Source organism: Lathyrus oleraceus, chromosome 7, assembly GCF_024323335.1.
Source record: "Lathyrus oleraceus cultivar Zhongwan6 chromosome 7, CAAS_Psat_ZW6_1.0, whole genome shotgun sequence".
Classification (NCBI taxonomy): domain Eukaryota; kingdom Viridiplantae; phylum Streptophyta; class Magnoliopsida; order Fabales; family Fabaceae; genus Lathyrus; species Lathyrus oleraceus.
This window is the reverse complement of record NC_066585.1, coordinates 294,906,943-295,051,121: the sequence shown is the minus strand read 5'-3', so window position 1 is coordinate 295,051,121 and position 144,179 is coordinate 294,906,943. Positions and strand designations below refer to the sequence as shown.

Here is a 144,179-nt window from a genome sequence, read left to right as displayed (position 1 = left end):
CAAATGGCTGCTATTACTGACTTCTCATGACAGAAAATCATGGACAATTCTGCTGCCTTTGTGGTACAAGGCATGGCTCATGGATATGTGGGATATGGTGGTTGCAAATTGTACTTTTCTTCCCATTTTCAAGCAACTAGGCATGGCTATGTGATGGGTGCAAGTACTTGCACGAATTTGACTTTGTACATGCTGCAAATAACATTCCAAGCAAGTTCCAATTGGCCCCAAGTGTTAAAAATGCATAATTCAAAAAGTCAACCATTGGTCAAACTTGAATTTCACATATGCTAGGTTCAAAAATGCCATTTTGATTGGAAAGGTTTTGGTTCATGAAATTTATATTTTTGGAAAGAGGAGATGAAATGTGACTTGTAGGAAAAAACCCCACCCAAATTGGCCAAATGGTTTGAGAGATATGGCCTTTTGAAGTTCAAGAATTTCTGAAGTCGATTCGATCATAACTTGCCAACCACACATGGGAATTAAGAGTTCTTGGACTTTTTGGAAATGGGAGAACAAGATCTTCAACTTTCATGTTGGGCAAAAATTCATTTGAAGCTTGTATCATGATGTAAGTTTGAGGATCAAGACTTTCCATTTTTGGTAAGTTTCAGTTACAGGTCCAGTTTCCATTTTGGGAAATTTCTGATTTGGCTTCAAATTCTTCCATGATGGTGTTTGACATGATATATGAGGACTATTTGGCCATGAATGAACTCTCACAAACCAATTTCCATCATTAAATCACTGATTAAATGGACAGTTGACTTTTAGGGTTTCTGCCTGACTGAACCTCTTCTGATGAATTCCAAACCCTAATTCCTTGAGATCTTGACTCCAAATGATGTCCCAAGACATATGAACTCTTGATTAATGATCATGGTGCCCAAATTCCACAAGAATGGCCACCATCCACTGCTTTGACTGACTGTTGATTGTCTAGGGTTTTTGACTGTCTGTGCATGAACTGATGACCTCTGAGCCTTCAACCCTTGAATTGAACACTTCAAATGGACTTCCAAGTCATGTGAACTTGTTGGACAAACCCTAGGGCCTTGGCTCCTTGAGAAATGCACTTGCTTGCTTGGTTGACTGATCTCCTGATCAGTTTGACCTAATTCCTTGATTGGCTTGCACTTGAGGCAAATGAGGCAATGCAATGCTATGCAATGGACCATGATATGCTATGACCTAATATGAAAATGTATGTACAATGATAGGTGCAAATTTGAGGTGCTACAGCTGCCCCTATTCAATCAGCTGGGAACCCGAATGGATGATAGCAACGGCTGTCAGACTTTCAGGGTAAACAGGGATTGAATACCAAGAACCGTAGAATTTGCACAATACAGGGATCCGCCAATGGAAACGTCCACTGGGATTTGATATTTATTGCTGGGTATATATTTTTTGGGTTTTGTTTTTAAAGGGTACAGCCACATCCAGACATCGCAACGACGATGAATGGGAAAAGAAATCACAACTAGATGTCAACGGACAACTAGGAAAAACTCGACGTTTACCAAGACCAACGGAGAGGTAACCAGACATTAATGAATGACCGGAAGGGATACAACCATACGTCAACGGACGAAATGGGAAAAACTCGACGTTTATCGAAACCAACGGAGAGGTAAACAACTGGGGACGACCAGGAAAAATTCGACGTTTACAGACATTGAAAGATGATGTTTACAGACACCAAAAGGATCGACCAGACATTTACAGATGAATGGGAATACTCGACCAGACATCGACGGATGAATGGGATAAAACTCGACGTTCACAGACATCGAAAGATGATGTTTACAGACACCAAAAAGATCGACCAGACATTTACTGATGAATGGGAAAACTCGACGTTTACAGACATCGAAAGATGATGTTTACAGACACCAAAAAGATCGACAAGACATTTACAGATGAATGGGAATACTCGACCAGACATCGACGGATGAATGGGATAAAACTCGACGTTTACAGACATCGAAAGATGATGTTTACAGACACCAAAAAGATCGACCAGACATTTACAGATGAATGGGAATACTCGACCAGACATCGACGGATGAATGGGATAAAACTCGACGTTTACAGACATCGAAAGATGATGTTTACAGACACCAAAAAGATCGACCAGACATTTACTGATGAATGGGAAAACTCGACGTTTACAGACATCGAAAGATGATGTTTACAGACACCAAAAAAAGATCGACCAGACATTTACAGATGAATGGGAATAAGAGAAACACAACCAGACGTCAACGGACGAATGGGAAAAACTCGTCGTTTATCGAAACCAACGGAGAGGTAAGTCCACATGGGGAGGGTACAACTAGACATCACCGGATGACTAGGAAAAAACTCGACGTTTATCGACACCAACGGAGAGGAGTAACCTTCACTAGGGAAGGGATAACGATGTTACGAACATCAAAAGGTGATGCTTACAGACATCAAAAGAAAACCAGACACTTACGCACGACTGGGAATCACCGAAAGATGGTGTTTACCGACACCAAGGAAACAACACACACGGGTGCTGACAGGGTATACTAACATTCTCAAGATGACCGGGCAAGGCTGAACACTTGCAGGGGGTCTCACTGGGGAGAAACAGGATTTCCTTTCACCGACGGATGAGGAAATAAACCTCTATGGGGATTACCAACACCAATTGTTGTTTGGAGCAACTGTAACAAATGCGTTGCACAGGTTGAACAAAAATCCGTCTCTGCAGGGAATACGGTCTAATGGGGTTTCGAACATATGAATGCATATGTTTGATTTTTTCTATGGCGTAATGCTCCATTTATGAATGGAAATGCTACGCGATTTTTGAGGATGCAATGATTACTACATGCAAAATGCAAATGAACCCTGGCTAGTGAGCCGAAATGATCAGATACTCTGACTCTGTGGGGAGACTCCTCTTGGGGAAATACTCTGCGGGGAACTCTGCTTGGGGAATGGTAAAACGACTTCACACTCATGTTGGAAAATAGCACTGCTGCTGGGGAAAGGTAAACTCCACTGGGAATATCCTTCAGTCCACAGATAGGATAAATGCTGGAGATAAAATTCAATGAACCTGCCTCACTCGGGGAGGAAATCGGCAAATACAGGTCTGTTGGGGATAGGCAATCCTTAGATCTGTTGGGGAATAGAAGGCACTATCCACAGACGTCTTCGCGGGGGAACATAGCTCTGGTAGCTTCCAAACTTGCTTGGGGAAAATATTTGCTGAGGAAACATCCTCACAGATGCCAATCTGAAAAACATCGCAAATAAATGCCCCCAGGGGATACATGGACAAGATACGCTCAAGTGTCCTCAACATTCAAAATGATTTTCAAATGTTTTATCTTTCTGCACGTTATTGTGTAGCCTCCATGTTCTTATATACAATGCTTATCAAAAATTCGGACATTTTTGCAAACAAAACAGTAAAAATAAAAACAGAAAAGCTATTTATCTGAATAACGACTTTTATTGATTGAAAATGTGCCTGAAGAGGCAAAGTACATTGGGAAGCAATTCCTAGAGAGAGGTAATTGCGCACAAAAGGAAAAATCTATCCTGATGGCAATGTGAACACGGCATCCACTATTTCCCAATTCTGTTATAACTCACAGATCATCATTTTTCCTCCCAACTCCTTGCTTTCTGAGAAGAATGAATGGACGGATCACATCTTTCGAGATGGCAGACGACAAAGCTTGATGAAGTACAGACAACTCAGACTGTAGTCTTCGCTTTAATCCCTAACTTTTGCCTGGATCGCCCTTTCGGGTTTTCAATCCACCGGGATACCCATTTTTGCCTAAGTCGCCCTTGCGGGTTTTCGACTTACCGGGTGTACAAATTCTTTTCATTTTATCCCTAACTTTTGCCCGAACCTTTTCTTTCTGTTTTTTTTGGTTCGCCGGGATGCCCATTTTTTTGCCTGGACTCTTTTTTCTTTTTGTCCAGCGGGTCAATTTATGCGAAGTATTTTTTGACTACATCTGAGTTAACAGGAGACGGAAAATCTTCACCATCCATAGTTGTAAGCATCAAGGCTCCACCGGAGAAGACCTTCTTCACAACATACGGACCTTCATAATTAGGAGTCCACTTGCCCCTGTTATCTGTACCGGGAGGGAGGATCCTCTTCAAAACTAGATCACCGATCTGATAGCTTCGAGGACGCACTTTCTGATCAAAGGCTCGCTTCATCCTTCGCTGATACAACTGTCCATGGCATACAGCTGCTAGCCGTCTCTCCTCTATAAGGCTCAACTCGTTAAACCTTGTTCGAATCCACTCGGCTTCGTCCAGCTTGACATCCAATAAAACTCTCAGAGAAGGAATCTCCACTTCAACAGGTAGGACAGCTTCCATACCATACACAAGGGAGTAAGGGGTTGCCCCGGTCGACGTACGTACTGAGGTACGGTACCCGTGCAAAGCGAAAGGCAGCATCTCATGCCAATCCTTGTACGTAACGACCATCTTCTGCACAATCTTCTTGATATTCTTGTTTGCCGCTTCTACGGCACCATTCATCTTCGGTCTGTAAGGAGAAGAATTGTGATGTTCAATCTTGAAATCTTTACAAAGCTCTTTCATCATCTTGTTGTTGAGATTCGAACCATTGTCAGTGATGATTCTCTCAGGAACTCCATAACGACAGATGATTTCTTTCTTGATGAACCGGGTAACCACTTGTTTGGTAACGTTAGCATAGGAGGCTGCTTCTACCCACTTGGTGAAATAGTCAATCGCAACCAAGATGAAGCGATGTCCATTCGAAGCAGTAGGCTCGATCTTCCCAATCATATCAATGCCCCACATGGCAAACGGCCAAGGCGAATTCATGACATTCAGAGGGCTTGGTGGTACATGCACCTTATCAGCATAGATTTGACACTTATGGCACTTCCGAGCATACTTGAAACAATCGGATTCCATAGTCATCCAGTAATAACCCGCTCTCAACAGTTTCTTAGCCATTGCATGTCCGCCGGCATGAGTACCGAAGGAACCTTCATGAACTTCCTGCATTAACATGTCTGCCTCGGGTCTGTCCACGCATCTGAGCAAGACCATGTCAAAGTTTCTCTTATACAATACATCATCCTGATTCAAGTAGAAGCTTCCAGCTAGCCTCCTCAGGGTTTTCTTGTCATTCTTCGACGCACCTTCAGGATACTCCTGAGTCTTGAGGAAATTCTTGATGTCATAATACCACGGCTTCTCATCAATCACAACAGACTCGGCTGCAAACACATACGCAGGCCTCTCAAGTCGATTCACCGCAACATGTGGCACATGATTCCACCAATGAACTTTGATCATAGACGACAAAGTAGCCAAGGCATCAGCCATTTGATTCTCATCCCGGGGAACATGATACAACTTCACCTTCTTGAAGAACGTCAGTATTCTTCTGGTGTAATCTCTATATGGAATCAGATGCGGCTGATTCGTATTCCAATCTCCATTGACTTGATTGATCACAAGAGCTGAATCTCCAAATATGTCAAGGGTTTTGATCCTCAGATCAATGGCTTCTTCTATTCCCATGATACAAGCCTCATACTCAGCTTCGTTGTTGGTGACGTCAAACGTCAATCTGGCAGAAAAAGGTATATGAGCACCTTTAGGATTGATCAATACTGCCCCAACACCATTACCGTTCATATTCACAGCCCCATCAAACATCAGTGTCCATTTGTCATCCGGGTCCGGTCCTTCCTCGACAAGAGGCTCTTCGCAATCTTTCATCTTAAGATACATGATGTCTTCATCAGGGAATTCAAACATCATAGGCTGATAATCTTCAATCGGTTGTTCGGCAAGGTAGTCTGACAGAATACTACCCCTGATGGCCTTCTGAGACGTGTACTGAATGTCATATTCGGTTAGAATCATCTGCCAACGGGCAACACGTCCGGTGAGAGCTGGTTTCTCAAAGATGTACTTTACTGGATCCATCTTAGAAATCAATAAGGTAGTATGGTTCAACATATACTGCCTTAGTCGGCGAGCAGCCCAGGCCAAAGCACAGCAAGTTTTCTCGAGCAGTGAATATCTTGTTTCACAGTCGGTAAACTTTTTGCTAAGGTAGTATATGGCATGCTCTTTTCGACCAGACTCGTCATGCTGTTCCAATACACACCCCATCGAGTTCTCAGTCACTGACAGGTACATTATCAGAGGTCTCCCTGGAACTGGAGGTATCAGGATTGGAGGTTTCTGTAAATACTCCTTTATCTTATCAAAAGCTTTCTGACAATCATCATTCCACTTGATCGCTTGATTCTTTCTAAGCAGTTTGAAGATTGGTTCACATGTAGCAGTTAGATGAGATATGAACCTTGCAATGTAGTTCAACCTCCCTAAAAACCCACGGACTTGCTTCTCCGTTTTCGGTTCAGGCATCTCTTGAATAGCTTTGACTTTAGCTGGATCAACCTCAATCCCTTTCTCACTGACAATGAAGCCTAAGAGCTTCCCGGATCTCACCCCAAACGTACACTTGTTCGGATTCAACCTCAGCTTGAACTTTCTCAACCGGTCAAACAGCTTCTGCAAATTAACCAGGTGCTCCTCTTCTGTCTGCGACTTTGCAATCATATCATCTACGTACACTTCAATCTCTTTGTGCATCATGTCATGAAAGAGAGTCGTCATTGCCCTCTGATAGGTAGCACCAGCATTCTTTAGCCCAAATGGCATCACTTTATAGCAGAACGTGCCCCAAGGTGTAATGAATGTCGTCTTTTCCATGTCTTCTGGCGCCATCTTGATCTGATTATATCCGGAGAAACCATCCATGAAAGAGAATACCGAGGATTGAGCCGTATTATCAACCAATACATCAATGTGAGGTAATGGGAAATCATCTTTCGGACTCGCTCTATTCAAATCCCGGTAATCGACACACATTCTGACTTTTCCATCCTTCTTCGGCACAGGAACGATGTTGGCCACCCACGGTGGATAACTTGTAACAGCCAGAAAACCCGCATCCCACTGCTTCTGAACCTCTTCCTTGATCTTAGTTGCCATGTCAGGACTCGTTCTACGAAGCTTCTGCTTGACCGAAGGACATCCTTCTCTAAGAGGTAATCGGTGCATCACAATATCTGTATCTAAACCAGGCATATCTTGGTATGACCAGGCGAATACCTCCACATATTCTCTCAGCATCTCAATCAGCCTCCTCTTGACAGAGTCCTCTAAAGCAGCCCCAATCTTGATTTCTCTTTTGGCGTCCTCAGTACCCAAATTAATAGTTTCCAACTCCTCCTGATGAGGTTGGATGACCCTTTCCTCCTGCTTCAGCAATCTGGCCAATTCTGCAGGGAGTTCACAGTCTTCCTCACTCTCCTCTTCAGCTTGGTAGATGGGATTGTCGAAATCATACTGAGCCATAACAGAACTGTTCATAGTGAATGCCATAAGATCGCTTCTGCATGTTTAATGCTTTGTTTTTAGAAAAAGAGTTCAAGAAGTCACAAAAACAAAAAACATTGCCATTTTTATTGTTTTTGAAAAAGAAAAATGAAAACAAAAATAGAAAGACAGGGATCACAAAGTTTGATTTCAAAAAAATGTCCTTCATTAATGATAATCATTAAAACATGATGAGGCCCTACAAAATGAATCACTACGCCTTGGGCAGAACGTAGGATTTTCATGCAAAATGACAAAACAACAGAAAATTACTCTGTCAGAAGAGTAACTTGAACCACTTCTTCAGCCGTCCAGTTGTTGATAGACCCCCCTGGTGCACACGGGCGAACCCAGTTGTCCAAATCACAATCGCTGTCACAGTCTTCAATACCGGTTGCGGAGACGTCACCATGATTCATCAGCCCAGCGCTGGTAAAGGTACTCGGACCCGCTTGACCATTCTGCTCTGCTCGGAGAGGCTCATAACCAACGCCAAATTTGTCTTCTTTAACCGGCAAATCCACCATCTTGCCCCAGCCTTCAGTTTTGCCAGAATCAACAACCTCTTTGGCCTGCTTGTAAGAAGTAATTGAAGCACCTGGCTTCCTCTGCTCAGCGTACGCCACTTTCTCAAGAGCCACAGTCTCAAACGCCTGGCATAAGGTTTCGTGGATCTCGCCATCCACCTCAACATATTTGAACGAGGATAGATGACTCACCAGAATCTCTTCTTCACCGCACACAGTCACAATCTGACCGTTCCAGACATACTTGAGCTTTTGATGGAGAGTCGACGAGACTGCCCCTGCTGCATGAATCCATGGACGCCCCAATAAACAACTATAGGCGGGCTGGATGTCCATAACATAGAAGATGATATCGAATACCTCAGGACCTATCTTCACAGGCAAGGTAACTTCTCCACACACAGAACGTTTGGATCCGTCGAAAGCACGAACGATCAGGTCACTGGGATTAAGCACAGACCCTTCCGCATCAATCTTCTTCAGAATCTGCTTAGGCAGTACATTCAACGACGACCCGGTGTCTACCAATACGTGAGACAATACTGCCCCCTTGCACTCCATGGTGATGTGCAAGGCTTTGTTATGGTTTCGCCCTTCAGGCGGTAAGTCCAGGTTGGTGAAACCTACACCATGTCTGGTGCTCACATTGGCCATCACACCCTCCAGTTGATTGACAGAAATCTCTTGAGGTACGTAAGCCAGATTCAACATCTTCAGCAAGGCATTACGGTGTGCCTCAGAGCACAACAAAAGTGAAAGTATAGAAATCTTGGACGGAGTTTGATTCAACTGATCTACAATCTTGTAGTCACTCTTCTTGATTATCTTCATAAACTCCTCCACGTCCTTCTCAAATGACCCCTCAGGCGCTTCCTTCTGGACAGGCTCTTCCTCAACCACAGCTTGCTTACCCTTTGCTCTGGCGAGAGCCTCAGCATTATTGTCCCTCAAAGGCTGCGGTGCGAACAGACGACCGCTTCTGGTAAAACCTCCTGGACCCCCTACATTATCCACAGCCGACCAACAGTTGCAGGAACTCTATTCGGTAAACCAATTGTCACTGGAGTTTGATTCACTGGTCTTGTCTGACTCTCAGCCCTTCTGTAACTGCGGTGAGCATTATCATACTTCCACGGCACGGCTCTACTATTCTCAACAGCCCTTCTTCCAGACGCAACGATAGTAGTTGGAACACTGATGGTTACAGGCACGGGGATGGTAACTGGGGTACCATTTGCTGCAGGTGCACTAACAACCCTTTGTCCGCGTTCTTCAGACGGTTTAAAGTAAATGGTGATAGTTGACACTGTTCCACGATCTTTTACAGCCCTACTGAATTGCAAACAACCTTCATCCATCATACCCTGGATACCGGCCCTTAACTGGTCGCAACCATTCTCAGATTCTGCACAGCCCAAACAATCCTCATCACAGCCCGAGTAGATACCCCCATTCAGCAGACGGCCCTTCACAACTAGCAGAGAAGTCTGAACATCATCAACATTAACAACCAGATCTTCAGCTTCTTTCCCCTCAATATTGTTCACTCTATGCCCACCATGCTGAGGCATAGGGTTGTTTACGACGTTAGGCACTGGAGCGAAGTTGATCGCCTTGGCATCGATCAAATCTTGTACCTTGTGCTGGAGAGCCCGACACTTCTCAGTATGATGCCCTGGTGCCCCAGAGTGAAAGTCACATCTAACATTAGCATCATAGCCAGGAGGCAGCACTGTTGGAGTGGCCATCGTACGCAACTCTACAAACCCTAACCGGAGTAGTTCGGGTAGTAGCTCTGCGTAAGACATAGGCAGAGGATCAAATCTTCTATCAGCCTGTAACTTCTGCCTAGGCTGGAAAGGACGTTGCTGTTGTTGTTGTTGTTGCGGTTGTTGGACTCTTTGTTGTTGTTGTTGACGAGGCTGAGGTGCCGGAATGGTTACTGCAGCAGCTTGACGGTATTCACTTCTATTCTGATCTCTGCGGTGTTGAACAGCATTAGTTTCACCCTCTCTTCGACGAGGTGCCCCAACAAACGGCTTCCTAGAAGAAGAGGAACCAGCATCTTGGATCTTCCCAGTTTTAATCAAACTCTCAGTCCTCTCTCCACAAATGACAACATCAGAAAAACTACCGAATGGGCAGCTCCCCATCCGGTCCATAAACACACCTTGAAGAGTACCGATAAACATATCTGTCAACTCCCTCTCCAGCATAGGGGGTTGAACTCTAGCATCCAATTCACGCCACCTCTGAGCGTACTCCTTGAAGCTCTCATTGGATTTCTGACAAAGACTCTGCAGCTGAGTCCGGCTCGGTGCCATGTCCATGTTGTGTTTGTATTGCCTCAAGAAGGCCTCACCCAGATCTCTCCAGCATCGGATCGAATCTCTCTTCAATTCCATGTACCAGTCCAAAGAAGCCCCAGATAGACTATCTTGGAAAAAATACATCCACATCTTTTCATCATCGATATAAGCAGAGATTTTTCGGTAATAAGCCTGCACATGGGTGCGAGGGCAAGAAGTGCCGTTGTATTTGTCAAAGGACGGTGCTTTGAACTTGTGAGGGATTCTCAGACCTTAAACCAATCCCATATTGGTAACATCAAAACCAAGGGAATTCTGACATTCTATAGCTCTAATTTTCTCAGCAAGAGCCTCAACTTTGCGGTCTCTCTCATTAGCCCTTCCCAGAACGTCTTCGTCTTCACTGAGCAGAGAGAACATATCCTCTTGTCTGTCAACAATCGGAACAGGATTACGGGCCGGAGCACGGACTACTCTGGCATTAGCGGCATCTGGAACAATAGGTTGACCGTTGATTCGAATTCCCCCCAACTCATCACCTACAGCATAGTTGTTGACGGGTACAGCAGCAGCAACATTGTTATCATTGACCGGGCCTCCCTCTGGCGGAGCATGGTTGATCGGTGGATTTGCAGCCTCTTGTCTCTGAACCATGGCTCGGAGTTCTTCTTGACCTTGTGCAACCCCTTGCATCATATTCATAAACTGGGCCATGCTAGCCTTCATCTCAGCCAACTCAGCTTGAAATTGATCCATACTTCTCTGTTGATTCAGTCTTGTTGAGTAGCGGTGCGGACGTTGATCAGCTATCCTGCCTAAAACAGGAACCAGAGTGAGAAGCCACGACCAAGAACACCTGTTATGCAAAATGATATGAGTATGATGCTAATGATGCGTATGATGCACATGATATGCTCATTTCTCAGGCATTCAAAGAGCCTGACCCATCCTGAAAAGATGGCAACCTGCAGCAACAAGAGAACAAACAGATACAAGGAAAATGAGAACAACAGGGAAATACTGACAACCTTACCCATACATAAGGGAAAAAGGTCAATACCACCGAATCAACAGAAAATTCGCATGAACAGAGTACAAAGAAATGAATCCCATCCAACAAGCCTGGAGGTGATTCTCAATAATGAAGATCCAAAGACGGAGTACAAACAAATGAATCCCATCCAACAAGCCTGGAGGTGATTCTCAACAAAACACAAACAAGGATACAAACTAAGACAAACGGTCTTCTGGAATGAGGGTCTTCAGGTAATGGCACTGGTCTATCAACAGTGTGCATTCTGAACATTCTGGTAGAGGGGTGATCTTCTCCTTCAACTGTCTTCTGAGCTCCAAGACTTCTCCTCCAAGATAGTCCTCTGATTTCTGTCTCAACTCCATCTCCTTCTTCAACTGAGCGTCTTTGTCTCTGAGTTGCTTCTCTAGGTCTCTGATCTTCTTTTGATAGTTGGCTTCTGCTCTCTGCAGTCTCAAGCGCTCCCTATGTTCCTCATCCAACATAGACTCTATCTCCTCATATGATCTCTTCTTGCTCCTTGCTCTGCTAGCATCTTCTCCTTGCACTTCCCTGAGTTGATGGGCCATGTGCAACCTATCAGCTTTAGCTTTGTACAACTCCATATGGGTGTCTTGCTCCTTCTCCCTCAACCGACGACTCTCCATCAGAGCTTGCTTATAGTGCTCAACAGGCACACTATCAGCAAGAATCAAGGGTGGTTGCTCTTGCAACGGTTCCATCCTATCGTAGGGTAGCAACAAAGTTTCCACTCTCTTCTTTACCCAATCAGTGTAATCAGGCATGGCTATGGCAAACTTCTTCCCTAAGACGGATCCATCTCTGACACCAATGGACTTCCAAGCTCTTCCAATCTGCTCCAACCTAACAGGGTCATCCTTCTTCTCAAAGTACACACTCTCAGCTATCTCAGCTTCAAGTGGTCTTCTACTCATAACAAAACCTAACTGGCGAAGAGAAAGAACTGGATTATAATTTATACAACCCTTGGTCCCCACGAGTGGCACATTCCGGAATTCTCCACAGCTCATAATAACATTCTTCACATTCATCCGGTAAGATTGCCATCTGATGTCATAAGAGGTGAGCGACATGACCCTCTGAGTCCACTTGAGAGTGCTCTGAGTGTCCACAAAGGGTCCACTACCAGGCAGGAGTGACATGAACCATCTAAACAGGAGAGGTAGACAGCACCTGATGGCTCCACCCTTACCATGCCTACTGTGGATGGCATAGTAAGTATCAGCTAACATGGTGGGGACTGGATTTCCTCTGATGAAAATGCTGATGGCAGCATGGTCAACAAAATTTGGCATACTGGGAAATAGGATGATTCCATGTATCAAGGCGGCAAGCTGTGCGTGAAAAGCTTCCCAATTTCCCTTCTCTGCTTCATCTCTGGCTATTCTCAGAAGAAACTTCAACGGCAGACCCACAACTCCCCCACTGGGCTTCCAATTATCACAAACTTCCTTAACACTCAACCGGAGAGGTCTGGCAACAACCTTAAAGTCAACCTCCTTTGGTACGTCCAAGAAAGGAACCTGATGCTGAATCGGGATGCTCAACAGTATAGAATACTCCTCGAGAGTAGGTGCTAACTGGTAATCTTGGAATGTGAAACATCTAAGCTCCGGGTCATAGAACTGAAGAAGTGTCTGCAACGGCACCGGGTCAACTACTGTCTTCAATACTGTCAGGATATCCCCATACTGATTTACGAACTCCCCCAGACGATCACTGGTCACAAGACTGCCCAACTCAATCAGAGGCATCAAAGGCTCCCGGTGAAAAACGTAGATACAAGTCTTCCGCTTCAACTCTGGGACTGTTGCCATCTCTATTAGTGAACAAGCTCTGGAATGTACCTGAGAAATGATGTGCATGCAGGGATTAGTTTTTTTTCTTTCTCTTTTTTTTTCTTTTTTTTTCTTTTTTTTTTTTTGCGTATCTTTTTGAAAATAAATATGCTATGATGCACATGATGCAGACACAACTGGCTGGCGGTGCATCTCTGATCACAAAGTCGAAGCTTCGGTCTAAACTCAGAACCCAAATCCAACTTGAAAACCCAAGGTCAACTGAATACTGTTGTCTGAACCCAAAGTCACCAACAGAACCATAAGTCACCAACAGTACCTGTAATGATGAACCCTTCCCCACTCACGGGTGTAGTCTAGGCCAGGGTAAGGTCAAGAGAAACGCAGGATAAACAACCCTTTCAAGAATATCATCCTGTGCACACCCGATGTATGCACCGATAATACCCCATCAGAGTCTGAACTGCTCGTGATATCAATGTTCCGCTAAGTGGCGTACACCACCCGCTTCCCATGAATCACTCTATTCCTAGGTTTCCTAGATTTCACTCATGGTCTGGGTATTGGACCTTTTACCTCAACTGACTCCCACCCCACAAAGAAAAACAGACAACCAGCCAGGAAGAATGAATAATGAATATGAATGCAAACATTAATGCACACAATAAATGCAAACAATAAATGAAATGAACAAATAATGAATGCAATAAATAAACACAGCACAAAGCAACCAAAACTCTAACCTAGAGAGCGCTAGGAGAGACTCGCTCAGGGAAGATGGACCAGCACAGGTCAACTTCTCTATAATCCCCAGCAGAGTCGCCAGCTGTCGCATCGCGCGAAAAACCGGCGGGAAAAGAAAGAAACAACAGAGCCGCCACCGTGCGTTATTTATCCCAAAAGAGGGAGAGGAAACGCTCAGAGTAAACCTGGGAAAGAACATGGTCTCGCGACCAAAGAGAATGGGTTCGGGAGTCGGTTATGCGAAGGGAAGGTATTAGCACCCCTACGCATCCGTAGTACTCTACGGGATCCACGCACAATAGAAAGGAAAATTGGTTGCTAAACACTGCTTAAATACTCACACACACTAGCTGAAAGAGACAAAAGAAACTGACTGAAACTGACTCGGCAGGACATCGTATCCTGGGCCTACTTAGTCTATCAGGCATAGACATCAGAGTCGAAGTAGTTCGGACTGGGGAAACGACACATGCTCGCTAGGATGTCGCATCCTATGCATACGTATCTTCTCGGACGAGAGAAGAATCAGAGCATTCGTAGCTCGGCTGACACGCACACAAACAAAACACAGGCAAAGGCAAACGTGGAGCCTGAACGCCAATCACTGGACTTATGTCAGCATCCGAACCAAAACACACACAAAGAGGCAAACGTGGAGCCTGAATGCCAATAGCTGGGCTTACATCAGCATCCGAACCAAAACACACGCACACTGGAACCCAAATGCCACTCGATGGACTTACATCAGCTTCCAAGCACACAACAAGACAACAAGTTAATAGGGAGTCGGGGACTCAGCCTATAACTGTAAAACACACACAAAAAAGAAAAAGGCGCCCGGAGAGATCAGCTCAATCTCCTGCCTACATACTTCATCTGGTATGAAGATCAGGGCGATGTAGTTCCCCTACGGAGGGATAAAGGACTAGCCTAACCAGATAACAGAGGGAGACACAACTAGGGAGACTACGACTCGAGCCTAGATGTTATCATGCAAAATCATCCCTAAGTTAAGGTTTCTAGCTAACTGGCACAGAGAGCCAGCCTATCCTAGACATGACTTGCACAGGAAGCAAGTCAAACAATCCTAACTTGCACAGGAAGCAAGTCAAACAATCCTAACTTGCACAGGAAGCAAGTCAAACAATCCTAACTTGCACAGGAAGCAAGTCAAACAATCCTAACTTGCACAGGAAGCAAGTCAAACAATCCTACAAGCACAGATAACACACACTATATACAAGCAAGTGGCTCAAACAAGGCTAGGTTTTAGTCGAGGGGTCATATCAACCTCAACAAACAAACCTCTGGAACTGGGTAAATGTTGCTCTTAACCTTGCCATTGAGAGACTAAGGTGAAGCAAATGAAAGGTGAGTGAAGATAAGACTTCACAGCTCCTATCCCTGGCCTGGGAGAGCTCAAGACAAGAATGTGTGGGTTCAGAAAGTGGGAACCCTTCTACACATTTAAAACTGACTCAACTGTACAATTGTACAAGATCTTGAGTTTGTATCTGCAATGCATCAACACAGTGGTGTGAGCAAAGCAGATGACACACTGAATAGTGGGGGATAGATTGCATATCCCTACCTTCCACCAATTGCCTCTTCACTTAGGAGGTCTTTGACTCTATGCAAGGACAAAATTAAACATCCACAAACATTGCCTCTTAAGGAGGACTTCAGACAGTTGCCTGGCCAAGTAACAGGCCAGGTCTTCCAGACTACATGAAGAAAAGGAGACATACCTCAATGCAAATTGCTTATGCAAGCAAAGCAAAGCAAAAAGTTCACAAGGAACTAAGCAACTAAAAGCACCTGAAACAGTCAAGCAGATGTTAGTATGCAACTTCAAACAAAGTAAAAAAGAAACAGACATCAACCAGTCAACACAAGCAAGTGAATGTGCAAGGCACAAAGCTTAAGGCATGTGAGCCAAGCTACCTACAAAACAAACAAGTTAGTCATGGTATTTAGGCAAGCCCAATCAAAAAGAATTAATCTCATTGGTCATTTGTTGGTCAACCTGAAAACACAAGCTCAAAAGTGAGTAACAGGACCACTAGGACAAGCCTAGGGTCAAAAGAGAATGAAAAAGTCAAAACAGCAAAGGATGAGTGTCCAAAATCATGTTCAAACCATTAAGAGACACAACCAATTGGGTTCACATTCATATCAATCATCATCATCATTTTATGAACAAAAGAAATCAAAACATGGCATTTAGAAGCTCATAGAAGTCAACAGCAAGACTTGAATCAAAAGCAATCCTAAACATTTCCAAAAATCATCAAATAAATCATGATCAATCACAATCCACAGCATGGTAAGCATGTCAAATTTCATCTCATTTGGACAAGTGGAAGGCAGTCAATGAAAATCAGAAAGTCAAAGCAATTTTGAACATGCTCAAAGGAGTCAACCAAACATGCATCAACTTAGAAAAATCATAAGTCAGAGATGGTGTATGAGAAATGAATGGGATCAAAACCATGGTAAAGATGAGGATGTCTAGTTATCTCATGTAAAATTTCATGTCCATCTAACAAAGTATGAGAATTTCACAAATGAAATGGGAACATGTGTCACAAGAAGTCAACATATGACCAAGCAGGGGAGAAAATCTCAAACAATTAGGAAAATGCTTCAAATAATTCCAAGAAAAAATCACACGTAAACTAGACATACAAGAGTAGGTTCATGCAAAAAAATCAGATCAATTGGAGGTCAAGAAGCATGGTAATGAAAATCATCAAGTTGGACATCAATGGTGTGACACAAATTGTTACACCCTAATTCAAAAAATCATAACTCACAAACCACAAATGATAAATTCACAAACTCTACACCAAAATCACCATGAGTGTGTCTAGTTTAAGCACAAAAAATTTGGGAGCCATTGGATACATTCTCATCATTTCACAATTGATTTGGCAAAGTGTACAAAAATTGGTCACATGTCACAAACCCTAGCAACATTTAAAAACCAACCATCCAAAAATTCTGGAAAAAATATGATAAAATACTAGAGATCATGATGAACACAACACAAAAAATCCCATTGAAATTGGATTAAAATTGAAGCACTTATGATTTTTGGAAGTTTGAGTATCATAGTGAAATGAAATGAAGAAATAAAATGAATTGACAATGCAAGAATGGCATTTTGGTAATTCTTGAATCCACTTATTGAAGTGCTGCCGTTTTGGGCCAAGGAACGAAATGTTCCTATTGGCTGAGGCAATGAACCATGCCATGTACGTGAGAAAGAGGAAAAAATTCTGGGAAATGCATTGGAGAACTAGGGTTTCAAACAGTACAACATCATCTCATCCCTTTCCCAAATCGAATTTTACAAACTTTCCCAAAAATCAAAATTGATTATACCCAAATGACCAGCAAGCAATGACAAACATGACTCCACCATTGGTTTCCATTAAAACACCACACAGCTCAAGAATCGAGCAAAATAAATAAGCATCATCAAACTTCAAGATGACATAACTTCATGAATAAGCATCCATTTCAAAAAGTAAAAGCATCATGACAATCAGCATGGAGAGACCTTTTGAAAGCATGTAATAATTAAACAAAAGGGGGAGGTCGAATCCATACCAAAAATTGAAGCAGAATGAGAAACAATGTGGTTTTGGCCCTTTAATGGTGAGACAGATGAAGCAAGGCCTTCCAAGTGTTGATTGGTTGAAGAGCTTTGGCTTGTGGAGGCTTGGAATGAGCTCAAACAATTTCTGCCATGGATGATGCAAGGTTGAAGACAGTGGTGGAAAGGCTTCTACAGGTGGAAAATGATGATTGCCACAGGTCCATAATGCTGTTTTGATGATGTTTCAACAAAAGCCAGGCTTGGTTATGTGGAGTTTTTGGACTGTGTTTTGGAAATGCACAAAGGTCATTTTTTGAGAATGAGAGCACAATGGTCTTTTTGCTGGTTTGTGGCTGCCATCTCATGGTTTCAAAATGGTGCTTGGACAGTGCAAATAATCATGGCCAAGCTCAGCCTCTTTGAGTTCTTGACTGGTTTTGAAAGTGCTAAGAATGAGTTTTCAGAAGAGGGATGAAATTGGTCTGTTCTATGTGTTATGTTGGCTGTTGTTGGTTGGTTGCTAGCAGGTTTTGTTAGGCTTTCACTTTTGGGAGTCTTGACAGGTTTTAGGAACAAGTGCCAAGCAAAGTCAATTTTTTTAGGATGAGCATGAATCAATGCAGTTCTGTTGGTTTGATGATGGCTGCTATTGATTTAAGATGCTGCTTGAATAGTGAGAATAACAATGCCAGGTTTTTGTTCATTGGAAGTTTGGACAGGAAATTCTAAAATGCCAAAGCAAAAGTCAATGCAGTTTTAGGATCAGTGATCTTTTTCTGTGTTGCAATGTTTGATGGCTGCAGCTGGTTTCATGTGACAGGAAATGATGGAAGATATGGTATTTGGTATTGTGCAATCCCTTGTCTCTTGACAGTTTTGACAGGTTTTCTAAAGAATGGCCAAAGTGGTTTTTAGCATGAATGAAATTCTATATGTTTGTCATGTCTTGCCAAGAGTTTGTAGTATGACAGAAAATGAACAAGACTGCTATGTGCAGTACCAAGCATGGCCAGTTTTTTTGTTCTTTTGAAATTCTTTTGACAGCTCTTTGAAATGTAACAGCAAGGTGAGTTTTTTGAGAGAGTGGACCATGCTTCTTCTGCTGTCAAATGGCTGCTATTACTGACTTCTCATGACAGAAAATCATGGATAATTCTGCTGCCTTTGTGGTACAAGGCATGGCTCATGGATATGTGGGATATGGTGGTTGCAAATTGTACTTTTCTTCCCATTTTCAAGCAACTAGGCATGGCTATGTGATGGGTGCAAGTACTTGCACGAATTTGACTTTGTACATGCTGCAAATAACATTCCAAGCAAGTTCCAATTGGCCCCAAGTGTTAAAAATGCATAATTCAAAAAGTCAACCATTGGTCAAACTTGAATTTCACATATGCTAGGTTCAAAAATGCCATTTTGATTGGCAAGGTTTTGGTTCATGAAATTTATATTTTTGGAAAGAGGAGATGAAATGTGACTTGTAGGAAAAAACCCCACCCAAATTGGCCAAATGGTTTGAGAGATATGGCCTTTTGAAGTTCAAGAATTTCTGAAGTCGATTTGATCATAACTTGCCAACCACACATGGGAATTAAGAGTTCTTGGACTTTTTGGAAATGGGAGAACAAGATCTTCAACTTTCATGTTGGGCAAAAATTCATTTGAAGCTTGTATCATGATGTAAGTTTGAGGATCAAGACTTTCCATTTTTGGTAAGTTTCAGTTACAGGTCCAGTTTCCATTTTGGGAAATTTCTGATTTGGCTTCAAATTCTTCCATGATGGTGTTTGACATGATATATGAGGACTATTTGGCCATGAATGAACTCTCACAAACCAATTTCCATCATTAAATCACTGATTAAATGGACAGTTGACCAACAGTTGACTTTTAGGGTTTCTGCCTGACTGAACCTCTTCTGATGAATTCCAAACCCTAATTCCTTGAGATCTTGACTCCAAATGATGTCCCAAGACATATGAACTCTTGATTAATGATCATGGTGCCCAAATTCCACAAGAATGGCCACCATCCATTGCTTTGACTGACTGTTGATTGTCTAGGGTTTTTGACTGTCTGTGCATGAACTGATGACCTCTGAGCCTTCAACCCTTGACTTGAACACTTCAAATGGACTTCCAAGTCATGTGAACTTGTTGGACAAACCCTAGGGCCTTGGCTCCTTGAGAAATGCACTTGCTTGCTTGGTTGACTAATCTCCTGATCAGTTTGACCTAATTCCTTGATTGGCTTGCACTTGAGGCAAATGAGGCAATGCAATGCTATGCAATGGACCATGATATGCTATGACCTAATATGAAAATGTATGTACAATGATAGGTGCAAATTTGAGGTGCTACACTACCGAATCGGCAGCTCCCCATTCGGTCCATGAACACACTCTGAAGAGTACCAATGAACATGTCAGTTAATTCCCTCTCCAGCATAAGGGGTTGTACTCTTGCAGCCAACTCACGCCACCTCTGGGCATACTCCTTGAAGCTTTCTCCAGACTTCTGACAAAGACTCTGCAGCTGAGTCCGGCTCGGCGCCATGTCCATATTATGTTTATATTGCCTCAAGAAGGCCTCACCCAGATCCCTTCAACAGCGGATAGAATCTCTCTTCAGTTCCATGTACCAATCCAAGGAAGCCCCAGATAAGCTGTCCTGGAAAAAATACATCCACATTTTCTCATCATCGGTATAAGCAGAGATTTTCCGATAATATGCCTGCACGTGGGTGCGAGGGCAAGAAGTACCATTATACTTATCAAAAGAGGGTGCTTTGAATTTGTAGGGAATCCTCAACCCCTCTACCAGACCCATATTGGTCACATCAAAACCCAAGGAATTCTGACATTCCATGGCTCTTATCTTCTCAGCAAGGGCATCAACCTTACGGTCCCTATCCTCGACTCTCCCAACAACTTCATCATCTTCACTCAGCAATGTGAACATGTCCTCTTGTCTATCAACAATCGGAGCAGGATGACGAACTGGAGCTCGGGTAGCTCTGGCATTGGCAGTCTCTGCAGCAAGAGGTTGTCCGTTGATTCTGATCCCCCTTAACTCTTCACCCACGGCATAGTCATTGGCGGGAGCAGCGGCATTAACATTCTCATGAACAGGCACACCCACCGGCGACGCGCGGTTGGACTGTGGAACCACGGTCTCTTGTCTTTGAACCAGGGCTCGAAGTTCTTCTTGACCTTGCGCAACCCCTTGCATCATCGTCATAAATTGGGCCATGTTCGCCCTCATCTCAGCCAACTCCGTCTGAACTTGATCCATACTTCTCTGTTGATTGAGTCTGGTTGAATAACGATGCGGTCTTCGATCAGCTATCCTGCCTGACACAGGAACCAAAGTGAGAAGTCGCGAACAAGAACACCTGTTATGCAATATGATATGAGTGTGATGCTAAGGCATATGATGCATATGAGATGTTCATTTCTCAGGCATTCAAAGAGCCTGATTCATCTTCAACAGATGGCAACCTGCAGCAAGAACAACACAGGAACACAGAAACAACATACACAAGAGCAATGAGTACAGAGTGAAACCAACAACCTCATCTATAGATAAGCAACAAAGGATCATACAACAATGTCAACAAGGATCCGAGTAAATCAAAGTACAACAATGAATCCCACCCAACAAGCCTGGGGGTGATTCTCAACATACACATCAGAAATACAAGCTAAGACAAACGACTTCCAGGAATGAGCGTCTTCAAGTAGTGACACTTGTCTATCAACAGGTCACACTCTGAACATTCTGGCAAGGGAGTAATCTTCTCCTTCAACTGTCTTCTGAGCTCTACAACTTCTACTCCAAGTTGGTTCTCTGATGCACGTCTCAAGTCAACTTCCTTCTTCAACTGGATATCTTTGTCTCTGAGTTGCTTCTCCAATTCTCTGATCTTCTTCTGGTAACTGGCTTCAGCTCTCTGCAATCTCAAACACTCTCGGTGCTCTGCATTCAGCAAGTTCTCCATCTCTTCATAAGATCTCTTCTTGCTCCTTACTCCACCCACATCTACGCTTTGGATGTCTCTGAGTTGATGAGACAATTTCACCCTATCAGCTTTGGCTTGATACAACTCCATCTGGGCATCTTGCTCTTTCTCTTTCAACCTGCGATTCTCCATCAGGGCTTGTTTGTACTGCTTAGCAGGTACGCTCTCAGCAAGGATCAAAGGTGGTTGTACTTGCAAAGGATTCATCCTATCATAGGGTAACAACAAAGTTTCCACTCTCTTCTTGACCCACTCAGTGTAGTCAGGCATAGCAATGGCAAACTTCTTCCCTAAGACAGCTCCATCTTGGACACCAATAGACTTCCAAGCTCTTCCCACTCGCTCCAAGCTAACAGGGTCACTTCGCTTCTCAAAATATACACTCTCAGCTATCTCAGCATCAAGTGGTCTTCCATTCATCACGAACCCCAACTGGCGAAGAGAAAGAACCGGGTTGTAACTGATGCAACCCTTAGTCCCTACAAGTGGCACATTCCGGAATTCTCCACAACTCATAATAACATCACGCACATCCATCCGGTAAGATTGCCATCTGATATCATATGAAGTAAGAGACATAACCCTCTGAGTCCACCTATGAGTGCTCTGAGCAACCACAAAAGGTCCACTGACTGGCAGGAGAGACAAGAACCATCTGAGCAAAAGTGGCAGGCAACATCTGATAGCTCCACCCTTACCATGCCTACTGTGGATAGCACAGTAAGTGTCAGCTAACAAAGTAGGAACTGGATTTCCTCCAATGAAGATAATGACTGCGGCATAGTCCACAAAGTTGGGCATACTCGGGAACAAGACAATCCCATAGATCATAACAGCTAACTGAGCATGAAAATCTTCCCAATTCCCCTTCTCTGCTTCTTCTCTGGCAATCCTCAACAGAAACTTCAAAGGCAGACCCACGAAATCCCCACTGGACTTCCAATTATCACTGACTTCCTTGATACCCAAATGAAGAGCTCTGGCAACAACTCTGAAATCAACCTCCTTAGGCACGTCTAAGAAAGGAACCTGATACCGGATCGGAATATTCAACAGAATGGAGTACTCCTCAAGAGTAGGCGCCAACTGATAATCCTGAAAGGTGAAGCAACGAAGCTCTGGGTCGTAAAACTGAAGAAGAGTCTGCAACGGCACTGGATCAACTACCATCTTCAACAGTGTCAGAATATCCCCATACTGATTAACAAACCCCTTCTGGTTACCACTGGTCACAAGGTGGCTCAACTCTATCAGAGACGTAAAAGGCTCACGGTGAAAGCTATAGGAACAAGTCTTCCGCTTCAACTCTGGGACTGTTGCCATCTCTATCAGTGAATAGACTCTGGAATGTACCTGAGAAATGATATGTATGCAGGGATTAGCTTTTTTCTTTTTCTTTCTTTTCAATTCTTTTTCATTGCGTATCTTTTGAAAATAAACATGTTATGATGCACATGATGCAGACAAGACTCGCAGGCTGTGCGTCTCGGAACACAGGATCGAAGCTTCGGCTTGAACTCGGAACCACAATTCATCTGAAACCCAAAGTCATCTGATAAACTGTCATCTGAAGAACCAAGAATCACCAACAGGATCACAAGTCACCAACAAGTCACCAACTGTACCTGTAATAATGATCATTCCCTCCCCACTCACGGGTGTCATCTAGGCCAGGGTAAGGTCGAGAGAAACGCATCATAAATAACCTTTCACAGAATATCATCATATACACACCCGAAGTATGTAACGATAATATCCCATCAGGGTCTGAACTGCTCGTGATGTCAATGTTCCGCTAAGTGGCGCATACCACCCGCTTCCCATGAATCACTCTATTCCTATGTTTCCTAGATTTCACTCATAGCCTGGGTATTGGGCCTTTTACCTCGAGTAACTCCCACCCTAATAGAGAGAACACAGCACAGCCAGTACAGATGAATATGAATGAATGAAAACATAAATGCAAACAATAAATAAATGAATGCAATAAATGAAACAGCAAAAGCAACCAAACCCTAACCTAGAGAGCGCTAGGAGAGACTCACTTAGGGAAGATGGACCAGCAAGAGGTCAACTTCTCTGTATCCCTAGCAGAGTCGCCAGCTGTCGCATTACGCGAAAAACCGGCGGGAAACGAAAACAACAGAGCCGCCACCGTGCGTTATTTATCCCAAAGGAGGGAAAGGAAACGCTCGAAGTAAACCTGGAAAAGACATGGTCTCGCGACCAAAGAGAGATGGGATCGGGAGTCGGTTATGCGAAGGGAAGGTATTAGCACCCCTACGCATCCGTCGTACTCGACGGGATCCACGCACAAAAGGAAGGATAAAGGTTGCTAAACGCTGCTCAAACAAACATCAAACACTGGCTGAAAGAGACACAGAAAACAAAAGAAACTAACTCGGCAGGATATCGCATCCTGGGCCAACGTAGTCTATCAGGCATAGACATCAGAGTCGACGTAGTTCGGGACAGGGGAAACGTGCTCGCTAGGATGTCGCATCCTATGCATACGTATCTTCTCTAACCAGAGAAGAATCAGAGCACTCGTAGCTCGGCTAACGCACGCCAAACAAAACCACACAGGAAATCGACTGCCAATCACTGGACTTACGTCAAACTCCACACAAAACAGGCAAACATGGAAACCGAATGCCAATCGCTGGACTTACATCAGACTCCGAACCAAACACACCCACACTGGAAACCAAATGCCAATCGCTGGACTTACATCGGACTCCAAGCACACAACAAAAGGATACGGAATGCCAATTGCTGGTCTTACATCCATCTCCTAACACACACAAGACAAAACAAAAAGGGCGCCCGGAGAGATCAGCTCATCTCCTGCCTACGTACCTCATCTGGTATGAGGATCAGGGCGACGTAGTTCCCCTACGCAGGGACAAAGGACTAGCCTAACCAGAGACTGGGAAATGACATACTAGAAGGGAGACTAACTCGAGCCTAATAGTTATCATGCAAATTCACCATGGTCCTAGGTTAAGGTTTCTATCTAACTTGCACAGGGAGCCAGCTAAACCTAAGCAGCACAAGCAAAGCAAACAATCACGCAAATAGCACACACTATATACAAACAAAGTGGGCTCACACAAGGTTAGGCTGTGAAACACAAGCCAACTGGAATCGGGTGATGTTAGCTCTTAACCCTAACATTGAGAGTTAGGGTGAAGCAGATGAAATGGGAAGTGAGGGGTGTGCCTCACAGCTCTTATCCCTGGCCTGGGAGAGCTTGACTCAAATAGAAGGCGTGGGAGTTCAGAAAGCAGGAACTCTTCTATCCACATGACTGACTCGACAAGGATCTTGGGTTAATATCCACAATGCATCAACATGTAATGTGAGCAAAGGGATGACATACTGACTAGCAGGAGATGGACTACACATCTCTTTTATCTGCCAATTGCCTTATCAAAGGACTTTTCCTGCTTGGCACAAAAATAAACAAACACAAGCATTGCCTCTTAAGGAGGACTTCAGACAGGTGCCTGCCCAAGTAACAGGACAGGTCTTCCAGACTACATGAAGTCAGTGAATTATACCTCTAGTGGTTAAGCAACCAAGCAAAAACAAAAGCAAGTTCAAAAGAACTTAAGCAACTAATGTACCTGAAAACAATCTAACTCAGTCAGTACACAACTCAAAAAGTCAAACAGACAATCCAAAAGTCAACAGACATAGTCAAACAGACAACAAGTGCAAGCTACAATGTGCAAGGCACAAGCTCAACTCAAATGAGCTAAATCACCTACAAAACAACTCAATGTTAATCAACATCAACCAAATAGGCTACTCAAATCAATGAATCAATTCCTCATGGCCATATGCTTCTTGTCCTAAAAACAAAGCTCAAACATAAGCACAAACCACTAGGACAAATCCTAGGGTCAAAGTGGGAGAAATAATCCAAAACAGAACATGAAAATTGACATGAATCAAGCTCAATCCAATAAGAACATTATCAAAAAGGTTCCACATCCATATCATGCACCAAATTCATTTCACATGTCAGATACAGCAAAGCATACAAGTTGGAAGCTCATTGAAGTAACAGAATGAACAAATCCACATTAATTCAAAAATGATTCAATAAATCTCAAGAAAAATCATGGCTAAACAGCACACATAACATGATCATCACACCAAAAATCAAGGCATTTGGACAAGTAGAAACATGGTAATCAAATTCATCAAGTCATGGTAAGCACAAACAAGCTCAAATAGGACCACAATTGGTACATCAACTTCACACAAGCCTAAAACAGAATTGACAAATGATAAATGCCTCAAACCAAAGCCAAAATAAACTTTAAAGTGTCTAGAAAGAATGTGCAAAATTTCAAATCCATATGATACATGAACAACATTTCACAAATCATTGAAGTTCATGACTATCCAAAAGTCCACAAATGGCAATCCAGAAAGAAAAATGTCAAACAAATCAGAAATCAATACAAAATTCCACAAATATTCATGATCAATCCTAACATCCAGAAGAAGCATCATGCAAAAAATCACATCAATTGGCATTTATTTGGCATGGCAAAGAAAATCATCAAATTGAGCAAGCAAAGGTGTGACACATATTGTCACACCTACATTAATCAGATCATAACTCAACAACCAGAAATGCTAAAAATGCAAACTCAACACCAAAATGTCAATTAGGATGTCTAGTTTAAGCATGCAAAGTTTCAAGAGCATTGGATTAAATCTCATCATTTCACAAAGAAAATGGCAAGCAAGGTACAAGATAGCACACATGTGAACATTCCCTAAGCAAAATTAAATTCCAACCGTGCATAATTTCTGGAAAAATAGTCATAAAAAACTAGAAATCATAAGGAACAACATGCAAAAATTCCCAGGTCAATTGGATCATTATTCATTGAGATATGAATTTTCAAAGTGAATGAAAAATTAAAAAAAAAACATGTGAAGAACTAGCATGAATAGCATGGAATAAAAATGCAAAGGCATATTGGAAACTGTCTCCACCAAGGATCGAATGGGAGAAACATTTGAAAGTGGCGCGTTTCATCATGAAACGCACCGTTTCATTAAGTACATGTGGCAACGAGAAGCAATTTGGACCAATCAGTATGACACGCAGAGTACACGTTGGACCAATGCATGGCGAATAACACGAAATCACATGCAACAAGCGCTGAAACGGATCAAACGCAGTTCTGGACAAGAAACCCTAAGAAGTTCATCATGTTCATACGTGTTCTTCAGGCCAAGAACAAAAATGTTCAGAAATTCAAAATTCATACATCATTAGATTCATCTTTCCACGTACATCAACAATCAATGATCAATTTAACCTAATTCTCATTAACATGAATGGATCGAGCAAAAGAAGTTTCCTAGATCAAACTTAAAATCACAATATCTATCTCATTTCTCCATGGAAATTGATGATCCAAAGCTCAATGCAATCAGTGTTGAAAGATCTACCACATGCATATAACTATTTCAAGAATCGCGACATTCGAAATCTAACCTTGTTGGAAGTGCAGAACTGGAACAGAGTGATTCAGGCCTGGTAACGTAGAAATAGATGCTCCTCAGCTCTTGAATGAATGAATGGAGGAAAGTTTGAGTGTTAATCGTGCTTGATTTGGCCAGAAAATCCAACTGCCATTGATGGAGGTGAGCTTCAACAGTTCCAAATCAGCTCGAAAATTGATGGATCTTGCTTCCAAAAATGTCCAATTATGCTTGTGGATCAAGGATTGATCAAGAACAAGGCAAGGTTTATGAAGAAATTTGATGAAAAAGTGAGAGAACCAAATGAAGAAAATTGTGCAAATGGATCTAGATCTGAGAATTTTGATGTGTTAATCCAATTTCTGTTATGATTATGCTATATATATGTTGTGCTAATGATGTATGCTAATCACAATTAAGCCAAATGCCAAGGATTAATGAAATTGAAGTGTTGATGCAAATTGGCAAATTCACCCTCATGTATGTAAAGCAATGCTACAGTACCCGAGTTTGGCTTGGAATTCATTCAAAAATCTGTTTTGAAGCAAATGCAATTGGTGGGAAGTGAAAACAATGCATAATTTTCAAATTTGGATTTTCCCTCCAAAATTCAAATGAAAAGTCCAATATTTTTGTGATCAAAATGCATGGCTTATGATGCATGAATTGGATAGTACATGTCAAAACGAGAATGTTGCAAAAAGAACCACTTCAATTGGCCTTATGGTTTGAAAGTTATCCCCTTTTGAAATTCAAATTGACTTGGCAATGATTGATCCATATCTTTGCAACCATACATGAGAAATTCATGTTCTTGGACTTTTTGGAAAGGTGAGAGCGAGATCTTCAACTTTCATGTTGGACAAAATTTCATTTGAAGCTTTCTTGATGATGTAATCTTGAGGAGAAAACCTTTCCATTTTTGGCAACTTCAAATTATAGGTCACTTACTATTTTTGGAAACTTTTCATCTGACCTCAAATTCCTCAATATTGATGTTTGAAATGTCAAATGAGACTTGTATGGACATGAATGAGGTCTCTCTAACCATCTCCCACCTTCAAATCCATGATTGAATGGACAATTGACTTTGGTTGACTTTCTAGGGTTTCAGATGAATTGCATCTTGACTGATGATCTCTGAGCCTCCAATCTTTGGTCAAACCACTTCAAAATGATCCCTAGGTCACATGAACACAATGAACCAACCCTAGGGCTTTGTTTCCATAGGAAATGCACTTGCTTGCTTGCACAACTGGATTTCCTGATCAGTCTTGACTGATGACTTGCACTAGGCAATGGACAATGCAATGCTATGCAGTGGACAATGCTAATGCTAATGACTTAAAACGAAAATGAATGTACAAAATGGGAGGTGCAAATTTGAGGTGCTACACTTATCGACACCCAAGTTCCGTTGATATTAACAATACATGAACCGGCTCAATCATCCTTAATATCAATCATTCATTTTGGTGGATTATGGTTTTCACCTTATCGACACCCAAGTTCCATTGATATTAAGGATGTCTGAACAACTCAACCATGAATCACGGGTTTGCTGAGAGTCACGAGCATGGAGTCTCGGTTAAGAACCACCCCAAAGGGAGTGTACTAGGGTTTAAACCTGCCGAACATGTTCTATCAGAGGTTCCCATAGTCATCATCCCATCTTTCGAATATTATCGGAGAAACGAATACTCGTATTCCAAAAATATTCTCAAGAGAGACTCTTATGAGTGTAGTATCGCGTAACAATCGCATCATATCTGACATCTGAACGACCTCCGCACTACGTCCTAAAATAGGCCGAGATGGGCTTGGTAAACTACGGTCCTTGGCTTCTAAGGCACATGATTGAAAGAATAATGCCTAACCACAAATAACTTGTGTGACATTATTAGTCCAACATGACCTCCACCAAGTGAATGGGCTCGCAAGTCAACTTGTTAAGGAATACTCCACACAAGTCGACGAGACTATGCCATTCTCCTATCCTAAGGTGCACTCGAGTTCGGGTATAGAACTCATCTCACAGAGATCACCAAAGCAAACAGCAATTGTATATCAAGCAATTCAAACATTACAATCAATACAGTAATCCCAAATTATACAAAAATATGTCAAATAACACATAAACAAATATCATACAACAAGGGTGAAAAGTAGGCAATACCACAAAGGAAGGTCTAATGTTATCCCCAGCAGAGTCGCCACTTTTCTGTAGCGGTGTATTCGTCACTTTATGATTTATTGATTAAACCAAAAGCAAAACATACAAAGAATCGAGTCGCCACCGCACTTTTATTTATCCAAAGGAATGGCTAAAAAGCGAACAAAAGCCTAAGAAGTTTTACACGTAGAAAACTAATGAAAGATCAGAGAATCTGGGTAAGGGGTTAATTACGCAATGGGAAGGTGATAGGCACCTAAAACGTCCTAGGTACTCCTAGGGAGCCCTTTTCACACTTGTTGTACGAAATGTTTATTTGTTATGAAAATATTATTGTGCAAACATGATTGGGAAGATGAGAAAAAGAATATACAAGTTATTATTTTTGTGTTTGAACGGATGAACCCGTTGCCTACGTACCTCTCCATGGAAGGTAAGGATCAAAACGCCGTAGTTCGGCTAAAAGATTTCCAAAATATGAATGGGTTCATTTTAAACAAAAGCCCTAAGGTCTTTCGTTATCCACGGGAGAAAACTCAACCTTATACAAACAACGAGTCCACCACGTGAGAATAGCTTCAACTTGCTAGTGAGGGATTAACCCTATAATAAGCAAGGAAGTCTTACAATTCAATCACTAAGGACAAGAAGGTGAGATTAATATCAACCAACTAGGATAAATTAAACCTATGGCTAATGTATGAAAACTTATCAAGAATGGACAAAGCCACAAAACAATTGAATGAGTTGGATTAACCAATTAGGATTTATTCACAAAAGAGTGGTCAAGGTATGATTAGAATTCAATTCAAAGAAGTATTATGAAATGGAGTTCGAAAGATCAAAGGCCTAAAGCCTAGGTTTCTAATTTGAAAAGAAATGACAATGTTTGCACAATATTTGTCAAAGTTTTTGAATTAACATGTGAAAAGGGAGTTTTGAAAACACACACAAAAATGGAAGGGTGAGGAAGTAAAACTTCTTATATGTTCACCTCTTGAAATCATATGTAGATGATTCAAGTGCGTCCTTTGGAATGAGGCAACAATGCAAGTAAGCAAATGAACAAAGCAAGGTGATACCGGATGCCAATCAATGGACTTATACCAATCTCACAAACAAACATGGATATCGGATACCAATCAATGGATTTACACCAATCTCCTAAAACAAAACAATGATACCGGATGTCAATCAATGGACTTATACCAATCTCACAAACAAACATGGATACCGGATACCAATCAATGGATTTACACCAATCTCCTAAAACAAAAACAATGATATCGGATGCCAATCAATGGACTTATACCAATCTCACAAACAAACATGGATACCGGATACCAATCAATGGATTTACACCAATCTCCTAAAACAAACATGGATACCGGATACCAATCAATGGATTTACACCAATCTCCTAAAACAAACAAATGATACCAGATGCCAATCAATGGACTTATACTAGTCTCACACCATATCATTGGAACAACTGCCAAATAATGGACTTATGCTTGTCTCCTCCATGGACAAAGCAAAAATGCTATAAAGCAAAGTTTATGAAATGATATACAAATGATGATGATAAATGCACTAAGGCACACTCAAGCAGATATGCACAGATGAATCAAGTAGGCAAACAAACAAGTCAATTAGCACACACTATATACAATCAATTAGGCTCAAGCAAGGTTAGACTTTAAAGTCAACTGGAATGGGGTGAGTTGTGCTCTTAACCTTAACATTGAGAGTTAAGGTGAAGCAGATGAAATGGAGATGAGGGGTGTGCCTCATAGCTCTTATCCCTGGTCAGGGAGAGCATTGAATAATAGAAGGTGTGGGAGTTCAGAAAGTTGGAACTCTTCTCCGCAAATGATTTGACTCTATAGATCTTGGGCTTTTACTCACTATGCATCAACACATGTGGTGTGAGCAAGGCGAGTGACACACTGAGTAGCAGGAGATGGATTACACATCTCTTTTATCTGCCAATTGCCTCATATGGGGACTTTTCCTGCTTGGCACAAAGAGTAAACAATCACAAGCATTGCCTCTTAAGGAGGACTTCAGACAGGTGCCTGACCACATAACAGGCCAGGTCTTCCAGACTACATGAAGAAGAGAGGTTATACCTAAGTAGTTAAGCAACCAAGCAAAAGCAAGTTCAAAATGAACTTAAGCAACTTATGTACCTGTGGAAACATCAAACAAATCAGTATACAACTCAGACAAACAACCAACAGTTAATGCAACAGATAACCAATATACACAATGTGTAAGCCAAAAGTCAAACTCAAGAGAGTCAACATCAACCTACAAAACACACATTAGTAATCAAAAGCAAATATCAAATGCTCTCAAGATGAGGCATCATCAATTGTGTAATCTTGAATGTGTAACCTGAAACAAAGCTTCAAACATGAGAGGCAAACCACTAGGTCAAAGCCTAGGGTCAAAGATGGAGAAAAAATTCAAAACAGAAGCTGAAAATTAACATGAATCAACTTCAATCAAAGCTTAAAACAATCCAAAAGTTCTCACATCAATATCATATACCAAAAGTATTTTATTATCAATTGAAGTTCAAGACTATTTTAAAGCTCAAATAGGATCAAACAGAATGAAAAATCTCAATTAAATCAGAAATGATTCACAAAAATCTGGAAAAATTCATGCATATTCCAGACATCTCATATGATCAGCATGCAAAAATCAGAACAATTGAGCATCATTTGATAGGGTAAACACATAGCACAAGATGAACATCACAAGGTGTGACACAAATTGTCACACCTACTTAGAAAAATCACAAACCAGAAACTACAAATGATAAAAATGCAAACTCAACACCAAAATATCCAGTAAAGTGTCTAGTTTCAATATGTAAATTTTCAGATTCATTGGATCAACAACCAGAATTTCACAAATGCAAAAGCAAAGCAATGTCAAAATGCATACACATACAAGAACCCTAGGGCAAAAATTAAATCAGCCAGGCACAACGTTGATTATCATAGTGATAAAAAACTAGAGAGAAAAAGAAAACCAATGCAAAAATCCTCACATTTTTTGGATCATTTTTGGAATTGATATGAATTTTAGAAAATGCAAATGAAAAATGAAATAAAAATTGAAAACAAATGAAATAGAATTAATTGAATTAATGTATTTAATTTGAATGAGGCATTTGGCGCCAGAGTCCAAAACTCTGCGTTTCATTAACATTAAGCCTGGCCAATCACAGCGCAGCATGGGCGCTTTCCATGACCAATAGGAAACGAGCCCTAGCATGAACAATAGGAAACGGTTTTAACATAAAATGGAATGAATCAAAAGCGTGGCCAAAACATCCAGCATCATCTTCTTCAATCAAACACACGATGAACAGTAACCGAGCATGAACATGAAGAACATTTTTTCCACGATCTTTAAATGAGCATATATTCATGAAGCACACACATCAAGGAGCAAGGATCAAGCATTGAATTAGCATATAACATCCTAAATCGCATGGATCGAGCAAATCAAATTTTCAACATGAAACTTTAATCAATCGAAACTAAGTGAATAAGGTATGGTTTTCAGTGATTCAAAGCTCAGCATGCTCACACAAACAAGATCTACAAGTTTAGCATAATGAAATTGAGAAAAGAGAGACATGATTTTATGACCTCTTGGAGAGCAGCTTTCGAATTCACGCGTTCCAGGCCTTGCAATGCTTAGATCTTCCTCTAGCAAGCTTGTGGAGTTGATTGGAATGGAGATTGAAGTTCAATTGAGCTCGAATTCACAGAATTTGAAATTCACCATTGATGTTCTTCAAGCTTTGAGCTGCTCAAATGTACACGAATCCTCTTGGATCTTGCTTCAGTCTTGATCAGTGATGATTCCAGATGATGAGGCAATGAATTGTGAATTGATTTGAAGAAATGAGAGAAAAATTTGAGAGAAAGTTTGAGAAAAATTTTCTAGATCTGAAAAATGAAGTGTTCCCCTGCAATTCTGTTAGGGTTTTACTATATATACTCCCTATTAGTCATGCTCCAATCAAGATTAGCAAATTGGTAATGAAAATTAGGGAAAATGGAGGTGTTTATGCAAATTTGGTCATTTCACCCTTGCATGGTAAATATGAGTGAACAGTACACGAAATCCCTTGTATTTCACTTAAAATAAAATTTTAAAATCAATGGAAATGGCAAAATGTTCAAATGATTTACCAAATTCAAATGATGAAATTTCCCTCCAAAAATCCAAAATTTTGCAAATGATTATGTGATGAGAATTGATGCAATGCAATGCAAGATTATGAAATTATAGGTCAAAACAAGAATTATGCAAAAAGAGCCATGCAATTTGGAGCTTTGGTTTGAAAGTTATGCACATTTGAAGTTCAATCCACACTTGGCCATGATTGATCCATATCTCCTCAACCACACATGAGAAATGGATGATCTTGGACTTTTTGGAAATGGGAGAGAAAGATCTACAACTTTCATGTTCAACAAAATTTCATTTGAAGCATTTTTGGTGATGTAATTTGAAGTTGAAGTTAGGTTAAAACCTTTCCAGTTTTGGCAAATTTGAATTATAGGTCACTTTCTATTTTTGGAAAGTTTTGACCTGACTTTATTTTCTTCAATGGTGATGTTTGAAATGTTAAATGAGACTTGTTTGAACATGAATGAAGTATTTCTAATCACTTCCCACCTCCAAATCCAATAGTTGACTGGCAGTTGACTGGCTAGGGTTTCAGTTGACTGAAGAATGCCTTGAGGAGATTCAAGCCTCCACCACTTGAGATTTTGATTCCAAATGATATCACAACTCATATGAACTCTTGATAATGATTGTGGGGTCCAAATTCTCATGAATGTCCACCATCTATTGCTCAAATGAATGCCTTTGACTGTCTTGACTTGTGGTTGCTTCATCTGCAAGACAAGGGTTAGATGACATATTTTTGTACTTTTGGTTAGTGGTAAAAAGAAAAGCAATGATATACAAATGCACAACATGCTTGGTGATCAAGAAATCACTCTCAAAAAGATAACCCACCCATAGGGAAGGAGGCAAGGTGCACAATGATCCTTGAGGCAATGAAATGATATGATATGATGCCATGAGGGATCTTAGGGACAAAATTGGGGTCTTACAGTCAGCACCACCAAAAACCAACCTTCTCAAACTACTCCTCTATCAGCTACTTCTCCTTCATCTTCCCAGGGGATGGCAATAAAGCCTTCTTCCCTAGAAGCAATTGTTAGGCATCGTAGCCTGGTAAGATCACCTGATGCTTCTTCTGATTTTGAGCAGCTTCACCATTCTAGTAAAATGGGTTCTAAGGCGACGAAAACCAAAGCTCTAATGGACAAGGTTCATTTTCACACCTTGAATCCAGACCTCCCTCATGTGCTTATGCATGAACCTGCTGTCGGCCCAGAGATCTTGCATGTGCTTGCCCAACTCAAAGAGCTTCAGCTTTCAGAATATGCTAAGTGTGCAACGGCCGCTTTAGAAAAACTTATGGTTCCCATGTTGCGCCATCTCGACAGTGTTAGGGAAAATGAACGCCAGATTGTATCTACTGAGGCCTTTGTGAAGGAGAAATGGGAGTTGGTATGAATGCCGACGCAGAGGTCACCAAATTGCTGAGGACGATTGAGGAGAAGAAAAAAGAATTGGCCTCCAAACAAACAAGGGCTGCTGAGATACGCCAGCAAATTGATGAACTTCGGCGTCAAATTGAAGTGTTGGACATTGAATTGGAGTCAGTTGCTGAGGAGGAGTCGAGTATTGTCGACAAGGTTATAAAACCTGCCCAAGCCACTGTGGAGCAGACCACCAACGATGCCTTGGCGGTAGCTGAAGAACTTTCCACTATTCAAAAGAAGCTTGAACAGCTTAAAGTCCAGGCCGACACCTTGGAACCTACGTCTCTCCACTACAACTTTGAGCTCCAATCCTTTCGATCCAAATTCGGCCAACTTTGACCGATTTTATTTTTTATATAATATTTTAACAATGGCTTTTCTTGCCAATTTTTTATGTCATCATTTTATTTCAGCACTGTGTATATTTATTTTTTGTGCCTTTTATAGCTGGTTTCAAACATAGTTTTCTCCAACCTAGTTTATTCGACAGTCATTTAGTCTGTCAAAATCTTGACCTCTTGAAGGAGAGACCTATATTTTTTTAAGTATTTTACATTTACTCTCAAGACTCGCCTATCTGGTGCCAACTCTTCGACCTCGTAGGCGTTATTAGAGAAAACCTGCAAAACCTTAAACGGTCCTTCCCAATTTGGGGACCATTTACCCAAAACTCTATCATTTCTATCCATAGGCAAAATCACTCTCCAAACTAAATCGTCGACAGCGAACATTTTGCCTTTCACCTTCTTATTGTAGGCTCTGGTGACTTTTTCTTTCTGCCTTTATAGTGAATCCAAGGCTGACATTCTCTCCTCATCTAAATCGACCAGTTCGTCTGCCATCATGCTCCAATAATCTTCAGAAGGTATTTCATATTGCCTTTGGGTTCTGACTGTATGAACCTGAATCTCTACTAGTAACACTGCATCGTGCCCATATACCAGTCGAAATGGAGTTGTCCTGGTTGCTTCTTTTGGTGACGTTCGACATGCCCACAAAGCTTGATCTAACGTCTTATGCCAATTTCTTGGCATCTTGCTTACATGTTTCTTTATTAGGCTGATGATCACCTTATTGGCCACTTCGACTTGGCCATTTGCTTGTGCGTAATAGGGGGTAGAAGTCAATAATTTGATTCCCATCTCTTTTGTAAAATCTTGCACTTTTCGACCAGTAAAGACTGACCCTTGGTTGGTTGTAATTGTTTCTGGGATACCAAATATGCAGATGATATGACTTTGGACAAAGTCTATCACAGCCTCTTGGTCTACATTTGTCAATGCTACGGCTTTGACCCATTTCGTGAAATAGTCGATACCGACCAAAACATACCTTTGTTGTTTCGACGAAGCTGGTTTTATTTCTCCAATCACATCCAATGCCCGCCCTCGGAAGGGCCAGGGCTTCACAATTATATGCAACTCGCTTGCAAGCATATGTTGTATGCCCCCATGCAATTGGCATTCCTGACAACTTTTAGCAAATTCAATGGAATCTTTCAACATTGAAGGCCAATAAACTCCTGAGCGCATCAAAAGCCATTTCATCTTCAGTCCTGCTTGATGCGCCCTACACGCTCCACTATGTACACTAGACACAGCCGCATATGCCTCACTTTCTCCTAGGCATTTTAGTAAAACTCCTTCAACTGTCTTTTTGAACAATTCATCATTCACTAGGACATAGCTGAGGGCCCTATATTTTACATTTCAATCTGTCGACCCTATAGGATTACGTAAATAATCGACTAACGGTTTACGCCAATCACTTTCTCCCTCGTCGTCGACGGTCAGAATTTCAAAATGATATTTATCTACAGCTCCCAACTTCATAATCGACAAATCTGATGGTGATAATAATGTCGCTCGTACCTTCTCTCTTACTTGGACCTCTTCTTCATCCTGATCTTTCGATGCTTTTTACGCTGAAGCTTCCTGTGGCAAATCGTTTGCTCTCTGGTTCTCTTTCCGTGGTATATGTTGAAGGCTTACTTGCTCAAACCTCTTGAGTAGTCTGATGGTAACCACAAAATACATGATTAAATTTTCTTTAACACACCTGTATTCTTTTGATACCTGCTTAATTACTAACTCAGAGTCTCCCATAACTTCGACATTCCTTGCCCCCAATTCTAGTTGAAGTTCAAGTCCTATAATCAATGATTCATATTCTGCTTCATTGTTTGTGCATACTCCTTCAATTCTGTATTTGAACTCTGTTAGAATTCCATCTAGAGAAATCATGACTCCTCCTATCCCAGATCCATGCTTATGCCTTGAACCGTCGAAGTATAATCTCCATGGCACTATGTCTACGTAATTTTGCGCCATTTCGACCATTGAATGATCAACAAGGAAATCTGCCACTACTTGCCCTTTCATTGCTTTCAAAGGCATGTATGTCAGAGAGTACTCAGTTAACGCTAAAGCCCATTTACCAATTCGACTATACAAAATTGGTTTAGATAACATGTGCTTAATAATATCAAAGTGAGAAGATACGTACACATCAACAGGTTTAATATATTTCTTTAGTTTCATACAAGAGAAATACAGTCATAGACATGATTTTTCTATATCATTATACCTAGTTTCAGGATCATTAAGCATTCGACTAAGGTAATACACAGGTCTTTCGACACATTTTTCATCCTCTTGGACTAACATACTTCCTATAGTTGATTCTGAGGCTGCAATATACAACCTCATTGGCCTATTCCTAACAGGATGGGCCAGTACTGGAGGCTTAGTCAAATACTCTTTGATTTTGCTGAAAGCCTCTTGGTGCTCTTCTTGCCACTTAAAGTCCTCATTCTTCAATCGAAGTAGTGGTGAAAAGGCTTTAGTTTTGCCACTTAAATTTGATATAAATCTTCTAAGAAAAATTATTTTTCCCAACAAAGATTGCAGTTCCTTTTTGGTCGACGGAGGCTTGACGTCCATAATGGCTTTTGTTTTGCTTTGGTTTACTTCAATACCTTTTTTATGCACCACAAAGCCAAGGAAATCACCCGCCTGCACACAAAAAACATACTTTAATGGATTCATTTTCAATCCACATTTCCTCATCCTTAAAAAGGCCTTTTGGAGATATTTGACGTAAGTAAGTCGACCATTTGATTTTATCACAATATCATCAATGTATACTTGCATGAAATCTTCAATAAAATCATGGAACATTGAGTTCATTACCCTCTGATATGTTGCTCCGGCATTTTTCAAGCAGAATGGCATGACAACCCACTCATATGTTCCCAAGGCTCCTGGGCATCGAAACGCCGTCTTCGGCACATCTTCTTCTACAATAAAATTTTTGTTATATCCAGCATAACCATCTAACATACTTAAATACTCAAAACCAGCGGCCGAACCGACCAGTATTTCCGCTATGGGCATGGCATACTCATCTTTGGGGGTAGCAGCATTTAGATCTCTAAAGTCAATACATACTCTTAAAGACCCATTTTTCTTAATTACTAGCACAATATTGGCCAACCATTCGACATACCTTGCAGTTTGTGTAAACTTGCTTTTTAGGAGCCTTTCTACTTCCGCTTTTATCTTTGCCATGATCTCTGGTGCGAAACGCCTAGGCGTCTGCTTTACTGGCTTTCTTCCAGTTTTTATTGGCAATTTTAGTTCGACCAAATCACTACTTAAACCAGGAATTTCATTATAATCCCAGGCAAAACAATCTCTAAACTCTTTAAGTAATATTACCTCAGATTTTAACTCTTTGTCGATGTTAGCGCTGATGTATGTTGGCCTTTTGTCGCCATTTTCGCCAAGGTCGACTTCTTATAAGGGGTCTTTTGGTCACATTTTCTCTAGCGCCTTTGGGACTTTTTCAAACCCTAAAGGTTCATCATCATAAATACAGTCCAAACGCTGCATGTTGACGTTTCCCTTAGCCAAAACTGGCTTATCTGGAGGCTCTGGCTCAATAGCCAAATTACCTTCTTTCTTTAACACATAGGCTTCGACAACCATGTTTTCTTCAGCCTCTAGAGCCGATTTTATTTTGTTCTCGGCAACGTATGCTGAAATCCTTTTTAGAGCTTCTAGCTCAGTCATCATCAGTGACATCCCCCCAGCCTGTCGGCCGGATACCTGTATAGGGTGGATCATCCAAACGTTCCACATCCAAAATGAAGCCATGAGTCTCGTGCAGAGTTAGAGAAACAAAAGCTTCACTCAGATTAGCATACACATCCTTAGCTGGAAAACAAGGAGAAATATTGGCCAGCTTTCTCTCGAATTCCTTCTTGCCGACATTGTTCACGTCAGCCATGAAGTATCCTTGGTCGGCTTCGATATTTTTTACCACTCCATCTTCTCTCCAAATCACCAATCTTTGATGTGCTGAAGATTTTTACGGCTCCTACACCATGGAGCCATTCTCTACCGAATAGCAAGTTGTAACTTGGCTTGGCATCTATCACCATAAACAGTGTCGGTCTAGTTATTGAACCAACAGTGATATTCACCATAATCACACCCATGGTGCTTTTCGTTTTTCCCCCGTAGTCAGACAAGACCATGTTGTTGGATCTGATGTCAGTATCATACTTGCCAATTGAAATTCTGGTATCAGATATGAGATGTCGAAGGTAATGTCACGACACTAATATCTGAATAATACAAACAGGATAAAGATAAAGAATAGTAATGCAAGAGACACAAGAAATTGTTAACCCAGTTCGGTGCAACTCACCTACATCTGGGGGCTACCAAGCCAGGAAAGAAATCCACTAAATAGAATCAGTTCAAAGACTCTCAGTACACTCCACAAGTTACAGTCTTTTTCACCTAATCTCTACCTGTATGACTTCTACCTAAGAACTCTTAGATATGTCATCCCACTCACTCCCCCTCAATCACACCAGTGATATTAAACAAGAATTACTTATGAAAAGAAGATAGTCTTCAAAGACACACACTTGATCTTACTTAGCAGTTTCAATCAAGTAGACACACACTCATGCTTAAAAGCTTAGAGTGACAAATTACAACTCAAAAATTAGACCAATTCAATCATCTATGGATGAATTGAATGGCTTACAAGTCATACGACCACACAAGACACAAACCCTTATTCTCTCTCAATATTTCGTTCTCTATTTCTTGTGTATCAAATCAGGTTTTCTATGTCCTTTTTATAGAAGCTTTCAGCTGGGCTTGGACATCATAAAACCCTAAAACTATTTTCCATTCAAATCGTCTTATGACAGTTGGTTAGATCTCGTTGGAAAATAAGTTAAATCACATTGTAATCAATGATTGATTGCGTTTGCAATTAACTCCTCAATCAAACATAGATTGCCATTAAAAGCGCAATCACATAACACATCACATTCACACTGAATGTTTTGTGTACAGATGTCATGACATTGGGTCTGACATCCTGGAACAATCCTGCATAATTCCATTTTAAATATCCAGAAGGTACATAATACCAGATTTCATGACATCGTGTATGACATCCTGAAACAATCCTGCATAATTATGTTTTTAAACCTCCAGCAGGTACAAGATATCTTATGTTAAGACATCACATGCAAGATCTTGTGAACACTCTTTGTTTTACCAAAATTGTTGCCAACACTTACAACCAACAAACTCCCCCTTTGGAAAATTTTGGCTAAAAACATATATATGTCCATTTTGTTCACAAGAAAAACACATCAGCAGTTAAACAGCATAACAGCGTTTAAGCAACAGCAGAAGCAAACAGAATTACTAGCTATAATAGCAACTAATAAAACACACAAATGCACAAGGGTACTTCTTCTCCCCTAAGTTTGTTCAATATAGACATCTCCTTTAACAATAACAGCACCTGTAACAAACAAAGTCACCCTCTGACATCTCCTTCAACATCACCTAAGCAACACAGAACATGCTCAGAACATCAGACATGTCCTCCAACATCACAGAATAGAACATCATTCTGTTCCACATCAAACATGTCAACATGCTCAGAACATCAGACATCTCCTCCAACATCACAGAACAGAACATCATTCTGTTTCACATCAAACATCTCCTTCAACATCATCAGTTGTTCATCTGTCTATCACACCCTGCAGTTCTCCATACACAGCTCCACATAGTTACTTCTCCCCCTTTTAAGTCAAAATAGACCAAAAGTTACCAATTAGACAAAATAAATGTCAATCAGCCAAGCAGAGAATGTCACATGAGATGTTATAACATATAAAATGTTAAAACATAAATGTTAGGAGTTACAAACCATAATTATACACAACTGGAATAGCTGAGATAATTAGAAATCCATGAGACTCATAAGAGCCCAAATATTACATCAAGGCATCAGTAAGGACTGCCAAAAATTACAAACATTTCAACAGAAAAAAATACCAAAACATCCAGCATCCATAACAGCCAAAACATCATCCAGAACAGCATCCAGAACACACAGTCTTCATAACAGGGGGACCATTACAACTTAGTCTGAGGAAGTAGCACCTTCTTCACCTTTAGATTCAGAACTACCACTAGATTGATCTTGAGAATTGGACATCTCACTTGAGGTATGGGCATCTGACTCCTTGGTTTCACCAACCTTATCCATCTATTCCTTCTCTAAGCTACTAATGAGAACCTCTATAGCCTCTTTCCTAGCCTTGGCAACCCTAATCCTATTTTCCAGCTCCTTACAAGTTTCCTTCAATTGAGCAATCAAGCCACCTTGAGAGGATGGCTCCTTCCTTGCAGATGTCATGACAACATCATTGACATGGCTCCCTTCAAATAACTTGTAGTGAATGGACAATGGAGGCTTCCTTCTGCTGGGAATATCACTTGTGTTTAGAATACCAGGTTGCTGGCTTAAGATAATTCCACAAATGATAGATGGAAAGGCAATAGGCAGCTTTACTGCATTAGTGGAGGCATGTCTAACAATTTGTTCAAACATAAACCTTCCAAAATCAAAGTTTAGCCTGGTCCCAATAGCAAAAATGATTCCTCCAAGACCATTAGAAATAGTTGAGATATGATTTGTTGGCATCCAGTTGGATGAACCAATCTTATGCAAGATGGCATATTTAACAGTTAATTTGCCAGCTGGTAGATGCTTCTTGCTAGGCCATTCCTTGACTTGGCCAGCAATAATATTCCTACAGACTTCATTGTCTGTAGCCTCTAACTCCACACCTTCTTCAGTTCCTATCCCTAGGAACTTATTGATTATGGTTGGGGAGAACCTTACACATCTACCTCTCACAAAAACCTTGCCGAATTCCTTGCTACTCTTGTCAGAAATATCCTCTGGGATATTCACAACAAACTCTTTCGCTAACCCTTCAAAGCATTAGGGCAAAGAAACAACAGTTTTCATCAAACCAACAGTCTTGATCAATTCCATAACTTCCTTCACTTCTACAACCTCCTTCCCTAGCTCCCTCTCAACAACAACTCTCCTTTGAATACCAAACTTCCACTTGGCATCACCATCTTCCAGATGGAAAGAGATGTTGTCTAAGTGCACATATGCAACCTTAGTTGGAGACTTTTTAACAGTCTGCATTTTAGCAGGAGAGATGTTTGGGACATCGTCTTCGACATCATCTTCAGCATCAGAACTTTCTCCGATCTTCCTCTTTTTGACTTCTACCTTACTCCATGATCTGGAGGGTCCTACACCAGCAACCTTCTTACCTGTTCTGGCTGTCAACATCTCAGCCACAGTCTTCCCTTTTCTGGTCTTCAATTTCCATTGCAACCCTTGGTTTCACATGATGAACCAAGGTGTCATCTTCTTCTGAACTCTCTTCCTCCAGATTAATAACATTCTTAGCAGTTTCATGAGAAACATCTACTGGTTTCTTACTAGGCAAGGTTTTACCTAGAGAGCATAGACCCTCATTAGCCATGTCTTTCTCTGATCTAGATGAATCATCATCTTTCTCAGTTTGGGGTTCCACCTCAGGTGAGGGGTCCCTTCTAGACAGAGGGGTCAAAACACCCTTGACTGCATGCCCTTCGTTTAGAATCCTAGTTACCAGGTTCCTAATGGTACGATCTGTAAAGTGCATGTCATCCTTATAAGGAGGTTTATCAGGAATGTTACCTTGATTACTTCCAGCCGTGGAAGAAGGACCAGGGACGTCGCTTGGAATAACAGAGAGGGGAATAATCTCCAAAATATCTTCATCCAGAAACTCCATGGAGGGAGTCATTTCCTTGTGAGTGGGTTTTGATCCTGAGGATGAGGGATGTTGTGACATTTTATTGGACTTTTGAAAGAAATCTTTTTGCCCTAGTAGAGGTTGTCTGAGAAGTTGGATGAAGATGGAAATGGTTGTGTTGAGGTAGCGTGTGGAAATGACATAGATACTAGTTCCAATACTAGGTAATGATTTACCATAAATGTGACACTTTCTTTTAAGTGGGTAGACAATATTTTTATTATCTTTTCCACTCCACTTTAGTTGCTATAACTTCTCATGAATACAAATCCCTAATTTCCCTCTTAAACATTTAGCATCCAAAACCCTTGCAAATTTGTCAGCTAATTGCATTTCATGCTTTAGTGCTATGATTTTGTCTTCCACAAATTCTCTAATGAAGTGATGACAAATATCAATGTGCTTAGTCCAGCTGTGCTGAATAGGATTTTTGGAAATAGTTATAGCACTCAGGTTGTCATAGTACAATGTCATGACATCGGAGATGGTTTCAGTCTTTAACTTGGAGATGGTTTCCACACGTTTTGCCCTCTCATTCTCCAGCTGTGCTATTACTTTCTTCTGGCTTTCAACTTGTTGACTCTCATCTAGTTTGGCATTCAGAGCCACTGCTTCTGTTTTTAGTTTGGAGATAGTTTCCAAGTGTTCTACATTTTCATTCTCCAGTAGAGTTATTACCTTCTTCTGGCTTTCAACCTGTTTACACACCTCCGCACTTTTGTTTATCAATCTGAAGATATTCTTGTCTACTCCATTGAATATAACATTCAATGCTTTAGAATTTCCAAGGGCTAGATCATCCTCCTCCTTGGTCCATTGTTCTTCAGGCTTTTTATCAGCTGTAGCCTCTCCTACCTTAGCAACTAATGGATGTTCCCAGCCTGTTAACACAGCCTTCCAAGCCTTATTATCCATAGATTTTAGGAAGGCTACCATTCGAGGTTTCCAATAGTCATAGTTGGATCCATCCAAAATAGGTGGCTTCTGAACAGATCCTCCATCTCTCTCCATAGTACCAGAAAGTATCGTCCCTAGATCTCACCCAGAACCAGAGCAAGATGCCTGCTCTGATACCAATTGAAATTCTGGTATCAGATATGAGATGTCGAAGGTAATGCCACGACACTAATATTTGAACAATACAAACAAGATAAAGATAAAGAATAGTAATGCAAGAGACACAAACAATTGTTAACCCAGTTCGGTGCAACTCACCTACGTCTGGGGGCTACCAAGTCAGGAAGGAAATCCACTAAATAGAATCAGTTTAAAGACTCTCAGTACACTCCACAAGTTACAGTCTTTTTCACTTAATCTCTACCCGTATGACTTCTACCTAAGAACTCTTAGATATGAGATCCCACTCACTCCCCCTCAATCACACCAGTGATATTAAACAATAATTACTTATGAAAGAAGACACTCTTCAAAGTCACACACTTGATCTTACTTAGCAGCTTCAATCAAGTAGACACACACTCATGCTTAAAAGCTTAGAGTGACAAATTACAACTCAAAAATCAGACCAATTCAATCATCTATGGATGAATTGAATGGCTTACAAGTCACACGACCACACAAGACGCAAACCCTTATTCTCTCTCAATATTTCATTCTCTGTTTCTTGTGTATCAAATCAGGTTTTCTATGTCCTTTTTATAGAAGCTTTCAGTTGGGCTTGGACATCATAAAACCCTAAAACTATTTTCCATTCAAATCTTCTTATGACAGTTGGTTAGATCTCGTTAGAAAATAAGTTAAATCACATTGTAATCACTGATTGATTATGTTTGCAATTAACTCCTCAATCAAACATAGATTTCCATTAAAAGCGCAATCACATAACATATAACATTCACACTGAATGTTCTGTGTACAGATGTCATGACATTGGGTCTGACATCCTGGAATAATCCTGCATAATTCCATTTTAAATATCCAACAGGTACATAATATCAGATGTCATGACATCGTGTAGGACATCCTGAAACAATCCTGCATAATTATGTTTTTAAACCTCCAGCAGGTACAAGATATCTTATGTTAAGACATCACATGCAACATCTTGTGAACACTCTTTGTTTTACCAAAATTGCTGCCAACACTTAGAACCTACACCAATCTTCCTCAGGATATGGTGTGGCATGATGTTGACAGTGGCGCCACAATCTACCAACACTTTGTTGATAGTTACGTCTTCCATTTTGGCCCTAACCAATAACAGTTTCAAATGATTTTTCATAGTCATCGTGGGCCTTTCGAAAACTGTTTCTTGGCTCTTAGCAGAACCATCGTTTAACACAAAATAGAATCTTGGCTGGTGTAAAGCCATTTCTTCAGCGTCGGCATCGTCTACCGACTCCTCCACCTCAGTCACACAATTATATTCTTATGGTAGAATTGACACCACGTTGACTAAGATTTCCAGACTTGCTTCAAATTCTGAATTGAAGTCATCAGTAACTTCATCAGAACATTTCTCAGTTGGTCAACGGACATACTCTTTGATCCATTCTTTTGCTGTCGTGTCGACCTTCACAATAACTTTCTTTGCAACATTCGCCCCACTGGCCATGCTTTTTCCAGCTATTCCTCTAGCAGCCTCTCTTTCGGCCTGCTTACGCCTCTAAAAGCGTCTTCATTGAGTCCTCAACATAGGGTTCGTCCCCGAGTAATTTTCAGAGACATGAGTCCTTTTTTCAGACTTGAACTCACGCCTATAATTAATTGCTAGACCTCCTCTAGCAGCAGTAGTCCCTTGTGGGGTTTCTTGTCTTTCCTGAGGCTTGACCCAAGTGCCTCTAGGAACACTTGCCGACGGTACGAAGCTCCTAGGCCTCGCTTGAGCACATTCCACAACCTTCTTTGGGACTCTTTCAGTATGGCGCTCTCTGTTTAGCCCACTTCTTTTGCTCTTACCCAATTGTAGCTTTTGGAAATTTTCAGCAACTATTTTGTTAGTGACTGCACCACACCTAGGGCACAAGCAAACCTGCGAACCCTTATTCTTGCATCGATACAGGAAATTTACCAAATCCTCATCAGGTCTTGGGTAGACTTCAGTTATGTCGATATCTAGGCTTTCACCAGTTTGCTCCAGCATGTCGGCCTCATCGTATTCGGTGATCTCAACCATGTTGATCTCGACTGGCTCCACGAATAGAGCTTCCTCCTGGTGGAGAGGGTCAGCTTCGATCTTCATTCTGCGGCCAACAAATTTCAGCCTGCCTTCTTGAATCGCTTTCTGAACCATATCCCTGAAAAGGTAACAATTAGAGGTATTATGACCAAGATAATTATGATACTTACAAAATCCTATTTTCTGTCTTTGTTCTAATGGTGGTATTTTAGTACCAGGTGGCACCACCATTTGGCCATCTTTAACTAACAAATCGAAAATTTCCTCACACTTGGTCACATCAAAAGTATAAGTTTTTGCAGGGAATTTTGGATTGTTTTCGACAGGATTTTTCCCTTGCGCGGGAAGTTATGATCGACACTCATAGGCAGATCCTGGCTTTAACTCAGCCACATCAATTTCTAATTCGGTCGATGAGGCATAATCAGCCTCATATATTGGATTCGTCGCGTCATAATCGACAAACGCTACTTTTTCTTTCTTAGCCTTATTGTGTCTAACCTTTTCTAACTTTAGCCGTTCGAGATGTCGAACTCTATCAGCCAATTGTGACATACTCTTCATAAAAGTTGGGTTTATTTTCCAGCCATTTGAACAAGTTCATGTTCTGGTACTTGCGTAAAGCACATGGCCTTCAATGATCTGAATCTATTCAAATAATCGTCGATACTCTCAGCAAACCTTCTCTTAATACTAGACAATTCTGCCAAACTAATTTTGGAGTGTCCCTCGTAAAACTGTTCATGGAACTCCTTTTCTAATTTGGCCCACGAATCAATTGAACTTGGGGCCAAAGAAGTGAACCATGTGAAAGCAGCCTTAGTCAGAGAAGAAGGAAAGTTTTTCACTCTCAAACACTCATTATGAGCTAAATCTCCTGACTCTGTTAGATATCTGGCAACATGCTCTATTGTCGACTCACCAGATTCTCCCCCAAACTTAGTGTACTTAGGCACTTTCATTCCCCTAGGTGCCTCGGTTTGGAGAATAAATTCAGCCAACGGTGAGGCGTATAGTAGCCTTTGCAATGTGGCACCCATACCATTTCTAGCCATAATCCTTTTGACAATAGTTGTCAAATTATTTTCTACTGCTAAGTCTTCTTGTCGATGTTGATCGACAATTTGATCAGCATCTTGGTGTCGGTTAACCAACATCATCTGGTTACGTCCTGCTACTCCTGATTCAACGCCTTGATTTTGTTGTGGTCTAAGGATTTGTCCCTCGTGGACTGTCTCATCTTATGCTTCCCCTATCTCCATCTGAACAGGAACGGTTTTCCTAACCACTTGTGCCATCTATCGAGCCGGTGCCCCTAGAAAATTACACAAGCGCGTCAATTGATTCACCACATGCCTATTTGTTTCAGCAGATTCCTGTATCACTGGATTAAAAACTGTACCCATTTGATTGGTTAACATATTAACCAACTCATGGTTACTATCATCCATTTGTTGCCTCAACACCGCTATTGAAGTGTTCGACAACGACATGGTTCTGTTCTGAGTATTATTCCTAACATTGCCCCCTTGCGCTGATCCTTGTAGGGCGGGATTAGTATTTTGAGCATTGTCTGAAAATAATGCTGCACTTGATGTCGACTGATATCCTGGCATTAAGGAATACGAAATTCCATAAAGAGGATTTGTGGTTCCAAAGCGAGGCACATAAGGTCTGAACGTCGTTATCGTTGATCCTGAACCTCCTCGTGGAGGTAAAGAAATTGAGGTTCCAACCGTACCCGTAGTCGACATCGTTGAGGTTACACTTGTCATCGGCGGCAAAGTGGAAACCTGTGAGATTACTGTTTCTGTAGTGGATAAAGTCCCTTGTGGCACTTCATCTGTATTGGAGTTTGACATTTTCAAAGTTTCTCGTGGCTTACTATATAGTTTGCACCTTCTAAGTTTCATGCAATTTCGTAACTGCACTAGCACCGTCCCACTGGGCGTGCCATTTTGTTTACTGTGGAAATTGGTAAACAACCGATGGTCCTCCCTAAGCCTTAAAACTAAGGGTTACTTGTAGGATCGACCAGTTGATCCTAAGACATGTGCTAGTGTTACAGTGTGGCTTATTCAATTTGACAGATAATCAGCTTTGTGAGGAACGGCTCCTGACAAAGTATTGAGCAAGCACAAGTTTTTTCCACACGAAATGTTAAATGATGCTATAGCCTATGGGTGACTCGTGACCGACAACACTACAACATTCAAAAGACGTACACGACGAACACACTTTTGGTGAACTTTATTATCGTAATAGAATCAGTGTCGACAGCGTAGACGACAACGTAAAGTGATAACTCAAAGGTAAATGAAATTAAAATAAAGTGTTCAACGGGAACAATTGAAAAATAAGGAAGTTGCATTGAAATAAATGTGGTGATTCACGTACATATCACCCTTAAAAACTCTTGCTTCCTCACGTTGGGAATGAGAAGTTTTTTACAAGTGATTTTGGTACAAAGTGAACACCCCGAGCCCCTCGTGGGATATCCTATTTATACTAAACTAAAGAAACTGCCTACAGGCCAAAAACTCCTAAAAAATAGCAGACGTCGAGCCACACGATCTACAACTGCTCTATACACGTTCTGCAAACTGCTCCATATTCTGGCGCCTATTCTTCTTGTAACTGCTGGTCATTTTCAATTTCAAACTTCTCCTGCCCAGGTGTTTAAGGCGACCCTGTCTTCTATGTGTTTGGCACAACCCAAAATTCCTTAAGTCCCAATCTTCATTTCAGTCGACGGAATGGGTTTTCGACCAAACATGATTCTTCTGTCGGTTTCATCCCCTGATGACTTATGTTTTTCTCAACTCTTGCTTATCTTAGGCACATCTCCACCACTTGATGGGGTATAAACCTTAAATTCATAAGGCACTTTCATTAATTACGCCTTCAACATGCCTTATAGATTTCTTGTGGTAACACCGTCCACGTCCAAAACGGAGTTACAACATTCAAATAATTTGACAATCTAAATTAATCAAGAATTTAGGTTAAAACTTGTTCTTTGCACAAATATTCAACAATAAGAGCTTAACCTTGTGGTAAGGCATGCACCATACCAAGGAGGTCCCGGCTTCAACCCCCAATTAGTGGCGTATTTCATTTTTTTCAAGGAATAGGTTGACCTAAACCCGTATATGACTCCAGTTGCTAAGGAAAATCGGAAGTTACAACACAAAGTCACAAGCGAGAGTGAAATAAGTGGGGGAGGAGATTTTGTTCCTATGAGATGTTTTAAGTATGGAGGGTTATGTTATCATGCATCTGAATGCAAGAATCCAAGGATAACATGTTTCAAGTGTGAAAAGCTAGGACATTTTGTCGTTGAGTGAAAACTGCAGTTCTAACTTTTTTCAACTCTGGAGAGGCGAAAGCAGACGTCTGTGAGTTAAAAATACGGTTCCAAGCACTCGAAAGCAGACGAAACCTTTGAATTAAATTTCTACTAAAAATAATTTTTCAATTAAAAAATGATTAATGTGCACACGCGAAAGAGGACGAATAGATTGCAGACTAGAAATTCGGTGTCGTAGACGCAAAAGCGGGTGGTGCCTTTAATTCAATTCTTTTGCACACGAAAATACTTTCCTATTATAATTATAAATTACGACTTAGCCAATGCAAAAAAATCGATGAAACTGCATTCGATCTGTCATCATTATAAATTAATTTAAAACCAGTATGTTTTATGATTACTAGTACAAAATCATGTACAAAATCATTTGTGTCGTCTTAGATAAACATCTTAGTATTAGAGAATGATACTTATCAATTAATTTCGGTAGGATTCGATACCTTTTATGCTAAGATCGTCAAAACCGTGCACTTGCTGCCCTTTCACATATCCTATTCCTGGCTCCACGACATAAATATAGAAAGTCTTTTAAGCATGTTCAATTCTTCTCCTTATAAGAGTTGTGATAGCTATAGTGTTGCTGTTGGACCACAACGCTAATGTTAGATAAAACACAATTAGTCGGAAACAAAATTCGACCCGTAAGGTAATAAATTATTCTCCGACGACAAGTAACAACGGTTATATCTATGGTAGCTACTAACTCTTTTTCAAGGCTGGCATGATTAATTGAGGCTGTGAGTCAAGCAAAGCAAATCATCATTGTGAATCTCTCTATTCATTGCATATAATGACATGCAAATCATCGTTGTGAATCTCCTATTCATTGCATATAATGACATGTTTTAATATTCAACACAAGTTTATCTGTTTGTCATTTAATAGTCATCAAGTGCCACAACTAGTACAGTTTGCATTCGCATTTCACACGCAGAAATATCGTATAATAGAATTAAAATAATAAAATATAACGTGTCTAACTTGTTGAGTCACACATTTAACATTATGTTTTTAAGTAAGAGATAGACAGTGTTGACACTTCAACTTTACTACCATGTGGGAAGACTTATTGGTCTACGCTGACGTATCATTTGGCTTATATAACAACTTGTAGATTGTACTAACAATTTCACACACATGTATAAGTTTTAATAACCTTAGTGTGTTCTTTTTTCATATTGTATCAAGATGAGTGAGAGTAAGGTAGTTGAAGCAAAGCCTCAAAAAAACATTCAAGATTTCGATTCTAAGAAGAAACCTAAGCGAAACAGTTATGCTTTTGCTTGTGCTATGTTAGCTTCCATGACTTCCATTTTACTTGGATACGGTAATTTACTAAACTAGACTGTTTATTTATCGTGCTATAGTCATATGAATAATATCCACTTTCTACATATACAAGAAAAATGTTGAGTTTTGACACGTTATCATTATGTTACAGATATTGGTGTTATGAGTGGAGCTGCAATCTACATAAAAAGAGATCTTAAAGTATCGGACACACAGATTGAGGTTATGATGGGAATCATTAACATCTACTCTCTCATAGGTTCGTGTCTTGCCGGCAGAACCTCCGATTGGATTGGTCGCCGTTACACCATCGTTTTCGCCGGTGCTATCTTCTTCGTTGGAGCCTTACTCATGGGTTTCTCACCAAACTATGCTTTCCTCATGTTTGGCCGTTTCATTGCCGGAATTGGCATCGGCTACGCACTCATGATTGCCCCGGTTTACACCGCTGAAGTCTCCCCCGCTTCCACCCGCGGCTTCCTCACTTCTTTTCCAGAGGTAATTGACCTTTTTTTTTTGTCAACTAGTCTAAAGGTGAATAAGTATTAAGTATGGTCTCCCAGATTGAAACTCATGTACTTATGTAATGTAGTAGGATGTTATAGATTCCAACTCACTTTATCTATTAATAGACAAATCTAAAATAAGTTTATATAAAGTACTAATCTTTCTTGAAAAAGAAAAAGCAATTCTGTTACTTTTTTTTAAAATCTTTTTACTAATAATAGTTGAATGGATTCTATATTTTCAGGTTTTCATAAACAGTGGAATATTACTTGGGTACGTATCAAACTTTGCATTTTCAAAACTATCCCTTCAATTAGGTTGGAGAATGATGCTTGGAGTTGGAGCAATTCCTTCCGTCATCCTAGCCGTCGGAGTATTAGCCATGCCAGAGTCGCCGCGATGGCTCGTAATGAGAGGCCGTTTAGGAGACGCAATAAAAGTACTCAACAAAACCTCAGATTCCAAAGAAGAGGCTCAGCTTAGATTAGCCGAGATAAAACAAGCCGCCGGAATACCGGAAGATTGCAACGACGATGTTGTTCAGGTAAAAACCAAAAACACCGGTGAGGGTGTATGGAAAGAGCTTTTCGTTTATCCTACACCCGCAGTTCGTCATATTGTTATAGCAGCACTAGGGATTCATTTCTTCCAACAAGCATCCGGTATAGACGCCGTCGTTTTGTACAGTCCTAAAATCTTCGAAAAAGCTGGGATCAGCGGTGACACGCATCTTCTTCTTGCAACGATAGCCGTTGGATTTGTTAAAACAGTGTTTATCTTAGTGGCTACTTTTAACTTAGACAGATTCGGTCGTCGTCCGATGTTGTTAACGAGTGTCGGAGGTATGGTGATCTCGCTTCTCACACTCGCTGTCAGCCTCACGATCATTGATCATTCGAAAACGAAACTAATCTGGGCCATTGCATTGAGTATAGCAACTGTTTTGTCTTATGTTGCGACGTTTTCGATAGGTGCGGGACCCATCACGTGGGTGTATAGTTCTGAGATATTTCCTTTGAGATTGAGGGCACAAGGTGCAGCTATGGGTGTTGTGGTGAATAGGGTTACTAGTGGGGTTATTTCAATGACGTTTTTGTCCTTGGAAAAAGCGATTACTATTGGAGGAGCTTTTTTTCTCTTTGGAGGTATTGCTACAATTGCGTGGATATTCTTTTATATTATGCTTCCTGAAACACAGGGGAAAACACTTGAAGAAATGGGCGAGTCTTTTGGGAAAATTTGGGCGAAACCGAAGAATGCTAAGGGAGTTGAGGATGGTAATGATCGTGTATCACAAGTTCAGTTAGGGACCAACGTTTCAACTTGAGTATAGTAGATAAATGTGATATATTATTAGGGTTGATGTATAATTATGAAAATATTAGTGGTGTTGTGTGTTTTTAGAGGGATGATGGTCTAACACTTCTAAAAGAAATGGTGAACTTTATTTGTGAGAGAGAAAGATATAGTAAAAATTAGGTGGGGATCTTCTGCTTAGTAGAAACCATTTTAGTGGATCTATTGTGTCATTCTTTCTCGTGAATTTATCTATCTAGAGAATCTTCACCCATTTAGAGTAGATTTTTAAGAAAAAATTGTATGGAAAAATAAATTTGCAACAAATTCCAATGATAAGAAAAAGAAAGATGTTTCATTATTTATTTTTTATCTATTTACAATTTTGAGACGTTTGATTAACTAAAAAAAGTTTAGTGACAGTTTTGTTAAGTGAAAAAGTAATTCAAGTGTCTATAACTCGATGCATCATAGGTGTAATGGATTATCACCCATTTAAAAAAGAAATAAAATGTTGTTGTAATTGATTATACTTTGATAATAATTGATTACATGTGAAACATAATGGTTTTGTAACAGTTATATTTTGTGTGTGATTGAGTACAGCTATTGTAATTTGACCTGTAATTGGTTACTTTTGACTTGTAAGTGGGGGAAAGGAACGTTGATAAGGCAAAGGCAAAGACCCCTTTGCAAGTCCGTTTCAATGAAAGAGGTAAGAAGGCGAAGGGAAACTGACCCATGAACAAAGGTAGAGGGAAATTTCAGAATTTTGGTGGAAGAGAATCCTAAAATTCCAAAAATTCAACATTTCAAAAAGGTGAAAGCAATGACAATAGAGTTGGTGGATCATACAACTATATAGGTGGCAACATTAGAGAAAGGGGATGACGGAAGAAAGGTGACAAAAGCAATGTGCAATGCTTTAGTTGTTTAAAGTTTGGAAAATTTTGTAAGTGAGTCTAGTGCCAACAAGAAAAAATATCAAGAAGATGAAGCTATAGTTGCAAGACAAGAGTATGATGATGAGATTACAATCTCGTTGATGATCATTGAAGGAGAATACAACAGTAGAAAGTTACAAGAGAGTTGTAAAAGCTTACAACATGTTGCCAGAGAAGGTTGTAACTAGTTATCTATACGCTGTAACCAGTTACCGGCTGAAGAAATTTTTATGGTGACTATGAAAGAGGTTGTAAAACATAATGATCAATCGTACTTAGACTCTGGATGTTCAACACACATGACTTAAAGAAAAGATCGGCCTGTTACAATCAACTGTACCATGAAGAACAAGGTAAAATTCATGGATGATACCACTCTAGCCACTAAAGGGATCAGTGAGGTATCGATCAAGAGATGAGATGTTAAACATTCTTTGATAAATGTGTGTTGTATATTCCTGAAATCAAGTGTAACCTTCTAAGTATTGGTCAATTACTTGAGAAGGGTTACAAGATTCATATGGAGAACAAGACACTACAAGTTATTGACACAAACAGAGCTTTGGTCATAAAGGTTCTTATTGCTCCAAATAGAACCTTCAAGGTTGATATGAAGGTTATGGAACATAGGTGTCTTGCTATAGCGGCTAGTCGAGAATAATGGATATGGAATTATAGGCTTGGGCATCTTAATTTTTGAGATCTCAACGCCTTGCAAAAGTAAAAGATGGTAACGGGGATGCCATTGATCAACACAGCGACTGAAATTTGTGAAGAATGTGTGCAAGAGAAGCAACATAAGGGAAAATTAAAAAAATATGTCGGTTGTAGAACCACATTTCATCTTGTGGTGGTGTATTCGGATGTGTGTGGACTGATGTAAGTTGATTTTATTGGAGGAAATAGATATTTCGCCACCTTCATTGATGATCATAGTAGAAAACTATGGAAGTACCTAATCGAGATAAAATATGAGGTACTTGATATGTTCAAGAAGTTTAAGTCCATGCTTGAAAGACAAAACGGTCACAAAATCAAAGTTCTCAAAATGGATTGTGGAAGAGAATATGTCTTAAATTATTTTGGGAAGTTTTGTGATCAAGAGGGCATTGTACGTGAGGTATTACCGCCTTATAGATCACATCAAAACGGTGTTGTCGAAAGGAAGCATGCTAAAGGGAAAGAACTTGCTGAATTTGTTTTTGGAGAGAAGTTGTCTCCACAACCACCTATTTGTTAAACAGATGCCTAAACAAAGAAGCTTGAAAAGATCACACCAGAGGAATCTTGGTCCGGATTCAAACCGAACCTGATTCACTTGAAAGTGTTTGGTTCAGTAGAATATTGGCATGTGCCTGATCAGCGTAGGCAGCAGCTTAACGACAATGGAGATCAAATGATACTCGTAGGGTATCACTTTATAGGTGGTTACAAGTTGTATGTGAAAACACATAATAACATTTGATATCTCTTATGTGATTTAAGTATCAATTTGTGTTTTGATGTTTTACAATTCAATTATTGTTTCATTGCGTATTTGTAATTTGTATGTTATCTCAATTCATCTGTGATTGTACTATTCTTTCCATTTGATTGTAATCGCTCAGGATACTAAATTGTACCACTGAGAACCCTTTATATTTTATGATTATTTTAATTTGATCCTTGTTAGTATTTCTCCTTTTGAGCCTATGAAAATTACTATTTTGGCATTTCCACATGAGTAGCTTGAATCACAAGTTAGAACGTTTGAATTTTTATGATTTGATATTTGATTCGAATCATGTGTTATATTTGATTCGAATCACTTATCTGTTGAAAAATGGAACATCATTTTGGATTAAATGATTCAGATAAAAAAATGAACATGATTCGAGTCATGACCTCACTTGATTCGAATCAAGTGAAAATAATGATTCAAATCATTAGCTTTAAAAAAGTGCTCTTTTTGGCACTGTCCAAATTGATTCGAATCATAAGTTCTTCTGGAATTGAATCAAACCTCAAAAATCCAAATTTCCATCACCTATTTAAATGACTGATTCTTATGGCGAAAGTAACAAGTGTGGGAAACCTTTGGTGATCCATAAAGACAAAAATTGTGATTTTTGTCTTCACTTCTTAGTGTGTTCATATTTACACCATTCTTCTCTCTTTTTCTCCTAACACCAACCTTATGATAGTGCACCCATATCAATTCTTTATTTTTTTGTTGCATCTTGTTTTGTTCAATTTGGTTGTTATTCGTGTGTGAATTTATGAATGGGTTGATCAATCTTGTTGACGATTTTATCAAACTCTTAATAAAAATCAATAACCAAGACCCACTCATCAAGAAACTTGATTGAACCATGTGTGTGTGTGTTCATCATTCTTCAAAATTGAATTACTTGACTAATCACTCGAAATGTCAGTGGTTGTTGAGATTATCTGGCACTGTTCACCATCTTCATCCTTAGTCTTTTTCCTTGTCTATGGAACCTCATCTAAATATTGAGTGTAAGGGATATTAGTGGTACATTAGAGTATCTAATGTTTTTGCATGTAGCTAGTTTTTTTTATTGTAACAGGTGCATGTATGATTTCTTGAGTGCAGTTTGGCATTGAGTTTTATATAATAATATGAGAGTTTCCATTATACTCCAAGGAAGACTTTGGCAAGATCAAGTATCAAAGGTCCATAAGACGGAGTAGGAAGTTGTCCTTCTTTGGTGGCGTTGGAGAAAAATTGCTTGTAGACAAAGTTGGGAGTTGTCTAATATATGTTCAGTTAATGGCATTCTATTAGACAAGAAATCAGTGGGATCACTGCACACGAATACTTGGAGCAGATTATTGTGGATTGCGAGGTTATTGGATCAATATATTAAGGGATCTTATGTTTTGTTAGCAGTTTAGTATCTGCATCATCAGAGGGAATTATCGTGTGATAGTTCTTTGTAATCAAAACACTTTAATCATTTTATCATATCTGTGTATCTTTCCATTTCCCTATCCTTTTACTTTACAAGCATTCATCCAAACAATCAACAAACAACTTTTTTCTACCAGAACTACGACGCTTTGATCCTTCATCCAACATGGGGGTACGTAGGCATACAGTTGTTAACTCTAGCGAGTACAATAATCAACAATCTTTTTAGGTCTTCCTCTTAATAAATTTTCTCTTTTAATAAAACATTTTTTTTGTAAATAATAAATAATTAAACCCATAATAACATATGGAAAAAGTCTCCACTATAACATCAACTCAAAACGTCAAGAGTATAACATATGACTCTCGGTTAGCAAAATCACAAAATGAATAAAATAATCAAATATTCCCAACCCTGATGTTACAGGATCAAAGCAAGACTTCTAAAATAACGAGGAACTAAACGAAGTAACTCCGGGAGCTAACTTCCACTTACTGCAATAAACTCTACTCTTGAGTATCTGCAAGATGTTTGTCATACCCTAATTTTGTCCCTCATTAAATAAATTAATACATTTATCTTGACATTCGCATCATCTGCATAACATAACATGCATTTCATCTTTCATAATGCTTAAAATGTCAACCAGAATAAATTCTTGGATTTACAGACAGACCAGTTGAATCAATTTTCAAATCTACGTAACATTAGCGGGTGAAAAATTTCAAAATCGAGTTTGCACACGTCAATTTTATTAATCTATGGTTCGAGTAGTTCAACCTAGCGTGCTCGTTTTATTTTTTTGGCTCCTTTTTCGCATTTTTATCAGCCTAAGCTTTTTAATCGGACATTTTTTATTTCAATATTTGATCAAAATTTGTATGTTTCCGAGAAGTTTATTTCGCGCTGATCGTTTTGGTGCATTCAGTTTAATTTTTCGAGCATTTTTGCATTCAATTTTTATTTGATTTAATTAATTTTATTTTTGTTTTTTTGTTAAAATTTTTGAAATAAAATATTAGAATTTTCTATATTTTTGTTTCGAATTTATTTTGATTAATACAATTTTATTTGATCTAATTTGTTTTTAACTAGTTTTTGCACTAATAAGCTCATATGAGCATTTTGGTATTATTTGAAACTTAGTAACCTAGTAAATATTCTTAAATTGATGAGTTGAGGAAACCTAGACCAAAGACCACTACATCATAAGTGGCGCACAAATCTCATCTGTGATCTCCTTTTTTGAAATCAATAGAAAACAAAAGAAAGTGTCCACCAATTGAAACCGTACACATGTGAATAGGAGCGGGGAGGATTGGTTAGAAAGATAAGTGATAACATTGAAGAATACTCTCTCTCTCTCTCTCTGTCTCTCTCTCTCTCTTTGAGGATTGGTGGGAGTCACTCTTTTTTTCTTAGTTCTAATCACTTTCTTTTTTGTACTTCATGTTGCAGAAGAACATAAAACTTCAACTCGCAGACTTCAACCCTGATCCTTCACTATAAAACATTTCCCTCCCAATGTTCATCTTCAACACCTTTATTTTCCACCACTAACCCAAGCCACTCACTCTTCCTATATTCATTTCCATTTCCTTCTTCATCTTGAAAAATCACCCTCACCGTGTGACACTCCTCCTTTCTCCCTTGAAAACATCTCAAACCTCACCTTCCTTGGTTTTCTCCCTACAACATGAATCCACCATAATAACATCTCCACACACACACACACACATCCTAACTATTATTCATCTTCACCACCATAAATATACAAACCTTTTTTTCATTGACACCATGACATAGCAGTAAAAAAAGTGAACAAATACTTTCTTTCACAAACTCATTAAAAGGGTACAAAAGAAAAGTCCATGTTCATATTTTGGTGAATCTTCTTTCATGTACATGTTCTTCCAACCGAGCTCCATTATCGGCGACACACAACTCCTTCCGCCATTATCCTTCCATGCCATGAAAAACCATGTGAAACTAACCAACATCGTCTTCTCCCTCGATACTATAACACTCACCACCATACCACATTGTTCATCTCCCTCGTACACCTTCTTTATGTAAAAACAAGACTTTGTATCTACAATTCTCTCTAAGGTTTTGATGATAACAAAGGATGAAACAAATTGGTACCCTAACATGATTTATCTAAGTGTGCAGGACTATAATACAAAATGGGTATGATAAACATATATCTGACATACACGCAAGTCCAGAATGACCACTTAGAAGTTATTCAAGCAGAGGCTCTGACTCTGAACCAAAGGAAGTGCACAAAGTTCTACGTAGAAAGAAGTTTCAGATGCTCTGAATCTGAACAGCGCACTCTAAAGGTCTAATGCTTTTTGACTCTGAAGTAATCACTATCAGAAATACATCAAGAACCTCTAAAATCAATCAGCCTATAGCACTATCTGAAGATAGACAAGCTGAACAGAAACTCTGATCTCTGCCCACTCTGACTCATAACCGATCACTAAGACTTAGCTGTGAAGTCTTCCGCTTTTGGCAAGAATCTATTTTTGGAAGAAAGTTAACACACCCCAAACTGCTATGGAGAGAACAAGAGATTAATTACATTAAACATCCATCATTGCCAAGATTTTTTCATCCAACGGTATCTTCATCAAATCCCTATATATATGATAGATCATCTTCATAACAAAAAACCAAGCACACAAGATTAATGAAACCAAATAATAAATTATTATTCATTCTCTTTTCACACGAGATGTTTCTCTAAGCGTGGAATACTTTTTCCTGTTCTCATATTGTGTAACTTCTGCTTACTTAGAAGCACTAAGCACATAACTGTATTTTTCATTACTTGCTGAATATTCCTCAAGTGACTTGTGAAGTTTGTAAACTTGAGAGGGCTAAGAGATCTTTATCTACTTAGACGCTCTGTGTTGTAATCTTTCAAGATTAGTGGATTAAGTCCTTTTTAAAGGCGAAATCACCTTGGTCGGGTGGACTGGAGTAGCTTTGAATTTCAAGCGAACCAGAATAAACTTCTGTGTTGATAGCATTATTTTTCGCTTGTGTTTTATTTGCAAAAGTTGATATTATCTGTGAAAACAATTCAAACCCCCTCTTTCTTGTTTTTCCTCTACCTTCAATTCGTATCAGAGCTTCGGCTCTGTTATTGATTTTCTAATCAAACACTTAATAGTGTAGAGAGATCCAGCGTGAGAAAAACACTATGGCCAACACCAATGAAAGAGACAGTTATAATGCCAAACCTCCAAATTTTTAGGGATAAAAGTTTGACTACTGGAAAGACAGAATCGAAGGTTTCTTTATGGGTTATGATGCTGATCTACGGGATATAGTTACTATTGGCTATATACCTCCTGTGTGTGATGCCGATATTACTATTTCCAGAAACAAGATGACTGATGACCAGAAGCGTGACTTCAAAAATCATCACAGAGCCAGAACAATATTGTTGAATGCCATTTCCTACAATGAATATGAAATTATCACCAACAGGGAAACTGCTAAAGAAATACTTGACTCCCTAAGGATGACCCATAAAGGCAACTCACAAGTCAATGAGACAAAGGCTCTAGCTCTAATTCAGAAGTATGAAGCTTTCAAGATGGAAGACGATGAAGCTATAGAGGTAATGTTTTCTAGATTTCAAACTTTAATTGCAGGACTCAAGGTTCTGGACAAAGGCTACACAACTGCAGATCATGTCAAAAAGATTGTCACAAGCATGTCAAAGAAGTGGAGACCTATGGTCACTACATTAAAACTATCAAAGGATCTGAATAACATAAGCCTGGAAGAACTCGTCAGCTCCCTCAGAAGTCACGAGATAGAACTTGAGGAAAATGAGCCCCAAAAGAAGAACAAATTTGTAGCACTGAAATCCAAATTTGAGAGAAGCAAACCAGAAAGGAACAAAGCCCTCCAAGCTAAAGAAGATAATGACGAATCTGAAAAGGAAGATTCTGACGATGAGGAAGAGTTATCCATTTTGACCAGAAGAGTAAAACAACTCTGGAGAAAAAGGAATAACAACTTCAGAAGACCAAGACCCAAGGGAGATCGCTCATAATCAACTTCCAGAAGTAAATCAAACAAAGAGGTAACATGCTATGAATGTAAAGAAACAGGTCATTACAGAAACGGATGTTCAAAGCTCAAGAAAGAAAGCTCCAGAAGTGAAGGATTCAAGAAAAATTCCTTCATAACAAAGAAGGGACTTATGGCCACCTGGGACGAATTTGAATCTGATGCCTCAAAATCAGACTCTGAAGAAGAACAGGCAAATGTGGCATTCATGACTATCACATTTGAAAACTCATCAGAGAGAGAGTCTGATCCTGAAGAGGTATTTTTTGATATTTCTCGCTTTGACCTTGAACCTTTCCTATCTGAATCTCTAAACTCGTATTAGAAACTTAAACAGAAATTTAAAGCATTAAAAAAGGTCATTGAAGGAACCATTGAAGAATGTGATAAGCTTGAGATAACAGTTTCTGAATTAAAGGATGACATTCTGATTTTGAAAAGAGAAAAAGAATCTATAAATAAACAATGTTTAAAACTTGAAGAATCATTATCTCAAGCCCCACAAACTTCTAACACAATTATATATGAATATGAAAAGGCTTTTCAAAAGTTTCTGAAAAATGGGATAGAAAGAAGCAGAATGGCCTCTATGATTTATGGAGTCAGTCAGAATAAGAAAAGAGGAATATGATATGATTCTAATGAAGACAAACACATATCTTCTGTAGATGACAAACCTAAATCCCCATTTTCTTATCACTACACACATGCACAAACACAAAATTTTACCAATGCTAGAAAGCCCAAAGTTTCAAGAAACTCTGGGAGAACTAATCACAAAGGATTCAAAAGATTCTGGGTACCAAAGGATAAGATAGTTTATGTTGCAGATATCCTATGCAACAGAGTTAAGACACCAATCATGGTACCTGGACTCTGGATGTTCGCGACAGATGAAGGGAAGAAAGCATATGTTCCAAATCCTGGAACTTAAAGATGTTGGCTTCATAGGTTTCTGAGGAAATCGGAAAGGAAGAATCAGAGGCTCCGGAACTATTGGTAATGGATCTCTTCCCTTTATATCTAATGTTCTCTATGTCGAAGGATTAATGCATAACTTGTTATCAATAAGTCAATTAAGTGATAACGGTTATGATATAATGTTCAATCAAAAACATGTAAAGCAATTCTTTAGAATAATGGAACAATTCTATTCACTGGCAAGAGGATAAACAATATTTACAAAATTAATCTTTCAGATCTAAAAGATCAAAATGTAACATGTTTAATGTACGTAAAATGGAGAGCAATGGGTATGGCATAGACGCTTGGGCCACATTAGCATGAGAAGGATTTCTCATCTAAATAAACTCGAGTTAGTCAGAGGTCTACCTAAACTGATGTTTTCTTCAGATGCTCTGTGTGAGGCATGTCAGAAAGGAAAATTTTCAAAAACATCTTTTAAAAAGAAAAATGTTATTTCTACCTCTAAGCCTCTATAACTTCTTCACATTGACCTGTTTGGACCTGTTAAGATAGCTTTAGTAAATAGAAAGAAGTATGGATTGGTCATTGTTGATGACTTTAGTCGTTGGACATGGGTAAAATTTATAAAGCACAAGAATGAATCACACTCTGTATTCACTAGCTTCTGTTCTAAAGTGCAAAACAAATTTGACTCTAAAATCATCAAAGTCAGAAGTGATCATGGTGGAGAATTCAAAAATAAGTTCTTTGAGGAACTTTTTGATATGAATGGAATATCCCATGATTTCTCCTGTCCTAGAACTCCACAATAAAACGGGGTTGTAGAAAGGAAGAATAGGACACTCCAAGAAATGGCCAGAACCATGATTAACGAAACAAATGTGGCTAAGCACTTTTGGGCTGAAGCAGTAAATACAACGTGCTATATTCAAAATAGAATCTTTATAAGGCCTATTCTAGAGAAGACTCCTTATGAATTGTGTAAGGGAAGAAAACCCAACATTTCTTACTTCCATCCCTTTGGATGCTCCTATTTTATTCTTAATACTGAAGAACATCTGAAAAAGTTTGATTCAAAAGCACAAAAAGATATTATGTTAGGATAATCAGAACGCTCTAAGGGATACAAAGTATACAACACAGAAACCAAAACTGTGGAAGAATCAATACATGTCAGATTTGATGATAAGCTTGACTCTGAAAAGTCAAAGCTAGTTGAAAAAATTGCAGATATGGAGATAAATCTTGTAGGGTCTGACGAAAAGGATAAAGGATCTGAGGAAGCTGAAAAGAAAAATCCAGAAATAACTGAAATCTTAACTATCCAGAAAAGATCAAGAATTCGTCCAAACATCTCTAAATAATTGATTCTGGGAAACAAGGATGAACCTTTCAGAACAAGGTCTACATTCAAAGTATTTGAAGAAACTCGTCTGGGATTAGTATCCCTGATTGAGCCTACTTCCTGTGATGAGGCACATCAATACAATGACTGGATTCTGGAAATGAAAGAAGAACTTGATCAATTCACAAAGAATGACGTCTGGGATCTTGTCCCGAAGCCAAAAGGAACTCATATTATTGGAACAAGATGGGTATTCAGAAACAAACTAAATGAAAAGGGAGAAGTTGTCAGAAACAAAGCACGACTGGTAGCACAAGGTTAGAGTCAACAAGAAGGGATTGACTACAACGAAACCTTTGCTCCTGTCGCCGAGTTAGAATCTATTTATTTACTTGTATCATTCGTTGTAAATCATTCCATGAAATTATATCAGATGGATGTCAAGAGCGCATTTCTTAATGGTTATATCTCAGAAGAAGTGTATGTTCATCAACCTCCAGGTTTTGAAAACTCTAAATGTCCAGAACATGTCTTTAAACTGAAAAAATCTTTGTATGGTCTAAAACAAGCTCCTAGAGGTTGGTATGAGAGACTAAGCAACTTTCTTCTATAACATGATTTTATTAGAGGAAAGGTTGATTTTACACTTTTCTATAAAAACAGTAGAAATGATCTCATGATATGTCAGATATACGTTGATGATATAATTTTTGGTTCAGCTAACCCCTCTGTTTGTCAAGAATTCTCTGAGTTAATGCAGGCAGAATTTGAAATGAGTTTGATGCAAGAACTGACATTCTTTCTGGGAATTCAAATTAATTAAGCTTCAGAAGCTACATATGTATACCAAAGTAAATACATAAAAGACATTCTAAAGAAGTTTGAAATGTTAGAGTGCAAACCAACAAATATACCCATGCATCCAACCTTCATTCTGGAGAAAGAAGAAGTAAGTCAAAAGGTTTGCCAGAAGCTCTATCGTGGTATGATAGGCTCTCTTCTCTATCTAACGGCTACACGACCAAATATTCTTTTTAGTGTATGTCTCTGTGCCAGATTCCAATCAGACCCAAGGGAATCTCATTTAACAACAGTTAAGAGAATCCTAAGGTATCTGAAGGGAACACCTAACCTTGGCCTGATGTATGAGAAAACATCAGAGTATAGACTCTCTGGATATTGTGATGCAGATTATATAGGAGACATAATGGAACGTAAAAGCACATTTGGAAACTATCAGTTCTTGGGAAACAATCTTATATCCTGGGCCAGCAAAAGATAGTTAACCATTACACTTTCTACTGCAGAAGCAGAATATATATCAGCTTCTCTATGCACTACTCAGATGCTCTAGATGAAGAATCAACTAGAAGATCTTCAGATATATGAGAGTAACATTCCTATCTTCTGTGATAATACTGCTACCATTTGTTTAAGTAAGAACCATATTCTGCATTCCAGAGCAAAGCACATAGAAATAAAACATCATTTTATCAGATACTATGTTCAAAAAGGGGTAATCTCTTTAAAATTTATTGATACAAACCACTAATGGGTTGATATCTTCATAAAACCCCTTGCTGAAGATAGATTCTCATTCATTCTGAAACATTTGAAAATTGGAAATTGCCCAGAATGAATCAAACATGCTTCTCTGAAATGGCAAAATAAGGTTCTGAACATAACATCTGGTGTCTAGATCTGAATTTGATACTTCTACTAGTTAGAAGTCATCTAAATCAGAAATCCTCAGGAACCAATCTTTCGGTATTCCTGAAGATTAGATAGATCAACACGTGGTTTCTCTTACATCTGACCTTGGATATTCTAGACACCTGTCTAGCAGAAATCAAGAGACAGACCCTTAAGATCTCCTCGAGCAGTGTGATGATTTGTGGATTATACATCCATCTTTAGCTATAATAAATTTCTCCCCCAGCATGCCAACTCTCTTTCTATGCCATCATTAAATTTAACTATTCATCTTCCATCTAACACTGTCGTTTTGCATGCCCCCCTTTTGTACTTATAGTCACCACACTTCACACTTTCACACTTTTCACTCACATCCTACACAAACCTCTCTCTCTCTCTCTCTCAAGCATCCTCAGCATCCTCAATGATCTTCAACATTCTTCAACAACTTCATCTCCTTATTCATGGATTCCCAACAACAATCAGTGTACAACTACTCACAACAAATGGAATCAACAGAACAACCTCAAAGTTCTTCCCAACAAACCACTGTAAAAACCGGTGTTATCTCCACTCCCATATACAAAGACCCCATATTTTGGATCGTGAACCCCACATCAACCTTGTCACTCCGTTTGACAAGCTTGAAGTCTTGTGTGAATCCTTCGTTGATTTTGAAAACATGAAAAAAATGGAATAGATATCACTGAAGAACTCAGAAAGAAAGCGTGGGAAACCTACTTTCAAAGGCTCTATGGTCCCTTATACATATATCTGGTCAAGGAATTTCGACGTTTTGCAGATTCAGACGACCACTATATTGTGTCCTACGTCCTAGGGGTGAAGATCGTCATCACAGAGAAATCAATTGCTTCCCTTCTGAACATGGAGAAGACATAGGGAAGACGTATTTACAACATCAATCCTAGGGCAAAATACATGTCCCAGGAAATTGACCCAACAATTTTCAAGCAGAACGCTAAGAGTAATTCATCCAAAAACAAGGAACTTCATCATAACCTCAGAGTCTAACTGAAGATCATTATGGGGATTATTCATCATCTCCCAACGTCCAACTCTTCAAACTATATCAACACTGATCAGAAGTGTATACTCTACTGCCTCCACAAAGGGCTCAAGCTGAATCTGCCAGCGCTGCTGTTCAAGTATCTGAGGGACTCTGTAAGAGACACCAGGAATAACACAAAGCGCAAAACCTACATCCCTCTAGGAAGGATGATATCTGATGTTCTAATAGAGAGAGGCTTGGTGGATCATCTGATCCATCACAATCTGATGGAGGATGTAACCATTGACACTGGGAGGCCTCTGAAAGCACGAAATCTAAAGAGCATGGGGGTAATTGAGAAGATTCAGGTAAATCCTTCGTTGGATACCTCCTGGGAAGCCCCGAAAGATCAGAGGAAAATTCCCAACGGCCTTTACCTCTTCTCAAAAATCAATCCTCTAGAGGTTGTTGCACACCATCTACAGGATCTGGCCAACCAAGGAGTTGACATCTCAGACTTCTCTGTGGACTGGCTTCCTGAGCATCCACCCAACTTTATGAGGCGACAATGGGAGCCCTTTGAGAAGTTGAAGAAGGCTAAGAAAGCAAATTTGGGGGAACCTTCTATCTCAAGACCTCCTGTCCCTCTGATCTCCTCCTTCGAATCTCCAAGTAAGTCTCTGCCTCCTAACTCCCCATCTCTTCATTTAAGGCAACTTGCTTATTCCCTTCCTCAAACCTCAGCCATCTACACATACTCTGAACCTTCACCCTCCACTACCAAACCCTCTGAAACACCTACCTCTAACCCACCATCACCCATTCTTCAAAAATTCAACCTCACCACTACAACCTTACCCATCTCTGAAGCTGAAATGTTCAATGAACCAATATCACCACCCTCTTCAACACCTTCATCCCCACCTTACTACACCATCTCCTCTGACTCGGAACCCTCTGAGCCCTAATCTCCCACTTTGGCTCAGCTTCAGGCTTGTTCCCTTTCCACACACCACCAATCTGAACCAGAAGCCAACATTCCATCACCATCTGAACAATCACCAACACCTCCATCTAAACCTCCCATCGAAACACCCTTTAAAAACCCTATCATCCATAACTCTGAACCTCCCGTTGAAACCACCCCCATACCACTAGCACCTACATCTCATATCCTTGAACCAGAACCTAACTTCCCCACCCTAGAAGAAGAAATAACCCTATTTGCTGAGTCCTTAGCGGAGAAGATCAAATCATTATCTGAGAACTCTGGTTTCAGTGACGATCCCTTTACAGTGAGGATTCACTAGAACATAGTGATCAGATGGATGACCTCTGAGGCCTTTAAGCTGAAAGGCATCTCTGAACAAGTCCGAAACGACTTCATTAGAGAAGCTGGAGAGAGGTTGCAGGCACGTCTGGTCAGAGAATAAGAATAGAAGGCTAGAAGAGAAGCAGAAGAGAAGACTCATATGGAAGAAGAGCAAAGGGCTAGAGAAGCTGTTGAGAAGGCTGCTGCTGTTGCTACTGAAGCTGAAGCAAAAGCAAAAGCTGATGCTGAAGAAGCAGCACGCATAGCTGCAGAAGAAGCTACAAAGACAAGGAATGATGCTCTGACTCAGGGGGAGAAATTTGATTCTGATTTCGCTTCTCTTGTCCTGAAGACTCTGGAAGAGCTACAGAAGGAGAAACAGATAGTGAGAGCAAGACTGGACCGATAGGACTCCATTAACAACAACATTCAGAACCTGCTGACTCAGCTGTGAAGGTGAGAAAAACAAGAAAGGGGGGTTTGAATTGTTTTTGAAAATAAGCGCTTTTTCAGAATAAGACCACACAAGGAATTTATACTGGTTCGCTTATAACACAAAGCTACTCCAGTCCACCCGGCCAAGGTGATTTCGCCTTCAATAAGGACTTAATCCACCAATCTTGAAAGATTATTACAACCAACGTCTAAGAGATGGATCTCTTAGTCCTCTCAAGTATACAGACTGCGCAGAGTCACTTGAGGAAATAAAGTAATAGATAAAAAGACTTTGTAATCTAGAGTGCTTCTAAGATAAAGCAAATATTACAACCGTAAGAACAAAAGAATGTTTCACGTTCTAAGCAAAAGCTTCGTGAAAGATTGAGAGAGAGAGAGAAGAAAACGTTTATGTGCGTTGGTGTGTCTCTCAATGTTGTTTGCTGTCCTTTATATAGAGATGAAAGGACCGTTGAAATTGATGGCAGATATTTAATCTTGAATAGGAATTAATGCCATAACTTCTGTTGTTTCTTGCCAAAACAACTTTGTCTCCCTGAATAACTTCTTTCCAATAATAGTTCCTTTCCATTTAAATTCGAAGTAGACGTTACTCTTTCTGATTTAGGAAATCCATAATCAAGGTCTATGTGACTCTGTTAATCTGAGATCTTGCTATGTGGATTCAGAGCTTCTGATGTTTTGATCTCTTAGGGTTCTGATGATGTCTTCAGATGACGCTGAGAGCTTCTGGAATTTGGATATACCTTTGTTCAGAGTCAGAACTTCTAGAGCGTACTCCTTGTTCAGATGCCTCTGATGTTTTTGCTGTTTTGCTCAGAGTTAGAACTTCTTGAGCGCGTTTCTGCTTCAGATGCTTCTGATCTTCTGGTCATTTGTATCTGATATGATTCTGTATCTGATGACGCAATCAGATTCCTTTCTTTTTGTTTAGATTCCTGCACACTTAGAAACTTTTTGTTAGAGTGCCATTTTTGGTTTTGTCCTTTGTTATCGTCAAAATCTTGGAATCTGTTGTAGAACAATTTTTGTTCTTACAATCTCCCCCTTTTTGATGATGACAAAACAAACTCAATTAGCAGATGAAACATTAAAAAATATCAGACCAGATAGAAGAGAGCTCCCCCTGAGATAGGCTAGGGAGTTCAGAAGTTCTTACCAGAGCTTCCAAGCAATGAAGTTTCTTGATACCTTCTGCAATTTCTTAAGTCCAGTGTTAGAAGAATTTATTTTTAAGGAATAGTATGTTTGTAGAGTGCTTAAGGTATTAGGCAATTTTTCATCAGAGCTATATTTGATTTCTCCCCCTTTTTGTCAGAATCAAAAAGACTTAAACAAAATAATCAACAAAACATTGTATATATTCAGATAACAGACATCAGAGATAAGGGCAAGAAAAACAAACATCAGAAACAAAGATAAGCAAGGCAACAAGCAAAAGATCCTAAGTGCCTAAGGGTTGGGAGGAGGAGGCATTCTCTGAAGCAGTTGAGTCAGCAGGTTCTGGATATTGTCGTTGACGGTGTCCTGTTTGTCCATTCTGGCTTTGAGTTCCTTCTGGTCTTTCTGAAGTTCTTCAAGCATCTTAAGAACCATAGGAATGACAGTAGAGGACTCCCCCTGAGTCAGAGCACTCTGTTCTTCAGCAGCTCTGGCTTCAGCTTCTGTAGCTGCCTTTGCTTCAGCTTCAGCAGCAGCAGCAGCAGCGTCAGCTAGAGCTTTGGCCTCAGCTTCTTTGGCCCTTTGGATTTCTGCTTGTCTGGCTCTTTCTTCTTCTTGCCTTCTGGCTTCTTCTTCAGCTTCTCTGGCCAGACGCTCCTGTAGTCTTGCCTCAGCATCTCTGATGAAGTCGTTTCTGACTTGCTCAGAGATGTGCTTCAGCTTGAAGGCCTCAGAAGTCATCCAGCCAATGACTCTGTTCCAGTGTGTCCTTACAGAGTCAGGATCATCACTGATGCCAGAGTTTATGGTCAGAGACTTGACCTTTTGTACTGAAGCCCCTGCGAACAGCATAATGGCTTCCTCTAGGGTAGGCAAGGAATGTTCAGGTTCAGATGTTTGAGGTGGAGAGGTTGGAGGGCTTAGGTTGAGTGTTTGAGGTTCAGCTTCAGGTTCAGGTTCAGGTTCAGCGGAAGTGTTTGGAGGGATAGTGTCAGAGGTATGAAGGTCAGAGGGTTGAAGTTCAGATGGAGTGATGGTTGGTTGTTCTGTGGATGGTGAAGTTACTTCAGGTTCAGGTGGAGGTTGTTGTGGTTGTTGGGAATTGCGGTTTAGAGACTGAAGTTGGGCTAGTGTGGGAGAAGCGGGGTCAGAGGGTTCGGTGTCAGAGAAAATGTCAAAGTAGGGAGGTGATTCTGGGTCTGAGGATGAGGAGGTGGTTTGGTTTAATTGTTCAGCTTCGGATAGGGGTAAGGAGGTATTTGCAAGGTTGAATTTGGGTAAGGGTTGAGAGGTTCTGGTTGTAGAAGGAGGGGTTTCAGATGTGGTGTAGATGGGGGTTGGTAGAGGAGTAGAAGAAACCAATGGCTGTACAGAGGGAATAGCAGAGGCAGACTTAACAGAAGATTCTTGCAGAGGCGTTGGAGGTCTTGATTCAGAAGTTTCTCCTAGCCTTGCTTTCTTCGCTCTTGAAGACTTCTCAGATGGACCTCTTTTGAACTTTACGAAATCTGGAGCAGAGTCAGGAAGATCGTCTAATTTGAAGTCTGAGATGTCCACTCCTTCATCCTTCAGACGTTGGAGATAGTGGAGAATTGCCTCTTTGGGTTCATTCTTGTAGAACCTTGCGAGACCATTTGGCATATCCCTCTGATATTTTAAAGCGTCCCAAGAGGTGTCCAGAGTAGGTTTGACTAGAATCTTCTTCAGAATTCCCATGCTCTTCAGATTTCTGGAGTTCAGAGGCCTTCCAATATCTATTGCCAGATCTTCCATGAGTTTGTTTTTCTCCAGATGATCTACGAGCCCATTTTCTATCAGAACATCAGAGAGAAGTCTACCCAGAGGGATGTAGGTTCTGGGTTTCATGTTGTTCCTGGTCTCCCGTACGGAGTCTCTGAGATATTTGAAGAGGAGGGCTGGGAGGCAAAGCTTCAGACCCTTATGAATACAGTACAGAATACACTTCTGATTTGTATTGATGTAATCTGATGAGTTGGATGCTGGGCGATGATGAATAGTTCCCAGAATGATCTTGAGCCACACTCGGAGATTCTGATGTAGTTCTTTGTTCTTTGATGGGTTGCCTTTTGTGTTGTGTTTGAAGATAGTGGGGTTGATTTCATGAGCAATGTACTTTGACCTAGGATTGATGTCATAAATCCTTCTTCCTCCAGCTTTCTCCATGTTTAGCAATGAGGCTATTGACTTTTCAGTAATCACGATTTTTACCCCCAAAACGTAGGAGACGATGAAATGGTCGTCAACGTCAGCAAACCTCCAGAATTCCTTGATGAGGTTTGGGTAAACAGGGCCATAGAGCCGTTGAAAGTAGTTTTCCCAACCTTGTTGACGGAGTTCTTCAGTTAGGTCTACTCCATTCCTCTTCATGTTGTTGAAATCCACAAGAGATTCACAAAAACTTCCAGTTTTTCAAAAGGAGTTGCAAGATTGATGTGAGCCTCACGGTCAAGAATATGAGGCTCCTTGTAAACTGGTGTTATGGTTACGCCTGTAACTGTTGGAGTAAGAGTGCTTGTGCTTTGAGCTGCGTTGCTGGAGTCCATTTGTTGAGAGTAGTTGAATACTGATTGTTGTTGAGAATCCATTAATGATGAAGAACGAGATGAAGATGAACTGCTTGCAGAAATGCCTGAGAGAGCTGGTTTGAGAAAGTGAGTGAGAGTGAAGAGTGTGTGAAGTGTGAGAGGAGTGTTTAAATACCCTAAACAAAACGCATGCAAAACGACACACAAATCAGCGTTAGTACAAAAACCAAGTTAGCACGCTTAGAGGGAGAAATGATTATGGCTCATTAATGAATCTCTAATCCCAACAGTATGCACACTGCTCGAGGAGATCTCAAACGTATGTCCTTTGAATTTCTTCTGGACAGTTGTCTAGAAGTTCCAAGGTTAGACGCAATTCACTCCACGTGTTGATGTATCTGATCTTCAGGAATACCAAAGGATTGGTTCCTGGAGATTTCTAACTCAGATATCTTCTTAACTTGGTAGAAGTATCAGAGTCAGAGGCAGAAGCTCATTTGTTTATGTCAGAGTCTCATTTTACATCTTTAGAGGCACAATTTATTCAGGGCAATTTTGAATGTTCAGATTTTCTAGGATAAAAAGAAATCTATCTTCAGCTAAAGGCTTAGTAAAGATATCTGCCCATTGATGATCTGTATCAATGAACTTCAATGTTACTATCCCTTTCTAAACATAGTCTCTGATAAAATGATGTTTTATTTCAATGTGTTTAGCTCTGGAGTGTAAAATGGGATTCTTACTTAAACAAATGGCAGCAGTATTATCACAGAAGATATGAATGTTACTCTCGAAGATTTGTAGATCTTCTAACTGATTCTTCATCCAGAGAATCTGAGTTGTGCACAGTGATGCTGAGATGTATTCTGCTTCTACAGTTGATAGAGCGATAGTTGACTGTCTTTTGCTGGCCCAGGATATCAGATTGTTTCCTAGGAGCTGACAATTTCCAGATGTGCTTTTTCGTTCCAATCTATCTCCTGCGTAATCTGCATCACAGTAACCTGAAAGTCTATACTCTGATGTTTTCTCATACATCAGGCCCAGGTTAGGAGTTCCTTTCAGATATTTGAAAATTCTCTTAACTGTTGTTAAGTGAGTTTCTCTAGTAGAAGTTTTATCTTCCTTAGGATCATACCCAATTCCCTTTTTATTGTTTTGACTGACTCCATAAATCATGGATGCCATAACACTCCTTCCTATCCCATTTTTCATACATTCTTGAAAGGCTTCTTCGTATTTATAAATTATCGTATTTGAAGTATGTGGAGCTTGAGATAACGCTTCTTCCAGTTCTAAACGATGTTTATTTGCTGCATCTCTTTGTAATGTTAAAGATCTGATTTCATCTTCTCGTTTTAGAATTGTCATCTCAAGTTTACCACATTCTTCAAATTTTTCTTCAAGACAGCCTTTTATTGCTTTAAACTTTTGTTTTAATTTCCGATATGAGCTAAGAGTTTCTGACAAGCATGATTATAGATCAGATCGAGAGAGTTCAGAAAATACCTCTTCAGATTCTTCATCTGAACTGTTCCTGGATGTGGTAGCCATGAATGCCACATTGGCCTGTTCATCAGAGTCAGATTCTGATGAGTCAGATTCGCTATCATCCCAGGTAGCCATTAATCCTTTCTTTGTCCTGAAGGTATTTTTCTTGAAACTTTCTTTTCTGGAACTGTCTTTCTTTAGCTTGGGGCATTCATTCCTGTAGTGACCTGTTTCTTTACATTCATAACAAGTAATATCTTTGTTAGTTTTACCTTTTGAGGTTGATTCTGATCGATCCCCTCTGGGTCTTGGTCTTCTGAAGTTGTTGTTCCTCTTTTTCCAGAGTTGTTTAACTCTTCTGGTCAGGAGGGACAATTCTTCTTCCTCATCAGAATCTTCTTGTTCAGAGTCATCTGCATCTTCTGTCTCGGCCTGGAATGCTTTGGTTCTGTCAGATTTGCGTCTTTCAGATATGGACTTTAATGCTACAGACTTGTTCTTCTTCTGAGGTTCGTCTTCCTCTAGTTCTATCTCATGGCTTCTGAGAGAACTGACAAGCTCTTTAAGACTGATATTGTTCAGATCCTTAGACAGCTTCAGAGCAGTGACCATGGGTCTCCACTTCTTTGGAAAGCTTCTGACTATCTTTTTGACGTGGTCTGTAGTTGTGTACCCTTTGTCTAGAACTTTGAGACCTGCAATAAGAGTTTGGAATCTAGAGAACATTACCTCTATGGCTTCGTCATCCTCCATTTTGAAGGCTTCATATTTCTGGATAAGCGCCAGAGCCTTTGTCTCTTTGACCTGAGAGTTTCCTTCATGAGTCATACTCAGAGAGTCAAGTATGTCTTTGGTTGTTTCTCTGTTGGTGATCTTTTCATACTCGTTGTAAGATATAGCATTGAGAAGTATGGTTCTGGCCTTGTGATGATTTTTGAAAACTCGCTTCTGATCATCTGACATCTTACTCCTGGGAACTTCAACTCCATCCTCTGTGACAGGAGGTTTGTATCCATCTGTGACAATGTCCCAGAGATCAGCATCATAGCCTAGAAAGAAGCTCTCAATCCTATCTTTCCAGTAGTCGAATTTTTCTCCATCAAAGACAGGAGGCTTAGCATTGTAACTGTCTCTTTCATTTGTGTGGGCCATGGTTTTTATCGTTCTGGATCTCTCTACACTGTTAAGTGTTTGATTAGAAAATCAATAACAGAGCCGAAGCTCTGATACCAATTGAAGGTGAGAAAAACAAGAAAGGGGGGTTTGAATTGTTTTTGAAAATAAGCGCTTTTTCAGAATAAGACCACACAAGGAATTTATACTGGTTCGCTTATAACACAAAGCTACTCCAGTCCACCCGGCCAAGGTGATTTCGCCTTCAATAAGGACTTAATCCACTAATCTTGAAAGATTATTACAACCAACGTCTAAGAGATGGATCTCTTAGTCCTCTCAAGTATACAGACTGCGCAGAGTCACTTGAGGAAATAAAGTAATAGATAAAAAGACTTTGTAATCTAGAGTGCTTCTAAGATAAAGCAAATATTACAACAGTAAGAACAAAAGAATGTTTCACGTTCTAAGCAAAAGCTTCGTGAAAGATTGAGAGAGAGAGAGAAGAAAACGTTTATGTGCGTTGGTGTGTCTCTCAATGCTGTTTGCTGTCCTTTATATAGAGATGAAAGGACCGTTGAAATTGATGGCAGATATTTAATCTTGAATAGGAATTAATGCCATAACTTCTGTTGTTTCTTGCCAAAACAACTTTGTCTCCCTGAATAACTTCTTTCCAATAATAGTTACTTTCCATTTAAATTCGAAGTAGACGTTACTCTTTCTGATTTACGAAATCCATAATCAAGGTCTATGTGACTCTGTTAATCTGAGATCTTGCTATGTGGATTCGGAGCTTCAGATGTTTTGATCTCTTAGGGTTCTGATGATGTCTTCAGATGACGCTGAGAGCTTCTAGATTTTGGATATACCTTTGTTCAGAGTCAGAACTTCTAGAGCGTACTCCTTGTTCAGATGCCTCTGATGTTTTTGCTGTTTTGCTCAGAGTTAGAACTTCTTGAGCGCGTTTCTGCTTCAGATGCTTCTGATCTTCTGGTCATTTGTATTTGATATGATTCTGTATCTGATGACGCAATCAGATTCCTTTCTTTTTGTTTAGATTCCTGCAAACTTAGAAACTTTTTGTTAGAGTACCATTTTTGGTTTCGTCCTTTGTTATTATCAAAATCTTGGAATCTGTTGTAGAACAATTTTTGTTCTTACAAGCTGCTCCAAAGGATGCCTCCGCCTCCGAACCCTTAGGCACTTAGGCTTTGCTTGTTGTTTTCCTTACTTATCTGCTATGTATTTTTGTGTTTTCTCTCTAGTTTGAATAACTGCTTATTTGTAATTCTCTTTCTCATATATGAATTCTATTTTTTGACTACTCTCTTTTGTGCTGAGTCTTTTTGAGTCTGACAAAAAGGGGGAGAATAAAAACAACTATGATGAAATAATACCTAAGCCTCTTGCTGCACTATGCACATTTAAAAACTCTCATGATAATTCTAAGATATTCAGGAAATATCTAAGGTAAAAACCAGCTGAAATGCAAGGATGATCTGGTAAGAACATCTGAAAGTTTCTTTATCTATCTCAAGGGGAGTCGTCATTCATCTGAATTTGAGATAAATTTTAAAATATTTGTTAAAGTATCACTATTTCATCATCTCTCTGATGTTTTTTTGTCATCATCAAACAGGGGGAGATTGTAAAAACAAGACTCTGTATCTACAATTCTCTCTAAGGTTTTGATGATAACAAAGGATGAAACAAATTGGTACCCTAACATAATTTATCTAAGTATGCAAGACTCTAATACAAAATGGGTCTGATAGACATATATCTGACATACACATAAGTCTAGAATGACCACTTAGAAGTTATTCAAGAAAAGGCTCTGACTCTGAACCAAAGGAAGTGCACAAAGTTCTACGTAGAAAGAAGTTTCAGATGCTCTGAATCTGAACATCACACTCTAAAGGTCTAATGCTTTTTGACTCTAAAGTAATCACTATCAGAAAGACATCAAGAACCTCTAAAGTCAATCAGCCTTTAGTACTATCTGGAGATACACACGCTGAACAGAAACTCTGATCTCTGCACACGTTGACTCAGAACCGATCACTAAGACTTAGTTGTGAAGTCTTCCGTTTTTGGAAAGAATCTATTTTTGAAAGAAAGTTAAGGCGCCCCAAACTGCTATGGAAAGAACAAGAGATTAATTACATTAAACGTCCATCATTGCTAAGATTTTTTCATCCAACGGTCTCTTCATTAAATCCCTATATATATGATGGATCATCTTCATAACAAAAAACCAAGCACACAAGAATACTGCAACCAAATCACAAATCTATTATTCATTCGCTTTTCACACGAGCTGTTGCTCTAAGTGTGGAATATTTTTTTCGGTTCTCATACTATGTAACTTCTACTTACTTAGAAGCACTAAGCACAAAACTGTATTTTTCATTACTTGCTGAATATTCCTCAAGTGACTTGTGAAGTCTGTAAACTTGAGAGGGCTAGGAGATCTTTATCTACTTAGACGCTCTGTGTTGTAATCTTTCAAGATTAGTGGATTAAGTCCTTGTTAAAGGCGAAATGACCTTGGCCGGGTGGACTGGAGTAGCTTTGAATTTCAAGCGAACCAAGATAAACTTCTGTGTTGATAGCATTAGTTTTCGCGTGTTTTATTTGCAAAAGTTATTATTATCTGTGAAAACAATTCAAACCCCCCCTTTCTTGTTTTTTATCTACCTTCAATTGGTATCAGAGCTTCGGATCTGTTATTGATTTTCTAATCAAACACTTAACAATTTAGATAGATCCAGCGTGAGAAAAACACTATGGCCAACACCAATGAAAGAGACAGTTACAATGCCAAACCTCCAGTTTTTGATGGAGAAAAGTTTGACTATTGGAAAGACAGAATCAAAGGTTTCTTTATGGGTTATGATGCTGATCTACGGGATATAGTTACTATTGGCTATATACCTCTAGTGTCTGATGTCAGTATTGCTATTGCTAGAAACAAGATGACTGATGACCAGAAGGGTGACTTCAAAATCATCACAAAGCCAGAGTAATATTTCTGAATGCCACTTCCTATAATAAATATGAAAATATCACCAACATAGAAATTGCTAAAGAAATACTTGACTCCCTAAGGATGACCTACAAAGGAAACTAACAAGTCAAAGAGACAAAGACTCTAACTCTAATTCAGAAGTATGAAGCTTTCAAGATGGAGGACGATGAAGCTATAGAGGTAATGTTTTCTAGATTTGAAACTTTAATTCTAGGACTCGAGGTTCTAGATAAAGGCTAGACAACTACAAATCATGTCAAAAAGATTGTCAAAAGCCCGCCAAAGAAGTGGAGACCTATGGTCACTGCAATAAAACTATCAAAGGATCTGAACAACATTAGATTGGAAGAACTCGTCAGCTCCCTCAGAAGTCACGATATAAACTTGAGGAAGATGAGCCCCAAAAGAAAAATAAATTTGTAGCCCTGAAATCCAGATCTGAGAGACGCAAACCAGAAAGGAGCAAAGCCCTCCAAGCTGAAGAAGATAATGACGACTCTGAAAAGGAAGATTATGACAATGAGGAAGAGTTATCCCTTCTGACCAGAAGAGTAAAACAACTATGGAGAAAAAGGAATAACAACTTCAGAAGATCAAGACCCAAGGGAGATCACTCAGAATGAACTTCCAAAAGCAAATCAAACAAAGAGGTAACATGCTATGAATGTAAAGAAACAAGTCATTACAGAAACGAATGTCCAAAGCTCAAGAAAGAAAGCTCCAGAAGAGAAGGATTCAAGAAAAAATCCTTCAAAACTAAGAAGGGACTTATGGCCACCTGGGACGAATCTAAATCTGATGCCTCAGAATCAGAATCTGAAGAAGAACAGGAAAATGTGGCATTCATGGCTACCACATCTGGAAACTCATCAGAGAGAGAGTCTGATCCTGAAGAGGTATTTTCTGATATTTCTCGCTCTAACCTTGAATCTTGCCTATTTGAATCTCTAAACTCATATCAGAAACTTAAACAGAAATTTAAAGCATTAAAAAGGGTCCGTGAAGGAACCATAGAAGAATGTAATAATCTTGAGATAACAGTTTCTGAATTAAAGGATGACATTCTGATTTTGAAAAGAGAAAAAGAATCTACAAATAAACAATGTTTAAAACTTGAAGAAGCATTATCTCAAGCCCCACAAACTTCTAACACAATTATATATGAATATGAAAAGGCTTTTCAAAAGTTTCTGAAAAATGGGATAGAAAGAAGCAGAATGGCCTCTATGATTTATGGAGTCAGTCAGAATTAGAAAAGAGGAATAAGAAATCTTCCACCACCGCCCAACCATCATCGGATCTATAGTAGTATTGGTGTCCGTTATTTTCTTTTGTTTGTTTAATTCTTAGCATGATTTGTCGGCTTGTGAATTTACTTTGGTGTTTGGTTTTCATTTGAAAATTTTGAAAAAAGGTCAAACGCATAAGAAAGGAAGAGCCCGCCTCCCTCACATGATCATATCTTATTCCATTTTTTTATCTTATTTATTTATTTATTCATTTGTTATCATTATTATTTTTATTGTATATATTTTTTCTTTATTTATTAGATTAGGCCCTAGGCCCATCTTGTTTCTTGCACACTCTATATTAAATTTTGCACTCTCATGTTTTCTTTTTTGTTTTATTTCTATTTTAATTATTTTTTAATTTTTATTAGTTTAATTATTTAATTAGTATTTAATTGTTTGTTAATTTTAGTCATTTGCAGTTTAACCAATTTTTTTTCTTTTTATTTACTAAGTAGATTATTAAGTTATTTGTTGCATCGATTTCGTTGCATTGCGATTTTGGAAGTTTAAATACAAGTTAGCTTTCGAAAATTGTTGGGGATGCATATCTTCGGTTGCTCGACTTCTTATAGAGTGATTCCTACACGAATCCACTTTAAGTTAGTCTTAGAGCTAAGTTCAGTTTACTTTCGACTTCGATTGAGTTCCGGTCCCGTGGCTTACTCTTGGGTCTTATGACAATTAGATCTTTTTGTTTACATTTACTTGTTTGATGGGATTGCATCTTACTTACTTTCTTACTCCCTATTGAAAAAATGTACCCCCACCCTTTGTTTATAATTGTTACTTATTTTTATTGCTTTTATTTCCATTAGCTAGATAATTAATAAAAATAAAAATAAAAAGAGAATAAAATCAACCCTTTCAAAAATAAATAAAAAAATTGGTCAACGCCAAGCTTCCACCATCCAAATCCGAATCCATTTCACCTTCAATCATTTTCAAAACCCTAAACCCTCAAACCATTTTTTAAACCATTTTGCAAACGTTAATAAAAAGCTTGATTCAACATCAAGTTTCTTTTCTCAAGATCTCTTTGGCTCTTGTGCCCACGAGAATTAGTCGCACAGGAGCCTTCAGGGATTTTTGTTATGATCCGGTCTGCTTCGTGTCTATCCATGCATTTGAATAGGATCGAGTCATACTTCCTTTTATAGATAATGTCCCTTGCTCAAGAAGAATTTGGCTAAAAGATTTCTCAGGGTCTTCTTATATGTAATGGACACATTCTCAGGATACTCATATTTCTCGAGATACCTCTTAATGTCATAGAACTAAGGCTTATCATCTGATTCTTCCTCAATTTTTAGATAATATCCAGGTTTGCCCAAATGTTCAATGGTTATAAAGGGTGCTTCATTGGCCTACTTAACCTTGAACGTAGAGGATAGGGTAGAAAGAGCATCTGCTAATTGATTCTCTTCCCTCTAGATATGATGAAAAGTGATTTCATCAAAGTAGGGAATCAATTTTAAGATATGATCTTTGCACGGGATCAACTTATGATCATGAGTTTCCCAATATCCTTTGATCTGACTAATAACCAGATCTGAATCTACGTATACTTCAAGGATTTTGACCCTCAAATTAATGGTTGCTTCGATATCGAAGATACATGTTTCATATTCTACCATATTGTTGGTGGAGTTGAAAAACAATCTTGTAGTGAAAGGAAGATGAAATCTAGTTGGAGAAGTGATTATTGCCCCAATCCCATGACCTTATGCATTGGAAGAACCTTCAAACACGAGTGTCCATCACGATCCTAGTTCGAGTCCTTCATCAGGGCCTGAAATTGCACAATCTCAGATAAACAAGATATCCTCATCTGCAAAATCAAACATCATTGGTTGATAATCTTCCACATGTTAGTGTGAGAGATAATATGACAACACACTTCCCTTGGTGCCCTTCTAGGTGACATATTGGATGTTGTATTATGTTAATACCATTTGCCAACGGGCAACTCTTCCGGTGAGAGAAGGCTTCTCAAAGCTATACTTGATTGGATCCGTCTTTGATATCAACAACATTGTATGGCCAACATTATTATCTCAAGCATTTGGCAACCCAAGCAAGTGCATAACATGTTTTCATAAGTAATGAATACCTCCTTTTGCAATTAGTGAACTTCTTGCTTAAGTAGTAAATGGCGTGCTCTTTTTTACCTGACTCGTCATGTTGCCCAAAATTTACCCACCCATTTTCATTTTCATCTAACCTTTTGGTTTAAGGTTCATCTTTACTCATGAACATCCATATCATCTAGTGTACTAACATCATCATAGATTCAAAGGTTTGAGGCTGATTTTACTTGACAAGGACCTAAGGTTTGATTGAGAATCATGCCCTAGGAGTTATGATGTTACAGTCATTATAGAGCTCATCATGATGATCAAAGGTGCAAAACCCTAATTAGGGACAATTGTTGCTTAAGACCTAGGAGGTTGCATCATGGTGCTCATCCGTTGCCCAAACCCTAGTTTCTCAATCTTGAAGTTTGGTGAATCTTGTGGTTTGTTTGGAGGAGATGTAAACCCTAGCTCGGCTCACGACATTGTTGATTTGCTACCCACTTGGTTTGAGGTTTGGTTGTTGTTTGACTTGGAGTTGACCTGGCTAAACCCTAGTTCATATTGCTATTTGATTGGTCTAAGATGTGCTTACATTCATTTTGTATTCACATTCCATTCACTTGATTACATTGTCCATATTGCATTGAGAAAAAGAGATTAAAAACTTCATCAATTTTGCATAAGTTGACTTTTGGTCAATTGTTGACCAAAGTCAACTCATCATTCTTGACCCTCTAAGACTTGTTTTTATGCATTTTATCATGTTTAATCATCAAAATCATTGTTTCATTGGTTTTTGCATGATTATGAGGCTTAGTCCATCTATTGGTCCATTTCTAGGTTGGACCTCCTTTTGGACCAAGGAACTTGGTCCATGACCAGGTCCAAAACTTAATCAGACCTACTTTTGGACCCACATTTGGACCTACTTGTTTTTCCACTTTTTAGTTTTTTCACTTTGTTATTCATTAATTAAACCTTTTTTTTAGCCAAATTCAATTCCAAGTGCATTGATTCACATCATACAAATTCCAATTTTCAAACATTCATTTTCCATTTTTTAAACCATTCAAATTCATTAAACCATAACTCCAAATTCATCATGTTACACAATTCCACATTCAAGTACAAATTCATTATAATCAATAATATTACAATACAAATTCCAAAGATACCACAAGAACACAACCATTTCAACCATACATCAATATTCACATAACCATCGTATTTCAATTCATTTCCACATAACCATAATACATCATTCAAATTACATCAATTCACTCAATTTCCAAACATTTTACATTTAATTCCATACAACCAATTCACAAGGTCCATTCAAATTACATACAAGCCTTAATCCATCCACCCATGTGTAGCGGGATATTCGTTACCTTTAGATTTATTGACTAAATCAAAAGTAAATCATACAATTCGAGTCGCCACCGCACTTCTATTTATCCAAAGGAAAGGTTAGAAAGCGAGCAAAAACCGAGAAGTTTTTATCAAATCAAAAACTAATAAAAATGTCAGAGATCTGGGTAAGGGGGTTGGTTATGCAATGGGAAGGTTTTAAGCACCCAAAACATCCTTAGTACTCTAAGGGAGCCCTTTTCACTAATGTTGTAAGGTAGGTTGATATTTGTGAAAACTATTTGTGCAAACATGATTGGGGAGATGAGAGAAGAATATACAAATTATTTACAATTTTGTGTTTGAATGGATAAACCCATTGCCTACGTACCATCTTAAAAAGATTAGGATCAAAACCTCGTAGTTCGGGGTAAAAATCTCAAAAGAAGTTGGTGAATTGATTGGTAAAAATCCTTAAGGTCTTTTGTTATCAAAGGGAGAAAACTCAACCTAAAACCACAAATCCACCATGTGAGGAGAGTTTCAACATGCTAGTGAGGGGTTAACCCTATAATAAGCATGAAAGTCTTATAGTCCATCACTAAGGATATAGGTGAGTATTATATCAACCTCTAGGATAGCCTAAACCTAATAGCTAATGTTTATGAAAAGCTTTGGCAGGAGTGGCCATTGAAACCACAAAACAATTGAGTGAGTTGTATTTACAAATGAAAAGTATTCACAAAGTATGGTCAAACTTGACTTAAAGATTCAATTCAAAATAAGTGTTATAAAAAGAAGTTTGGAAAATCAAAAGCATAATGCTTAGGTTTCTAATTTTGAAGACAATGTTAATGTTTGCACAAAACTTTGGCTTGGGTTAGAGTGGAGGGAAGAATAAGAATGGCTAGGTCCTATGATAACATGAAATAATATCACATTCTAGGGCTCGATTTAATTAAATTATATTATTATTCACTTCAATTTATTTCATTTTATTCGATACTACTTGGTATTTTGCTTTCTATTTATCTCAGGTAGTTTATTTGAAGCACAAGTGAAAAAGGAAGAAAAGGAGGTGCAAAAAGAAATGAAAAGAAGCAAATTCCACCAAGCCAAAGCCTAGCCCAAAAGCACAGGCGCTGCGCCTGTGATGAGCGCCCCACAAAGTGTGACGAGCGTCACGCCCTGCCTACTTGTGTTACGAGCGTAACACATGGTGTGACGGACGTCACACCATTCTCCTATATTTTTGGCTTCAGAAGCGCAACAGAGGCACGTTGAAGCCTATTGTTACGCTTGACTAATGGAACGTGAAGATTTTTTTTACACGGAAAGCTTTTGGAAACCGTTACAAAAAGTGAGTAATATAAATAATGGCTTTTGGAAAACCCTGCAGCTCTCTCTTCTTCGTTCAATTTTTCTCTTCCAGCCGTGCAAGCATACCATTACCTTTTTACAGTTTTTGCTTTATTTGCAATTTTTTTTATTTTCTTTTCCAGTTAATCTTTCAGCACTTAATTAATTTTTCACACAATAGTTTCTACACCGGAAACTATTGTGTATCTTTTACTAGATCTAACCTTACGTTAGACCCTAGATTTTTATTCCTTCACTTTTATTTTCCTGCCCGATTGAAGAATTCAAGAACAAATCCAACCGGTCTGTGGTGGAGTGTTCAAAGATTGCTATAAATTATTCAGGTTCTTTAATTATTGTTTGAATTTATATATGCCCTGCTTTATTGTTTATTTATATTATTTGCCTGAGATGGATTTATTTAAGCATTGTTTAGGTCTGTTTAACATGTCCGACTAATTTATTTAGGTATCGGTATGTAAAGTAAGCGGAATGAAGGAATCAAAACTAAGTTGGTTAAATTACGTTTAAAAATAAAGTCACTCTTTTTATGGTCTCAATTTACAGGTTTAATAACAAAGTTTTTGTACGAGAGTAAAAGACATAAAGAAGTTAAATCCAATAGAACGAGAGTTTGAGTTTTTAACTGGACATAGTAAATTGAGCATTAATTCTAAATCAGGGCGAAAGCAATTTTTAGAGTTAATTAAATTCTGATCTTTTTCAAAAAGTATTTTTAAAAGTTAAATGTGAGGACGAGAGTTAAGCATTTGAATTTAATTATATAATCTAAGTCAACAGAGCGAGAGTTTGAGACGAGGGTGTTTAAACGATTAGTGTTTTCTTAAAAAGAGTTTCTATAGATCCTGTTGTTTTCAAAAAGTGATTTTGGACTTAACCAATAAGTGACAGTTGCGTTAATATAAAGTCATAGTCTATTCAACAGAGCGAGAGTTTGAGAAAAGACTTTTAATCAATAGTATTTACTGAAAAGATTTATTTTAAAAAAAAAACAAGGAACCAACGAAGATTTGATTCCCTAATTACGACGAACTACATACCGATATCCACTTAATTGATATTTAATCTAGATCTTATTTTAGTTTTAACTTTTCCCCCGAACAATCAAAGTATCATCCGCCTTAGCTTTACGAAGTAACCTTAGAAAGCGGTATATCGATTCATAAGTCCCTGTGGGATCGATATCTTTTAAAACTACGCGATAGAACTGTGCACTTGCAGTTTGTACCCCAAATTCGACTCATAAAGTCGCCATCAAGTTTTTGGTGCCGTTGCCAGGGACTTTTGTTTAGTCGATATCGTAACTCTTCTGTTACGCTATAGAGACTAAGAATTATTTTTATTTTTATTTCTTTCGTTGATTTGTATGCCACACACTCGCTCACAAGGCGAGCCGTTCTACTTACGAATCAACGACATCAAACTATATCTCCGAGTCTTACGACGAATTCGGGAATATCGTGCTGCAAACAATCTCCCTCCAATCGAAGTTCCTGATCTCAAAAATCTTCTTCCTTCACCGATACCCGAGATGGCAGAACCAGCTCGTGCTCTTCGAGATTACGCCGCTCCATCGCAAGATGAGCCGCATTCGAGTATTGCTCCACCCGTAATCGAAGCAAACAACTTCGAACTTAAACCTTCACTGTTGCAGGCAGTGCAACAGAACCAATTCTCTGGAAATCCTACCGAGGATCCAAACCTTCATTTATCCGTATTTGTCCAATACGCTGATACTGTTAAAGCTAATGGTGTCACTTCAGAGGCAATTCGACTTCGTCTCTTTCCTTTCTCGTTAAGAGATAGCGCTAGAAGATGGCTTCAGTCTCTTCCTTCCAACTCAGTCACCACATGGAACGAGTTGAAGAAAGTCTTTCTTGCCCGATATTTTTCGTCGAGCAAAACAGCTATGTTAAGAGCCCAGATAAATGGATTTAAACAGAAAGATAACGAGTCTCTTTTCGAAGCATGGGAAAGATACAAAGACATGATGAGACTTTGTCCACACCATGGTTTAGAGGACTGGTTAGTGATTCAGACCTTCTATAATGGTCTCTTGTACAACACGAGGTTAACAATAGATGCCGCCGCAGGTGGTGCACTAATGAACAAACCTTACGCTGATGCTTATCAACTTATCGAGAGCATGGCCCAAAACCACTATCAGTGGGGAAGCGAATGAACAATGGTAGAAAAACCTCAAACGAAAACTGGCATGTACGAGATAAGTAACCTTGATCATGTTAATGCAAAAGTGGATGCTCTGGTCCAGAAAATTGAAAGTTTAAATGTATCACCTCCAGCCACCGTGGTTGCCATAACTCAGAATTGTGAAGTCTGTGGAATCCAAGGTCACACTCCTGCAGATTGTCAGCTCCTAACAGGAATCCAAGCAGAGCAAGTAAACTATGCTCAAGGAAATCCCTACTCGTATACCTATAACTCAAACTGGAAGAATCATCCTAATTTTTCATATAAGAGTAATAATGCTTTATACGCACCAGGACAAGCTCCAAATCAAGCCCCAGCTATACCTCCTGGATATCAAAAGCCGATCCCATCTACACCTAACAATAACGTTCCTAGGAAATCCAACTTGGAAATCATGATGGAGAACTTCATAGCTTCTCAACAGCAAACCAATAAAGATTTCTTAAACCAGAATGTACACACTGGCGAACAAATAAAACAACTAGCAAGTAAAGTAGATGCCCTGGCTACCCATAACAAAATGCTGGAAACACAAATATCACAAGTAGCTCAACAACAAGCGCCTACTGCTTCCCCAACTAGTACATTTCCTGGACAGCCCCAACCTAACCCGAGAAGCCACGCTCATGCAATCATACTAAGAAGTGGAACGGAAGTGGAAGGACCGTCTGATCCAAGGATAGAAAACCAAAACTCTAAAAAGTCAACTGAGGAAGAAAATAAACCTAAGGAAAAGGAAGAGAGTAATAAGGACACCGTAGAAAAGAAAGAACCTTATGTACCTCGACCACCTTATAAACCACCTATCCCTTACCCTCAAAGGCTTATTAAAACCAAAGATGCGGGCCAATTTAAAAAATTTGTTGACCTACTAAAACAATTAAACGTCTCAATTCCTTTTACAGAAGCTATTACACAGATACCCTCATATGCTAAGTTCTTAAAAGAAATTCTTTCTAATAAAAGGAAACTTGAAGAAAGCGAAACTGTTACACTCACTGCTGAATGTAGCGCTATAATCCAGAATATGCCTCCTAAACTTAAAGATCCGGGTAGTTTCTCTATACCCTGTCACATAGGAAAATTTGTCATAGATAAAGCCTTATGCGATTTAGGAGCCGGTATTAGTGTTATGCCTTTATCCATATGCAAGAAACTGGAAATGGGAGAATTAAGACCAACTAAAATGTCTGTGCAACTAGCAGATCGTTCTGTTAGATATCCTGTAGGAATTCTTGAAAACGTTCCCGTGCGCATAGGTCAATTCTACATTCCAACCGATTTTATAATTATGGACATTAGAGAAGATGAAGTTACACCCATTATACTGGGAAGACCGTTCTTAGCAACTGCCGGTGCAATCATAGACGTAAAACGAGGACAACTCACTTTCGAAGTAGGAGAAGAGAAAATTGAGTTCATTCTTTCCCAATTTTTGAAAGCACCTGCAATAGAAGACACATGTTACTTCATGGATATCATCGATGAATGCATAAAAGAAACAGAGTTAGAAAATGACAAATCATCTGACTATAGTATAGAAGACAAACTCAACCAATGTTTAGCAATAACATCGGACCCTACGCAATGCCTTAAGAAACCAGCCCTAGACCTGAAAACACTTCCCAAAAATCTGAGATATGAATTCCTTGACTTAGAACTTGAACGACCAGTGATAGTTAATGCAGACCTAGGAAAACTCGAAACCGAAAAACTCCTGCATATCTTAAGAAAATATCCAACCGCACTAGGATACAACATCACCGACCTTAAAGGAATAAGTCCTTCTATTTGTATGCACCGCATCATGCTAGAAGAAGATTGTAAAACTACTAGGGAACATCAGAGGAGACTAAACCCGATCCTGAGTGAGGTAGTGAAGAAGGAAATAACCAAGTTATTAGAGGCAGGTATCATATATCTTATATCTGATAGCAAATGGGTTAGTCCTGTACACGTAGTACCGAAGAAAGGAGGTATAACAATTATTGAAAATGAAAAAGGAGAAACTATAACTAAACGAATCGAATCGGGATGGAGAATGTGCATTGACTATAGGAAACTAAAAAAAGCAACCCGAAAAGATCATTTCCCTTTACCATTCATTGACCAGATGTTAGAACGATTAGCAAAACATTCTCATTTCTGCTATCTAGACGGTTACTCAGGCTTCTTTCAAATACCAATTCATCCCGATGACCAAGAAAAGACAACATTCACGTGTCCTTTTGGTACCTTCGCTTATCGACGAATGTCGTTTGGCTTGTGCAATGCTCCTGCAACCTTCCAAAGGTGCATGATGGCGATATTCGCCGATTTTCTCGAAAACATCATGGAGGTATTTATGGATGATTTTTCCGTATGCGGACAAAGCTTTGAAGAATGCCTTGAAAACCTAGAAAGAGTTCTAGAACGATGTGTAAAAGTAAACCTAGTACTTAATTGGGAAAAATGTCACTTTATGGTACAAGAAGGAATTGTTTTAGGACACATCATCTCAAATAGAGGAATTGAAGTAGACAAAGCCAAAATAGAGGTAATCGAAAACCTTCAACCTCCGAAAACTGTGAGAGAAGTGCGAAGCTTCTTAGGACACGCCGGTTTTTACCGACGATTCATTAAAGACTTCTCTAAAATAACTAAACCTTTGACCGGACTATTGATGAAAGATGCTGAATTCATCTTCGACAATAAATGTTTAGAAGCATTTCAAACGCTTAAACAAGCATTGATCTCCGCGCCCATAATGCAGACACCAGATTGGAATGAACCATTCGAAATAATGTGTGATGCCAGTGATTACGCTGTAGGTGTTGTTTTAGGACAACGAAAGGATAAAAAGCTTCACGTCATATATTACGCAAGTAGAACTCTAGATGAAGCACAAATGAATTATGCCACAACCGAGAAAGAACTTTTAGCAGTAGTATTTGCGCTAGATAAATTTCGTTCTTACTTGGTCGGAGCCAAAATAATCATTTACACTGACCACGCCGCTATCAAGTACCTCTTAACAAAAAAGGATGCTAAACCTAGACTCCTAAGGTGGATCCTGCTGCTACAAGAGTTCGATTTGGAAATCAAAGACAAGAAAGGAACAAAAAACGTAGTAGCAGATCACCTCTCTAGACTCGAAAACCTTGAACCAGAAAGAACATTGATCAACGATGATTTCTCGTACGATAAACTTGTAGCTACTTTGGAAGAAAATAACAATGATAAACAAGGAGAAACCTCCTTAGCTATATGTGTTACACCATGGTACGCTGATCTCGTCAATTATTTAGCTGCCGGAATAGTTCCACCTACTTTATCCTACCAGCAAAAGAAACGATTCTTCTATGACATAAAACACTATTACTGGGATGACCCTTTACTTTTCAAAAGAGGCCCCGATGGTATTTTCCGTCGGTGTATACCTGAAGAAGAGGTAGAAAATATAATCCAACACTGTCACTCCGCTCCTTATGGTGGACATGCAAGTACATCCAAGACCTGCTCCAAAATCCTACAAGCCGGTTTTTATTGGCCAAATATATGGAAGGATGTGCATGCGACTATCAAGAAATGTGATAGGTGTCAACGCACAGGAAACATATCTAGACGTGACGAGATGCCACAAAAGGGCATTTTGGAAGTAGAGATTTTCGACGTGTGGGGAATAGATTTCATGGGACCTTTCCCACCTTCTTTCGGTAACAAGTACATACTCGTAGCGGTTGACTACGTATCAAAATGGATTGAAGCTATAGCTTCTCCAACAAACGACACACGAGTAGTAACTAGACTCTTTAAGAATATAATATTTCCAAGATTTGGTGTCCCAAGAATAGTAGTCAGTGATGGCGGATCGCATTTCATATCTAAGGTACTCGAAAAACTACTGTTTAAGTATGGCGTAAGGCATAGAGTAGCGACACCTTACCACCCTCAAACCAGTGGGCAAGTGGAAGTGTCTAACAGAGAAATCAAACAAATATTGGAAAAAACAGTCGCCACCTCAAGGAAAGACTGGTCATTGAAATTACCAGAAGCTTTATGGGCATATCGAACCGCTTACAAAACTCCCATAGGGACAACCCCATTCAAGCTTATTTATGGAAAATCCTGCCACCTCCCGGTAGAATTAGAACATAAAGCCTACTGGGCTATTAAAAATCTAAATTTAAACTATAAGGCCGCCGGTGAAAAGCGAATCCTTGATATAAACGAACTAGAGGAACTCAGACGAGACGCTTTCGAAAATGCCAAAATCTACAAAGAAAGAACAAAACAATGGCATGACAAGCGCATATCAAGGAAAATCTTCAAACAAGGCGATACAGTCCTGTTATTTAACTCTAGGCTAAAGTTATCCCGGGAAAACTACGATCTAGATGGTCAGGTCCTTTCCAAATCACCAATGTCTTTCCCAGTGGAGCGGTAGAAATTAAAGGCAAATCTATGGAACCATTTACCGTAAACGGGCAACGTCTAAAACATTATCACTATGCAGAAAACAATGAAGATTCGCAAGTCTTGCACTTAGACGTAATGCCTCCAGACTTTATAGATTATATTTGATAATTTTTATGTCGAGCTTGCGACATTAAACAAAGCGCTTAGTGGGAGACAACCCACAAATTTTTATTTAATTTTTATTTCTTCTTTAATTATTCTTTTTCTTTTAAATTCTATTTAGTATTCATTCTTAATTTACTTTAACTTATAAAATTTTTCTTTCTTTCGGCATTTGGCCAAATCCTGACTAAAACTCTTGTTTTTCTTTTCTCTAGCTAACACTAACCTGATGGGACAAATTGATCGTATGGGTATCAAATTCAGAGGGAAAGCTCAGAAACAAAAGTTTGAGGAACTAGCAGCGAGAGAGATGCCACCTAGTTTGTATCCTGATGACTGGGCAATGACTGCCCTTGGACTAAGAGAGAGTGTCCTGTATTTGCTGAGTCAGATAGGGTGGGAAACCTCTCCTATCCGTAGACATTTCGTCACTTACCGGAGACTAACACTAGAATTCCTTAGCTCCCTGATCTATCTACCCAGCCATGGAAAAGGAATAAGCAGAGGTTTCATCTAGTTCAGAATGTTCAACATGGAGTATCAATTTAACATTCGAGACTTTACCAACCTTTTAGGTTTCCCTACCTCCCTTGATACATTCACAGTGAGCCAAGAAGAACTTTTTGAATATAGAGAACTTGAATACTTTTGGGGAAGCTTGACTGAAAATGACGATCCCGAGGAACATGAGTTTCTTTCTGGAAACATACATAATCCGGCCTTTCATTACTTCCATAAGATCCTGACCCACACCCTTTTCGGGAAGAAGTCAAACAGTACCTCAGTTTCACGTGATGAACTCTTCATCATATTTTGCGCTTCCCAGAACCGTCCAGTAAACGGTGCCACTTTTATGTTGGCAAATTTTGACCACCTTATCCAAGATGAACAAGCACCAATTTAAATAGGCGGATTGATAACCATGATTGGTAATGCTATCGGATTACGTCAACCTATGCTTGACTTAAGCCCTTTCTGTGGCATTGCGACTATGAGTATACCCTTCCTCTTCAACACTATGTTTATAGCAAACCTAGGATCTGAAGAGTTTGAGCTTATAATTAACAACCAAGTTCTTTGCCTATTCACCTTGCCTAGTCCGAGGACTAGTGTTCATAACCGCAACAACTGGCTCTACAATCTGAACGAAACACCCTCTCCTGCCAGATCTACTGAATCCATCCAGGACTATGAGATTTGTGACGACCAGATCCCTTATGCTGAATCTGACCCTCAGACACCATCTGGCTATTATGATATTGATCCTCCTCCTCAACCTGTCCCGACCGAAGAATCGGCAATACCCGATCTTAGACATCATATGCCCGGAGATAATTATAACACCATCATTCTAGCCTTGATGTCAGAACAAGACGCCCTCAGAGAAGAGTTAGCTAACATGGGACAAGAATTTCTGGGATACATGAGCACTATGACAACTCAATTCCACGAGTTGCTAAACCGTGTTAACTCCTTTGCTCCTCCGGCCAGAGATCCTGCAAGTGGCTAGAAGTTGTTTTTCTTAGTTACTTAGTTTTAGTTTAGGCTATTCATTAGTTTTTACATTATTTTTAATATTAGTATATGTTTCTCTTTCGCATTTTTGTTTTTGTCTTCCAATGTTACATTATGATTATTTTATGAAGCTATTGATTTATTTTACTTTATTATGACTTATGCAAATATCTATCAATAATGCTCTCTACTATTACTACCTACATGACTTATTAAAGATATACATATATTATGAAATAGCATGCAAGGCAATCTAAAAATATCACAATAGCAGAATAAAATAAACTGAAGCAAAACAAAATAATAAAAATAAATTACTATAAATTACCATGAAGAACGCAAGCAGTGACCGTTGCAGCTTACCGTGTGACGAGCGTCACACACGCCATCACGGTCGTCACACCAAGTGCTTGTGACGCCCGTAATGCCCCTGTCACGAGCGTGACACCTTCAGATTAGGTGAACGTTACCAACCGTTGGAGACACGACCGTTACACCACTTCACCTTTTTACCTTCCCCATTTATTCACATTTACCCACATTTATTTACTTTTCAACCACTCCCTTTCCAACTTCCAAATCCTTTCCTATAAATACCCACCATACCTTTCTTCATACACCACAAACCATTCTATAAAATACATTTCATCTTCTTACCTTCTACTTCTTTCAAACCACTTATCGGTATGGCGGGAAACCAAGATTTCGGAAATATCATCTTCCGATCCGAAGATGATAACCATCAAAGGGAGCAGTTCGAGCATTTCCAACAACGAGGCGTCCAACCCACCAGGTACCCTGATTTAACTTGTTTACAAGAATTAGGATTACTTCAAGGTATAGAATGGATGCTCCGCCTTGCTGGTTTAACCTTTCTGTGCACTCACAATCAACCTACCTACCCATCCCTAACCTTAGAATTTCTAAGTTCTTATTCGTACAACACTCCTACCGGTGAAGACGAGTACTTAATCGGTACCGCAACCTTCCGTATGTTCAACACCGAATACTCCCTATCCCAAAACCAATTGAGTACCATGCTACAGTTCCCCGTAGAAGGTCAAGTCCACCCGAGAATCCCTCTGAATTCCCAGTGGCACATACACGCCTTCGACCTCTTTAGGAAAATATCCGGTGTAGAAACCAACAACTGGGATGTGCTCCTTGCTTCCCATATACATAACCCAACCATCCGGTACTTTATCCGCATCCTGCAAAACACAGTTTTTGGAAGACCGAACAACAACAAAGTAAACGCCGAGGAATTATTCTTCCTCCAATGCGTCTTTGAAAGCGATACTCAGGTAAACGCTGCCTCCTTCCTATTTCATCACATCCGCACCCTATGTGCTAGAGGCCGTCAACCTTTTGTAATAGGGGGACTAATAACCACAATAGCACTTGGCTTAAACCTAGGGGACCGACTCCAAAATTTAGAATCTTTACCTCCCCTATCTATGGATATAAGTTACTGTCGGTCCAGCCATCTAATCAAAAACAGAGTAGGCGGAGGGTTTTACCTTATGGTAAACAACCAGGAAGTCCCAAGTGTTGTTCTACCCAACATTTCCCTAACAGATGTCACCAATCCCAACTGCCACATCTATGATCTGAATGCTCCCGAAGCCACCGAGCCTACACAAGCAAACCCGCCTTCAGACGAGTTTGCCGAAATGGAGCAGGGTGATCAGGTTCCTGCACAACAATCAGTCCCGCTCAACCCTTCCGATAATGCAACTGGTCCATCCTCACGACGTCGTCGACGAAGAAGGCCAGCAACCAACGACGACATCATGGATGCTATCGATGGTATGCAAGCGCAGAATCTCAAAGTGATGCAGATGATGCGCCAGATGCAACAACAACAGGAAGCGAGGAATGCAATAACCGATCAGCGGTTCGCTCAGTTGCTCAGCAGGTTTGATGATTTGGAAGTACGTCAAAGATCACCAGGTCCAAGAACAAGAGGCGGCAGGAAGCATTGATTTTAGTTCCCTTTTCTTTTTCTATTTCTTTTGTTTACAAAACATTGAGGACAATGTATCATTTAAGTGTGGGGGGGGGGGGGGGAAACCTTGTTCTTTAAACTTTCCCTTTTCAAGTACGTTATCTTTCCTTTCAATGTTATTTCCCTTTCTATTATTTATGAAAAAAAATACTTATTATAATATATATTTATTCTAAATTAAGTCCCTAGTGTGAGAAATTTCTATTATCTATTCCCTCAAATTTTCATGAGCCATAACAAAAATTCAACACACTCAGTAAGTATAAAAGTTGCTTATTTTATCAAACTTGAGAAAAATTAAGACAAAAATTATTACCGCCCCAACACTCTAAACAAACCTCAACATGTTAGATCAGAAAGGCACCTGTTATACAAGCCCCTGGACTTTTAACTTTATAGTAACCCCGAGTAGTTTATACAAGAAGTCAGCACCATCTTAATAGCAAACTACATGGAGGGCCGATGAATATAAGTGAATGATTCCCAAAATAAAAATATATATATCAGGAAATGCACTAACTAAGTTAGGTGATCCTTACCAGATCATTTAATCTAAAGGTTGCAGATCATACAAAAACATAATACGAAAGATCCATTACGAGTTGGTTCGGCAGGTATCTGGTGCTGAACTTGGTAGGGCGGACTACGGTCCGATCCCCTGCAATTTGCAATGGACCAAATAACGAAGTTATCCGACCAATGTACCAGAGCTTCAATCTAAAAAGGGGATCAGAATCACTAACCGGTCACTCCACTATGTGCGCGAAACGATAAAGAGCTTAATGTGATTTCGCTAGAATGAAAACGGGTGAAATAAGAGTAAAAGAACTAGGCTAGCTATAATGGCATGACTCGAACTGGTTTGCATAAGGTGAGGTTACCTGAGGTTGTAACGGTAGTTGTTGATGTCAAGATTAAACTCAAGTTACTCCTAAACAAAATCTACTTGCAACCTAGTACGAATTGATGTGTGTTTTAAAATTTCATCTGGCTAAATTTTTAAACGATTTCTATATTGTATTTTGCTTGAGGACAAGCAAAGGTCTAAGTATGGGGGAGTTTGATAACATGAAATAATATCACATTCTAGGACTCGATTAATTTAAATTATATTATTATTCACTTCAATTTATTTCATTTTATTCGATACTACTTGGTATTTTGCTTTGTATTTATCTCAGGTAGTTTATTTGAAGCACAAGTGAAAAAGGAAGAAAAGGAGGTGCAAAAAGAAATGAAAAGAAGCAAATTCCACCAAGCCAAAGCCCAGCCCAAAAGCACAGGCGCTGCGCTTGTGACGAGCGCCACACAAAGTGTGACGAGCGTCACGCCCTGCCTACTTGTGTTACGAGCGTAACACATGGTGTGACGGACGTCACACCATTCTCCTATATTTTTGGCTTCAGAAGCGCAACAGAGGCACGTTGAAGCCTATTGTTACGCTTGACTAATGGAACGTGAAGATTTTTTTTACACGGAAAGCTTTTGGAAACCGTTACAAAAAGTGAGTAATATAAATAGTGGCTTTTGGAAAACCCTGCAGCTCTCTCTTCTTCGTTCAATTTTTCTCTTCCAGCCGTGCAAGCATACCATTACCTTTTTACAGTTTTTGCTTTATTTGCAATTTTTTTTATTTTCTTTTCCAGTTAATCTTTCAGCACTTAATTAATTTTTCACACAATAGTTTCTACACCGGAAACTATTGTGTATCTTTTACTAGATCTAACCTTACGTTAGACCCTAAATTTTTATTCCTTCACTTTTATTTTCCTGCCCGATTGAAGAATTCAAGAACAAATCCAACCGGTCTGTGGTGGAGTGTTCAAAGATTGCTATAAATTATTCAGGTTCTTTAATTATTGTTTGAATTTATATATGCCCTGCTTTATTGTTTATTTATATTATTTGCCTGAGATGGATTTATTTAAGCATTATTTAGGTCTGTTTAACATGTCCGGCTAATTTATTTAGGTATCGGTATGTAAAGTAAGCGGAATGAAGGAATCAAAACTAAGTTGGTTAAATTACGTTTAAAAATAAAGTCACTCTTTTTATGGTCTCAATTTACAGGTTTAATAACAAAGTTTTTGTACGAGAGTAAAAGACATAAAGAAGTTAAATCCAATAGAACGAGAGTTTGAGTTTTTAACTGGACATAGTAAATTGAGCATTAATTCTAAATCAGGGCGAAAGCAATTTTTAGAGTTAATTAAATTCTGATCTTTTTCAAAAAGTATTTTTAAAAGTTAAATGTGAGGACGAGAGTTAAGCATTTGAATTTAATTATATAATCTAAGTCAACAGAGCGAGAGTTTGAGACGAGGGTGTTTAAACGATTAGTGTTTTCTTAAAAAGAGTTTCTATAGATCCTGTTGTTTTCAAAAAGTGATTTTGGACTTAACCAATAAGTGACAGCTGCGTTAATATAAAGTCATAGTCTATTCAACAGAGCGAGAGTTTGAGAAAAGACTTTTAATCAATAGTATTTACTGAAAAGATTTATTTTAAAAAAAACCAAGGAACCAACGAAGATTTGATTCCCTAATTACGACGAACTACATACCGATATCCGCTTAATTGATAGTTAATCTAGATCTTATTTTAGTTTTAACTTTTCCCCCGAACAATCAAAGTATCATCCGCCTTAGCTTTACGAAGTAACCTTAGAAAGCGGTATATCGATTCATAAGTCCCTGTGGGATCGATATCTTTTAAAACTACGCGATAGAACTGTGCACTTGCAGTTTGTACCCCAAATTCGACTCATTAAGTCGCGATCATCCTAAACATACAAAGATGAGGGAAGAGAAATAAGACCACAATGGAGTTCCCTTCTTGAGATCATAGTAATGATCCAAGTAGCTCCCATCCTTTGTAATTAGCAAGCAAATAGCAAATAACTCAAGCAATCAAGCACATAACAATCAAGCTCCTAGGAATCTTCCAATGGCTTTTGTATCTCTCACTTTGGATGCTCATGACAATGGTTCTTCTAATTGGCAAGTTTTGGGATCCCTAGCACAAGATCACATAAATCAAAAAAGTTCCACAATAAAAATAAAGAATGGACAAGAGGGAGTTTAAAATTTGGTCCTTTCAATTCATCTTCAAGCTTTAAGCATTCTAAAGGCATGAGGCCTAGTTGCTCTTTGACATTTATAGCATTCTAAAGGCATGAGGCCTAGTTGCTCTTCAAACTCCATTAGCTTAGGCAAGGTCCTAGAATCTAAGTCCTTTGTCCATTTGCATTGGGTTCACACAATAAAACAAAACAAGCACAATGGTATATACACAATAATGTGCTCAAGTGAGCAAAAGGCAAATTGCATTAACATAAACATGAGCTCAAGTGAGCAAAGGGCAAAAGCAAATGAAATAATGTACAAGAATATTAATTTGCATTAAAGTATATTGCAAAAATTAAAGACTTGAATTAAAAGTTAGTGTTAATAGTCAATGTTAGTGTGCCATAAGGCAATTTAGCGCTATGTTAAGCAATCGTAAATGGACTAATGTAGTAGTACACCTATCTGAGGCCGGTCAATAAAACTATAGGCAACAACACAAGTTAGAGACCATGACTAGTAAGCCAAGCTCCTACAACTTGCCATGCCAAAAGATAAGAAGAATGATCTTGTATTGATTTAGGTTTTTTTGCTTAACCAAGAAGCAATCTATCCTCAATGCAAAGCCATTCACTTGATCTATGATCAAGATGAATTAGATTTGAATCAAGGAAGGTTAAGCCTCCCATATGTCAAGGCTAACCACCAATCTTTAACTCATTGATCAAAAAGAAAAAAGAAGAAGAAGAAGATGAATAAGAATGTACATGAATTGAAATTCAAATGAAATAAGCAAAGTACATTGACCAAAGATGAATGGAATCAAAGTCAATCAATGGTAAACAGAAGCAAAATGAAACTTAGAAGTCAAGAAACAAATAAAATATTTTTGGTATTTTTGAAAATTAAAAATAATACTTGAATTAAAATAATCAAATAAAGGTCAAACTTCAAATCCATTTCAAATCAACTTGGAAAAGTCCAAATGGATTATCCTAAGGTAAACAAAGTCAAACAAAGTTTGACAAAAAATTTCAGCATTTTTGGAAACCAGAAACTATTTTTAAACGATTAAAAATGAATAAAAATAACCTAATTGAACTAAAATATCAAATAAATCTCAAATCAATTAACAAATTGATGAGAATATTTTTCATAGATCCATCATCATTCACAGAGGTTAAGAAAATATTTTTGTATTTTTTGAATATTGGAAACTATTTAAAATAAATTAAAAATAACCAGAAAAGAGAAAATTCATAAAAAATATCAAATTACAAAATAAAAAATATTAAAAATCATTTTCAGAAACTAGAATTAAAAAGGGAAATAATGCAATTGGTCCCATAGTTTTTGGATTTAAAATGAAAGAGTTATGATTTTTGGAAACAAAATAAAATAATGAAAATAAAATAGAAAATCAGAAAATTTGAAAGAGCCTGGCACGTTGGATCAACCTCATTAAATGAGGTGGCGCATCCAAGGATCCTCATGCGCGCGCTCACCATAGGCTTCAGTCAAACGAGACACACAGTGAATTAAAAAAGGTCATAAGATTGGAAGGCTATGAATAGGTCTGGAAACTCAATCAAACGGTCCACATGAGATCTGGCAACAGGGACGGTGGTGTACACCACCGTCTTCTCCGGCGAGCATGTTAGCTATGGTGGAGTTGCAGGTTTTAAAAAGGTAACGAAAAGACGCGATCCTCATATCATTGGAAAGCTAGGGTGATGTACATCACCCCTGTACCATTGGTTCCTCCTCTAGACTCTCATAGAAAGAGAAATCAGAGAGACAAAATCATGGAGTTCAAACTGAACTTGATGGATTTACAAAATTAAGCACACCAATCAATTGCCTCTTATGAGAGGACTTTAGAGGAGCCAATAAACACAAGAAATGAGAAAGAATAAGTGAGTTTCGAATTGAAATTTTTTGGATAACAACCTTTGAAGTGCAACTCTATGAAGCACGATCTCTCCCAGTTCTTGATAGCAACTTGTTCTTGAGATAGAAATACGGCTAGGCTAAGGAGTTAGAGTCCAATAATCAACCAAGGAAGTTGAAAATTGGATCTGAAAAATTGAAGAGAAATTGCAAAATTCCTTTGGTGAGGTGTGGGGATTCACTTCTGCAGCATATAAGGCGACTTAAGGTTGATCATGAATGAGGCTGAGCATGTTTATTTATAGTGAAGCATGATGCAAGGCATGGAAAATTCATGTGTGCATGAAGTGAGGGCCTCCATGCATGGGCCTGTACAGGCGCATGGGAGGCCTAAATGCTAATGATTTGGCATGCTGAAGTCATAATTATCAGGTTTGGACGTGCAAATATAATTGAATTGGAGTGTGCATGAAGTTTCAACATTGTTTCCAAAAATGCACATGAATCTTCTCCTCTTCGAAAATACCTCTTACCAAAATGAAACATGGCCTTGTCGGTAATGGTTGGAAAGGTCCTGACATGAGAAACAATTGTTATGTTGAACAAAAATCCATTTGGAATTGGGAAATTAATGAAAACTGGTCATAAAGTTCAAGGTGCAAAACATGTGTATGTGAATTTTCCAAAATGGACCAACTTCAAGCCCTTCTGTTTCAATGATGCAAGCCCCAAATGACAAAACCTTCAACATCAAAGTTTTATATATTTTCAATACAACCAATTTGGACTTGAATTTTGCATCATTTGGATTTTTTATGAGAAAGGTATGGGCACTTGAAGTTGGACTTTTTCACATTTCAATGCCTTTGGTCCAAAGTGACCTATAATGTTTTGCATTATCACATGTGTTTATTTTAGGATTATGAACTTTTTTCCAACACAACAATTGAATTAGACATATTAAACTTTCCAATGCATTTGATCCCACCTCAAAATCATGAAAAATGAGTGAGTTAGGTCCTTGGGAAGTTGACCCAAAATTATGGTTTCAGTCAAAATGACCTATAATGTTTTGAAATGTATGATGACCTTCCAAGATTCAAATCAATTTTTGATGAACATGAAAGTTGTTCATATAGTTCTTAAGAACATTTTTTATCTTGGGGTCTTCTTCATTTGACAAACACATTAAAAGTTAGGTCTCAGTGGATTTCAAAATAGTCAGATGAATTGACTGATCAACTTCTCAAGTCCAAACTTCAAATCTTGATGAATTGATGATTGAGGACACTCACATAGACACATATATGCATGATGAATTAAAGAACTTCCCTTGATTGTATTTGATCATGGGTTGAGGTTGCTTCATGAGCAAGGCACAGTTGATGCACAGTTGAATTAGGGTTTCCTTGGGAAACAATCCTTAAGCCCTTTGGTTTATCTTGATCAGAATGACAAATTGAGATACTCGGGAGGCATATATGATGATTGAGAGCTTTGTGAACCATTGTCATGCTTGATTTCAATTTCACCTTGCCATTCTTTGACCATAGGGGCCTTCTAGGAGCCTTGGATCTTATGATTGCTCAAGCTACAAAACAAAAGATGTTAGTGACATATTTGTGTGCTTTTGGTTAGTAAAAAAAAATGAGAAAAGCAATAATATACAATTCAAGCATGCTTGGTGGTCTCAAACCAACTCACACAAGTCCCAACCTTAGGGTAAGGGGCCAAGATGCTATGATCCTTGAGGCAAATGCAATGTGCAATGATATGATGCCATGAGGGATCTTAGGGTCAAAATTAGGGTCTTACAGATGCCCCTGTTTAAGGTCATTCTAGCCGGAGATATGAAGGTTAAAATCTTCGTCTCGACGAGGTAGAATAGGCTTAAATAATAACAAAGAGACGAATTTTGGTCCCTAAGAGACCTCATGATGCAAATGCATGTATGCAAAAGTTAATACTCTGTGGGGATATATGTCCACAAAGAAAAAGAAATCAGAAGAAACTGAGAATCCATATGAGTGATACACTCATAAATGGGACATAGAATTTGGGACTTCATTGGGGAATAAAGGGGATAAAATGCGTGAGCAGGTCACGACTTGAAACTTGCTGAGAGACACGAAGGGATTCCATGAAAATAAATCAATGGAAAGACTCGAGCTGACGCAAAGATGCATGTATTGGGGAATATGCCAATACAGCGAAACTATCCACAAAGGATACCTCAGATAAAAATCCGGACTCGGGCGGGGAAAATCCACCAAGGGACTCCGATGGGGAATGTCCAAAGAGGACTCAGCTGAGGAAACAACAAAATAAGGTATTACCGGTTACTGGGTAATAAGCTCAAGGAGACATGTGATCAAAACACCGGTATAAGGGTGAGAGAACAACACGCTCGGGGAGAATGAATATCTAAGACTGGTATAAGGGTGAGAGATATCAATCATCCAAAAACATCTGAGGAAGACCTAAAAAGGTATATTTAAACTCAGGAAAATCTGACTCCACAGGGGACAAAAAGTCATAATAGGGAGCAGAAACGAAGGAACACCAGGGATACCGGTTACTGGGCATATAATAGGTGACCAACCAAGGCGTGAATTGGGGAATATTTCCAAGACACTCATCATCCAAAAGGAGGGCTGAACAAGCAAACTCGATTACAGGATGGGCATTCGATTCCATAAGGAAATACGAATCTCACTCAACTGGGGAAGAAAAAGACTTCGACTGAAGAGCGCATGAGATATATTATCTATTACCGTCAGAACGTAGATAACATACTCGCATGGAAATTATCCACAACCGATTACTAGGTTAATAAATGATAAATCGACCGAAAAGAAAGGACATCGGGATACCGGGTACTGGGTGTAACACCCCAAAATTTGCCCTCCTCATTCATGCATTCATTTAGCATTTTATATTGCATTTCATCATGTCAATCAGAATTAGATCCAAGAAACTTAAAAATAAAATTAAATAAATAAATAAATAAATAAATAAATAAATAAATAAATAAATAAATAAATAAATAAATAAATAAATAAATAAATAAAAATAATAATAAAAAAATAAATAAAATATAATAGAAAAAACTTGGACTTGGACCTCTCTCATTTGAGCCCACAAAGCCATGAAAATCAGGTTATAAAAGAGGGAGATCAGACAGAAAAAGGAAGAGAAGCAAAACACTCTGAGGTTTCCTTGGAACAAAATCCTGGACAAAACCTGAAGAGAAACCTGACAGAGAACTCAGAGCAACCCCCAGGCAGCTCTGAAAAATTCAATCTGACTCACACACTTTCATCTCACGCAAAACCTAACATTGCCTTGCAAACCCAGCCGTGCCATTTGATTTCAACCGGTCTCTCCCATCAGGTTTGCCTCATTCTCATGATTTTATGCTCTTAATTTGGATCATCTGAATGTATGAGGTATGATGGATGAATTTCATTATGTTTTTGCCCACGGGTTTAATTATGCATGAATGGGTGAAACCTATGCCTTGAATGTTTAATCACATGATTTCTGAAATGTATGCCACAGGGTTTGAGGTTTCTGAAACCATACTGTTCTCCATGAAAAAAATGCTTATCGTGTTTCACTAACCCTTTTGTTGAGTTTTTGTGAGGGCTCACAGACTCTTGCAGAGATGGTTTGCGTGGTTTTCCCACTTTATTTGTGGGATACCCCCTGGAGGTTCATTCTGATTACCTGTACTGACTCACCTTTGTTTGATGGCATTAGCTTGGGAGATCCCTGGGTTTCTTACTCCTTTAATTGTTGTTACTTCGGATCTTTATCCGTGTGGTACTTTTACCTCTTTTCCGCATTTTATCGCTTTCTTAGCTGGAAGACCTCGATAGGAGGCATTTGTTTTCTTTTGTTTATTTACTTCTGAGCCCCTTGTTGGCACATTTACTTTATACATGTTTGTTTTGTATGTGTTCGTATCCCTGCAGGTAGCGCGGTTCCTTCGTCAAGGACTGCCTTTTTGCCCTTGAGCATCCCAAACCCTAAAACCCAAAGCAACACGTTAACTCCTTCTACTACAGGCGAGTAAGTCTCCAAAGGTCGAGCATCCGGTAGATTGCGTAGTGACGTCGTTCGTCCAAAACCCAATCCATAACCCCATAGTTAGCCGAATTACGTTTTGCTCTGATTCTCAGGCCAGATGAGATACGTAGGCATAAGACGCGATGTCTTAGCAAGCACAATTACCCTTAACCCCTAGGCAGCCGAGCTACGAAGACTCTGATTCTCATATTCAGATGAGATACGTATGCAGTGGATGCGACATCCGCGCGAGTCATTTTCATTTAACCCCCTTTTTAGTAAATAACACATTAGATAAACCCACACCCTTTAGACAAGAACTACAAAAGTGGATCCCGTAGAGTACTACGGATGCGTAGGGGTGCTAATACCTTCCCTTCGCATAACCGACTCCCGAACCCAAGATTTGGTTGCAAGACCCCGTCTTGTCCTTTCCTTTTTCAGGTTTACTTCGAGCGTTTCCTTTCCCTCCTTTGGGATGAATAACGCACGGTGGCGACTCTTCTGTCATTTTCTTTCGCCGGTTGTTTTTTTCGCGCACTGTATTTTTCAGGTTGCGACAGCTGGCGACTCTGCTGGGGACACTAAGAAGTTGACCTCTTGCTGGTCCATCTTCCCTAAGCGAGTCCCTCCTAGCTTGTGTGATTTCTTGTTTATTGGGTGTTCATGCTTTTGTACCTTTATTTGCTTACCTGCTTGCATGCATCTGTTGTATCTGTTGGATTTGTTTCTTTGTTTGTTGGGATGGGGTGTTCTATGAGAGATAAGCCCATTACCCAGGCTTGAGTGTACACACAGGTTTTAGAATGGATAATCATGAGGCTTGCGTGGCGTGTTGCTACGTTAAGTCGTTCATGAAGAACCACACCCAGACGAGGTTTCTTTTGGATATATTATGTCTTACGGGTGTTCCGTAACGGCAGGATGTTCCTCTAGAAATCGTCGACTCTTGTGACCATTTCCCGAGAACTCAGTCGAGGCCTCTCCTCCGAGACGTGATTATGTTAGCTCTGGTGGGCGCATTCTCGCTGCTCAATCCGAGGATCCCGAGACTGGGAACTTGCTATTAGAATGTCCTGTTGAGGGGAGTCAATGGAGGTCTTTTGTCCCGTAATAATACCAAACCTTCAGTGGTAAACGTATTATTCGCGACTGAAGGGCTGAAGCTGACGAACTTCTGTTCTTAGAACCTACCAGTGAGGGGTGGGCTAAATTCAGGAAACCTTAACCTCCAACCAACCCGGTTTTCTGGAGCAGAGTTTTGGTCTTGTATTATATTCCTCAGTGAATTTCTCTCCAGGCAGTGCAACCTGACAAATGTTCAAGCGGATCCATCAATTCTGATTGACATGCCTTTGCATTGCATAACATCATCTGCATATTTGCATCCAACATCTCATGCTTATTCATTTGCAGGGTATTCCCTTTCAAAACGGGGATGCCTTAAAACTGAACAAGCAGTGCATCGCATACCATGCATATTAGCCCTTGTCTGTTTTGCAGGTGTCACCGCAGTGTCTAATGTTTGTTCCCTGTATCAGGCAGTTATTGGTCCCAAGCGAGTCCACAGGTACCCGACAAAGGAAAATCGTCCACAGCTAGCGATTGACCAAGTACAGAAAGAGTTGGCTGATATGCGTGAAAGGATGGATCAGTTCATGACATTGATGACTGGTATGGCAGAAGGCCAGGAAAAGCTGAGGGAATTGGTTGAGCAACCGAGACCCGATCCGGAGGTGGAGATACCAAATGCTGAGGGAAACCCTGGTAACCCTGGGAACGCTGATAACCCTGTGAACACTGGTAACGCGGGTAACACAAATGCTGATGGAAACCCGGGTAATGTTGGCAACACAGGGAATGTTGGAAATGGTATTGGCGGAAGGTACAATGTGAATCAAGGAATTCGGATTAACGGGCGCCCCGTTACTGAAGATTATCAGTATGATCAATTTTCTTTGCACGACGAGGCCCTCGAGACCACTCGCCGTATGGATGAGCTTGCTGAGAAGCTCAAATCTTTGGAGTCTCAAAATTCCTTAGGCTTTGATGTCACAAATCTTGGTCTGGTTCAGGGAGTAAGGATTCCTCACAAGTTCAAACCCCCTACTTTTGAGAAATACAACGGGGCTTCTTGCCCACGCACTGATCTCCAATCTTATCTGGGAAGGTTGGGAGCTCACATGGAAGATGAAAAGCTGTGGATGTACTATTTTGAAGACAGCCTAACTGGAGCTTCTCGTGAATGGTATTCTCATTTGTCTCGTACTACCATCAAGAGCTGGAAAGACTTGGCAGAGGCTTTCGTCAAGCAATATCAATACAACTTGGACATGGCTCCAAATCAGACCTTGTTGCAAGGTATGTCTTAGACTGCCAAGGAAACCTTTAGAGAGTATGCTCAGCGTTGGAGACAGATTGCTGCGTCCGTCCAACCCCCTATGTCTGAAAGGGAGATGGCGGACATGTTCATGAACACTCTTCAAGGCAATTATATTGAGAGATTGGCTGCTTGCCCGTCAATCAGCTTTGCAGAGATAGTAATTGCTGGAGAAAGAATCGAGAGTCTGTTGAAGATGGGCCGAATTCAAGACAATAGTACTTCCAACTCATCAAGTCCCAAGAGACCGTTTGCTGGTAACGGTCAGCGAAGAAAAGAAGGCGAGGCAAGCGTTGTGTATGCCGGCAGAGGCAGGGGTAGAGGACGCCCTAATTATTATCAAGATCAAGTGGCCGCAGTCACTATTCCAACACCTGTTCCTCAACCGCAATATCATCTGCAACAACAACCCAGGTACAACAATCAACAACAAGGAGGTAATCCGGGTCAGCAGAGACACTATCAACAACGTCCAAGGCAGACGGACCGGGTCATCGAGCCAATCCCAATGCCTTATTCAGTATTACTTCCCAAGCTGATTGACATGAATCTGGTTACGTTGAGAACTCTGGCCCCACCAATCGATCCCAATAATTTGCCTAGAGGTTATGATGTCAACGCCAAATGTGCTTTTCACTCCAACGCACCTGGCCATACTACAGATAATTGCAAGGCTCTCCAGTTAAAGGTACAAGATTTGAGAGATGCCCAGGCTATCAATTTTGCTCCGGTGCCTAATGTTATCCAGAACCCGATGCCGGCTCACGGCGGGCAGAGGATTAATGCTGTTGATAGTGGGGAAACTTTGAATTTGGTTTCTGATGTGACTAAGGTGAAGACTTCGCTATCGGTGGTTAAAGACCGACTTCTGAAAGGATAGATTTTCCCGGGCTGTGGGGAAGAATGCAGAAATTGTCAAGCTGCCGAAAACGGATGTGACAGTTTGAGAAGGGGTATTCAACAACTGATAGATGAAGGTTGTCTTTAGTTCGATCTGGCCCGTCCAGTGAAGAATGATGTATCGACGGTGAGGTTTTATTTCACTCCTGAAGAAATATGTGTTCCCGATTGACTCGCTCCGACAACAATATATTTCCCAGAAAGTACAGAACCAGCAGCAGTGTACATCGAAAGTTCAGCACCAGTTGCAATTTACTCTGACAGCCCTCAACCGACTTTGGTTGGTCCGATCACCATCACAATACCAGGACCCGTTCCATATGAGAAAGACAGTGCTATCCCGTGGCACTATGGGGCTGATATCTACGGCCTGGGGCAGAAAGTTAACGAAGAAGACATTGACATTGGTAGCTCCGCTGTAGACAATGTTGGAGGGGTTGGTGGCTTCACTCGCAGTGGACGCCTATTTGCACCATCAACATTACGCGCGAATACTGAAGCCGAGGCAGCTGCCAAGGCTAAAGGGAAACAGATGGCCGCCGAAGAGGTTACTACTGAGGAAGATCCTCCTAAGACCGCATTCGAGAAGGAAGTGGATGAGTTTATGAGGATTATCAAGAAAAGTGACTACAAGGTAGTCGACCAGCTAAATCAGACACCCTCAAAGATCTCCATTCTCTCACTATTGCTGTGCTCTGAGGCGCACAGAGCAGCCTTGTTGAAAGTACTGAATATGGCCTATGTTCCACCGGAGATAACTGTTAACCAGCTGGAGTCGGTAGTTTCCAATGTAAACGCTAGCCGGGGGCTAGGTTTCACCGATAATGACCTGATATCTGAGGGCAGGAATCACAATAAAGCCTTGCATATCATAATGGAGTGCAAAGGGGTGGTGCTTTCCCATGTTTTGGTTGATACAGGCTCTTCTCTGAATGTTCTTCCAAAGAAAGCCTTAACGAAGTTGGATTGTGATGACACCATCCTGAGGCCAAGTAACTTAGTTGTGAGGGCTTTTGATGGCTCTAAGAGAGCTGTCTTTGGCGAAGTTGAGTTGCCAGTTAAGATTGGACCGCAGGTGTTCAAGAGCACCTTTTATGTGATGGATATCCAGCCTGCCTACAGCTGTCTGCTAGGTCGGCCTTGGATTCATGTTGCCAGTGTTGTTACTTCTACCCTCCACCAGAAGCTCAAATATGAACTAGAAGGTCAGGTCGTCACTGTCTGTGGTGAAGAGGATAGTTTTGTTAGCCACCTGTCTACATTTAAGTATGTAGAGATGGACGGCGAGATGCACGAGATGCTGTGTCAGGGCTTCGAAGCCATAAACATCAATGAGGTCGCGCCCGAAGCTGTCTTTTCACCTGAGTTTGAGAAGGTCGGGACTTCTATCTCTTCATACAAGCAAGTTGTCGAAGTGGTTAAAGCTGGTAATGCCCAAGGCTGGGGAAAATTTGTGGAGCCAGTCATCAAAGAAGACAAGTTTGGATTGGGGTATGCTCCGGGATCTCAGAAGAATGAAACCGGTACTCTCTCCAGCGGGGGTTTGGTTTCTCCCCACATCGTCAATGCTGCAGATGAAGACAAGGCTGACAGCGACTGTGACTTAGATAGCTGGATTCGCCCGTGTGTCCCGGGAGAAAAGCTCGACAATTGGTCGTCGGAAAAAACCGTCCGGGTTACTCTACTGAAAGAGTGATTTTTATTGTTTTCCTTTATTACATGCATAATAAAGTCTTACACTTTGCCCAAGGTGTAACGGCTCATTTGTAGGGCCATCCATTTAGTTACATTTCGCAATTATTTTTATCATCAATAAAGGACGGCTTTTGCAAACAATTTTGTGTTCTCTTTCTTTCAGTTTTTTTTACTTTTACAAAAAAAAATGGCAATGTTTCTTTTTTCGTTTTTTCTTTCTTTCCAAAAAAAAAATCTCTCATTCTAAGGTAAAGCATGATCCTCCATCATGCAGAGCTGACCACCCGAATCTCACTACTAACGACACTGCTATGGCCAAGTATGACTTCGACAATCCTATCTATTAAGCCGAAGAAGGGGTTGAGGAAGATTGTGAATTGCCTGAAGGGTTAGCCAGATTGTTGAAACATGAGGACCGAGCTATTACACCTTATCAGGAGGTGATTGAGACCATCAACATCGGTACCGAGGACGACAAGAAAGAGATCAAGATCGGGGCGGTCCACGTCAATGGTCGCGGAGTTGGTGTAGTGTTGATCACACCGGAAGGGGGTTCATATGCCATTTGGTGCCAGAATAACTTTTCCCTGCACCAACAATGAAGCCGAATACGAAGGTTGTATCCTAAGACTTGAGGAAGCCGTCAATATACAGATTAAAACCTTGGATGTATACGGGGATTCAGCTTTGGTCATCAATCAAACCAACGAGAAATGGTATACACCTCAGCCTCATCTGGCTCCTTACAGAGACTACACGAGAAGATTTTTGACTTTCTTTTGAAGAAAACCAATTTGCTGATGCTTTGCTTACCTTGTCTTCGATGATTAAGGTGCTATGCTGGAACTACGTACCCAGAATTAACGTATCTCGGTCAGAGACGAATGAAGAAAGCATTTGGTCAGAAAGTGCGCCCTCAGGGGTATCAAGTCGGTGAATTGGTACTCAAAAGATTTCTTCCTCCCAACACAGATCACAGGGGCAAATGGACACCGAACTATGAGGGTCCGTACGTGGTTAAAAGGATTTTCTGTGGCGGAGCTTTGATGCTAACAACCATGGATGGCGAAGGATTCCCGTCCCCTATTAACTCAGACGCAGTTAAAAAAAAATACTTCGCATAAAATAGACCCGCTGGACGATAAAAAGAATAGTCCAGGAAAAAAAAGGGCATCCTGACGAACAAAAAAAAAGAATAAAGAGGTTCGAGCAAAAATTAGGGATATAAAAAAAGAGTACACCCGGTGAGTCGAAAACCCAAAAGGGCGACTCAGGCAAAAATGGGTATCCCGGTGGATTGAAAACCCGAAAAGGGGGCGATCCAGGCAAAAGTTAGGGAATAAGCGAATGACTGTGATCTGAGTTCATCAGTGTTATATCACCGTTTCATTCAATCCGGCAATCTTCGAAGGTTAAAGATCGACTAATCATCCACTTCAGAAAGCAAGATGAGCAGAGCGTCTTGAGGATATACGAGCCATAGCAGAGTCGAAACTCGGTGGGACCCCGTATCCCCATTGCCATTAGGATAGTTCTCTTTTTATAGCGATCACCTCTTTTCAGGGATATGCTTCCTGATACCCTCGCCTATTCCTGGCACAAATTTTCTCCCCAGTAAGAGTCGAATAATTCAGTTAAAGAGCCTCTTTATTTTTCATTTATCAGTTTGTTTGCAAAAATGTCCGAATTTTTGATAAAACATATTGCATATGAACATAATGGTGGCTTTTGCAGATGATTTGCACAGGAAAACATTTAAAATTGCTTTGAATGTGCTTAATCCCGGACGGTGAATTCAAACCGAGTAATTCCCCCGAGGCATACGTGTATTTTTGGTTGCAGGTCACAGGAACCGGATTCCAAGTCATGAATCCTCATCCCCAAGCGGTTGACAAAGTCTCTCCTCAGCAGAGCATGTTCCCCAGCAGAGTTGACAATATCCAGACTAGATATCCCCAGCGGAGTTGACAGTGTCAGACTGTATCTTCCTAGCAACAGCGGAGTGGTTGCATAACCAACAGATGAGAGGGTGGTGTTCCCAGTGTTCATCTCATTCCCCAGTAGATTATTTTTAACAGATTTGTTAATCCCCAGCTTGAGGGCGATTAGCAAGTTCATATCCCCAACAAAGGTCGTTTCCTACGACATTTCCCCAGGAAGTGTTTTCCCCACAGACTCTCCTCACAGAGCCTCGCCGAACAAAGTTTCCATAGTTGATACTCCCCCTGTAAGGTCAATTTTTCAAGCAGCCAATTTATTTTTGGTGGCTCATTGGTCCCGGCAGACGGATCATTCCCCACAAAGCATTCAAGGATTGATACAACGATTTGTTCCCTACCGGAGTTTGCTTCCCCAAGCAGATTTCTTTTTACACCATGCATAACATTTGCATTTGCATGCATATCATATCAAGCATACACATAAGCTGATAAACAGGTTCTTCCAAGCAGACTGAAGAATTACTTTACAACCAAGGTCATGAGATCCAGCCAGAGGATCAAGCGTGAGTGATCCAGCCTGAGGGTCGTTTTGAAGATTCAGCCTGAGAATTGTGTTCCAGTGATCCAGCCTGAGGGTCATTTCGAAGATTCAGCCTGAGAATCGTGTTCCAGTAAGCCAACCTAAGGCTCAATTTGAAGATTCCCCAGTGAAGTCGCCTACAAGCTTTATTTCCCCAGCAAGCCCAAGTCTAATTGAGGAGTCGTTACAACATGTTCTAGCCCGAAGAATATGTACGAAGCCCAAAAGTGGAATATTCTCGAAGCTGCATATCTAATATGAAGGTTGGGTGTAGATTTCAAAAGAGGGTCAACCAGCGCATGCCTCAGATGCGGGATCCTAATGATGGGAATTTATCATCAAAACAATCCAGATCTAGCCAGAAGATCGAAGAAGATCTAGCCAGAAGATCGAAGTCAGGTCTAGCCCGAAGACCGGAAATAGATTCAGCCAGAGAATCGAAACAATTCAGATCTAGTCAGAAGATCGAAGTAGATTCAACAAGAGAATCAAAGGAAATAGATTCAGCCAGAGAATCGAAACAAAGGAGATCTAGCCAGAAGATCGAAGAAGATCTAGCCAGAAGATCAAAATCGTATCCAGCCCGAGGATCAAAATTAATATCCAACCAGAGGACTAAATTGAGTATAGGTTCAGCCAGAGGATCGAAACTCCAGATTAAGCCAGAAGACTGATTCAGATCCAGCCAGAGGATCGGAAGAAAAATAAACAGCGCGGTGTATTTCCGCGTTTTTGTGGTGTTCTCGGAGCGCAAATTTTCGGTCTGTCTTTGGTATTCAATCACAGCTCACCCCGTTTGTCTGATAAACTGTTCGCTTTCATCCTACTCGGGTTAGCTGATGATTGAATAGGGGCAGCTGTAACACCCCAAAATTTTCCCTCCTCATTCATGCATTCATTTAGCATTTCATATTGCATTTCATCGTGTCAATCAGAATTAGATCCAAGAAACTTTTAAAAAAAAAAAAAAAACGAAAAAAAAAAAAAAAATTTTTACAAAAATAAATAAATAAATAAAAATAATAATAAAAAAAAAAATATATATATAATAGAAAAAACTTGGACTTGGACCTCTCTCATTTGAGCTCACAAAGCCATGAAAATCAGGTTATAAAAGAGGGAGATCAGACAGAAAAAGGAAGAGAAGCAAAATACTCTGAGGTTTCCTTGGAACAAAACCCTGGACAAAACCTGAAGAGAAACCTGACAGAGAACTCAGAGCAACCCCCAGGCAGCTCTGAAAAATTCAATCTGACTCACACACTTTCATCTCACGCAAACCCTAACATTGCCTTGCAAACCCAGCCGTGCCATTTGATTTCAACCGGTCTCTCCCATCAGGTTTGCCTCATTCCCATGATTTTATGCTCTTAATTTGGATCATCTGAATGTATGAGGTATGATGGATGAATTTCATTATGTTTTTGCCCACGGGTTTAATTATGCATGAATGAGTGAAACCTATGCCTTGAATGTTTAATCACATGATTTCTGAAATGTATGCCACAGGGTTTGAGGTTTCTGAAACCATACTGTTATCCATGAAAAAAATGCTTATCGTGTTTCACTAACCCTTTTGTTGAGTTTTTGTGAGGGCTCACAGACTCTTGCAGAGATGGTTTGTGTGGTTTTCCCACTTTATTTGTGGGATACCCCCTGGAGGTTCATTCCGATTACCTGTACTGACTCACCTTTCTTTGATGGCATTAGCTTGGGAGATCCCTGGGTTTCTTACTCCTTTAATTGCTGTTACTTCGGATCTTTATCCGTGTGGTACTTTTACCTCTTTTCCGCATTTTATCGCTTTCTTAGCTGGAAGACCTCGATAGGAGGCATTTGTTTTCTTTTGCTTATTTACTTCTGAGCCCCTTGTTGGCACATTTACTTTATACATGTTTGTTTTGTATGTGTTCGTATCCCTGCAGGTAGCGCGGTTCCTTTGTCAAGGACTGCCTTTTTGCCCTTGAGCATCCCAAACCCTAAAACCCAAAGCAACACGTTAACTCCTTCTACTACAGGCGAGTAAGTCTCCAAAGGTCGAGCATCCGGTAGATTGTGTAGTGACGTCGTTCGTCCAAAACCCAATCCATAACCCCATAGTTAGCCGAACTACGTTTTGCTCTGATTCTCAGGCCAGATGAGATACGTAGGCATAAGACGCGATGTCTTAGCGAGCACAATTACCCTTAACCCCTAGGCAGCCGAGCTACGAAGACTCTGATTCTCATATTCAGATGAGATACGTATGCAGTGGATGCGACATCCGCGCGAGTCATTTTCATTTAACCCCCTTTTTAGTAAATAACACATTAGATAAACCCACACCCTTTAGACAAGAACTACAAAAGTGGATCTCGTAGAGTACTACGGATGCGTAGGGGCGCTAATACCTTCCCTTCGCATAACCGACTCCCGAACCCAAGATTTGGTTGCAAGACCCCGTCTTGTCCTTTCCTTTTTCAGGTTTACTTCGAGCGTTTCCTTTCCCTCCTTTGGGATGAATAACGCACGGTGGCGACTCTTCTGTCATTTTCTTTCGCCGGTTGTTTTTTTCGCGCACTGTATTTTTCAGGTTGCGACACTGGGTATAAAATAATGACCAATCAAATGGGAGAAACAATCATTACCAAAAAAGATGGTAAATGAAAGATGACTCGCGGGGGATAAATTGCTTTATCAGAGCAATTATCCAAGAGATATATCTCCGGTTACTGGGTGGTATACTCAAAAAGAAGGAATATCAATACCGAATATTGGATAAAGATAACCAACAAAGAGGGGATTACATCTACAAGTTACTGGGTAGAAAACCACAGAAGAGAGTAACCGTCATCGGTTAGGATGAACAAAAATCAAGGGTTAACTCTGCAAGGGGATAAAATGGGGTTTACAACTACCGGTTACTGGGTAGAAAACCACAGAAATAGGACTTACAACTACCAATTACTAGGTAGAAGGCCACTAAACTCCGCCGGGGAACAAATGGACAATTACTGGTTACTGAGCAATCATTCATCTAAACTACGGGGAAGTGCAGGGGAAATAACAAGAATAGTCAATCTAGGAACAAACTAGAGAGACACGGAGAGACAAGACTCAACCCAACGAGGATATAACTCAGGGGAGTAATTCCGTCCCAATACATTTTAGGGAGGAAACTGAAACAACAATCATCCACGAGGACATAACTCAGTGAGGAATATGGAAGAAAGGATGAACACTTTCTGCTTATGAGGCTGACTCTATATGGAGAGATCAGTCACAAACATCTGCTTGGGGAAATATATATCACCAACTAGCAGGAGACAACAAACAAAGATATATGGCAAAGAATGCAACATGAACATATGAATGTTATAATTATGCATGTATATGCGTGGTTTATGTATGATGAATGCTGACAAACAGACATATCTAACACAACCAGGTCCAAGAAATCAATGGACAGACATCCAGTACTACATCTCAAAAGAGAAAGCCAGGCCCACTGGAGAAAATCCAATCTGGTGGGGGAAACCAATACCAGGAAACACCAAATCTCTGCAGGGGATAAAGACCAATGCTGAGAATTGAGCGAAGTCACTGCCAGGGACAAAGATCACTGCTAGGGGAACAAACAGGGATCACCGGGAATCATAGACTGCTGTTGGGAATAAGCAAGGGATCACAACCAAAACTGGGGATCTTCCAACAGTACGCAGAGAACAGGATAAGATCAATCAGAGAAGAACTCTACTGGGATCTTATCAGGGAGTGAAGTAGAATTCTGTGGGGAACAACCACCAAACAGAAGCACATCAAACAAATCACTTCTAACCACGGAAGAAATATCTCTTCTGCAGAGAAGGAGAACCAGTCACTCCACTGGGGAAGGAAAAGAAAAAATCTTCCTCAGAAGTTCTAATGCCAAGTCAGGATCAAACAGAACCTCAGCTGGGGGGACTGCACGGATAGGATTCCATCATATAGGAAACTCTACTGGGGAACCTATCGGGACAAGATAGGAAACTCTATGGGGAACAACCACCAAACAGTAGTTTCAAACCACCACAATTCCTCATACTGCTGGAGAAATAGTCTCTTGCTGAGGAAGGGTAAAACAACGCTCCACTGGGGATGGAAAATAAATATTTTCATCACCCGCTCTACTAGGAGGGAATCATCCGAGAAGAAGGAAGTAACAACAATAATTAGGCTCCAATCAGGAAACTCTCCTGGGGGAAAACCGTTGGTGATCAAACCGAGGATGACCTGAAGGCGATCAGCTGGAGATAACCTGCTGGCGACCAAAATGGGGAAGTCTAATATGAACAACCCTGCTGAGGATGAATGGGGAAGCAAACCGACTGGAGATCATGGTACGCGAATCTGCTGAATATAAGCTACAAACCAACTTGTTGAAAATTCCACTCATGCTGGGATTTCCTGCTCACTCTGCGGGAGAATTCCAATCTGAATAAAGGGAATACCAACTTCCTCGAAAAGATAGCATATCAATTTATCAATCTATAAGGGATTTTAGGTCAATCCACACAAGGGATGACAACCATATAATTTATAACACAAATGCTAAATCGCAAACTAACTGGGAAGCTAGAAGACCAAGGCCAAACTCCAAACACCAGACTCTTTGGGGAGTTGAGGGGGTTAGGGATATATTCCTCTAAACAAATCAGGACCGAAGCTCCAGATTCTCTGGGGAAATTGGTGATGCTTAACTTTCTTCTACGCTCGCGGAGGAGCCAACCTGAAAGATAATGAAGAGGATACAAGTATGCCAAGAATAATGAACAAATGTCTTACCCTTTCAGAGATCATACTATTCTTGGGAGAGCACTGAAGATGCCCAATTATCCTCATTGTCATTGTGAATGTTCACTTTATTTAAAAACAATTTATAAAACTTTATTTATTTAAAACAATGATATTTATCAGTTGAAACATGCAAACATTTGTTAAACAAAAACAAATAAGAGTGCAAAGAATTGGATAAAGGATCAAATTTATTTGATGGAATGGTAGTCTGCAAATGGCAAGACTCCATGGATCTTTACAAATTTGAAATTGGTGATATATATTGGAGAAGGGCTACATTGAACATAATGACCATTTTCTCCACCAAATCTGAATCCGATGTATTTGAAGCTTCAGTTGACGATGACTGAGCGAGAATCTCTGACAGAAGACGACTGTAGAACAAAGTCTTGCCAGGATGCAGTTACTTGCCAAAATCCCTAATTATTTCCTAGATTGCCCTAGGGTGAGGTACTCAACCTAGGGGGATATATATATATATATATATATATATATATATATATATATATATATTCATTTTTCATGTCTCTAACTTTTGCCTGGATCGCCCTTTCGGGTTTTCAATCCACCGAGACGCTCATTTTTGCGTAAGCCGCCCTTTCGGGTTTTCAACTTAGCGAGCTATTATGTTTTTATTTTAGGAGAAGTATTTCTTGACTGCATCTGAATTCACAGGACGAGTGAAATCCTCTCCATCCATAGTTGTAAGTATCAAAGCACCGCCTGAAAAGGCTCTCTTAACAACATATAGACCTTCATAGTTTGTAGTCCACTTGCCCCTGGAATCGGGCGCGAAAGACAAAACTTTCTTGAGCACAAGGTCACCTTCTCGGAACACACGAGGCTTGGCCTTCTTATCAAAGGCTTTCTTCATCCTTTGCTGATATAACTGACCATGGCACATGGCAGTTAATCTCTTCTCTTCAATTAAGTTCAACTGGTCATAATGACTCTGAACCCATTCAGCCTCAGTCAACTTGGCTTCCATCAAGTCTCGCATTGATGGGATCTCAACCTCCACGGGGAGCACAACCTCCATGCCATATAAAAGGGAGAAAGGGGTTGCCCCTGTTGAAGTGCGGACAAATGTACGATAACCATGCAAAGCAAATGGCAGCATCTCATGCCAATCTTTGTATGTAACAACCATCTTCTGGATAATCTTCTTGATGTTCTTATTAGCTGCTTCAACAACCCCATTCATCTTAGGTCTATAAGGAGAAGAATTATGATGTGCAATCTTGAACTCGCTACAAAGCTCTTTCATCATCTTGTTGTTCAAGTTAGATCCATTATCAGTAATGATCTTATCTGTCACACCATAACGGCATATGACTTGATTCTTGATAAACTTCACAACCGCCTGCCTGGTCACATTTGCATATGACGCCGCTTCAAGCCATTTGGTGAAGTAATCAATTTCTACGAGAATAAACCTGTGACCGTTGGACGCTTTCGGCTCTATCATGCCAATCATGTCAATTCCCCACATGGAGAAAGGCCATGGTGATGAAATCACATTCAGAAGTGTCGGGGGAATATGAATCTTATCCGCATAAATCTGACACTTGTGGCATTTCTTCACATACTGGCAGCAGTCAGACTCCATTGTCAGCCAATAGTAGCCTGCTCTCAACGTCTTCTTAGCCATATCATGTCCATTGGAATGAGTACCAAATGAACCCTCATGGACTTCAGTCATCAACAGGTCTACTTCGTGTCTATCCACACATCTGAGCAGGACTATGTCAAAATTTCTCTTATAAAGCACATCGCCATTGAGGTAGAAACTGCCAGATAATCTCCTCAAAGTCTTTCTATCTTTAACAAATGCCCCATGCGGTTAAATCTGACACTGAAGAAAACACTTGATATCATAATACCATGGCTTATAATCTTTCACTTCTTCTACTGCAAATACATGAGCTGGTCTATCCAAGCGCATCACAGTGATATTGGGGACTTCATTCCAGAATTTCACCATAATCATCGAAGCAAGTGTAGCAAGTGCATCTGCCATCCGATTCTCATCTCGAGGAATATGATGGAAGTCAACCTCAGTAAAGAACGTTGAAATCCTCCTTGCATAATCTCTATATGGGATGAGGCCAGGCTGATTCGTCTCCCATTCACCCTTAATATGATTAACAACAAGGGCCGAATCACCATAAACATCCAAATGCTTGATCCTAAGATCAATACACTCTTCTAAACCCATAATACAGGCCTCATACTCCACCATATTATTCGTGCATTTGAAAGTTAGCCTTGCTGTAAAAGGAAAATGTATGCCCTGAGGAGTAATAATCACTGCCCCAATACCATTTTCATATTGATTTACAGCACCATCAAACACCATACTCCATCGGGAACCAGGCTCTGGCCCTTCATCGAGCGTAGGCTCATCACGATCTATCATCTTCAAATACAGAATCTCCTCATCAGGGAAGTCATACTGAACTGACTGATAATCCTCAATTGGTTGATGTGCCAAGTGGTCAGCCAAGATACTACCTTTAATAGCCTTCTGAGCTCGATACTCAATGTCATACTCAGACAACAACATCTACTAACGGGAAATCCTCCCTGTTAAAGTAGGCTTCTTAAAGATATACTTGATTGGATCCATTTTGGATATCAATCAAGTCGTATGATTCAACATATACTGGAGTAAGCGCTTAGCAGCCCAAGCCAAAGCGCAACGTGTTTTTTCAAGCATCGAGTATCGAGACTCACAATCAGTGAACTTCTTACTCAGATAGTAGATGGCATATTCTTTCTTCCCTGATTCGTCTTTCTGACCAAGGACACAACCCATAGAGTCTTCAAGAACAGTCAAATACATAATCAAGGGTCTCCCTTCCACAGGCGGAGACAGAATCAGAGGCTCGGACAGATACTCTTTAATACTATCAAAGGCCTTCTGGCAATCCTTGGTCCAATCATGACATTGATCTTTTTGGAGGAGCTTGAATATAGGCGCACATGTGGCGGTCATGTGGGATATAAATCTGGAAATATAATTCAAGCAGCCAAGAAAACCTCGGACTTGCTTCTCAGTTTTGGGCGCAGGCATTTCTTGTATTGCTTTGACCTTGGCAGGATCAACCTCAAGACCTCTTTCACTGACGATAAAGCCCAATAACTTGCCGTAACGGACTCCAAATGTACACTTGTTAGGATTCAGACGAAGCTTATACTTCCTCAAACGCTGAAAAAGCTTCAACAAGTGCTCTACATGTTCAACTTCCGTTCTTGACTTTGCAATCATATCATCAACATATACCTCGATCTCCTTGTGCATCATATCATGAAACAAGGTAGTCATAGCTCGTTGATATGTGGCTCTGGAGTTCTTCAAACCCAAGGGTATCACTCGATAATAGAATGTTCCCCAAGGTGTGATGAATGTTGTCTTCTCCATATCCTCGGGTGCCATTTTGATCTGATTATAACCGGAAAATCTGTCCATAAATGAGAAGACATTGAATTTAGCTGTATTATCTACCAACATATCAATGTGTGGTAGTGGAAAATCATCTTTCGGACTAGCTTTATTCAAGTCTCTATAGTCCACACACATTCAGACTTTTCCATCTTTCTTAGGCACAGGCACAATATTGGCCACCCATTGAGGATATGTAGAAGTCACCAGAAACCCTGCATCAATTTGCTTCTGAACTTCTTCTTTAATCTTCACTGCCATATCCGGATGAGTTCTTCTGAGCTTTTGCTTCACAGGCACACACTCAGGCTTCAAAGGCAGGAAATGTTGCACGATATCAGTATCCAGACCAGGCATGTCATCATACGACCAGGCAAAGACGTCGACGTATTCTCGTAGAAACTCAATCAACCCCTTCTTCACATATTCTTCCAAGAGTGCCCCAATATTCACCTCACGAACATAATCCTCAGAATCCAAGTTGACTGTTTCCAGATTCTCAAGATGTGGCTGAATGACCTTCTCTTCGTGCTCAAGCAGACGGGTAATCTCGTCAGGAATCTCTTCAACATCATCTTCTTCAGCCTCAAATACAGGGAACTCAAAGTTGGGAGATGGTGTTGGATCATTATGTTCAATGGGTTTGATCAACCTGCATAATGATTTTGGATATAAAAGAGATTTTAGAATTCAAGCAAAGCAAATCATTATGCAGATGAAAAGATTGATTTTATTCCTTTTTTAGGTTTTTTTTTATCACCAATTTCATGCAAAAAAGCAAAAGTGAAAATAATTTGGACAAAACAAACATTTAACATGAATTTATTGAATGAATATCATTGTATTTATGTGCCAACAATGTCATCACTTCTCCTTTTGGCATGGGAGAAGGATTTTTAAACAAAAATGGACATTATGTTTACTTATGGACAACTATTGGAACATCAACAGCGACCTAGTTATTGCAGACCCCTCCAGGGATGACAAGTTGCCAGAATCTTCCTCTACATCCTCTTCCACAACAGCAACAGCTTCCTGATCTTCAACCGTGTGGATAAAACCACCACTCTGAAACAACCCATGTTTGTTGAAAGTGCCTGAAGAATACCCTATGCCAACCCGAGATTTATTGTCTTCCAACTTGATCATTTTTCCTAAACCAGTAGTTGCGCCATGCTCAATGGCCAACTTCACATCATTGTAGGACGAAAATGAAGAAGTTCCTTTCTTAGAAGGCTCAGCAATAGACAAGGCTTGGAACGGCGTCCCAACCTCATCCTCAGCATCAATATAAGAAAAGGAAGACATATGGCTAACCAAGAGAGCCTTCTCTCCCCCTACTACCACTAACTTTTTGTTCTTGACAAATTTCAACTTTTGGTGTAGGGTGGATGTCACGGTGCCTGCCTCGTGAATCTATGGTATGCCCAACAAACAACTATATGATGGGTGGATATCCATGACCTAGAAAGTGATATGGAAATCACTAGGTCCAATCTTCACTAGGAGTTCAACCTCGCCAATCACAGTTTTGCGGGACCCATCAAAAGCTTTCACGACCACTCCACTATGCCTCATGGGAGGCCCCTGGTATGAAAGTCTGGAAAGAGTGGATTTTGGAAACACATTCAGCGATGATCTAGTGTCTACCAGCACATTAGACATGGCATCATCCTTGCAGTTCATAGAGATGTGAAGTGCCAAATTATGGTCTCTTCCCTCCTCGGGGAGATCAGCATCACAGAAAATCAGATTGTTACAAGCAGTAATGTTTGCAACAATGCTATCAAATTTTTCTATGGTGACGTCATGATCCACGTGTGCCACGTCCAACACCTTCTGCAAAGCTTCACGGTGTGGCTCAGAATTCATTAACAAAGACAACACATATATCTTTGAAGGCGTTTGTAGAAGCTGATCTACAACATTATACTCACTCCACTTGATGAGCCTCGACATCTCATCACAGTCCTCTTTCATCATGCCATTCTGGCCAGCAGGGACAAGATTTTTAGCAGCAACGACGGTAAGTCTGTTAACAGCAAGTGCCGGATTCGGAGAAACAGAAGAATTCCCCAAAGGACGAACGCCACTATCAGCAGTATCAACCCTTCTGGTGTCAACCTGGGGTTTCGACGGTGCCGAGAAAGCACGACCACTACGGGTCAGGCTACTGACATCAGCGATGTTAACAACAGAAGTGGAGGGTAGGGGCACCTCTTTCCCATCTTCCAATGCCACAACATTATAACGATATGGAACAACTTTGTTAGAAGAGTATGACATAGGGCCAGCTGGCTTAATTATGAGAGTAGGAGAAGCCTTCTGCTTGTTGCCATCATATCGGACGACAACAGGCTCAGGTATCCTGAACACAGGTGATATCACATTAACTTCATCATCCTCATCACGATTCTGAAGTATCTCAATTACACCCTGATCCAGCATTTGTTGGATGTCTTTTCTGACTTGACGACATCCTCTCTCATTGATAGTGCAAACACGACAACTGTCGTGGTCATGCTCATAACGTCTGTATCCACACAATAGTCTGTGTATCTCGACCAGAGATTATCAGATATGGCTGACATATCGGACCTTGTATTTTCCAGGGCAACCCTGAACCATGTTGACAGCAGATTTCCCATGCTCGGGCAATGGGTTCTTCTTGACATTAGAACCTACGTACTCAAAACACAATATACCGCTTCTCACAAGGTCTTGAACCTTGGTCTTCAACGGGTAACAATTCTCCACATCATGTCTGGGAGCACCGGAATGATAAACACAGTAAAGCTCAGGCTTATACCACCACTGAGGGTTGGTAGGTATAGCAGGTGGGTCACATGGAGTGATCAGTTTCCTTTTAATTAAAGAAGGATATAGCTCTGTGTAGGTCATTGGAATAGGATCAAAACTGACCCTCTTCCTATCATAGCTTGTACTGGTCTGATTGTTGTTTCGAGGCTGGTAGGTCTGCTGTTGAGGATGGTGATGTTGTTGTTGATACTGCTGATGTTGTTGTTGCTGGTTCTGATTATGATGCTGATATTGCTGATTATCTCTGAAAACAGGTGCTATATGAGCCACCTAGTGCTGGTTACCGGCGGGACGCACGGTCTTCCTCTTCATAGAGGGTCTTCTAGATTTAACATGGGAGGTCACAGCATGTGCCTCACAATCTTTCTTCTTTAAAAACGCCCCATAATGTTTGGCAGAAGAGCCTTCTTCTCTAGTCAGGCGCCCTTACCTGACTCCTTCTTCTAGATGCATCCCCATATTCACCATCTCGGTGAAGTCAGAAGGAGCGCTAGCAATCATCCGCTCATAATAGAATGAAATCAAGGTCTTCCAAAAGATCTTGGTCATTTCTTTCTCTTACAGCGGAGGCATAATATGTGCAGCCAATTCTCGCCACCTCTGGGCGTACTCCTTAAACGTTTCCTTATCCTTCTAGGACATGGCCCTCAGCTGGTCCCTATTGGGAGCCATATCAACATTGTATTTATATTGCTTGACGAAGGCTTCTCCAAGGTCGTTGAAGGAGCAGATGTTCGTGCTGTACAAACCCATGTACCATCTCAATGCGGCACCGAACAGGCTATGCTGGAAGTAATGGATCAAGAGTTGATCATTGTCGGTCTGAGTCGACATATTACGTGCATACATAACCAAATGGCTGAGAGGGAAAGTGTTTCCTTTGTACTTTTCAAAGTCAGGCACTTTGAATTTAACAGGAATCTTGACATTAGGTACAAGGCAAAGCTCAGCAGCAGATTTTCCAAAGAGGTCCTTCCCTCTGAGAGTTTTGAGTTCCTTGCGCAGCTCAAGGAATTAATCGTTCATAGCATCCATTTTCTCATACACGTATGGGCCCTCAGATGGCACAAAGTGGTAAATGGTGTCATCTACTCTCGGCAAAGTATGCACAACTGGAGGTGGCACAGCAAGGACCAGGCTAGATGCCGGTAAAGAAGCAAAAGTTGGGGTGAGACCCTCTAGAACAAAGTTGGGAGGCATCCCCCAAGGAAACCCAGCTGGCATAGCAGTAGGCGTAAAGTGGGCATTGGCAGCAGGCACGGTTGAAGAGGCAATCTCAGAGATGACTGTCCTCTGGGGAGGAGTTGAAGGCGTTGGAGAAGACTAGCTTTGGGCGGCCAAGAAAGACTCCATCAGGGCAGTCAATCTTGCTACTTCCTCCTTCAATTCTCTGTTCTCTTGCTCAAGGTGATCCATTAGCTTTGATGAGTTGGCTCTGGTGTAGTACCGGTGCGTCAGCTTGTCTTCAAAATAAATGAAGAACACAGAGTTAGATCACTGAACAAGAAGCCCTGGAATAAAACCTGCTTATGCACATGATGCATGCAATGCTTGTGCATATGATTTTATTTTTTATCAGCGGAACTTTTAGAGTTCTATTTGCAAATATTGGAAATATTAATCATTTAGACATATATAGAAATATTATATCAATAATATCTGGAAAAATTTTACACCAAAGAAGTACAATCTTGGTAACCAAATACAATACAAGAGAGAAGGAAAATGAACATCCTATGGAACCTTAGAAACAATCATCCAAAGCTCTCGAGACCGGAAGATAAGCTGCACGAAGCCTCTTCACCTCTCTCTCATAGGTTGCCTTTATATCTGCCTTCTCTTTGGCGAGTCGATCGTACTTCCTCTTCCAAAACCTGGAAGACTGAGGAAGAAGAGAAGTCACCACATCATCAGGCTCGTCGATAACCTGATGCTCAAGAAACTCTATCAATGCTTCCTTATCTCTAAGCTGCTGAAGTAGCTCCTCTCGCTCACGGACCCAAGCACGTGAACGGTCTTCATCTCTCAACTCCTCTACTCCTTGGTCAGGGAGGGTTGAAGGCCCAACCATAACCAAAGGTGTAGGTCTCGGGTAATCATAAGGCATAAGGTACTCGGAAGCTCTTCTCCTAACCCACGAGGTATAGGGTTCCAAAGCAATACAATTCTTCGGACCGAGCTCTTTCCTTCCCTTCCTATGAATCTTGTGCCAAGCGCGGACTATCCTGCCCTTCAAGTTTTGGGGATCTTTACCCTATTGAAATAACACACCTTCTAACAGAATGTTATTAGGTTTATCCTTTAAAGGAAACCCAAGCTGATGACGTGCCAAAATAGGGTTGTAGTTAATCCCACCACATGTACCAAGAAGAGGTACATTGGAGAATTCACCATAAGATTCAATAATCTGCACACCATCATATACACAGTTATACCAAAAGATATCATCATTAGTGAGAGACATAAGTCTCGTGGACCATCGTAGACATCCTTTGTTCTCGTTGAAGGCGACCGTTTGTGGCAAGTGCGAAATAAACCACTTGTACAACAGAGGCAAATAGCACACAATGGTACCACCACCCTTTGCATTCCTCATATGCAAAGAGAAATAAGTGTTACCCAACAGAGTAGGAACGGGATTAAGAGTAGAGAAAATCCTAATAGCGTTCACATCCACAAACTTGTCGATGTTGGGGAATAACACTAGCCCATAGATGAGAAGTACAAATATGGCCTCAAAGGCGTCCTCACTCATGGCCCTCCCATACAAAGTAGCTTGAGCAATGAGGAAATCATACTTGGCAAGTCATATGAGCACCAACATTAGATTCATCTATATGCAACAAATCATTAATCTCTTGCGAAGTAGGAACTCTCTCCAAGCCACTGAACGACAACTGATCTAGAATAGGTATACCCACAAGATAGGCATACTCCTCAAGCGTAGGCAAAAGTTGGAAATCCGGGAATGTGAAGCAACGGTACAAGGGATCATAGAACTGCACCAACACACTCATCAGACCTTCATCCACCTGAGTAGCAAGAATAGACAGAAGCTTCCCATGACGAGCCTTGAACTCTAAGGGATCTAATACATAGGATGTCAAACTCCTTAACTCTTTCAAGTCAGATTGTCTGAAACTGTACTTTTTCGTATTCCTTCTTTGCTTATCCATGTCTGAAAATTTGCAAATAGACCTCTTAAGTTCCTTGAAAATTTTCTCATTGTTGATGATATGGATGTGTATGAATGCATGGATGCAACAATCACACTCAAGGATCAAGCAAAACACACCACACAAAGGTCATGGGATGGATCAAGTCATCCTTAATAGCAATCATCCATTTTGGTGGATTATGGTTTACACCTTATCAACACCCAAGTTCCATTGATATTAAGGATATACGAGAACAGATCAACCGCGAATCAAGGGTTTGTTGCAAGTCACGAGCATGGAGTCTCGGTTAAGAACCACCCAAAGGGAGTGTACTATGGTTAAACTTGACAATCATGTTCTACAAGAGGTTCCCATAGTTATCATCCCATCTTTCAAATATTATCGGATAAACGACTACTCGTATTCCAAAAATATTCTCAAGAGAGACTCTTATGAGTGTAGTATCGCGTAACAATCGCATCAAATCTTACACTTGAACGACCTTCGCACTATGTCCTAAATATAGGCCAAGATGGGCTTGGTAAACTAAGCTCCTTTGCTTCTAAGGCATATATTGAAAAGAGTAATGCCTAACCACGACTACTCGTGTGACATTATTGATCCCAACATAACCTCCACCAAGTGAATGGGCTTGCAAGTCAACTTGCTAAGGAATAACTCCACACAAGTCAACAAGACTATGCCATTCTCCTATCATAAGTGCACTCGAGTTCGGGTATAGAACTCATCTCACAAGAGACCACCAAGCACACAAGCAATTGATATATCAAGAAATTCATACATTACAAACAATACAGTCATCCCAAATTTGCAGAAAAATATGTCACAAAATAATATACAATACAATACAACAAAGGTGAAAAGTAGGCAAAACCCACTAGGCAAATAGTCCCCAGCAGAGTCGCCACTTTTCTGTAGCGGGGTATTCGTTACCTTTAGATTTATTGACTAAATCAAAAGTAAATCGTACATTTCGAGTCGCCACCGCACTTCTATTTATCCAAAGGAATGGTTAGAAAGTGAACAAAAACCGAGAAGTTTTATCAAATCAAAAACTAATAAAAATGTCATAGATCTGGGTAAGGGGGTTGGTTATGCAATGGGAAGGTTTTAAGCACCCAAAACATCCTTAGTACTCTAAGGGAGCCCTTTTCACTAATGTTGTAAGGTAGGTTGGTATTTGTGAAAAATATTTGTGCAAACATGATTGGGGAGATGAGAGAAGACTATACAAATTATTTACAATTTTGTGTTTGAATGGATAAACCCATTGCCTACGTACCATCTTAAAAAGATTAGGATCAAAACCTCGTAGTTCGGGGTAAAAATCTCAAAAGAAGTTGGTGAATTGATTGGTCAAAAGCATTAAGGTCTTTTGTTATCAAAGGGAGAAAACTCAACCTAAAACCACAAATCCACCATGTGAGGAGAGCTTCAACATGCAAGTGAGGGGTTAACCCTATAATAAGCATGGAAGTCTTATAGTCCATCACTAAGGATATAGGTGAGTATTATATAAACCTCTAGGATAACTCAAACCTAATAGCTAATGTTTATGAAAAGCTTTGGCAAGAGTGGCCATTGAAACCACAAAACAATTGAGTGAGTTGTATTTACAAATGAAAAGTATTCACAAAGTATGGTCAAAGTTGACTTAAGGATTCAATTCAAAATAAGTGTTATGAAAAGAAGTTTGGAAAATCAAAAGCATAGTGCTTAGGTTTCTAATTTTGAAGACAATGTTAATGTTTGCACAAAAGTTTGGCTTGGGTTAGAGTGGAGGGAAGAAGAAGAATGGCTAGGTCCTAAACATACAAAGATGAGGGAAGAAAAATAAGACCATAATGGATTTCCCTTATTGAGATCATAGTAATGATCCAAGTAGCTCCCATCCTTTGGAATTAGCAAGCAAATAGCAAATAACTCAAGCAATCAAGCACATAAAAATCAAGCTCCTAGGAATCTTCCAATGGCTTTTGTATCTCTCACTATGGATGTTCATGACAATGGTTCTTCTAATTGGCAAGTTTTGGGATCCCTAGCACAAGAACACACAAATCAAAAAAGTTCCACAATACAAATAAAGAATGGACAAGAGGGAGTTTAGAATTTGGTCCTTTCAATTCATCTTTAATCTTTAAGCATTCTAAAGGCATGAGGCCTAGTTGCTCTTTGACATTTATAGCATTCTAAAGGCATGAGGCCTAGCTGCTCTTCAAACTCCATTAGCTTAGGTAAGGTCCTAGAATCTAAGTCCTTTGTCCATTTGCATTGGGTTCACACAATCAAAACAAAACAAGCACAATAGTATATACACAATAATATGCTCAAGTGAACAAAAGGAAAATTACATTAACATAAACATGAGCTCAAGTGAGCAAAGGGCAAAAGCAAATGAAATAATGTACAAGAATATTAAATTGTATTAAAGTAAATTGCAAAAATTAAAGACTTGAATTAAAAGTTAGTGTTAATAGTCAATGTTAGTGTGCCATAAGGCAATTTAGCGCTATGTTAAGCAATCACAAGTGGACTAATGTAGTAGTCACACCTATCTGAGGCCGGTCAATAAAACTATAGGCAACAACACAAGTTAGAGACCATGACTAGTAAGCCAAGCTCCTACGACCTGCCATGCCAAAAGAAAAGAAGAATGATCTTGTATTGATTTAGGTTTTTTTGCTTAACCAAGAAGCAACCTATCCTCAATGCAAAGCCATTCACTTGATCTATGATCAAGATGAATTAGATTTGAATCAAGGAAGGTTAAGCCTCCCATATGTCAAGGCTAACCACCAATCTTTAACTCATTGACGAAAAAGAAAAAAGAAGAAGAAGAAGATGAATAAGAATGTACATGAATTGAAATTCAAATGAAATAAGCAAAGTACATTGACCAAAGATGAATGGAATCAAAGTCAATCAATGGTAAACAGAAGCAAAATGAAACTTAGAAGTCAAGAAACAAATAAAATATTTTTGGTATTTTTGAAAATTAAAATAATACTTGAATTATAATAATCAAATAAAGGTCAAACTTCAAATCCATTTCAAATCAACTTGGAAAAGTCCTAATGGATCATCCTAAGTTCAACAAAGTCAAACAAAGTTTGACAAAAAATTTCAGCATTTTTGGAAACCAGAAACTATTTTTAAACAATTAAAAATGAATAAAAATAACCTAATTGAACTAAAATCTCAAATAAATCTCAAATCAATTAATAAATTGATGAGAATATTTTTCATAGATCCATCATCATTCAAAGAGGTTAAGAAAATATTTTTGTATTTTTTAAATATTGGAAACTATTTAAAATGAATTAAAAATAACCAGAAAAGAGAAAATTCATAAAAAATATCAAATGACAAACTAAAAAATATTAAAAATCATTTTCAGAAACTAGAATTAGAAAGGGAAATAATGCAATTGGTCCCATATTTTTTGGATTTAAAATGAAAGAGTTATGATTTTTTGAAACAAAATGAAATAATGAAAATAAAATAGAAAATCAGAAAATTGGAAAAAGCCTGGCACGTTGGATCAACCTCATTAAATGAGGTGGCGCATCCAAGGATCCTCATGCACACGCTCACCATAGGCTTCAGTCAAACGAGACACACAGTGAATTAAAAAAGGTCATAAGATTGGAAGACTATGATTAGATCTGGAAACTCAATCAAACGGTCCACATGAGATCTGGCAACAGGGACGGTGGTGTACACCACCGTCTTCTCCGGCGAGCATGTTAGCTCCGATGGAGTTGCATGTTTTAAAAAGGTGATGAAAACACGCGATCCTCATATCATTGGAAAGCTGGGGTGATGTACATCACCCCTGTACCATTTGTTCCTCCTCTAGACTCTCATAGAAAGAGAAATAAGAGAGAGAAAATCATGGAGTTCAAACTGAACTTGATGGATTTACAAAATTAAGCACACCAATCAATTGCCTCTTATGAGAGGACTTCAGAGGAGCCAATAAACACAAGAAATGAGCAAGAATTAGTGAGTTTCGAATTGAAAAAGTTTGGATAACAACCTTTGAAGGACAACTCTATGAAGCACGATCTCTCCTAGTTCTTGATAGCAACTTGTTCTTGAGATGGAAATAGGACTAGGCTAAGGAATTAGAGTCCAATAATCAACCAAGGAAGTTGAAAATTGGATCTAAAAAATAGAAGAGAAATTGCAAAACTCCTTTGGTGAGGTGTGGGGATTCACTTCTGCAGCATGTAAGGCACCTTAAGGTTGACCATGAATGAGGCTGATGTAACACCCCAAAGTTTGCCCTCCTCATTCGTGCATTCATTTTTAGGTCATTTAACATTTCATATTGCATTTCATCATGTCAATCAGAATCAGATCCAAGAAACTTTATTTATAAAAAAAAAACGAAAAAAAAAATTATGAAAAAAATAAAGAAAAAAACAAAAAAAACGAAAAAAAAAAATTACGAAAAAAATAAAGAAAAAAACAAAAAAAACGAAAATAAAAAAAACGAAAAAAAATTACAAAAAAAATTACGAAAAAAAACGAAAATAAAATAAAATAAAAATAAAATAAAAAAATAATTAATTAAATAAATAAATAAATAAAATATAATAGAAAAATCTTGGACTTGGACCTCTCTCAAAAGCCCACTAAGCTACCAATATTAGGTTATAAATATTAGAGTTTCATTGAAACAAACCAGACAGAAAAAGGAAGAGAGGCAAAACACTCTGAGGTTTCCTTGGGACAAAACCTGGAGAGAAACCTGACAGAGAACTCAGAGCAGCCTCCAAACCCTGAAGGGAACTCAACTGCACAGAATCACCTCTGCCTCACATAAACCCTAAAGATTGTTTTGTAAACCTCACGGGTGCAACTCAATTTCAATCAAGCTCTCCAATCAGGTTTGCCCTTATTCCCATTACCTTTATGCTCTTAATTTGGATGATCTGAATGTATGAGGTATGATGGATGAATTTCATTAGGTTTTTGCCCACGGGTTTTAAATGTATATGAATGTATAAATAATGCCTTGAATGCTTAATCCTTATCGTGTTTCACTAACCCTTTTGTTGAGTTTTTGTGAAGGCTCACATGACTTTTGCAAGGATAGCTCGCTGGATATTCCACTTTGCTCGTGGGATACCATTTGGGAGATTTATTCTGATTGCCTTATTGGCTCATTTACTTTATGCATGTTTGTTTTGTATGTGTTCGTATCCCCACAGGTAGTGCGGTTCCTTCGTCGAGGACTGTCCTTTTGCCCTTGAGCATCCCCCAAACCCTAAAACCCAAAGCAACACGTTAACTCCTTCTACTACAGGCGAGTAAGTCTCCAAAGGTCGAGCATCCGGTAGATTGCGTAGTAACGTCGTTCGTCCAAAACCCAATCCATAACCCCGTAGTTAGCCGAACTACGGCTTGCTCTGATTCCCATTCCAGATGAGATACGTAGGCATAAGACGCGATGTCTTAGCGAGCACAATTACCCTTAACCCCTAGGTAGCCGAGCTACGAAGACTCTGATTCTCATATTCAGATGAGATACGTATGCAATGGATGCGACATCCGTGCGAGTCATTTTCTTTTGACCCCTTTTTTTTTAGTAAATAACACATTAGATAAACCCACACCCTTTAGACAAGAACTACAAAAGTGGATCCCGTAGAGTACTACAGATGCGTAGGGGTGCTAATACCTTCCCTTCGCATAATCGACTCCCGAACCCAAGATTTGGTTGCGAGACCCTGTCTTGTCCAGGTTTACTTCGAGCGTTTCCTTTCCCTCCTTTGGGATAAATAACGCACGGTGGCGACTCTCCTGTCTTTCTTCGCCGGTTGTTTTTTTTCGCATTCCATTTTTCAGGTTGCCACAGCTGGCGACTCTGCTGGGGACCCGGTTTCCCTAAGCGAGTCCCTCCTAGCTTTTGTAGGTTGTTTGTTTATTGGGTGTTTATTCTTTTGTACAGTTATTTATCTTTCAGCATTTACCTGCTTTATTGTATTGTGTACATATGACTGCCGTATCTGCTGGTTCTGTTTGTGAGATGAGTTCTATACCCGGACTCGAGTGCAATTAAGATAGGAGAATGGCATAGTCTTGTTGACTTGTGTGGATTTATTCCTTAGCAAGTCGACTTGCAAGCCCATTCACTTGGTGGAGGTCATGTTGAGATCAATAATGTCACATAAGTAAGTTGTGGTTAGACATTACTTTTTCTAATATAGACCTTAGAAGCCAAGGACCTTAGTTTACCAAACCCATCTTGGCCTAATCGTAGGACGTAGTGCGAAAGTCGTTCAAGTGTAAGATTTGATACGATTGTTACGCGATACTACACTCAGAAGAGTCTCTCTTGAGAATATTTTTGGAATACGAGTAGTCGTTCCTCCGATAATATCTGAAAGATGGGATTATGACTATGGGAACCTTTTGTAGAACATGTTTGGCAGGTTTAAACCTTAGTACACTCCCTTTGGGTGGTTCTTAACCTAAACACCATGCTCGTGACTTGCAACAAACCCTTGATTCATGGTTGATCCGTTCAGGTATCCTTAATATCAATGAAACTTGGGTGTTGATAAGGTGTAAACCATAATCCACCAAAAATGGATGGTTGATATTAAGGATAACATGATTCATCCCATGACCCTTGTTTGGTGTGCTTTGCTTGATCCTCTTAATTTCTCTCCAGGCGGTGCAACCTGACAGATGTTCAAGCGGATCCAGCCATCCTGATTGACATGCCATTGCATTGCATAACATCATTCGCATATTTGCATCCAACATCTCATGCTTATTCATTTGCAGGGTATTCCCTTTTTAAGGGGGGGCCTTAAAATCGAATAAGCAGTGCATCGCATACCATGCATACTAACCCTTGTTTGTTTTGCAGGTGTCACCGCAGTGTCTAATGTTTGTTCCCTATTTCGGGCAGTTATTGGTCCCAAGCGAGTTCACAGGTACCCGACAAAGGAAAACCGTCCACGACTAGCAATGGACCAGATACAGAAAGAACTGACTGATATGCGTGAAAGGATGGATCAGTTCATGACACTGATGACTGGATGGATCAGTTCATTTGCAAGGAATGTCTCAGACTGCCAAGGAAACCTTTAGAGAATATGCTCAGCGTTGGAGACAGATTGCTGCATCCGTCCAACCCCCTATGTCTGAAAGGGAGATGGCGGACATGTTCATGAACACTCTTCAAGACAATTATATAGAAAGATTGGCTGCTTGCCCGTCAATCAACTTTGCAGAGATAGTGATTGCTGGAGAAAGGATCGAGAGTCTGTTGAAGATGGGCCGAATTCAAGACAACAGTGCTTCCAACTCATCAGTTCCCAAGAAACCATTTGCTGGTAACGGTCAGCGAAGAAGAGAAGGTGAGACGAGCGTTGTATATGCCGGCAGAGGCAGGGGCAGAGGACGCCCTAATTATTATCAAGATCAAGTGGCCGCAGTCACTATTCCAACACCTGTTCCTCAACCGCAGTATCATCTGCAACAGCAACCCAGGTACAACAATCGACAACAAGAAGGTAATCCGGGTCAGCAGAGACCCTATCAACAATGTCCAAGGCAGGCGGACCGGGTCATTGAGCCAATCCCAATGCCTTATTCTGTATTACTTCCCAAGCTGATTGACATGAATCTGGTTACGTTGAGAACTCTGGCCCCACCGGTCGATCCCAACAAACTGCCTAGAGGTTATGATGTCAACGCCAGATGTGCTTTTCACTCCAACGCACCTGGCCATACTACAGATAATTGCAAGGCTCTTCAGCTAAAGGTACAAGATTTGAGAGATGCCCAGGCCATCAATTTTTCTCCGGTGCCTAATGTTATCCAAAACCCGATGCCAGCTCACGGCGGGCAGAGGATTAATGTTGTTGATAGTGGGGAAACTTTGAATTTGGTTTCTGATGTGACTAAAGTGAAGACTTCGCTATCGGTGGTCAAAGATCGACTCTTGAAAGGACGGATTTTCCTGGGCTGTGGGGAAGAGTGCAGAAATTGTCAAGATGCCGAGAACGGATGTGATAGTTTGAGAAGGGGTATTCAGCAACTGATAGATGAAGGTTGTCTTCAGTTCGATCAGACTCGTCTAGTGAAGAATGATGTGTCGACAGTAACGTTTTATTTCACTCCTGAAGAAATATATGTTCCCGAGAGACCCGCTCCGACAATAATATATTTCCCAGAAAGTCCAGCACCAATTTACTCTGACAACCCTCAACCGACTTTGATTGGTCCGGTCACCATCACGGTACCAGGACCTGTTCCGTATGAGAAAGACAGTGCTATCCCGCGGCACTATGGGGCTGATATCTACTGACAGGGGCAGAAAGTTAACGAAGAAGACATTGACATTGGTAGCTCCGCTGTAGACAATGTTGGAGGAATTGGTGGCTTCACTCGCAGTGGATGCCTATTTACACCATCAACATTGCGCATGAATGCTGAAGCTGAGGCAGCTGCCAAGGCTAAAGGAAAACAGGTATCTGTAGCGGTGTATTGGTCACCATTGGAGATATTAATTAAATCTAAGGTAAATCATACAAAGTCGAGTCGCCACCGCACTTCTATTTATCCAAAGGAATGGTTAGAAAGCGAACAAAAACCTATAAAGTTTTACAAACAAAACTAGTAAAAGACAGAGATCTGGGTAAGGGGGTTGGTTATGTCATGGGAAGGTGTTAGGCACCCACAACATCCTAGGTACTCCTAGGGAGCCCTTTTCACAACTTGTTGTATCGGTTATTGTTTATGAAATATTTTTGTGCAAACATGATTGAAGAGATGAGAGAAGAATATACAAGTTTATTTACATTTTTGTGTTTGGATGGATGAACCCATTGCCTACGTACCTTTTCATGAAAGATAAGGATCAAAACCTCGTAGTTCGGCTAACAAATTTCAAAAACAGATGAGTGGATTGATTTTAAACAAAAGCCTTAAGGTCTTTCGTTATCAACGGGAGAAAACTCAACCTAAACCAACAATCCACCATGTGAGAAAAGCTTCAACATGCTAGTGAGGGGTTAACCCTATAATAAGCATGTAAGTCTTACAATTCAATCACTAAGGACAAAAGGTGAGATTTACATCAACCACTAAGATAATTCCGATCTATGGCTAATGCATGAAAATTTTGATTAAGAAGTGGACAAGGGCCACAAAAGCAATTGAGTGGGTTGAATTAACCAATTAGAATTATTCACAAAATGAAGTCAAAGTATGAATTAGAGTTCATTTACAATGAGTCTTAGTGAAAAGAGGGTTTGAAAATCAAAAGCCTAAGGCTTAGGTTTCTAGTGTTGAAAACAAGTCAAATGTTTGCACAAAAGTTTTCTGGTTTAGGTTAAGGCGAAAATATGGATCAAGGTTAAGCATGCAAGAGGTGGGTTAAGGGATAAGGCCACAAATAGGGTTGCTTTCTCATGATCATAGAGATGATCCAAGTAAGTTCCTTTGGAATTAGCACAAGGCAAAAGCAAAAGTCTCAATAAGAGAGCCACAAAAAGAGGAAACGAAATGCCAATCAATGGACTTACATCCAACTCCTGAAAAGCAAAACGGAAACAGAATGCCAATATATGGACTTACATCTAACTCCTGAACAAATAAAATGGAAACGGAATGCCAATATATGGACTTATATCCAACTCCTGAACAACAAAACAAATGGATGCAGAATGCCAATATATGGTCTTATATCTAACTCCACAAAACAGGCAGGAAACAGAAAGCCAATGAATGGTCTTACATCTAACTCCATAAACAAACAAAGCAACAAATGCAAGCACACAAAATGCAATCATCACACTCTATATACAAACAAGAGGCTCAGACAAATGGTTGGGCTTTAGTCAAGGGGTCATATCAACCTCGACAAACAAGCCAAAACTGTAGGGGTGTTCTAAAGCTTTTAACCACTAACATTGAGAGTTAGGGTGAAGCTGATGAAATGGAAATGAGGATTAGACCTCATGCTCTTAACCCTGGCCTGGGTGAGCTTGAATCGAAAGAAGGTGTGGGGATCCAGAATGAGGGACCCTATTCCACATGACTGACTCTATACAAGATCTTGGGTGTTTATTCAAAAGCATCAACACGTAGTGCGAGCATAATGAAAGACTCAACTGATTAACAGGGGATTGATTGCAAATCCCTTCTATCTGTCAATTGCCTCTTCACTTAGGAGGACTTAACAAGTAACATGCCTCGACAAGGAGGTCTTTAGCACAAATATAAACAATCACAGTCATTGCCTCTTACGGAGAACTTCAGCCAAATGCCTGCCAAAAGAAACGACAGGGCTTCCAGACTACATGGAGAAAGATAGGTTACCTAAGTGGTAAACCAACCACAAGCAAATCAAAGCTCAAGTGAGAGCTTAAAGCTACTAATGTACCTGTGCAAAAGCCAAACAGTCAATATTCACATTCAGAAAACCAAAACAGATAACAGAGGAACATCCAACAGTTATACACAAGGTAAGTCTCAAATGCAATCACTCAAGTGAGTTCATCATATCAAGGGACCTACAACACAACAAAGATTAGTAAACAAAGCAAATGGCATCTCAAATGATGAGGCCACACCAATCATTAGTGCTAAATACCTGAAACACAAACACAATTGGTGAGTACAAACCACTAGTACAAAGACTAGGGTCAAAGACAAGTCAAACAACCAAAACAGAAGTCCATATTTCATATGAAGCATGATCAATTAATCAAGAAGAAAGCCCCAAAAGGACCAAAGCCAAATCATTAAGCAAAGTCATCAATTAAACAAGATAAGGCAAAGACAAACAAGGTGATCACAATTGGATATCAAACATAGAAAATCCACATTAAAACAGAAATGAATCCAATGATCATGAAAATTTTTATTTGCACACAATATGTTATGAACAAGCATCATACCAAAAATTAAGTCCAGAAGACAACAAATGGCATATGAATGAAAATGCACAAGTATAAGGTCAAGAATGTGACACCAAATGTTACAACATATGTCCATGTGTCTAAAGCAGTGAGATTAAATGGTAAAAATGCCAAACAAAAGCCAAAAGATCATGTTACATGTCATGAATGAGCATGTCAAATTTCAAGGAAATTGGACAAACAATGAGCATTTCACAAAACAATTGGCACAACATGTCATTTTTGCATCATGTTCAAACAATCAAGCATATTTCAAATTCCAGCAATGTAAAAATCATGAAATCATCATCATAAAATAATAGACAATTAAACCAACAAGTGGAAAAAAGTTTGAATTAAATTGGATTAGTTTTCTATTTTTAGTGATTTTTTCAATTTGGAGAAAATAAAAGGAAATAATGTGAATCATGGAAATAATATGTGAAAGCAATTAAGGCAATATGCAAAAGCTAGGAATTGAGCTCAGGTTCATGCAGTCAAAGAAACGCTGGAAAATGGAATGGAAAAATGCACAAGGAAGGCTCGAACTCAGGAACAACAGGTCACAGGCGCTTCACAAAATAATATTCAGAAAAGTATGATGCCAAGTATCGAACAGAGGAACACAAGGTTACAAGCGGATCCATCATTGAAACACAACAATTGGTTAATGAAAAGGGAATAAGTGGAAAATAAAATAACATGGCAAGGAATCGAACTGGTGATAGCAAGGTGAAAGGCGCTGTAACAGTGGAACCCTAGCGCACGCACCAGACGGCGGAGGACGGCTGAGCTCAGCCGTCTTCTCCGATGGATCGCCGGTGACATCCATAATTTTTTTCCAGATTTTTACATGCCATACATCATTGGAACCGTCTCGACACGTAGAACACGGATCTATGATCATCTAGGCCTAACTCTCTATGGATAAAGCAAATCGAAGGAAAACATAATGCACATCAAAAGTTCAACTCAGCATATCTCACTCAATTCTCAACCAAAACAGAATCTAAACACATCAGGATCATCAACATTGAAAACTCTACCTAATCATATGCATAAAATGAAGAAACAAGAGATTCGAATTCCAACCTCTTTGAAGAGCAGTGAGCTGATTTCGTGTGTTCAAGCTCCACCAATGTCCAGATCTTCTCCTCAACGTGTGTATTGAAGCTTTATGCATGAATTGATGCTTGAATTCATATGAATGAAGCTCAATTTCCAAGATCCATCTTCATGTTCAAGCCTTGAGTATGCATGATTCTTGACCAAATTCTCCAATCCAATGCTTGATTTGTACTCAATGATGCTCAATGAACACGATTATGCAAGAAAATTGATGTGTTATGTGAAGAATTTTGAAGTTTCAACTGAGAGAAAATTTGGAGGGAAATGAAATTTCAGATCTAGGTTGTGATTGTTATCTCAAATGCAGTTAGGATTAAGCTTTTATACTCCTCCCTAATCATGCTGAAATGATAATTAGGCATTGGTTAATGGAAAATTAGGAAGATATGAGGTGCATGACCAAATTGGTAAGTACACCTATGCATGGCAAAATTGCACGTGAACAGTGCCATGTGAGGGTTCAAAAACACTTAAAATCAGCTCATGAACATGATTGGATTGGAATTTTGCATGTATGATGCACCAAATTTGAATTATGCATTTTCCCTCCAAAATGTACTTGAATGGACAAATGGTCATGTGAACTCATTTCATGCAATGCAATGGTTGATTTGGAAACTATTTGTCACAACAAGCATTTTGCAAAAAGAGTGGACCAATTTGGAGTTTTGGATCAAAAGTTATGGCATGTTGAACCTCCATATACACTTGGCAATCATTGGAACATAACTTCTTAACCCTTCATCAGATGATCATGATCTTGGACTTTTTGGAAATGGGAGAGAAAGATCTTCAACTTTCATGTTGAACAAAAATTCATTTGAAGCTTATTTGATGTTGGAAAGTCAAGTTGAATGTGAACCAAAAACTTGCCATTTTTGGAAACTTGAAATTACAGGTCACTTTCCATTTTGGGAAACTTTTGATTTGACTTCAAAATCTTCAAGATAGATGTTTGACATGATGAATAAGCTTTGTTTGAACATGAATAGGATGTCTCAGATCATTTCCCACACCTCAAAGCCTTCAATTGACTGCACATTTGACTGTATGGTCCTCAGATGACCTTGACAATGCCTGATGAATTTGAGCTTCAACCACTTGGGGAATTTACTCCAAAATGAACCTCTAGCTCATATAAGCTCAAGATAATGATGTGTGGTCCTTAAACCAAGAAAATACCATATGCTCTTGTACAATGGATGCTCTTGAATTTCCTGACTTGATGACTGCTTAAACTGCAAAAACAACTGTTAGATGACATATTTTTGGTGCTTTTGGTTAATGATTAAAACAAGAAAAGCAATGATATACTATGCAAATAATGCCTAGTGATCTCAAACCACTCACAGGAGATCCCAACCCAAAGGAAAGGAAGGCAAGATGCTCAAAGATCTTTGAGGTTATGCAATGTTATGATATGATGCCATGAGGGATCTCAGGGACAAAATTGGGGTCTTACAGATGCCCCTATTTAAGATCATTCTAGCCGGAGAAGCGAAGGTTAAAATCTTCATTTCGACACGGTAGAATGGGCTTAAATAATAACAAAGAGACAAATTTTGGTCCCTGAGAGACCTCATGATGCAAATGTATGTATGCAAAACAAACTATCTCTATGGGAATATGGGTCCACAAAGAAGAAAAGAAAATCAGGAGAAATTGGAAATCCATAGGAGTAATATACTCACTGATGGAACAGAGACTCTGACGGGACTCTTGTGGGGATAAGCAAAAGAAAAATGCGTGAGCAGGACACGACTTGAAACTGGAGATTTTACTAGGGAGTAAAGACTGAGACTGCGTGAGCAGGTCACGACTCAAAACTGGGGAAAGAGAGTTTCCAAAGGGAACAAATCCATTGGAAAGACCCAAGATGACTCAAAGATGCATGTGCTGGAAGATACGCCAACACAGCAAAACTATCCGCAAAGGATACTTCGGATGAAAATCCGGACTCGGATTGGGGAAAGAACTGACAAGACAACTCTGCTGGGAAAATGCATGTATTGGGGAGTAATGCCAACACAGCAAAAAGCGAATCACAACAGAATATTCCGCTGGGGAAGTCTAACAAAGACTCTCCAGGGGAAGCAAAAGGGGTGAGGTGTTACCGGTTACTGGGTAACAAGCTCAAAGAGACATGTGATCTGAACACCGGTTACTGGGTGAAAGAACAACACGCTCGGGAAGAATGAATATCTAAGACCGGTATAAGGGTGAGAGATATCAATCAACCAAAAACATCTGAGGAAGACCTGAAAAAGGTACATCAACTCAGGAAAATCTGACTCCACAGGAGACCGAGGTCATAATAGGGAGCAGAAAGGAAGGAATACCATGGATACCGGGTAGTAGGTATATAATAGGTGACCAACCAAGGCGTGAATTGGTGTGTGTTCCAAAACACTCATCATCCGAAAGGAGGGCTTGAAAAAGCAAATCGACTTACAGAATGGACATTCGACTCCGCAACGGGAAAACGAATCTTACTCGAATGGGGAAGGACAGAAGGCTTCAACCAGAGAGCGCATGAGATATATTATCCATTACCGTCAGAACGTGGATAGTATACTCGCATGGAAGGAACACCAGGGATACCGGTTACTGGGTATATAATAGGTGACCGACCGAGGCGTGAATTGGTTTGTGTGCCAAAACACTCATCATCCTGGAAGAAAGCAAAAGCAAACTTGTTAAAGGATGGACATTCGATTCTGAAAAGAATACGAATCTTACTATACTGAAGAAAGACAAAACTTCGACTGAAGAGTGCATGAGATATATCATCTATTGCCGTCATAACATAGATAATATACTCGCATGGAAGATTATCCGTAACCGGGTTGTAGGTTGTTAAAGGATAAATCGACCGGAATAGTGAATTGGTTTGTGTACCAAAACACTCATCATCCTGGAAGAGAGCAAAAGCAAACTTGTTAAAGGATGGACATTCGATTCCACAAGGAATACGAATCTTACTCAACTGAAGAAAGACAAAACTTCGACTGAAGAGTGCATGAGATTTATTATCCATTACCGTCAGAACATGGATAATATACTCGAAAGGAAGGAACACCAGGGATACCGGTTACTGGGCATATAATAGGTGACCGACCAAAGGGAGAAACAATCATTATCAACAAAGGATAAATGAGAGATGACTCACAAGGGATAAATTGCAAGCATACGACAATTATCCAAACAAACAAGGGGGGAATATCAACACCGAATACTGGATGAAGATAACCGCAAAGAGGGGATTACATCTACCGAATACTGGGTAGAAAACCACGGAAAAGGATATTCGATTCCAACACAGGAAATACGAATCTTACTCAACTGGGGAAAGACCAAAAGGTTTCGACAAAAGAGTGCATGAGATATATTATCTATTACCGTCAGAACGTAGATAATATACTCGCATGGAAGATTATCCGCAACCGGTTATTGGGTTAAAAAGGATAAATCAACCGAAGGAGAAAGGCATCGGGATACCAAACTAGGTATATAAAGATGACCAATCAAGGAGAAACAATTGTTACCAACAACAACAGGGTAGACGAAAGATGACTCACTGGGGATGAATTGCGAGCATACGACAATTATCCAAAAGAGGGGGAGCAAGAATCATCACCGACAAACGGTAAATGAAGGAAAACCCGCTGGGGATAAATTGCTTACTCAGAGCAATTATCCACAAAAAGGGGAACGACCCGCTGGGGATAAAATTGCTTACTCAGAGCAATTATCCACAAAAATGAAGGAGTACCAAAATCGAATACTGGATAATGATAACCAACAAAGAGGGGATTACATCTACCAAAGACTGGGTAGAAAACCACGGAAGAGTAACCGTCATCGGTTGGGATGAACAACAAGGGTTAACTCTGCAAGGGGAGAGAATAGGGTTTACACCTATCGGGATACCGGGTAGAAGACCAAAGGTTATGCTGAGGATAAGGATCACCACTCCGCATGGGGAAAAAAGATTAGGGTTTATAACCACCAACAAGGCATAAAACCAAAGTTCTGCTGGAGAGCAAGAAAACAGGATTTACAACTACCGGATACTGGGTAGAAGACCACAAATTCCACTGGGGATAAGATGAATGACTACCGTTTACTGAGCAGACATTCATTTATACCGCGGGAAAGCACAAACTCCGATGGGGAGGGTGAAACAATAGGATTTACGACTACCGAATACTGGGTAGAAGACAACAAAATCCGCCATCAACCAGAATGAACCACAAAGGTTACCTCTGCTAGGGGATGAAAAGTAGGATTTACAACTACCGGTTTGTAGGTAGAAGACCAAAGAAATAGTACTTACAGCTACCGGGTTGTAGGTAGAAGCCAAAGACATCCACTGAGGATAAAGTGAAAAACCATTGGTGACCTTACTGAGGAACACCAAAACACTCCCAAAAGCCAATTTAGGATCAAACTAAAAAGGCAAATTGAATCAAGACTCATCCTAATGAGGATATAACTCAATAGGGAAATCCATCCCAATGTGTGTGTTGGGAGGAAACGGAAGCAACCGTCATCCACGAGGCTAGAACTCAGTGGGGAAATGACAGGAAAGATAGGCACTTTCTGCTTAAGGGGCTGACTCTATTTTGAAGGATCAAACACACCCATCTGCTTGGGGAGATGTATATCACCAACTAGCAGGAGACAACAAACAAAAGATATATGGCAAAGAATGCAACATGAATATCTGAATGTTAATGATTATGCATGTATATGCGTGGTTTATGTATGATGAATGCTGACAAAACAGACATATCTAACACAAACAAGACCAGGAATCGAACGCCCGGTACTACATCTCAAGAGAGAAAGCCAAAAACTCTGATGGAAAGTATCCAATCTGCTGGAGATCTGAGATGCTAGGAAGCAAAAACTCTGCAGGAGAAATCAGATATATCAGGAATTCACAAAATCTCTGAGTGATGGATCATCAAATCAATCCGGCTAGGGAAAGGAGTCCACTGCACAGGCAAAACAGCCACAACAGCAACTCATGCTGGGGAGATCCAGATACCCAAAAACAATAGTATCTCTGTTGGGGATAGATCAACATAGATAAAGCTCATCACACCAACAACTCCGCTAAGGAAAAGAGTCCACTGCACAGGCAGACACTGCTGAGGAGGACATAATGCACGAGTAGAATTTGCCACACAAGCAACTCTACTGGGGGATACTGTCAGCAACTCCACTGGGGAAATCCACTGACAACTCTACTGGGGAAGACCACTGAGAGCACATCCACTGGGGGATCAATCAGCAACTCCACTGGGGAAATTTTACTGAGAGATCACGCTCTGCTGAGGAGGGAAAATCGTTCTTCCGCTGAGGGGGAGAGTGGTGAACATCTCAGCAACCACTCTGCTTAGGGATAAATCCAAAAGTCTCAGTTGGGGAGAAAAGATTCATGCACAAGCCGAAATCTGCTACAGCCGTAACTCTGTTGGAGAGGAATGAAAACACAAAATCATCGCAAGGATGAATCATCGTTCTTAGCTGGGAGAAATGCTTAATTTTGCAAGTAGAATCTGTCACAAAAGCAACTCTGGTTGGGGAAACTGTCAACACAGGTAAGATCCACCATACCAACAACTCTGCTTGGAGATGAATTATCACAGATAAAATCCATCACCAAAACTCTGCTGCGGATCAGAGAAAATAGCAATATCTCTGAAAGAGGATAACGTCATCGTAGATAAGTTCCAACAGACCAACCACTCTAGCTGGGATCTAGATATGCCAGGAAACAACAATATCTCGGCAGGGAATCTACCACATGAGCAACTCTACCGGGGAGCCTATCTGATAGATAAAATGAAAGGCTACTGCTTCAACGACTTCGCTGAGGAAGAAATCAACAAATCCAATCTTCCAGAGAGAACACACCCGAGGGGATAAAATTACTGTTCTGCTGGGAAATCTGGAGCGTGAATAAATCGTCCCAATACTCTGTTAAGGGAACGAAGCCAAGAAAGGCAACCTGCTCGGGAGAAAAACCATAGAAGGTTCCCGAGGAAAAGGATACAATCAAATGCTAGGGATATGAGCAAATGTCTTACCCTGTTGGCGATCATACCACCCTTGGGAGAGCACTGAGGATCTCCTAAGTATCTTTTGATCATTGTGAATGTATCACTTTGTTTAAAAACTGTTTGTGAAAATTTTGTTTATTTTGAAAACAATGATATTTTATCAATTAAAACATGCAAAACATTTGTTGAATTGAAACAAATAAGAGTGCAAATAATTGGATAAAGGCTCAAATTTATTTGACAGAATGGTATCCTGCAAATGGCAAGACTCCATAGATTTTTACAAGTTTGAAATTGGTGATATATATTGGAAAGGGCTACATTGAACATAATGACCATTTCTCCACCAATTCCGGATTCGATGTATTCGAAGCTTCAGTTGACGACGAATGAACAAGAATCTTTGACGAATGACAGATGTAGAACACAGTCGTGTCAGGATGCAGTTACTTGCCAAATCCCTAATTTTTGCCTAGATTGCCCCAGGGTGACGTACTCAATCTAGCGGGATGCAAATGTTCATTTTTTTTATGTCTCTAATTTTTGCCTGGATCGCCCTTTCGGGTTTTCAATCCACCGAGACGCTCCTTTTTTGCCTAAGCCGCCCTTTCGGGTTTTCAACTTAGCGAGCTATTCTGTTTTTATTTTTAGGCGAAGTATTTCTTGACTGCATCTGAATTCACAAGACGAGTGAAATCCTCCCCATCCATAGTTGTAAGCATCAAAGCACCGCCTGAAAAGGCTCGCTTGACAACATATGAACCCTCGTCGTTTGGAGTCCACTTGCCCCTAGAATCGGGCGCGAAAGACAAGACTTTCTTGAGCACAAGGTCACCTTCTCGGAACACACGAGGCTTGACCTTCTTATTGAATGCTTTCTTCATTCTCTGCTGATATAACTGACCATGACACATGGCAGTCAATCTTTTCTCTTCGATTAAATTCAGCTGGTCGTAACGACTCTGAACCCATTCAGCATCAGTCAACTTGGGATTTGAGGGCGCCATTTTTTTCTTTATTTTTTCTTTTGACAAAATAATAGACAATTAAACCAACAAGTGGAAAAAAGTTTGAATTAAATTGGATTAGTTTTCTATTTTTAGTGATTTTTTCAATTTGGAGAAAATAAAAGGAAATAATGTGAATCATGGAAATAATATGTGAAAGCAATTAAGGCAATATGCAAAAGCTAGGAACTGAGCTCAGGTTCATGCAGTCAAAGAAACGTTGGAAAATGGAATGGAAAAATGCACAAGGAAGGCTCGAACTCAGGAGCAACAGGTCACAGGCGCTTCACAAAATAATATTCAGAAAAGTATGATGCCAAGTATCGAACAGAGGAACACAAGGTTACAAGCGGATCCATCATTGAAACGCAGCGTTTGGCTAATGAAAAGGGAATAAGTGGAAAATAAAATAACATGGCAAGGAATCGAACTGGTGATAGCAAGGTGAAAGGCGCTGTAACAGTGGAACCCTAGCGCACGCACCAGACGGCAGAGGATGGCAGAGCTCAACCGTCTTCTCCGATGGATCGCCGGTGACATCCATAATTTTTTTCCAGATTTTTACATGCCATACATCATTGGAACCGTCTCGACACGTAGAACACGGATCTATGATCAACTAGGCCTAACTCTCTATGGATAAAGCAAATCGAAGGAAAACATAATGCACATCAAAAGTTCAACTCAGCATATCTCACTAAATTCTCAACCAAAACAGAATGTAAACACATCAGGATCATCAGCATTGAAAACTCTACCTAATCATGTGCATAAAATGAAGAAACAAGAGATTCGAATTCCAACCTCTTTGAAGAGCAGTGAGCTGATTTCGTGTGTTCAAGCTCCAGCAATGTCCAGATCTTCTCCTCAACTTGTGTATTGAAGCTTTATGCACGAATTGATGCTTGAATCCACTTGAATGAAGCTCAATTTCCAAGATCCATCTTCATGTTCAAGCCTTGAGTATGCATGATTCTTGATCAAATTCTCCAATCCAATGCTTGATTTGTACTCAATGATGCTCAATGAACACGATTATGCAAGAAAATTGATGTGTTATGTGAAGAATTTTGAAGTTTCAATTGAGAGAAAATTTGGAGGGAAATGAAATTTCAGATCTAGATTGTGATTGTTATCTCAAATGCAGTTAGGATTAAGCTTTTATACTCC

The 144,179-nt window shown here is 39.9% G+C and overlaps 2 protein-coding genes and 1 non-coding gene across 3 annotated transcripts; 1 reads left to right on the top strand and 2 right to left on the bottom strand.

Moving 5' to 3' along the window:
- Window positions 1-46,546: 46,546 nt before the first annotated feature.
- LOC127103502 (uncharacterized) lies at window positions 46,547-47,253 on the bottom strand. The gene is made up of 2 exons (XM_051040754.1): window positions 46,937-47,253; window positions 46,547-46,733 (listed from the first exon to the last, which is right to left on the bottom strand). Exons 1-2 carry the CDS (start codon window positions 47,251-47,253, stop codon window positions 46,547-46,549), a joined length of 504 nt encoding a protein of 167 aa, XP_050896711.1.
- Window positions 47,254-50,610: 3,357 nt separating this feature from the next.
- Window positions 50,611-53,026, top strand: LOC127108411 (polyol transporter 5). Its single transcript, XM_051045871.1, has 3 exons — window positions 50,611-50,895; window positions 51,010-51,356; window positions 51,610-53,026. The coding sequence occupies exons 1-3, from the start codon at window positions 50,757-50,759 to the stop codon at window positions 52,690-52,692; spliced, it is 1,569 nt and encodes a 522-aa protein (XP_050901828.1). The 5' UTR covers window positions 50,611-50,756; the 3' UTR covers window positions 52,693-53,026.
- A 31,684-nt stretch (window positions 53,027-84,710) lies between these two features.
- LOC127108614 (small nucleolar RNA R71) lies at window positions 84,711-84,817 on the bottom strand. Its single transcript, XR_007796140.1, has one exon. It is a non-coding gene; the product is annotated as a small nucleolar RNA R71 (small nucleolar RNA).
- Between the last annotated feature and the right edge of the window lie 59,362 nt (window positions 84,818-144,179).

Bases quoted from the DNA above. Each gene is read 5' to 3' on its own strand.
- LOC127103502 (XM_051040754.1), bottom strand. From the start codon at position 47,253: ATGGCTAGAAATGGTATGGGTGCCACATTGCAAAGGCTACTATACGCC. The intron at 46,734-46,936 runs GTTTTACGAGGG...ATTGGCTGATAG, and splicing joins GAAAAGGAGTTCCATGAACA to AGTTCGACATCTCGAACGGC.
- LOC127108411 (XM_051045871.1), top strand. From the start codon at position 50,757: ATGAGTGAGAGTAAGGTAGTTGAAGCAAAGCCTCAAAAAAACATTCAA. The intron at 50,896-51,009 runs GTAATTTACTAA...ATTATGTTACAG, and splicing joins TTCCATTTTACTTGGATACG to ATATTGGTGTTATGAGTGGA. The intron at 51,357-51,609 runs GTAATTGACCTT...CTATATTTTCAG, and splicing joins TCCTCACTTCTTTTCCAGAG to GTTTTCATAAACAGTGGAAT.